Source organism: Anopheles cruzii, chromosome 3 (assembly GCF_943734635.1).
Source record: "Anopheles cruzii chromosome 3, idAnoCruzAS_RS32_06, whole genome shotgun sequence".
Taxonomy (NCBI): domain Eukaryota; kingdom Metazoa; phylum Arthropoda; class Insecta; order Diptera; family Culicidae; genus Anopheles; species Anopheles cruzii.
In genome coordinates this window covers 11,840,596-11,982,959 of record NC_069145.1, presented here as the reverse complement: position 1 = coordinate 11,982,959, position 142,364 = coordinate 11,840,596, and the positions used below count along the sequence as shown (strand labels likewise).

Genomic DNA, 142,364 nt, shown 5'->3' with positions numbered 1-142,364 from the left:
TCTCAACCCGGGACGGAGGATGCTGTCCGAAGCTGGTAGCAGGCCGGCGTGTCGGGCCGATAAATGGTCCGATCCGATCTGAATGCCTCCTCTCTGAAGGTGTGTTTCGTGTTCCCCAAGCTCATGAATATTCGAGCAGGTCGGTCGTTCGGTCGGACGGCTGCTCGAACAACGGCTGCCGGCGAGACTCGAGTTGCTTTCGAGAGGCGCTGACTGAAAGTCTTAAAAATATCCACTCGCCAAACGGGGAGGACCCCGGCTGGGGGATGGCCACGGCCGTGTCGTAAAAACTGGCATCAAAAGCCGGCGGCCCAGAGAGAGAGGCAGCAGAGAGGCATTGCGAATTTTGCACCATTTTTGGTCCGAGAACCGAGGATGGACAACGGCCATCGGAGTAGAGCACGACAGCAGGACGACGAAAGAAAGCTCCCAGACTCCCTGACACAGCGCCGAACAGAGGACACCCACCCAAGACATAGAAAGAGTCCCCGCCGCGGTGGTGGGAAATTTGAATATTCGCTTGATCGATGCGAATGGGCCTTCGGTTCCTGCGTCGGAATGTCCGGCAGGCTTAGCTCGGAACTCGGAGCTTGGAGCTCGGAGTGTTTCCCGAAATATGCACTCTTAAGGACCCTGTGCGAAGCGGCTCGCGGCAATTCCTCACACTCGGTGCCTTATCTCGGTGCGCCCACGTGGGTCGGATTGTGTGCCGATTTGGGCGGCGCGGATTAAAATTTTTTCCCACCACCAAGACGACGGACACACCGGGCAAGAGAGAGAGTTCCCACCGCGGGGTTCACCGCCATAAATTACGTTAATCCATTGCCTGATATTAAGTTTGCACCAGCACACCGGAACCGGTTCCCCCCCGGGATGATCGGGTATAATGATCGGTGGTTCTTTCGCGTGGAGGCTCTTTTTTTGCATTCCATCCCCTTGCACACACACACACACACACCGCTCGCCGAAAACCGCAGGTTGTGTCAGAGATTATGAAAAATACCATTTTTATTAGCCTAAAACATAATTCAACCGATAAATCCACGCCACTATCGCGCACAAACGGCCGTCACGTATCGAGAGTATTGTGTACACTCACAGCTACGGCGGCCCCAGCGTTAGCAGCAGCTCGGATGCTCGGCCACGACAAGGCTTTAAAGAGGGCCAGGCAGAAGTTGTCCTTCTGCCAACGGACGACAGGAAATTTCCCTGGAAATCAGTTTAATTACTGTCGCTCCCTCTCGCTCTCTCTCTCTCGCTTGACGACGACGGGACACTCGCAAAGACATGGCCCCCGGCGGGGAAGATAATTTAAAATTAAACTCTCAAGACTATCAATTCCCCGGCGCCCTCCATCGGGCCGGCCAATGGGGCCGGCCGTGGCCTTGGGGTGCGCAGGATGAAATGATGAATCTTTATTAGATGTTGCAGCCACGGGACTGGCCCTGGCCGGCCGCCAGCGTCTTGGCGACACATTTGTCAGCCGCTGGGCCACCGGGCATCTTCAACATTGTATCCCTGTGCCTTGGAGCAGCAGCGAGGACGCTAATGCGATTGGCCCGGATGGATCGCCTCCAAGAATGGTGGGATTTCGGGCCTTTTCTCTGTGTGTGTTTGGGCTCAATTGTTTGTTTAGCGTTTCTGCCTCTTAAGACGCTGTGTTTGGGCCGTTGTTTCGCGGGCTCGTCCCGCTATGGCTCAAGTTTCTCACCGTCCAGGAGAGAGAGAGGCAGAACAGGTTTCGCCGTGAAGGAGGAACTCGATGTGCGGGCGGGGGGCCCTCCCGGACGGCTAAATACGTAGAATTGGTTGTGGAACCCGATAGAGAAGAAAACCGGGATTCGGGAGGAAATCTCCGTATCCGGTACTACGCGCGCCGGGTGCGGGAATGCACTTCGGCACGCATCTCCCAGGCCGCCACCGCCGCCGGTTCCCAGGTGTTGGTTTACATAAAATCTTGTGCGCGCCCCCTGCGCATGAAACATAATCTTACTGAGAACGCTCCCCGGGACCGTTTAATCCTTGTAACCGGAGCAGCCAACCGGTTTTTCATCAATCTCTGGCCAAACTCACCAACCCAACCACCCACAAGAGCATATTGTTGTGAGGACGGGCCCTTCACCCGGTGTTGCGAATCTAATTGACAAACTCGACTTCTTGGTGCAGACCGAACCGTAGGCCCATTTCCCGCGACCTATGCTCTCGCTCGCCTCTCTCACTGTCCTTCGTCCTTCAAACGGGTTGGCTGGTGGCGGACAAAAAGTGCAAGCGAAAGTAGACAAGACAACGCCGGGCAGAACGCCGAATAGAGAGGCAGAGACAGGTAACGGCGCAAATAGAGCCCCCGGAGCTCCGAGCGTGTTGAAGTAGAAAAGAATGAAAAATGACCGGCAAAGAAACCGGTTCCGGAACCCGGACCGCGGGGAGGGTGGGGACGCACACCATAAAAGAGGACGAAGAAAACAACAGCACCAGCCAGCATCCCTCACAAGGGCAACAACAACGACCACAGCGGAGCACAACAAAAAAGTGTGATTAAAATCTTTTCTTATGTTTTGCTTATGCTCACATCCCACCACCACCACCAACTGGACTTTGAAGAATGGCCAACCGGTGGGCAGGAGGACGCCGCGAGGAGCAGCGGGAAAATTGTTAGAAAAACTTACATCCATACGGCCGGAGAAGAGGCCCGGAAAGGCTTTCAATCCGCTGCGCCGCAGTGTGCAGTGTTTGGCTTATTTACTTTCGATGACTTGCAATAACTCACCACCACCCCCGCGGCACCAACCAACCTTTGGCCATCGTTTTGTGTTTTTTTTTGTATCTTCCTCCGCGTTTTTTTTGCCCCGAGAGATCCATCCATCCAGCAACCCGCCAGAGGGAGCGCTTCGGAGCGGCTTCCTTCGCGCCCGTCTTCGCCGTCGGATCGGCGTGTCGGAAGACAACGGAACCGGGTCTTGAACGGGGCGGCCAGAACGGAGGAGGGAGTCTTTTGTAGCGATGATTGAGCCAACGCAAAATTACAATGCCTGGAATTACCTTCCCAGGGTGGCCGAGGCCAACTAATTGGATAACTTTAAGGCGACTTTGCGGCGCGTGAGGCGACAACGACCCCAAAAAAAAGGCCGGCCACGGACACGAAATATCGCACGAAAATGTGAAATTCACCTCCCCAAAGGCCCGCGGGGTCGCGAAGGACACACAAGGATGCGCGCGCGGGGTGTGCTATGGATTGTGCTGTAGACAAGAATTGTCTACTCTTAAAGGTGGACCGGGCAAGTGCGCCATTGCCAACAACGTATTGATGTGCTGTCCGGAACTGTGTCACAAGGGAAACCGCCACCACGTCCCACCCTGTTGTGCCAGTAATCCTTTTCTGTCTCGTTCGCTGCTTCCCAACTCCCTCCTTTTGTCGGTCCAGGAATTGCCGAGAGTGCCAGAGGGGAAGAGCGGGTGGCGTGTGTTATGTGCGTTTAATATTTAATTACTGGGAGTTCTGCCAACGCGCGGGCGGCCACCTCGGGAAGGAGCGCCATTGAAACCCGTTCACCCGCCGCCTGGTGGGACTCTTAAACGTCAAAAGATGCACTCTGGGGGAGGTGCGCCTGGGGAAGCGGATTCCATCCCCCTCTGACCTGGCATGGATCTTCGAGGCTTTAAGAATTTCATTTCCTTGCGCGCCCAGTGCCAAGTGCTGGCGAGCGGTCCAATCCGAATCCCGTTTATCCGTCTCGTCCCGAGAAAATCAACCGAAATGGCAGCTAAACCCGGGGTTTCCCCGGTCCGCCGTCACACACATGACGACGGCGGAACCTTGAGAGGCGAGGGTATCGAATCAGGAAAACAGGAGCGACAACCGATGAAAAGAGGGCCGCCGGGGACGCTCGCTCCCGAGGTGTGTTGGAATTTGAATTTTCCGAAAGGATTTCCATAATAAACATTTTTCCCCCCATTTTTTCGGTCCTTGTCGGGACCCATGTTTCTTTTTTCCTTCGGTTCGGATCGGAAAAGCCTACATAAAATATCGGAAGAAGCAGCAGCGGCAGTGAAGGGGTCAATTTTTGCGATTCCTTTCCGTGTGTCCATCACACACTGCGCGCCGTCCGAGCAAATTCCTTTTATGTTATGGTCCAGGAAAAAAGGCCGGAAAATCGGCAATTTTCGCCCCGGTGGGCGGTGGGTGGTGTGTTTATACTTTTAAAGTTTCTATTCACCCAACGGAGCGACCGGAACTGGGATCGGGGTGGCACTAATCGTAAACACGATGTCGCCATGGGCAGCAGCAACCCTTTAGCAACCTTTTAAACTAATCGCTCGGAACCTTTTCCGACGCCAACTACGACGACTGTTGCGCCAATGCGGCCTTTCCACTCGAGATGTTCGAGGCTCTCCTCGAAGAAGAAGTCCGTTCTGCTTGTGTGCGTGCTATACATTTAACTGTACATAACATAACGCGCCGCGACCAGTGAGAGGTGCGTGTCGTTTACGCAGCGCGAGACGCGCTCTCTTGCTGATCGATAACGTATCCACCCGGAGAGGGGGGGGGGGGGCCCCCCCCCCGGGGGGGGGGGGGCTCTCGTTGAACGCGAGAGTGAGAGAGAGAGAACGACGCAGTGCACCAGAAGCAGCGACGCGGCGGTTGCCAAAAGTTTCCCCGCAAGACGACGGGAGCCATTAGAAGTTGGAGCTTACTGTTGAGGAGGGGGGAAAGAGGGGTGGGGGTCGTCATGCTGGTGCTGCGTGGCGTGGCGGGTGTGTGTAATCAGTAAGCCAAATAGTAGCCCCCGACACACACGCACGCACGCACCCAAACGGCCTTATTTGACTTTCAAAAACTTGACATACACTCCACAATGTGTGTGTGCGTGTGTGTGTGTGTGCGTTGGGTGGGGTGGGAGGCCATTGCGCTTCGCAAACCAGTTTCCCGTTACGTGCCCCCCGTGGGATAGAGCGAAAGGGAGAGAGAGCGAGAACGATGAGGAGGACCTGTCAGTCTCCCGTGTGACATCATCCCTCTTTATCCTTTGACAAGCCTGGAGCCCGGGCTGGTCCCTGAGAAGCACACATTTCAGCATTTCTCGGACGGGGGGACGAATCTTTGCCAAAGCTGTGAAGAATCAGAGTGTGCCCTGGACTTCGAAAAGTCTGCACCGAGCGACCTCCACTTCCCTTGACGTTGTCAACTGCTGTCCGTGGTCTCCCCCCATGCACCTCCCCACCCGACAGCTAGTCTGTGTCACTCCCCTGAGCGAATAATAATCATAACCAAGCGAGTTGGAGGAACTATGTTTTGGTCCTGACGGCCAACTCCGGACCCAGACGCCCGGACGGGACTAGGAGCGACACGGGGGAGCAGCATCCATCCCCCTTCGGAGTGTTCTGGTGTGACCTCCGAGACTCTCATTTACGAATGTGAAACATAAATAAATACGCACTCTCCGCTGCGGCGGCCATCTACGCCAGGGAGAGACAGGCCGTCGCGGGACCGAACAGCTGATTTGCGGCCGCCGCTTCGCGCCGTTTTGCCGACGGCTTTTTCGGGCCGCAATCGCACCGGTTGGGACCATTTTCCCAAGAATCCACGACGAGGTTCCTGGAACTGGAATCCTCGTCGTTGGGGATTTTGGATTCAATTGAGGGGAACGATCCTCACACGCAACATGGCCAGTGGGGGACCAGAAAAAAAGAAGGAAGAAACACAACACCCTAATCCGCCTGCGTCCATAATCCTCGTGACAGATGTACGCACTGCGCGACGGGCCGCACTCCAAGAGACGACCATGGGAGGAACACATGATGCTCCCGGTGATGATGGCCGTGTATTAGGAGGAGGTCTATGCTGTGTGGGGCCGTTGGCGGGGTCGGGATTCTGCTGTTGCATAAGAAGTTGGGCCTCCGCTCGGAAGGAAGACCTGGTGTTAATCTTTATTGATTGCCCCTGGTCCGGTTGTTATCCGATTCTGCTCGGTCGGGGAGCAGAAGATAACGTCGCGGATGGATCCGAACGGATCTACCTCCCGGTCTCGGTTGTGTGTTTTGTTTGATGAATTTTTATAAGGGCCACACACACACGCCACACGCCAACAAACACCACCGACAATCCGCCCTGTGATTGGGCCCAAAATTGGCACACAAACTGTTTGTTGTTTGGCCCCGTCCTTTTCGGCGTCGGCGGCCCTCTTATCAATCACACGAAATCTGGCTGTGAGGGCAGAGAGTAAATGCGCTTATCGCGCATTATGTTTGTGAAGGGAAAAAAGGTGGAAAGAAAACTCGATAACCATCTGTGGTCCCAAACACACCAAGCGGCGTGGCGGCGGCGTCCAGGGGAACTGATAAGACGACACTCGGGTGTGATTGCGTTTGCGTGACCGGGGGGCGCGCGCGCAGGGCCTCAAGAAAGGGGCCGCCACCTATAGCTGTGAGTGTACAGCACACATTCGAGAAAGAGACAGACAGAGAGAGAGAGGAGCATGACAAACACTCTCCGGTTTTTGAAGTACGCGTTCCATTTTTCGAATGATTGATGGGTCCCCTTCCCTGCCGATGGGTGGGGGGAGGGGGTCCATTGTTTTGCACCACACCCAACAACAAGCCGCAGCCACAAGAGCGCAGCAGGCTGGTGAGCGATTGTGTGAGGTACAGCCATATATAGCCAGAGCCTTCTTCTGTGTCGGACTTCTGCAACGCACTTCTTTGCGTTGCAACGGCCAAGGTCCAGGATGGGGTATTTTGTGTGTGTGTGTGTGTGTGCTCTGGAGACACTGCAGCTCCCTTGGGGCACCTTGAGGGCGCCGGCACCCCTACCGCAGTCATTAAACCATTAGAGAGCGCCTGAACTGAAGACATGACCAACCAACAGACCAGACGGAACGAACGGAAAGTGATCTATCGTCACCTCTCCTGTGCTCGCGCCTGGTGGGTTGTGTTTGAGGTGTTGTTGTGGGTGGTAAGAACAATTAATGAGCTGCCGGCTGAAAAATGGCCCCCCGACCCGGTCGTGTATGTGGCCCGGGAAACGGACCATAATAATGTTCAAAGGGAAAATAATACACTCCTCGTTGGTGTCGTCGGGTCGGCAAGGATTAAGCTCTCTAAACGGGTCTGGGGTGGTCTACCTCAGAGTCATCTTGTGCCGGGTGAACCCGGTGCTGCATCTTCCACCGGTTCTAACCTCACTTTTGGGGCGTCTGGTGGTCTTTGTCACCTTCCGAATGCGCATGCATTCTGCGGGGCGCCGTTATGTGCGCTGAGCTAAACTCACAGCTATAGACACGATATTATACGGGATGCGGGATGCTTCTTTCTTCGGCCTACGGGTAGCTCGCACCACATGTGCAGGGGGGTCCACACGGCGGCGGCGGCGGGGTCACATTTCCAAGGCTGTCAAGTGAGAGCGAGCGAGAGGCCTCCTGTCGCGCCGTTTATGCGCCACAATCTAGTTTGGGATTAGCTTTCCATTCCTCGTGCTTTTTTTTGCGCACCCGCCGCCGTTCGCAGAAGAAACATAAAGAGCCGCACACACACACACACGGCCACGCCAAGTGTGCTATTAAAAGAAACTAATAATATGAGTAAGAATAGTAATATTAATAATAACGATAATAATAGCGGTGGACCAGCCGCCGCCGCGCGTTGAAAGTATGTAACCCGAAACCGCCGGCCCCGGGTCCGGGTCCGGGTCCATGCAACAGCATGCGGGCGCCTCAGAAACATAACAGAGGGCCCACTCTGGGACACACACACACACACACCATCTCGTCGGAACGTTCGCAAATGTCCGCGTAAAGACGACTCGTTTCTTAGTGGAGATCATTTTGCAGCATTTTTTTGTGCTTCCTTTCAGGGTTGTTGCTCGCTGTGTGTGTGCACTTTTGCGCTTGGCCCGGTGGCCGTTTCATGGTGTGCATCATGTGCTCTTGGTTTATGCTACGCTTGGAGCGCGCGCCGATGGCTTCGAGATGCGCGTCGCCGCCGTTCCAGGGGTCCCGCGCGCGCGCTCCATCATTATCGGAAACCTGCATCAGCTTATTTCGTTTACGACCCGCGCTGCGCCGCACCCCGCCGCGCTTGCCCCAGTCCATGGGATCCCGGATTCCCGGATTGTTAAATTTAATTTTTCCGTTTGCTTTCCTTTTTATATGAGCGCAGAGGCGCGCGCTCCCCGCCGCGGGAGTGGATTACGGGAAATGCTGCTGGATGGTTCCCGTTGAAAGGACGCGGGGAGCGTCTCTTTTCCCGGGGGTGGCGTAGTTTTTGGGGCCTTCTCAACGTCACCATCACCACGGTGCCGTCGGTTTTCCCATGGACTTAGGTTTTTATTTTTCCGTCTTAATGAGCGTTGATGATGATGGAGTGTGTCCGCGCGTGTGTGCCAGGGTGTGTGTGTGTGGTGCGTTTCTTTTTCAGGGATAATTATTGCATCATAAAAGATGTTGCGGAATGTGGTCGATTGCGCCGCGCTACGATGTTTTTTGAGCTCTATCTTGTTGGCCGGGGTTCGGTCCAATTCCAGGGACTTTAGTTTTGGATTTGGCAAACCGGGGAATTCTAAGCCGGGGAGTTCGGCACCTCAAATTCCAATCGCACCCCATCACGCGTGCTCCACCTTGCTCTCTAGTCGCTATCGGTGGGAACTGGTTTATTTTATGCACCCGTGTGTATCGATAGAAGAGGGAGCTCTCTCGTATCGCGGCGGAAGCCTGCGGTTCTTCGACTCTCTAAACATCCGGCTCTCCCCGTGGTGGGGTTAATCTTGCTGCGCCGCTCCGGTATCTGGTTCCTTTCGCCTAACGCCTCGGTGGTCCCGCATTAAGTGGTCAACCTCTGCTCCGAGATATCCGAGTCTTAAATAAACCTTGCGTGTTAAAGCCCCGGCTCTTCGTAGAGATGGTTATCCAATCGCGGTAGAACGAGAACGCCAACGGTTCCTGCGGCGTACTGAAATCTAGTCACAGGAAGGATTAGCCTGCAAAACCCCTCAAGCTTCGGGATTGTGGGTGAAAAATGGCCCCGAAGGGAGCCCCTTCAGTTCAGCGAACTGTTTTTCGGCCCATATGACCACCATCGTGTCGTGTTGGCCAATCTTCCGTGATCCGTGTGATCGAATTTCGCTTTCGTAGCACACGGAGTAGTCGGTATTAAAGTCTAGAAATTATGTTACGAGGGAGCCTTTAATGGCGCAATATTCTGCACACAAACCGCGTTCTGCTTGTGCGGGGACAGGATAGGACGATGAACGTGTGTGTGTTGACCAGAGAGACTTGTGACATACTTCTATCTAGACTCCCAGCACCAGATTCGTCTTTGGCAGGCAGAAACCCAACCTGCTCTTCCAACGCCTCGCCTAGCTCCAACTGGAATTGGCGCTTCAACAACACAATAATGCGTCACAATAGTTTCAAGTGGCGTTGCATTCCTTCGGCGCAACGAGAGTGCAGCGCGCACCGCTGGTGGGTGTTGTTGCGATGCATGTGCAATGAATAATAGAAACAATTTGCATCGTTAATTCACGAGGCCTCTCGGCCGCGTTTGCTGGAACCGAGGGCCCGGCCTCAGCTCAACTGGCGGCAATTGCGGATCATCGAGGCCCCCGCTGAAGGCCCCCAAGGTCCCCGGACGCCTGCGTGTGTGTGTGTGGCGTAAGTGTCAAAAAAGTGACCGACACCGACAACAACGTCTCGCGCTAAACACACGCGGCAGAGATCATTGCGCGCGCTCCGGACGGACGGACGGGCCAGATTTGATTTATGTAACCTCTTTGCGGCCGCCAGGTCCGCCCGGGCAAGTTGACCTCACGCGGATCACACTTAGCGCCCGCGGGGTGACGCATGGTCCGCCATCCCGGTTCTTGACAAAACAGCTGGAGGCGTGTTTCGCGGGAGACCTTATTTTTAATGCGCTGAATTTCAATGCGCGTTTTATGTAAGTGTAAGCTTTTAATTTTTAATGCACTGACCCGCCACGGTGAGCATATCGGAATTGAAGAAGTATGCAAATTTTGTGGACGAGAACCGTCGTCGTCGTCCGGCGGCGGCGGCGGCGGCGATTCTCGATTGAAATTCGATCTTTTCAGCATTGCAAACGGTTGCAGAGACTGACGCGCCACTCTCGCATTTTTGCGCACGTCAATCGAGGCGCGGGGTGTGCATCGGTAATAGGGTGACTCCTTTACGCGCCCCGTCGTTGACCTGCCGATGATTAATGTTGCTCTCTAGGTTTATTCCCGGCACACACACACACAGAAGTGTGTGAGAGTTTACTGCTCCAAGAGCTGCTCTGGTGCACGTCAGATCGCATCTAAAGTTGCGCAAAACGCGTCGTCCAGCCAGCCAGCCAGCGGAGTGTCCCCGTCAACGTTTCTTTGATCCGAATCCAGACTCTCGAGTGAGCTGCTGCTGCCGTCATCGCTGCCGCTGCCGAAGCCGAGTGTTTCTGAAATCCTTTTAATGTCCTAATGTTTGATTTATTATGTTTCATGCCTTTCATCGTCGTGTCCTCACATGGCAAACAGCGGCCATCATCATCATCAGCGGTCTCGCGTCGTCGTCATCACCCAGATAGATTCCCCCCCCGAGAGCGGCGGAAACTGATCGAATCAGAAACCATCTTTTAACCCCGCCGCGCGACCATTCCACCGCGATCAGCGCGCCGGGTGAGGATCGATATACGGGGATCGCCATCGTGTGATTGATGTTGTGACGGCGACATTCGGCGACCGTTTCGGATCATTTATCCGTTGGGTCGAGTGTATGTGAGTGTGTGTGTGTGTGTGTGCATAATAAATTTCGGCGCGTACCGTGCGACGTCCGGAAGAGTCATCATTGGAGCATAAATCAAACTCAGCTCTCAGCACGACCGGGTCCTTTCGGCGACCTTTCTTCGTGGGCCGTGCACACAACGACACGAAGGACACGATCCTCTGGGAGGAGGATCCTCGAGGTAGGAATCATCATCTGCGTTAGGAGCAGTAGCGGAAACGGTGCCGTTTTTACGATAGCCGCCCGAAGAAGAAGACGGTGCTCTTGAGCAGAGTGCACCAGAAGGATACATAGAATTGATATTTATTGCGCGCAGTCCTTTGGCTCTCGTTGGTCAGCAGCAGCAGCAGCAGCAGCTGGGAAGAAAGAAGGTGCAAAGTGCCCCCCCGCGTGTGTGTGTGTGCGTGGTTGTTGAGTGATTAAGTTATATTATCGCCATCTGCCGGCCTCTGAAGTGAAGGAAGGTGTTAAAAGGCCGCCGCGTATAGTGAGTGTGTCGTGATCGGTATAGCTGCCGTAGTGTGTGCGCTTCCTTTTTTTATTCCGGTGGTCAATTCTGGCGATGCAAAACAGGCGCCCGTCGTGTGCGTGTGTGTGAGGTGGCCATAAATGAGAAGATCGTCCCACCAGAAGTGAGTGCAACCAGGCGTAGTGTGTTTGGAATAGTGCTGCCCTGCCGAAAAGAGCGTGTGTGTCATCAAAAACATCCGGCTAATCTGTGTGCCGCCAGAGACGACGACGAGGACGCCAGCGAGCCGGAAAAATAGTGCGCAAAAATAGCGCGGCGCGACCGGAACAACACACGCCAATTTTCGGCAAGAAGATTTCGTTCGCCAAGTTTTTGTGTGGCAGCGGTGATTTGCTGCTGTCACTTCCGGCGAGAAGAAAAATAGAACTAGCTCAGCCCAAGCCAGCCAGCCGAGTCGGGTTCGATTTTCGTCCACCCGTTCCCGAGCCGAGCAAGCGGAGCACGGATTTTCAACTGCTACCCCACACCCGGACGCCGGACAAGTTTCGCTCTCAGCATGAACGGATACACTCGTGAGACGGCGGCAACCTTCGAGCATCCTTCTTTTGCTGCTGGTAAGACATTTCCCTGGGATTTCGCCACCCAAGAAGCCGGCGGCCTTTCTTTTTCTTCTGGGAGACGATATTGTTGCGACTCTCGCTTCCGACGGACAAACGGATGGACCGGATATCACCGATTGGACGGGACACACGGGACAAACGCCAATAGCCGAATATTGCAAGATTTAGTATCTTTTGGGACACCAAAAATTCACTTCGTTCGTCGATTCGCCGTAGATGTTTTCGAATTACGGAACAGTCGGGAACTGTTTTCCCTCGGAAACTTTGACTTTCCTAGCACCACCTCCACCTCCAGCAGGACTTACTTCTGCGGGCGTGACCAGCGGGTTGTTTGTTAAGGGTTCGAGAGAGTATATTTCTTTTTATTTCCCGCAAACCCATTTTTTATGTTGCTGCTGCCCGTCCGTGTGACTTCAAACGCACCCGGGCCCAGCTACAGCCCAGTGGCCGCCGGGAGCGGAATGCGAAGTTGTTGACTTTATGGCACCTTCTGTCAGTGATCTTTCCGTCCGGGTCCGGGTTCCAATCCAATCCGGGCGTCCAAGTCCGGGCATCGTTTGCAATCAATTGATGGGGGCGACATAATCCTTTGCCTCGGCAATTGAACGCCGCTCTCCGGTCCAGCCGTGCTGTCGACCCCTTCGATTGGCCATTTGCATGCCCGGCCGGCCGGGGGATCATCTTCACCTTTCTAGGCGGCGGCGGAAGGACCCAAATCTATGGCGCTTTGAACGACGTGACAATTGGACAATCTTTTCCGTCTTGGAACCGGAGACCGACTCGAGACTCGACCCGACCACCGACGGGACCGTTTCCGAAAGATTTGTTTCCCATCCCCTGGACCCCGGAGAAGAAGAAGCAAAGGGACTTAGTTGGTATTATTGTGTCGGGTGTCGGGTCGCCGTCGGCGCCGTGTTCAGGTGTTGTAACCGGCCCAACAAAACCGGTAGCCGCCACGCCAAGCCATCTTCTTCCGTTCGGACGCACAAAAAGTGACCACAAACGTGTTCCGTTCGTTCGGATGGCGGCAAGTGTCTAAGGGCAAGAGCCGACGGGCAGAATGCCCGTTCCAATCCAAGTGTCGTATCGTTGACGTGGATTATTGAATTTTGTGGACCGTATCTTCCGTCTGGCATGGGCCGGAGGCTGCTCGGGCCGGGCCCCAGGATGTGCCCAGGATGTGCCGAGGACGTAATTGATCAATTCCCTGTATCTGTGGTTAAATATTTAGGACGCTCCGGCTCGGAGTTTATTGCTTCTTTTTTGTCCGGGACACGGAACAGAGATTTCGCACACATCACGCCCTTCGCAGGATCAGGGCCCCATGGCGCCTTGGTTTTATGTGATTCGAATCTCCCGTCAGCATCCTCTGCGGCGTAAGTGTCCTGGTTCTGGTTCGGCGTACGCATCAATCAGTTAACCAGTAACGCAGTTTACCAGCTCATGAGTCGTAGCTCAAGTCCTTAATTTGGGCCCGTTTTGTTTAATCATCGTCCCCTTTGTACCGGCGGCGGTGTGTCCGTGTAGTGTAATTAGACAAAATTAGACAGATGTTCGTTTCTACCGGGACGCCGTTTTCGAGGCTAATGGAGCACAGGATCTCAGCTTCGGGCCCTGGCCAATGAAATCATTTTCATCACCCTGTTATTACCGGTCGATTACTGGTTACCACCACCCTCCCGGTGACTGATGCGTCGCTCCGTGGATGTGTACCTTTTTTACCTTCCTATGGTGGCCTCCATGGCTTCGGTCTAGGATCGGGCCTAATCCCCGGAAAGAGTATCAGGCCCAAAGAGACACCAGATGTGTCGGTCGATGGTGGCAACTGATAACACATCAGTGAGGACAACACGGTGTTGGTAATTTAATTCAACTAAACCTTCAAGCCGTCCATGCTGTTTTCGTTTATCGAACATAAACAAACGCCGTAACATTAATTTGTGGATATTTTAAATTTATTTTCGATACTTTGAGAACAACACATAATAATGAAATTGTCCATTCTTCATATCATTTCTCCATATGAATGAAAGAAGGTGTCGTTTGAAGTGCTGAGCGTCTTTTCAAGCGACCGACCCCCGCATTATTGTTAAACGGGCCACTTACACAATAAGAAATTCATTCGGGGACAATTTATCAGGATTAAGACACCGCTCTTTTTTGTCCATCGAGAATGCCTAAGCCTCTCCCCTCTGTGGGGCTGTGTGTCCAATTCTGCGAACGGATTTATCGCGCCAAAGCTCATTTAAAGGTTTTCACATGTCTGTCAGCATTCCGAGTCTCCTCGGTGTTGCCTCTCGGAATATGCAGATGTGAAGTGGCCGTTTCTCTCTCTTCCCCTGTGTGTGTCTCTGCCACTTTTGGCCAACGCTTGTTGGGCTGATCCACAGTTCGATCTCTTCAGTGCAATCTAATAGCGATTTAAGCATCACTCTCTGTCATAAAACCATAATCAGTATTACAAAATCATCTTATCCGTCCATCGCTGGCTCGCAAGCGCGAGCAAATAAGGAGTCGCGCAACAAGCTGCGCGCGTGCAAGGGAGACAGACCCGCGAGAAAGAGAGAGAGGGACCCCATGAAACTGTGCCGAGTCATCTTTTCCATTGGCATTCCATACAACCCCGCAGCCGGCCGGCCGTTCGTCTTGAGACGTGAAAGAAGTCACCGCGGCGTTGCCCGTTGGCCGATTCCTCTCAACGCCCAGAGGACCCCGGGCTGGGCCGTGTGTGGGGTGGTGGAAAAGGCTGAAAATGTTGGAAAGGAAGGAGCGAAAAACGGAGGGAATAAAAACACATAACAAAATAAAATTGCTAGGCAACAACCGTGGCTCGAATTTCGAGAGAGGTTAACTTTTATTGCCTCCCGCATCGAACACCACACACTCGCCCTCTCTTTCTCTCTCTCTCTCTGGGCTCCCTATGGCTCGCAAGAAACACGAACCTCATCGCGGAACCTGTTTTATGCTGTGCATCGGCCATCGGCCAACCATCTATCCGGCCACAGCACGGGCAACCCTTACGCCGGGGTCTCTCTGGGGCGTTCTTTTAAGCCTCTTCAGTCGAGCCTTCTTTTTTAAATTATTTTACGTTCCTATGCGCCCCTTAAGTGCCCCTTTTGGAGTCTTTCGGTCTCTCTCTCTCTATCTTTAGCGGACGCATTCTGATGCCTTCAAGTCGGCCGGGCGCGCGCTCCCTGATCGGGGCCGATAGTTGGCTTTGGGTTTCTACGAAAAGCCTCCGCATTAATGAGCCTCCGGTACTTAGATAAGCTGTCGATGAAATCTAAGCTGTATTCATTACGGATTTATGTTTTCGTCACAAAATATCCTTTCGCCGCGCGCGCGGAACCCAGAACCCCAAGAATGGCCTCTCTCGGAGATGGGTTTTTCGTTAATGTTTTCTGTTTGTTAGCGATTATCAAAAAACGTCCAATACCGCGGCCACCGTTTCTCACGGGGAGACACCAGGATCGTTTCCCGTTCAAATAAGGGTATGGGCACCGTGTTTACGGTTACGTATCAATTTAACGCAAATTGAATCAAACGTAATAAAATGTCCCCGTAAGGCGCCGCCGTAATGGCGTAATATAAGCCGCCTCCCTGAAGGACTTTGTGACAATCCTCAAAATGTGGTTTCTCAAAAAAAGAAAAAATGACCCATCATAACTCTTCCATCTTCCCGCGCCCGGGGCCACACAATGTTTGGCCAGTAACGATGCCCTCTGCCACGTCGTTGAGCACCAAAATCTCCGGTCCGGTCCCCGTGAGCCGTACAGTGAGATTTATGGTCAGCCTGGATTTGTTGTTCACCCGGCCCGGATGGACGGACGCGGACGGTCTCTCGGGTAGTATGTTTTGAAGTATTTGGTTTCAGCGCACCCCGGAGACAAAGATTTTTCACGTTCGAGGAGACACACCACATGGGCTCCCGGTGGGCTCTGGGCCGTTTCTAAAATTCAATCTCTCCAACGTTAATCGGCTTATGGCGGGCGCTGGTGGTAAGCGAGGGCTTCCTGTGGCCTAAAGTGTCCCTCAGCGGTCGAGCAGTCGGAGGGAGGGTCGACCGGTTCCGCTCTCGGTGCAGCAACAGCACCCAGCAGAAAAGTATGGTCTCAGCATTTTCTAATAATGTTTCCCGCACCGACCAACCGACCGACCGACCGACACCCCGACCTGTCACGAGCTTGTCAGTGGCAGCGAAAAACTCAGCTAATACTTAAATTATTTCGTCCCCAGTCAGCCAGCCAGCTAGGAGGGGGTTGCAAAGAACCCAGGGTCGGTCGGTCCTGCTGCTGTCCAGATGGGCGTTATGAAACGCTCGTCTCTCGTGTGACAGTGATGGGGTGCAGCCCGGTACTCCCCGCGTACTTTCGAGAGTGGGGAACAGACCGTGGACAGCGATTGTTTTTGAAGGCTATCAAGCGACCGAGCGGACCGACGAGAGGGGCTCATAACCGCAGGACAAGATCGGATTTGTCATTTTTGTGCCGGGTTTCCTGGAACTCTGTGACGCGAGGCCACGAGGGAGTCGGGTGCATAAAATCAAGTTGTTGTTTTGACGAATTAATTAAGCGGCCTCTGGCGGCGACCTCTCAGTGGCCAAGCCGACGGAGATTAAGTTTGGCCCGTCGAACCGGTTGGTGGAATCGGTTGGAAGTACTGGGATCGGTTCCCAAATGCTTGTCGTCCCGAAGCCGTGCGGTGGTGCAGACCGCTATCAGCAGGGGGGCTTAACTTTCTAGCTTTGGAAGAGATAGTAACGTCCAGTCCTCGGTTTCGGTCGCGCGGTCCCAGGAATAGAGAATAGAGTCCTCCCGGGCCCCGGGTCCCATAATCGACGCGAAGATTTAAAGTGTCGTAAAAGTTGGGAACACACGGCCCAGAAAGGCCCCGGTTATGAGGCCCTGTCGCGCCATTCTCGCATTACCAGGCGAGGTGCTGATTAAGGGCAATAAAAGCGAAAAACCCGGCCCCGGAGAAGAGGGTCACCAGCAGCCAATCGTTCGTGTGTATTGAGCTCGCGGGGTGCTCGTAAAACTCCGGCTCCTATCGGCAATTCTGGCGGGCAACTAGACACAAAATGGGAAGAGTCAATAAATGAGCTCGGTCTGCGCGAGAGGCGCGCGCAATACATCTTAACCACCAAAAGCCCGAACCTGGCTCTTCAGCATTTGCTCTCTGGCTAATAAAACGTATATTATCTTATCTTTTCATGGGGGCTACCTACGGCATTCGGGAACCCATTCCGAGTTCCGGACGCGTACCTCTTGCTTTATTTCATAATTTTACCCTTACCCGGACCGGACCGGACCGGGGCAGATGTTGTTCTCGGGGTGGCGAAATACGGCGAAATAACGTTTGGCGAAACGTTTGGCGAAATAACGAAAAAATCCAATTTCAAAACCGCGCACTTTTGGTTAATCCATTTGTGAGCCTCATTTGAATGCCTCAGCTCTCGGAACGATCGGCCCCACCGGAAGATTTATGATCCGCACCCTTCATCGACAGCGCTGAAGAGAATTTAATGATTTGCGAATATAGGAACGAAAACTAAAAGCAAGTGCTGCGCCGCGCTGCTCGCACTCCACTCCACTCCACCACCACCTAAGTGGGGAATGCTGATAGTGATCGGCGCGCGAGCATACGCCGCGGCTGGCCGGTGGTAAATCAATCATAATCTCGAAGCATCGAACACGAAAGAGTTTCCTCTAAAAAGCGTAAAGAACGAAGCAAAAACATCGCATCAGTGCTGTCCTTGAACCCTGCCAAACTTTATGGCCTCGTCCCGGGGGGCTCTCTGGGGCTTTTCAGGAATAATCTCTTATTCTTTGTGAAATTCTGGGGTACTAACCGCAAGACACACTGACATCCGACGTGGGGATGTCTGTCTATTTTGGCGCTATTTCGATTAGTACGGCCCGCTCCGGGGTCTGTCGGTGCAAGTGCAGCCAACCAGCGCAGCAGAGTCCAGCTGTCCGTCCTGCAGTGCTCACGAACACCAATTCCACCCAAGGGGCCCCGTTGTGTTGTGAGGCGCACACACAGCCATCGCTCATCGTCGTGCAGGCATCGATCTATTTAAGAAGATAAAGATAAAATAAATATGATTAATTGCACGCTATAAATCATTCGCGTTCACAGAGCGCTGCGTGCTGCGCGAAGACAATTTGGAGGGTTCCGCGAAGAGAGGGTCCTTTGCGCGCGCGCGCACGCACGCACTCCTAACTAAAGACGCCACAGCCCCAATGCTGGAGTTGGGCAATTGCGTTAAGTGCCAAGGAACCTGGAACCCGGGAAATGTTTGTGAGCCACGAGCGGGTTCGGCTCCAAAGAATATCCGAAAAGTGTTGGATTATTTTACGCCCGCTTATGCGGATGCGTTTCGTTGGCTGTCGGTTGTCGTTGTCCCTTACAACGGGCCCTTTTTGATTGCATTATATCGTCAGCATAAAACATGTGCCCGATACGTGCTCCTCTTCGCTCCGCTGTCTGTCGATCGGGGGTTGGGTTCATAAAATGTGCCTGATGGACGATTTGCCATTGTTTTATCACCAACAAAATTGAAATGAAAGCGGTAACCTTCTTCTTCTGGTTCGCTCGCCAGCCCCCAGCGACACTGGATGAGCAACGCGCGACGCGTGAGATGAATATTTTGTGCTAATGAACGGCACATGCATAACGTCACGTCTTGCGCTGCTGCTGCTGCTCGGTCTGGCGTACCAGAGATCCCTTCAACGTTGGGAACAAGAAAAACAAACTTCACCTCGCGGTAATCGATTCTTTATCCAGTTTTTTTTTGCTTTTTAAAGGAGATCACGCATGGCGATAGAAAGGCACCGAAAATGGAGCATAAATTAAATCGATCACGATCCGGGGCTCAAGGTGCTAATAGACGCGCGAAAGATGTGGCCCGGTCCGCGAACTCGTAAAACTCTCCGTGGTGTAAAAGTAATGTTTCCCGGTCGTAAAAATATGTGGCACACTTTTATTACTTTAAAAGAGAGCGGCTCGTCCGTTTGCCATTTTCCCAACACTTTTACAAACATTGACCGGTCTCCAGATCTGCGCGCCGGCCGGTTGGTCGGGACAGGAAACCACTTAAGAAATTGTAGCCCGAAATTGTACCTCATCCAGGCGCCCGTCGGGCTAATGGAAGCCGGGGCCCCTGTGCCTAGACGTTGCCCAATTATTTCCCGTTTCCCTGTGCTTTCCTCCACACACCGCCGGGGCCATTCGTTGGAGGGCTTACGCCTTTTGGACTAGCATTTTTCCTTTTTTTTTTGCGTGGACCAAAATGTGTCTGTCCCGCTCCGAAAAATCGGCGCATTGTGCGTCGCGGCGGCTCCGCTCCCGCCCCACGCTAAATCAATGCGAACAATTTATATTAATTGATTTATCATTATCATTTTATGGCGCCTGGCGATGCTGCCTCCTCGCGCCCGACGTCTGTCGCTAATGTGCCCTCGTAAAACGCGCGCCAGCCACGACGGTCCCGGGTATTAGCCCCTCGCTCGCGGGAAAGATGAAAGGCAGCAGAGCAAGACCTATAATGGAGTGGTGCCGGGGGGGGACTAGTCATATTTTTCACGGACCCAACCGACCCCGATGGGGGAGAGCAAGCGACCACGACGCGAACGCTGTTGGGGCGCCATTTTCCCAAACTAGCCGATAATGACGCACCGCATACACCGCAACGGAAATGCAGACGCCAGCCAACCCACCAGCCAGAAGGGGTCCTGCTGTCAGTCCAGCCAACTGACAGCACTAACGGAATGACAGTTTTCCATCGAATGATGGTGATTGATATTTTGGGTACGTGCGTGTGACGCCCGGAAGCCGCCGGCCCGCCGGCTGGATGCGCGCAATTTGAGGCCACACACCCGTGTAGCAGCTGTGCTGGCTGGCCGGGCGGCCGGCCGGTTGTGCGTGTGACAGAGGGGTGTGGCCCGACGAAAGCCTTGCCCGGGAGGGGGAAGGGTGTAATGAAATTATTTAGTCGGGGCGCGCGCGAGCCTTTTAAGCCCCCCAGCCAGCCAGCCAGCCTGACCAGCATATTTCCGGTTCGGGCTTCGGGGCGCTCCGGAATCCATCCGCTATCGGGGACCTGGCTAATCAATCACTTCGCAAAATGCGGTACCGCACGAAATAACCGCTCGTTATCGCCCCAGCAGCAGAGCGTGTGTTGTTGGCGAGGCCCCCGGCCATCATCATTAGGCCTTCCGCGCGCGGGGTTCCGGGTTCCTTTTCGCGGTTTCGCCTCACGCGGGCGGGCGGCGGCAGGATATTACGTCGGGCTGTGGGCTGGCCCGGGACCGGTGGCGGAGGAGAGTTTGATTATTTTCATCACATTTAATGTGAGGCTTTTCGTTAGCTTCCAATATTAATGCGCTGCGCCGCGTTGGGTCTGAATTAAAGCGCCTAAACTTGTTGCATTTGCGACGCGTCCTTTAAAGGATAGTTTTTGACGTGCCAACCGAACCGTCGTGGTCCCTATTACGTTGAAGCAGATACTTTTGACCTTTTCCATCTAAAGAATGAATCAGTTTTGCTCCTGGCGTCACTTGCGGCGATTCTGGTTCTTGACTTGTGCCAACTTTTTGCAGTTGGCCCAACTAACCCGACGGCCTTATGCTGCAGTCTTGCATCAGCCACAATAGTCAAGATTCCTTGACGAAGCGGCCCGGATGACCAAAAAAGCGCCACCCGTTTTCAAAAGATTCAGACTTAGTGTCCGGCTCTAGTGGCCGGAATTCCAGATCGAAATGTCACAAGAACGGCGCACATTTTCGAGGATGGCTTTTTACTGCCGTTCTGGGCTTCCTCCAAACATTGGCACAAAAATGTCCAATGGCCGTTGGTCGAGTCCCCCCACGAAAAAAAAGCCACAAAAAAGGGTGCACAGGCCAACCCAAACTCCAAATCTTAAAGGACTTCGACACGGCCGCCGCGCCTAGCTGTGCTCTGTCACTCGAAGGTTTTTAGAGCGGTCATCTGCTAATGCTGCGCCCGGTCCCCCGATGCTGCCGATAGTGGCCAACACCACCATCACCCCACCACTATCAGGGATCGGTGTATCTGCTGCTCACGACGATGGCCTCTCTGGACGATTTCGGCCAGTCATCAATTTAATGAAAGTCGTATATTTTTATCATATCCCAGAAGCCATCGGTCCCGACGACGACCCTCCACCGATGCCGCCGCGGGGTCGCCTCGCAAAGGCGAGAAAGGGGTTCCCGTCCGACGGTCGGTGTCCGCGCTCTTTGGTTCGAGCGAGAGAGAGGGACTGGCTGAAAATCAACAGGCGGATCGCAATAAATCACCGGAATTTGACAGTTTCAATTTGTGTTGCGTCTGCGGCCGAGATTTTCTCCCAGGGATTGTTTCGCGATCCACCAGCCGCCCAACCTGCTGCTGCTCTGCCAGGGACCTGCGGACGGCCCGTCGCGTCTGTCGATTCGGGTCCGATAAAACGGTTTACCGTTTATTTGACTGTTTTTTCTTCACTTGCACTCGTTCGCGTTGCATCATGTTGATTTATTTATTTGTCGTTTTGCTTGGCTTTGATACTTTTTAGAGTATCTGATGTAATTTCATCAAACGGTGTTTTCATTTGGCTTATCCAACTAGAGGACATGGATGAAGACAATCAAGCGTAATGGCAACCATTGTTCATTGGGTATAGAGAGCATAACAACCGTTAATCAAAATGAATACGAATAGTTGAACTGAGTGTCCGTCTTGTATTGTTTGTCCCGCACTTCTTCGTATTTCATTGTTTGATCTCCACCATAACCCGAGTCCATTTCGTTCGTCCGCTTTCAACATCATTATTAATTCCACCAACAACAGCATTAATCATTTGAAAATCATTACGCAGAAGGACACAAATGGTGTGTCCGTGTGTCGGTACTTACACGAAAAGGTTCTCCGCCGTGTCCAGTGTGGGTGTCCATATAAATCTAATGGATTTAGGAGAACCTTTATCGTCATTTTCGATTCCCATAAATTCTCCATCCGGGCTGTGTTCCTGCAGGTCCTGCCTTTCGTTATCAAAGCAAACCTTCAACGAATCGGTGCGGCGGGGTACCAGGGATGTGATTTAATCCAGCCCGACCCCGTAGAGCGGAGCGTGCAAAGCGAACCTTAATTTACGATCGAAATAGGCAAAGAATTAAACGTAAATTTACTGTCCATTTTAACGCGCCGGGGTCGGTGGGCGGAGTAGTAGTAGGCCCCCAGTAGCCGACGCTGCCGCCGTGGATGGACGATAACAAATCAGACCCATTCCCATTAGAGAGCCCTCACAGGGGACCCTCCCGTATCCGTCCGTCCGTCCGGATCTCAATTGGATCGTCATCAACAGCCCGTCGTCGTTGCCGTACGCAGCAGAGTGCATTCGGGCCGGCCACACTCTCAAAATGGCTTCCTTATGCGCCCGTGTGACCGGCTCGCTCTTGCGCTCTTTGCTCAAAAGTCGGAAAATAAATTATCAAAAAATATGCCCATCGTTTCCCGGGAACGGCCGTTCACGGCCTGGGCGCCGTGCATGCAGTGCCCAGGACATCGGCGGGACATCCACTCTCTCTCTGGCGGGGGGGTCAACGTTTCGTCCAAATGCCGCCGCCGTCGCCATGCACATCATCATAATTCACTCGGCGCACTGAACTACAAGTTCCCTTGCCCACGTGCTGCAACTACTATTTTCTGCGCCAGGCGCGCGCCTAGATGGCGCTTCAAATGTCTCGCGCTTAACGGTGGTGGCCACACGTTTCGCAAACAACACATCCCTAGGGGCCAAGGAACAGCAACAGTTACTTGAGTCTCGGGCGCACATTAATACGGCGAAGAAGTGCCAATCGGCGGAGCATATTTATGGCCATTTGTAACATTATTTACAGCCCCCCGGAACACGGCAATCGGAACTGTCGGAACAGTGAATTCTCCCACCGAACACAGCCGGTCACCGAAACACGGGGTGCACACAGAGTTTGATGAGCATTTATCGGGCCTGATTAGATATCAACTCAATCCGACCCGTCCCCACACGCACCTCTTCAACCGGTTCCGTTCCGATTCGATTCGGATCTCCTTTTTTTTCTCTGGTGTCGAAAATTCCACTCAAAATAATCGGCGGCGGCGTTGTTGTTGTTCCAAACTAATGGCCCCACAGAGCGAAGACGACGACGGGCCGCCGACGAGGGTCAAGGGTGTGCGCCGCCATGGCTAAATCGAAACTCTCTTCACCATCTGTAAACTGTAATACGAGCCCTGCGGGCGGGCGGGCGGCCGGGCTGGCGAAGCCAGCACTTTTTGATAGACATCCGTGTCTAAAAGTCGAATTAAGTTGGGAACTCGCGGCCCGTGGCCCGGAGATGCTGCCGCGCGCGCCGCCTGCCAGTCAGTTTCGGACTTCAAACTTCAACTTGTCCAACTCGGCGAGGATCCATCTCGCGTGCGTGGCGTCTCCCGCGGAGCAAACCCGGGGAACGAATTGCGGCTGTGGCCCTCTCGTGGACGCCAACCAAGTGGTGGACCAGCCAGGGGTCGAACCTGTCCTAATAGACTCCTGTCCCCACGAAGTCCCGACGCGCGCGCGGAAGTCGACAAAGTTTCCCTGTAACCCAGATAAGGAGCCGGAGCGATGTGGAGGTCGCCGTCGGTTTTTTGTTGACCTGTTCCGTCCCGAAGAACACATTATTTATATATACGTTTCGACCACCGATGTGTCACTGCTTGTTTAGGTCTGTTAGGGCGTATGTTTTTTTTCGGCCAGAAAAACAGAGTGATCCGTTTTGACAGGTGTTAGTTTCAGATGGGAAAGATGGGTCTGCGTCGCGCCCAGTTCCCGCCGCCGCATTCGTTTGTAGCGGTAATACACTGTTGGTCGATTGTTTTTTAGGCAGGTTCCCGTCGTGTGTCCCGCTTTCCAGCAGCCTGCCGACACCCGACGGGGCTCAGTATTTTGTTATTTCTGTTTTGGCTCGTTCTCTGTCTCGACACACACTGACCAACTTGTTGCTGGAGTCCCATTCTTCTCAGACCCCCGGGTTCATTTTTATCCCAGGCAGACCAGAAGTTGGACGGTTTACATAGTTTGGTACGTAAGTTGGCCGATAGTATTCCTGACCCCGGCCCGGGCGATGCGATCCTCTCGGGAGCCCGTGTTACGGTATTTGTGTGGTGCATTTCCCTGTTCATTTTTCTTCATTTTTGACAAAACGACACCCAACTCTGTGTACCACATATTTATTTGCTACACGCCGCAATGTTATCTGGCCGTCGTCCTGTTTGCCGCCGGGGATTGTTTATTTGTCCCTCCCGGGCGAGCTGTGCAAACACATTTTCTGTAGTTGCCCAAAATTGCTATTGCCAGGTATTACAGGAACTTTGCAAACTACGCCCAACTCTTGGTTCTCGAGCATATTGCATAATGAAGCGCCGTTTATTTGATGGAAACGTGAACCTTGAACCACTTGATACGAAAACAAGTCACCAACTGGTAGAACTCTAATATAACTCTCTCTCTCTCTGACACGTCGACTGGGAGTTTGACTTTGAAACCGCAAACAGAGAAGTGATTTTTTGCACACAATAGGTCTGAAAAGTTTTGCGCCGCCCAGCCAGCCCGCGTAGTTTCCGTGGAAATCTGCCCGTGTGCTGCCTCCGAAGCGTAATTAACGAGACTTTTCTTTGCGCACTCACAAGTCCCGTCTCGACGTCGTGTTGAGACGATCCGCACTTTGTTCCCCGGTGAGTGGCGGGACGAGCCCCATATGGTGCAGCGTAGTACGTAGAGCACCCCACGCGGCGGCCGTCGGCAAACCCGGCTATGTAATTAGTGAAAAGCGTCGCCAAGCGGCGTATGGAAAATTGAGGAAACGAATTGATAAAAAGATTACAATTTCTTCATTTCTGCACGCGCAGCGCCGTCGAAAATGGGTTCCGTCGTCGGAAAAGTCGGGAGGCTGGAAAAACTTTTTCCTTCAAGACAGAAGCATATTTCATGTGACCGACGCCATTCCGCTCACGGGGCGCGGCGCTCCTTTTTTCATCCAAATTACGCACTTGAAAAGTTTTAACAGTATTTTATCGTTACATCGTTCCTGCAGGGGATTCCCTTTTTTTTTGGTTCTGCGCCCAACGAGGAGACATTTACTTTTTATGGGTTTACTGTTGGTGCACTGTTTTTTTCTGGTTTGTGGCTCTTGCTCAGAACAAAACGAGAGCAGTTCCGGGGCGAGCCGGTCCCGATCATGAACTCGCCAATCCGTGGCGCACTCCACGGCGTTCGATGATTTACGGTTAATTTGAGTTTGGCAAACTTTTACAGCCATGATGTTGGGTGACTCGAGGCCTGGCGTCGCAAGACGCTGGACCAGAGTATGACTTTGACAGCAATCCGGAAGTAACGGAACTGTTTTTTGACATCCTCGTGACATCCGCCCGTTGATGATGACTGTGTGACGGTGTGACGTTTGAACGTGTGTACCGAGCGCGCGAAGGACATGCGCCCCACGGGCCCGGACGACCGACCGACCGAGCTAGCGCGGAGACGTGTATAATTAAATCAGAAACTTGTGCGATTAAATTTCTTTTCCGGGCCATTAATTCCGAAGCGAGTCCCGATCATCATCCCGCGGGTGGTGGGTTCGCCCGTGTGTCTTACGAAACTCGGCACCGAATCGCGCGCGAACGGGGCGAATATTTCAAAAAGGATTAAGGCTTTAATTGACGTGACGCGCAGCACGGCCGCGGCCGTCCGGGGTTGGCTTGTAGTAGTGTCGCAGTCGCATGGCCTGGTGGGAGTTAAATCAATCCCGTCGAATCCCGGAACTCAGTTGGTCGAATAATTTTAATCATTTACTAGAGCAGACACTCCAACATTAGTGTAGGGCCCATTTTTTATCGCTCACATCATGGAGTGCAAATTATATTACAAAAAAATAGGGAAAAAACTAAATAAATATTCATCCATATCGGGTCCCCCCGCGCGGTGGCCATTTTCCTCCCATGGTGCAACGGCAACAAAAGGAAAAGCGCCATCGCCGGTCCCGTGGAGGTCGAACCCGTTGGTTCTTGGTTTCCATTTTCGACGCCGCACGTGCCCGCTCCACAGAAGCCTGGCCGGGCCCTGAGGGGGACACTGCGCCCTGCTGCTGCTGCCGCTGCCACCAGAAATGGGTTTTGGGTACAATTTTCTTAATTGGAAAAAAGCAGGGCTGAAAAGGCTGCTGCAGTCCCCAGAAAGAGGATGGCTGCTGCTGTATGGTTGTGGCCGCGCTCCATTCCGCTGATGGGCATCATTTTTATTTTGTTTTTGTTTAGCATTTTCCACTCATCGCACACACACACACACATCGGGGGCCGATTTATTCGGTTCTCGTGTGTTCTTCGTGTGCTTCTTTTCCTGTTTGCGGTTTTTTTTCGGTCGTCGCGCGCTCCGTTCGCGTCTTTCACCCGTTATCGCGACCGAGCGCGACCGGTTGAGATCGTGCTATCTGTCCGTTGTTATCGCGTCCCTCGCTTCGGTGTCCCGTTCGCGGTTCGCGGTCCCAAACATAACGAGCGGGCCGAAGCGGAATGCACAACATAACATACACCACTCCGGGCCAACCCTACATGTATTCCTCGCACACACAACACTTCACTGGCGACCGAGAGTCATTCGAGATCCGATCGACGCTATGTGTCACCGGACCGGACCGACGGACCGGACCGGCGAGCGAGAGGACACTAAAGTACGGGACGGGTGAACAAAATTATTCCAAAACACTCTCTCCAATACTTTTTGAACGTGAATCCTTTTTTGGAGGGGCACGGCTTGGTTCGGTCATTTGGAAAATGCCGGTTTTTTTATCCTATTACTCACCGGACGCCGGACTCTACTCTCAATTTAACGGAGAGCTTTATGGTGATAAAGTTGAGTGTTTACTTTCAAAATTAAAAATTCCGCCACTTCCAACCCGGAGGGATTATGAACCCGTTTTGGTGGGGGCCCCCGCCCGGTTGGGGACCGATGGACTTTTGGACGTGGTCGACTTGTTTTGTAATAAAGTTTCCAGTTGGCGCACAGTATTAATGTGGAATTTGCTTCCCGGACCAATATGGAAGCACACGAAGCGTTATTACTACTTGTAACGCGATCTGCGCGTTGGTCATTTAGAGCCGATATGCGCGAATCCACGTGGAACCGTAGTCCGGGATTTATTGCTCCTCTTTACAAACGTTTCCTTTGAACTCTAAACCGTAAATTATTGACAAAGATGTACCCACGATTAATTGCTTCCCGTCGCAAGAACTCCCAACAACCTTCGCGGCGCGCGGACAATATTTCATTAGCGCATGGCCGGCCCTGTGGAATTAGTCATTTTGGAGGAATTTGTCATGAAAGTCCAAACACAGAGAGTGGTCGCGCGCGCGTAGCACGACACGCCCGCGAACGAGGGCGAGCTGAGTGAATGTCGTTGGAAATTGATTTCATCTGGCAGAATGGCCCCCCAACACCGGGTGAGCTACCGGAGGAGCGGCGAACCCGTACGGTTGATCGAAATAGTTCAATCCCCGCCATCACACTCGGGATCCAGACTCTTTCCGAGTTGTGGATTCCCCGTTTTACTTCCGGATGTCCGGAGTCGGACAAAAAAAAAGTTAGCATCCTTCGCGCGGCGCGCTGCGCTGGCCGTGTCGTGGATGAATTATCTCATTGCTTGCAATGGCTTCATCCGAGGCACTACACAGCCGCTCCAGCCGTTCCAGCCAGTCCAGTGGTGGTGTCCCTGTCGTTAACCATCGCGCGCCGCGCACCGGTTCATCGGTTATCTCCGGACCGGGGCACAATTCTTCACCCCGGCCGGCTACCGGATCTCGGATGCCGGTCATGGGAACACACCCCCATTCGGTACCGCTCTGTTCGGTGGTCCGAACGAAAACAAAATCAAAAAAACGACACAATTTCGGTGAAGAATAAGCCAATTTTCTTCCTCCCATTCTTTGCCCTCCTGGCCAACTGCTTTTGGGGGCCGTCGATCTCTCACCGTGACGAAATCAATTTGCGTCATTGGTCCGTGGGCACCGTGGGCTCTTCTCGTCCACGTGGAGTTACTAGTCCAACTGGACTAGAGTTGAGTAGCTGGAACTACCCGCGACAGAGAGAGAGAGAGTGCCCCGAGATATTGGCCATTTGTTACAGTTATCCTGGGTTTCGTGCGATTATTACTACTGAGGGAACGTTGGCGGGCTTTCTGCTGCTCTTTCACCACCCTCTCCGACACGGCTACAAACCGCCCGTTTTTTTACGAGTAGCATGTTCCTTGCATGATGTGTGCCAGCAGAGTCAGTCCGGTCGGTGTGCGCGCGCCCTACATAATATCTCCCTACGATGCCCCGGGCGCGATGCAGCAACTCGCCGTTTCTGCTCGCTAGATTACATCTTATAAAAAACAATATTGCCCCCGGGCGCCCGAAGAGAAAGAAACCCGCCTCTCCCCCCGGGGGCTAATAGTAGTAGTAGTCAGAAGGAGCCTGTGGCTGGCTCTGAGCTCGGCCTCTGGGGGTCTGTGCCCCCCTGCGGCATGGCGGCAGAAAGATGGCGCACGATAACGAAGCGTAAGGTTTCGCGTCGTCCCATAACACATTCACGACCGCCTTTTTTCGCCCCCCATTTTCCTTGGCTGTGATGGCGTGCTGCACGCTCCACTCCGTGCGCCCGTGTACCTTATTACCGGAACCGCCGGAGCGTACATGGGACAATAAATGTGATGATATGTGTTGTGTCGTTTGCGTCGTCTCCCTCTTCGTGCGGGGTTCGTGTCGCGAAAATTCTCTTGTGTGTGGGGGCTTTCGTCTCGGACACTCGCTTGGTCCTGGCCGGATCGGGCCGGGGCCTGTAGCCGCTGCTGTCAGCGACAGGCATTAATTTGTGATACTTTTCAGATCATTATTTTCCACGGCTCAGCCTCGGCTCGGGATACAACTGTGTTTTGGTACAAACGGTGGCGCTGCTTCTGGCCTGGCCGCCTGTCGCCACCGCTTTCGATGGCAAGACGATGCCCGAAGGGTTTCCCGGGGACCGCGTCCGGGTTGCTGTGCGCCGGGTGGTTTGGAAAATTAGGGGACGATAAAATCATATGTGCAGAAATTTGGTCACCGGCTGGGTAGTCATAAAAGCTGGCGCGCTCTCCCTGGTTAGGGTTCTTCGCCAGACACACACACACGCTGTGCGGTCATGTCGTAGTGATTTTAACGACGTTGTTCTGCGTTGTCCTTCTTTTGAGTGCCCAGCAAGAAGAGGGTGATTGTGCGTCGTCGGCCCTGCGCTAATTGACGTTTACTGTCGTTTGTCAATTGTTTTTAAATTAATAATGAAGTTCCTTCGTTTCGATCGGGGCAACACAGTTCGGTTGCGAAATGTTAGACCCTCTACTGGTCTCCAACGCGACGGTTTCTCCTGGATCCGGAATCGCCCTGCCACCTGTTGTGAAATTGCATCATTAAACTATTGATTTGCGCATCACCGGTAGGTTCGAAAAGAGGTCCGTTTATTTTGTGTATCCTCTTCCCTGTATCTCCCTGTTCGGGAGGTGTTCGTTTGATGACGGGTTTCGCCGGAATCGAACCCCTCGTCCGGGGGCTTCCGGACACACAGACAAGTGATAAAAAAGTGGAAGCGAACAGGAGAAAAAAAAAACGAGTGTCATCAATGCCTCTGCTTAATATTTCAACAGGAAACCCATTTCCTCGGGGAGCAAAGGAAATGTTATCGTTCAATCGGAAGAGAGCGAGAGGCCAGGCCTCCTGTTTGGGTGCGGATGGACCGGACGGATGGACCGGATGGACCGGATGCTTTTTCGATCTCAATTTTATTTGTTTTTGATGTCGATTGGTCTGATTCGATCGGATGTACAGCTGAGAGGACTGTAAAATGTTATCTCGTGCCTATCACTGTGCTAACTGAGTGTGCTAAACGAACCGTCGAAATTGTCCAATCGCTCACTTCGGGACGGGCATCCCGTTCGCCGTCGTGCGCTCGCTCTATTTACACGTCGTTGTTGAGTGGGCCCAGCAAAAAATGGAACCGTTGTTGAATTTAAGCCTTTGACATATATTTTCCATTTCCCGCCCTTTTTTTCCGGCGCTTGAATCAAGCATATCGAATTCTCACTTATGCGCTGCGGGCGCGCGCTTCATATCCAGACTGATCCGACTGATGATAAATTATCTAATGATGAACAGCGAACAAAGTCGGTCGCCTGCTCGTCGGTTCGGTGCTTAGTCTATTAAAACTTAACCAATTACAAACGGCAGTCCATCATCAGAGCGTGGTGGGGTTCCCGCGCGCGTCACCCGCGTGGAAGGATTATAATTTGGCAGCAAAACAGAACAACATTCTGGCCTGGAATCACAAACAAAACTTCTCCCGTCGCCCCGTCAGTGAAAAAATTCTCGGGAAATGGACCCGAGGCACGTTCCACCGGGGGGGGTGGGGTTCAGTAGTACTCCATGAGACGTCAATTTTTCGTCCTCAAAGCGGGAGGGACCGGTCCGCGCCGCACCGTTTTGCTGGGCCAATTTTCACCATCATCGCCCACTGATTGTTACACTCACTTTCGTCGTCGTCGTCGTCGTCGTCGTGATGAGTGGACAGTTTTGTTGTTGGCCCCAACTTTGAAGCAATAGAGAAGGAGTAGAAGAGGAGCAAAAAACACAAGCACGCGTTTCTTTCGGGGTTCCCTCGACGCTGGATGGTGCTATTTTCTACCGCCAGATGCCGCCGCCCTTTGGGCCGGCGCATTGGTGGAGCATCAAAATGGTACGACAACAAACGGACGGAAGGACGCGAGACCAGAGTTTGAGTGACTGTGTGACGATGACAAGTAAAATACAAATTATTGGGTGTTATAAGCGTGTAAGTGGTTAATTACGGATCAGCGCCCGCGCCCAGAATAAACCGGGGAGCGGAGATAGAGTGTGTCCTGTTTTGACCGAAAAACCCCATTTTCTTACTCCAATGCGTTGGGGTGCCAATGTGTTACTCACATAATGTATGGTGCTGCTGCAGCTAATTAAAAGTTTGCTTATTTAAACAGATTTCGCCGTTCCTTTTTTTTTCTCGGTAACATTCGCCCACGTTTAGTTTGGCTTCCCGCGGGGTTTTGGGGTTCTCCCGAAAGACGTTGATGATGTTGCCTTTTTAGGTTCTGGTGCGTCTACGCCGTCGTGGTGGCCGCTCTGTTAATTTGTGTTTTGTTTGTCGTTTTTTTAACATGCTTTAATTTTTTCCATATGTTTTCCACAGATTGTGTGCGCGGATAAACACTTGTGTTCTAGCTATGTAAATGCTGGTAAGCATTTTTTTGTTTTTTTTTTGTTTTCGTTTTGCTCTCTCGCTGCCTTCTCTCTTTCTCTTGCCTCTCTCTCTGTGCCACGTGTGTGTGTATGCTCTCACACTCTCTTCCAGAAACGGTTCCTGTGCTGTAGTTATCTATTTCTTTCGTTGGTTCTCCTAACGGGCTATGCTGGCGTTTTTACTAACTTTAACGGCCTTTAACTTTTTCTTCGAACCTTTAAAAACAACGCATGTTCTTTTTTTCTCTTACCACCCCAAGGACATTATTGTAGCGCAGTTTACGTTGCAGTTAAGAAGGAAACTTTGCCAGCTAAAATAAATGGTGCACCACAGCATGGCAAGGGCAGTAAAAGCCGGTTCCGTCTCGATACCGTGTTCTGACCGAATTTCGGATGAAGTCGTAAAATCACGCTGTGTGTGCGCCTTTTGACCCACCTTTTTATGGTGGCATTAGTTTGTGCGGCCCCTCGCGTGGCCTTCGGCCATAGGATAATGTTCCGTTCCGAAAAGCCCGGGCCGACGTTTTTATGGCATTGGTGGTGCCGTTCATGCTGTCTAAATTATTTGACTACACAATCGCACCAGCATGATGAATTATAAATGACCCACATGCAGCGAGTCTTGTCTTGAAGAGAGAGGCGGCAAAAAAAAGGAACAGGAAACAAGAACGAACCGGCCGTCCCGGCGGTTGATCGGCTCATCAAACGACTTTGTTATGAACGGCGGACAGGGGCGCATACCACCACCACCATCTCGTGTATGCATTTCCCCCGGGCTTCAGGTGTCCGGAGGGCAAAAAATACGTGATACCTTTCGCGTACCCCGAGTCGGCCGTATTTGCAGCGGCTTTCACGAGCCAGTTTGTGTGCCGTGGTGCTGTGTTAATGAATCTATACATGTTTTGTTTTTTCCTTTGCCAGCCTCGGCTTATGCATTGTTTATCGACAAGGCTCTGCTACATTGTATGTGTGCGATTTTGTTTCATTTTGTGCGTTGCTTTAGTCGATGCGGTTTTTAAAGCATCGTGTTTCGGGGGGAAGCATTACTCTACGATACTAAACCGTCATTTTTTGCATTTCCTCGCTGTGCAGTATTTTTGCATGTTCCTCAACAGTGATTTAGATGTTCGATAAAATACGAATTTTTGTTTGAAAAAACGTGTAAATGCAACCATATCGATAGAAACACAGGTACGTTCTACCTTCAATTGAATCGTTCGAATGTCATCATAATAGTGTTTTTACTTGTATTACACTCTTCAGGTCAATTTCCATCCCCAGTAATGATTTCACAATCTTTTTCGACCAATTCTGAATGATTTCGGTCTTGTGGACACCCAGAGGCCTTTCATCGTCTTCCAAGTCCTCACGATTCTCTTGAAATCTTTTGTAGCACACAAAAACTCTTACTCTACCCATACACTCATCAGCATAAACTTGTTGTAGTAAATTCTAGGTACATGTTTCACCAATGGTTAAAACAACATTTAATATTGGCGTTTGATGTTTACTTTTGGTACCACCGTTGGTACATTACAACCTACTTGCACATAAACGCGCATAAATGTTTAATCTGTCATGCGATGGGCATGAAATTGGATGCTTTTGAAAGAGGAAGAACGTGCCTTTCAAACCTTGTTACTAACTAATAGCTACATTTTTATTATTTAAAAAAAATCTCGTTATTTATCGAACACACTGTGTACACACGTTGTCCGTTTGCTCAACGATGTTACTGATTTTTCCGTTTCCTATTTGCTCACATGTAACACAATTGACGTGTCCTCTGTTTGCGCGTACCACGTTTAGTGCGACGAGGATTTTTTGGCGGCAGGTATAAATTTACTGCACTCACGCTGGGCAAACATCACCGTTGGAGTTCCCCCGTCCTGGGCGCAAAGCAAATAGTACTTCATTGCCCTCTTACATTCCAATTGAAACATAAAAAGGTCATCGCCAAACTTTGCGCAAATATCTCCATTTGCTGTGCGTCCCTTATATTTTCATTTGCCGCCCCATTTTGCCCCATTCCGAATTTTCAGTTCAGGACCCATTGAAATGTGTGCGCTCGAAGGATGCATTTCGCGTGGAACAATTGTGTGCACGACGCACTCTCTGACATTGCGTCACGTGGAAAAACATAGAGTGCGCGCGGCACAACAGTTGGGCTGGAAAAGCACAAACATCGATTCGAAGCGAAACACAAATGCATAAATAAAATGCTCAATTCGCGTTCGGCTTTAACGACTGTCCACATCTAGCGCAAAACTATTCCCTCTTTCGGTGTATCTGTCTCTGTCTGTGTGCCGGCCATGCTGGTGTGCCGCGAGTGCAGCTGCAGTTTGTGCAGCCATGCCAACCGCCGCCACCGCCGCTGCCGTGCCGGAATCTAGCTTTTTCGTCGGGGCATATGTTTACCCGCGAGAAGATCGCGAGTGCGCTGCACGCGCCCGCTTATGCTGCCTGCTCTGGGACTCGTTTGGTCGCGCGAAACTGGCTTTTTGCCAGGCGTAAATAAATAATTCATATTTCAATTCCGTGCCCGGGACGCGCGGCCACCGCTATCATGCTTACGTGCAGCGGGCAGTGTGACGTCTGCAAGAGACGACGACCAAATGGACAAATAAAGAATGCATGTACACACCGCCAATAGGAATGGATGGAAAACACAAGTATGCTACGGAGCGAGGCAAAACTGGTTCGGGTTATCTGTTTTTTTCCGGGCCGATTGTTTTTGCTGCTCCAAAGAAAACAATGTTTGTCCGCTGGGCGCGCTCTCTGGGTGGAACTTGCATGGCTCAGTTCTTCATTGAACGTACTAGTCATCTTCCGAGCAGCATGACAAACCGTTTCAATGTCTTCAACAGACTGTTTGTGAAAAAAGGCTGCATAAAAGCTCACTACATCACGCTGCTGCAGTTCGATTGTTACACCCGTAGCAAGCTTTAAACCGTTTATGCTCTCATGTTTGTTAGATGGCCCGTAACAGGAGCGAAAAGATGTAGAGTCCACTGGGTTTTTGGGCGGACCCGAACATGTAACCGAAATGCAAATTTTTGCCCACTTCGTCCGGTAGTGTCTCCTCGGACGAGAACAATGTAGTGCGGCACTTTACTTTGACTCTTTACAACCCACTTTGCGAACGCCGCTCTCGGTTCTGCTGGAGTGTCCAGGTCCGTGTCGTGCGGTTTTGGGTGCCATGCTCGGCCAAGGACCTTCGGCTTGCATTTGGGTGTTGCTCAGCACAGCGTAATTCATTTCCGTGCCACGTCGTCCATCCGCTAGGACGATGCCACGGTGTCTGGTCCCGAAAAGTGCGTAGCCTGCAGCCTCAGCCAGACTGCCAGAAACCGACCTCGAGGTGTTGTCGAGGTCGACAAGAAGGAGAAAGAGAACGCAAAAAATGGACGTGATTATGATGTTTGCCGGGCTACCAACGTTAACGCTAACGCTCTTCTCCCTATATGCGTTCACCCTGTGACGGCGCAGAGCAGCAGCAGCAGAAGAAGCGATCCGCGACAGCGCACGTGAAGACGACGGAAGTTGAACGACAAGCGACTGATAAAGTGTGGTATTTTGGAGGGCAAGAAAAAACCTCCCAACAACCAAGCAGCGAAAGGTGGCCAAAGACAAGGGGGTTGAAAACGCACCTCGCGTTGCATGATCGCCGCCGCGGAAAGTGACGTTGGACTGACGATGAGAAAACGATGCACGGTGGCGGCGGCGGCGGCGGCGGCGGCGGCGGCGGCGGCACATGAATACATAGTTGTGTAGAATTTGCGGACCACTGAACACGACTGAACTCTGATCGCACGGAACTCACAGAGGAAAAGGGAAGCAGACACGAGACGCCCGTAGTTCCTTCTCGTCATCATCAGCGCATAATATTATGACGTTGCGACGATGCTGCGTTATGTTGCGGCCACTGATAACAGACGGTGGCTCCCGCGAGGAAGATGCTCACCAAGGACCACCAAGCACGGAACTAGTGTGTGGGGCACACACACTACTATCACATCGCCCGTATCGGTTTTCCATCCGGAAACCGGAAAAAGGAAGTGATGCATTTGTTCTTTTGATGGTTGACATTATGGAGGACATTATGCTGCCGGGAACTGCTCGAACTAGGATGAGGACTGAATGCGCCGTCAACACACAGGGTCGTACATGTCCCCCCACGTGTGGTGTGTCCATAGCGGCTCGAACATGGCTGGTTTGGTAAAAAATTTCTGCTGACGCAAAATCACCGCACAAGGTACGCAAGGACATCTTAAGGCACACGTCCTGGGGTGGCGCCGGTTCGAAGAAGTGTGTCCGATCATTAGACGAGCCACCCGATCCGATCCGCGTCACAAAATTTATTGCTTTTTGATGTAGCAAACCCTGCACACCGAGGTGTCCGTAGTCGCGTAGTAGTGTCCCGGTGCCGTTTGATGGGCCCTTGACAAGCCATACACTATTTGTTGGCGATGGTTCTTGAGGATGGTGGGCCCCGTCTTCTTCTTCAAGGGTGCTTCCGGTTCCCTATGGGATGGGATATGTTTACGATACGGCACAGTGAAAAAGTTGATTGTTTTCTACTTCCTATCTGTGTGTCCTGTGTGTCCGTATAAGCGAGTCAGGGCGGCCAGGAAGTTACTTGTTTTGTTGTACCGTGAAAGTTACTGCGCTTAGAAGTTCGTCTTTTTTACGTCATTCTTTATTTACGGCGCTTAGGGAATGGCTCCCTCTATTTTTTGGTAGGGTGACCCAAAAAAAAGTCAGACAGAACCCTGAAGAGATAAAAACGCCGCTCCCTCAGTTACGGGAAAACTAAATTGAATTAGAATCCTATATCTGTCAAATTAACTGCCATCCAACGGGGACGAACTTTACCAAAGCAATAGTTTTTTACTCTGCTTTACATTCAACGACCCGAATGACTCATTGAGCTGACAACCTCATCGACATCGGGGCTACATAACAACAACAGAAAAACATTGCCGTATCCAAGCCCCGCGGATGGAAATTTTCACACCCGATTTGGCAAACTAATGAATAAATCTAATGAAAAATCACGCTGGTGCGTTCTTCGTCGGTGCCCGATATAATGATGATTGCAAATTGCATTTGCGCTTCATTCATCCCCGTATTTATTTAACCTCCTTTCCGACTGCAGCTGGCACCACCAGGGCGCAGAGGAGACATGCATTATTCGAACTATTTGATGGCCGCACCTGGGGCCTTTCGCCTTTGCCTACTGCACGTGGGGTGCGCATATGCTTAGCACGCAATCAACACGCGTGCAGTGCAATTTGTGATTGCATTTCCGACTGTGCGCACCAGTCGGTGACCTGAATTATAAAATAACTATAAAGCCGGTCCCGCTGTCCAAGATACAACACTCCGTTCTTGATTGGCCGCGGTAGTCGTGGATCGAATTTGGACAACTTAAACGCCGGGCTGATGAGTTTGAGTTTGATCCACATAAATAATTTGACGACGAACGTTACCCGCCGGCAAGGCAGATTGGGCAGCTAATGGGTGACAAATTCGGACCGTCTTATCAACCGTTTTATTACCGACGGCATATCAGCATAAATATGGTTGTCCATCCGAAAAGCATAACGAACGGGTCGCTAAGATGTCGGACTTGAACGGCCCGAACTAATCCAGCAAAATGGGAGAAATCCTGTCCGCTTTTTCTACGCTGGTTTCTGGGGCTTTGTTTTCTGCTCGACCCGCCACTGGAAAGAAAGCAAACATAAATTTCAGCAGTAACCTTTCGCTGGCGCGCTTGCAGGGCCAGATAACGACCATAGAGGCTATGCTGTGCTGGTCACGATTTACTGTGGCGAAAATGGCCCAACAACAATGACGCCCTGTGTGGACCACAGTGGGAAGTAAGAAGACGTCCCTTGTTCCGGGTTTTTCGTTCCGGTTTTCGGCTATCAGATGTAACCGATTTTGTATTATACGACAGAAGGGTTTAAGGGTAAACTTAACCTGCCGCTAGGCTCCACCGTCGTTGTTAATTACGAATCAATAGCCTAGCCTAAAGCTGCTCGGGTTTCGCCTTACAAGGAAGTGCAAAAAAGTTCTCAAACTTTTTGTGCAATCTGCTCCACGTCATCTACCGCACCGCGTGCCGAGTGGTCCGTGGCACGGATCGCGATAAGCTGGCGGCAAAAAAACCCGCCGAACGAAAGCTACTTCCTCCTGCTTAGCGGCCAGTGTCTGGCAGAGCGCGCTGTGCACTTTACACGAAATGAAACAATAAAAATGCACCCATTGTGTCCGCAGCTCTCGTGCAAAGACAGCACAAAAAAAACGAAACGCCGCCCGCCATCGGAGCAGCAGCATTGTGCACTTTAAGACCCGCGCCCGGACGGACCTCTCGAGCCCGGGGCCGGGAGATTACATCGAAGCACTGCATCCTCGTCGTCGTCGCCAGCCACCGCCGGCGTGGTGCTCTATTTTAACCCACATCGCAGATGATTACTGATAATTTGCAAAGCAGTCAGCCTCAGGGGGGTTCGGGGTGGCGTAGGGCGGCGGCACACCCACGACGCCTTGACTGCCTTGACGCGCTTATCTCTTTCCGTCTGCCCGCGAGCGAAGAGAGGTGAGCAGGGTCTTCTTCGAGGCGGGCAAATGCATGTTTGCCCCCTGAGGGGGGGGGCCCTGAAAAATTTCCAGCCCACCGAAAGAACCCGTTTTTCCCGGGTCCGGGCCGTCGCCGTCGGGCCAATTATAAACCAACCCATAGCACGGCGTGACACGGTGTGCGGAGAGCCTTTCCTTTGAATTTTCATTACAATCCCTCCCTCTGGCCGCGCTGCGAAATGGAAATCGTGTGTCGGTGCGGTGGAAAATGCCCGGGCCGCCGTCGCCGCCGGCCACGTCCAAGCCAAGCCGCCGCCGAGTGGAACGGAAATTACGGGCAACAGTTTGTTTGACTTGGTGCACCGGTTGATTTGCGGTTTGCGATTAAAAACCTGACCCTTCTTGAACCTCCCTTGGCCTGGCGTGGCGTGGCGTACGCAAAGCGAAGCGAAGCAAAAAAAAGGAAAAGAAAGAAAGGGAAAAGACGACGCGGCCGGTGCTACCTTTTTCAGCGCCAAGGGGGCACTACTCTGGCTGCGTGGCGTGCGGGAAAACTTCCCCGGGGCGCGGGGCGTTCGATTTTCGTTCGATGCTAATGATTGATCGTGGGAACCCGTGGCACACGTGTCGGTGGCGTATTTGCGTGGTTTTGCCGATGGGGTCACCACCTGACACGGAGGGGCTGGGGAAGGGCAAAGAAAAAGGGTCCGGCCTGCAGGATCATTACATCTTCTCTTGACTTGACTTGGCTTTGGTCCTTTCCGACTTTGGTTCGGTTTTTTTTTCCTTTTGATTGGAGCGAACTCACATTAACGACCGCAACATCATTACCGGGACTCACCGGGACATTACCGCCGCCGCCGTCCGGTAGTCGCGCAAAACAATAATTGTCACTGGCCGTCGTCCTGTGCGTCCCCGTGCGTTTTCCGATTCCTCCCGGTGCTTTGCTCGCAATTCTCTGCCATTCTTTGTGGCTTTCGTTGCCGCGCGGAGAAGGACCTGGCACCTGACAGGCCCACCACCCGGCGCGCGATGGGCGGCCAGGATTTGGGTGTTACATAATTGCGTATCGCAACCCTCCCTTCGAGGGCCCTTCTTGATTGTCGTCCTTTGTGATGTGTTTATTGATTTCTTTTCCGGCCCAGGAAAACGGTTCGATAACCGCGGCGCTTCATTACGTAATGACTGGTTTTGACAAATCGAACGACGCGCTAGCTGCTGCGGCGGCGGGGTCGGCACTTCGACCCGGGTCGAGACCATCCTCCTGTTTACGAGCGGGCAATTTATATGTTTTATGTGCGCGGCCGAGGGTTGCCATGAAGACCGGGCACCACGTGTGTCCGTTGCAGACGCAACCCCCCGACGCGGGTGCACAAAGAGCATAAGTTTATCGGCTTTGTCCGTCCGGCGATAAGAAGCGAACGTCCGAAGATTGCAAAGATGGTGCCCGACGGCGGCGGGGGGTTCGTTCTCGTTGGTTCTCGGACAATTTGTCAAATGGTTTTCAATCTCTCGAAGTAATCGAACATTTCAATTCGCGCGCGCCGTGTCCGCATTTCATTCAATTTTCAAAATGGCCTTCTTTTTATGCGTGTGTGCGCGTGCCGGGGAACCCCATATCATGGGGGCGCCGGCCTCTTCAGGTGGTGTGTTTTTTTTGGGAGGGTTTTCCAATTCCCACATTATTCTAAGTGCCAGGCGGGGGCCCGATAGAGAGCCCTTTCCGTGCCGGAATTATGGCATCACAAATGTCCGGCTCGGTCCGGCCGTCCGTATATTCCGTCACAACCATCCATCCATTCCCATCGGTTCCGCTCGTTAGGCGATCCATTACTTTAATTAAACGTAAAAAGAGTGCCCCCAGGGGAACTCCTGTTGCTGCCGTTGCTGCTGCTGGACATCGCAACATAAAAAAGGAAGCGCATTATTTTCGCACTTTAAGGCGCTGCTGTTGCTGTCCCTCGGGCCACGGACCCGGCGCATTAGTCCGGTGGCGGTGGTGGAAACATTTTCTCAAGCGATCGCGTTATCGTATGCAATATTCATCATACTAAAAACATAATGAACCTCCGCTCCCCGCGAGGGCCATGCTTTCTCTTGTCCGTGCCGTGCCACGAGGGGGCCACAGTGCGAAAAGTTTTAAATCCTTTAAGGCGGCATCGGCCGGCCCAGCCCGGCCCTTGACCGAAGGAGGAGACCGAACAGAACAGAAATCGTTAAAAACTCACGTTCACGCGTGAAAGGAAAACTTTCCTCCTTTCCTCGAAGACACGACCCAGGCGGGCACGGACCGGCCATTGTTTGCTCGAAGCTCGAAGACATAAATTCATCGGCGCGCAAGCCTTCGGAGAGCAGGCAGAAATGGGAATCCTGAACCTAGCGGGAGACCGGGATTCTAAGCCGTGCCGCGCGGTACGCAAACAGCGCTTAAAGGCGACTCCAAATATTTGTTCGCCACTCGCACACACACACACACAGCGCTGAGGGAAAATTGTTTTTCGTTAAGAAAAATCCCATCCCGGCGATGACGAGCGCGTCCGCCATTAGAATGGTGGTGGTGTTGGGTCTTTCGGGACGATCTTTTGCATTAAAGTTCTCGTGCCTAAGACTGCATTGCGTCGTCCTTTTCTAATCTTTTCAATCAAATTAACAAAACTCAACAATAACACGCTTTTAGACGCCTGGAAAAAAAAGTAGAAACTATGATCCCCAGAGGGCGGTGTAACTACGCTCTATAAATTATCGCTTCAGCCTTTTGGGCGAGTCCTTGCCGAGCATTGGCGGAAGCGCCAGCTTATCGCACGGTGCCCCGGCGTGCGCCCCGGCAACCCTTTCCGATGCCATCGGTCTCCGGTCCAGTTCTAATGATTTTCCGTTGTTCCCTGTCTCGTTGCAGTGTGCCTTGCCGAGGCATGTTGGGCTCTACTGCTAATGGTCGTTTAATGGGCCCCGTTGGTGTTGGTTCATCAACGTCGTCAATATCGGCCGCCACCGTCGCCCAGCAGACATCATCATCATCGCAGCACACGTCGGCGCAGCAACAACACCATCAACAGCAGCACCAACACCACCAACACCATCACCACCATCAGCAGCAGCAGCTCGGCCACCATCAGTTCCCGGGACTTCCGCCGCTGCCGCCCCCAACGCACCTGCACCACCAGCAGCACCCGCACCATCAACACCACCATCACCATCGCAGCATATGGCCGGCGCTAGCGACTGCGGCAGCCGGCGGCCGAAGTGCATTCGAACTGCAGCAAACCGCAACCAATGGCGAAGGTAAGTGGACGGCAACTGTTGTCTCTGTCTGTGTATGTGTCAGCGCTTAGCCCTTTTGATGTTTTTGATGCCTCCGAAGTCGGCGAGATCGGGATCGATTTTTGGTACCACCTTTCGAGGGCATAAAATTAATAATCTCTCTCCCGTCCCGGGGGCCGCCGTGACTTTTTTCACATCACCCGAACGAATTCCTCAATCCGTCAGGTCAAACACACATCACGTGCGTGCGCACGGGAGGTCACACCAGGGCAGGCAGGAGCCGTACGCGCGGAACCCGTTAAGTAGAATTTGAATAATTGCACCGCTTAAGGTCCTCCGGGGGCAGCGCGCAGGACGGCAGGTGCTAACTTTCACGCCGTACCGTTAGATCTGACAAGCAGCGCGCCTCTTTCGGAAACATCAGAACGGAACGGCCGTCAACCATCAGCAACAACATGCGCCGGGGTTCCGGGGGCCTTTTTCTCGACTGCAACTCGACACATGTACCATCGGGTGCGTGAGTGGTCAAAAACTAGTCGGATCCTGGCGGGTGAAGACAGATTGGAACATTTGTCATCGTCTGGCCCGGCGACGACGACGACATGATGGGCTGGGCTGCTCCTGCTGGTGCAACTATTTGTTCGTATCCGTGTGTGTGTGTGTGTGATGTTTTGGACCGATTCCGGGGGAAAAATATAATCAACGCAAACTTCATCCGTCCGGAAAAATGACCTTTTTCTTTTTCCGCGTTGCGCCAACCAAATTTGCATATGCAAAAGCTACCGAAATAAGCCACACACTCTGTGTGTGTGTGTGTGTGCATCGCCTGTAATATTTTCCGGTCTGGTGACCATGCTGGATCGGGGGCCAACAAAAATCGAAATAAAAAACCAATCCCCGGAACAACGGAACGCGCGCGACTCCCTCCTTCTAATGTCCGATGAGTTTTGCTGTTTCGTCTCCGATCCTCACATCTATTAGCCGGAATTTGCCGTTTGCGCTGCTTTTGAGCGTTTCGGTGGGTGGAAAATGGATGACCGTATCCATCCGACACACACACACACACGGGCGAGCGAGCGAGCCGTTCCGGCTTCCGGTCTGTGTAGGTTTCGGTTTGACAAATTCAAATTAAAAGTAATAAAACACGTCTCATGAATCGTTTGATGGACGACCCACGGCGATACGGTCCACCATCGGGCCAAGGATCCAAGGATATGCGTGCGCTCGTTACGGCGTAGGGAAATTTGTCAGAAATTGCGACACGCCCTCGGAGGATGAATAGGCACGTTCGATTAAAGTGATTAGAATGACTGTGATGTTTCTCCGGCCTGGTCCGGACTCTCTCTCTCTGTCGGTGAGCCTGAGTGGTCCATTAATCTACTAGCGACAAAGACGAAGACGCGTGTAGCCCTTTGCCGGACGGACGGGGACCCTGGGCCTTAGCGCCGCGCGCGCTGATGATTTCGCTTATTTTTTTCGTCCTTCGCCCCTTCGCCCGGCTGGTTCTTCTCGATACGTCACGAGGATTAGCAGCCCCCCCCAAACAGACAGAGACGGAGGAGGGTTCGGTCGGGGTGCGTGTAGCCATTTCTTGCACACTTCGCTACTCCACACAGTTCCTGCCAGCGCGCGCCATCTGATCTGAGTTCATAAATCAAACTCTGGAGTGCTGTGCCGGGCCGCGCCACCTCTCGCTCTCACTGGGAAGTGTGTCCCCCCGAACAAAATCCACTTTAGGGACATGGGAACAGTTGTCCGTTTTTCTCGGGTGTTTTTTTCCTGTTTCGTTTCGTTCAAGGATGCGAGGACTCCAAGCAACAAGACAAATACCGCACAGTGCGACGCGCCTCGGAATGAATATTGATGATCCTACACACCGGGCGCCTTGGCACTTTGGGCGCGAAATGCTTTTCAATTCAAAGGCCCCCTTTCCGATGCGGCCATTAGAGAACGACGGGCCACCACTGGCTCCCAAAGCCCCCGGAACAGAACATTTATCGTAGTTAGTGGAGTTGCATCCGAATTGTGTACTCTAAACGAATATAGTGCCCCCCGGTCGGTCGGTCGTACCCTGCCTAGAACTGTGTGAGAGGTCCCTGGCGAGCAATCGATTATTTCGCCGGATAAATTGAATGATCCTTCGAACCGGGGTCGACTCAAAAACCGCACATTTTAATCAAAAAATGCCGTCTCTTTCTACTGTGAACGCGCGAGCAGAGAGCCCATTCGACGGTTACTGCTACGCCTCGCAGATGCTGTGGCCCGGAATGGACTCTGGTGTTTTAGTGGCGACATTGGATTGCAACTCTGTGTTCAAAACCAACCCCCCACCCCGGTCCTGCTGGGGCCTTGAGGCCACTCGGTGGACAGAAGCAAAAAACCCGACCATAGCACATACCTAGCCAACGGCGAAGGACCTGCTGCTGCGCTGCTTCTAGTATGGCCTGGCGTGCCCGTTGACCGCCGTACGCCGGTGTGTATGTGTGTTTGTCCTTGTATGATGGAGACCTAACCACAAGTTCGATGAAAAACCACAGACCCTGGCGACGCTTATGTACGATTATACGGTGTTTGAGCATTCGCCTCTTTTTTGCGTCGGTTTGTGTCCCATCGAAAGGACCACCACCAGCAGGATACGTTCGTTGGTAGTGCGCCCTGTGGGAGCTACAACAGCACGGCAGCAGCACGGCAGCGACGGCGATACAGCGGTCGACCGAATCCTATCGAAGCGTGTCCGGTGGTGGCGACCCGGTTTGCAAAATAAGTAAGAGATATGCGTTGGCTGTGTAGCATCTTCCTCCTATGGCCAGCAAGGGGAGTTCAGGTGGCCAGGGGAGGGTGCCAACCCAATATAGAGACATTATTGAAGCTAAAGTTTTGCAAGTAAATCATTTTTGTCCATTGATTTTAATGCGATTCCGGTGGTTTCGCCGCGCGCCTCGGTCGGAAGTGAATCAACCCCCTGTTTGTTGCGACCTCTTCCATGTGTGGAGCAGAGCTGGAGTGTACGTTTGCGGTTTCGACTACGTTTTGTGCCAGGTATCCCATCGATTTTTAAGTATCTTCTGCGCCCCGGATTTCAGGGATTAATAGTCGAATGCTTTACGATGTCATAAACGATTATGACTTGCATCTCCTTTTTGGTCATGGTACGTCAAAAGGCACTACTCCATTACTGGGCACCGATCAATCCAGATTGCATTCGGGCACCGAAATGGAAGTTGGGAGCGCCAAATGGGGGTAGCATCGGAAATTATCATCCGCCGCGAGCGGATGTCGGTTGTTGTGGGCTTAGTTCCACTTCGAGGCAATTTACGTTTAATTATTACGTCTTCCCCGACGCAAGAGGGGTGCGCTGCTGCATTCCGTGTGCAGCAGAAGGATCCTAACCCAGCCCCGGGGCAGGGCAAACAAAGTCGTTTTCTTTTGTGCCTTGCTTTGGTTACACCATAATTGAGTCGGTGTTGGGCCTTACATTCTTCACACCTTCTCTGGTGCCGACAGCGCTTACAGCGCAAATCTTAAAAAAGGCTTCACCTTCATCAGTTATTAAGCTGGTACCATTCGTTGACCGCTAGCAGTCGTTGCATTAAAGTGTTGCCAAATCTGCTATTTTATAAAGGCAAAGGTAAATACAATTTCTGCTTCGAAATGGACACTTTATAGCACGATGCTACATTTCCAAAGGGGCAACCATGGGATTTGCGCAACAACCATAGGAGATCAGAGAGAGAGAGAGAGGACACCGACAAGGGGTGACGCACCACACGATATGAGGCACAACACGCGGGGACCAGGGCACAGCAACATCATTCAACATCCGGATACGTATTAATTAAAATGCGATTGGTACACGGAGCGAGTTTCCAGCGAGATCCGCGCTCCGTCGAGCGCCAAGTCACGGCATCGGACTGCCGCCGCCGCCGCCGGGCCTTGGAATGGGTGATTGGTGCCGAAACATTGTACGGGACACAGCGCCAGTCCATCGATCGGGTGGGTGGCCGATTGGGTGGCCGGAAAAATGGCCGGTTTTTAGTGGATTACGTGGAGATTTGCTCCCAACTTATCGTTCGCCCTCCGTCACATGGCCATCGGTGGCCGGAAGCGGATTAGGCTTGCACACTACTGCATGGTTTGGGTTGGAGGTTGGTGAGAGTGTGAGAGGGACATGGCCGCCGGAAGTCATTTGATGACAGTTTTCGAAATAATTTAACATTAACAGCGGCTCCGTCGCGCCGTTTTGAGTGCAGGCTCTGGCACGGCGGGACCACATTGTATCGACGTCACTCGTTGACCGGCAGCGGATTGTGAATAACTTCTGGAAATGACCAAAACTACTTTTCCCCATAACCATCCCGCTGATGTACTGCTTTTAATGACCATCCTTTTATGTTGCCAATTAAAAAAACTAATTAAAAGTTCGCAAAACAAACAAATTCACGTTGGAAAGGTGGCAAAAAGATTCGAAATCGAAACAAACAAATCATTAAACCCGGCCCGACCCAACCCTCGGTTCTGAATTCACTTACCACACCCGACCGGGATCGTAAAACTCTGCGAATCGCCGATTGAAATGTGCTTTCGCCACGATCGAGAAGCCGTCAGCGGATGTGTGCAACAGATTGATGCACTTTGCCTTGCATTTCACACCGCTGGCACCGCCGGAAACCGAATCACTCCTCACGCTTGTCCGTTGCACTTCGAGCGAATGCATCGCGCCTGACATTGAGCTTGTTTTGGATTACGGGGCAGCCACCGCCCTCCTGGCACATTCTGTGCACCGATGCAAACAAATAACAATAACCGTTTAGTGTGTGCGTGTGTGTGGGCTCAACATTCGGTTAAAGGTTGTTCTTTTACGTAACACTGCACCACCATTTTCCAGGGAAAATCATCCTTTCTCGTGCCTTCCTGCGCCAATTTATTGCGAACGAACGCATGCACGAGGCACATATCTTTTGTGCAGCGTGCAACTGCATCCGAATGCATCCCGTCCGTCGTCCCGGAGGGCACAAAACGAAACAAAATAAGAGCGATTATCGTAAACTAAATAATAAACACTTTTCCAGCTCAATCGTCGGTGGTGGCCCCTTTCTCCAGTGTGCGGCCGGTTTTTCGGCCGCGGTGTCAGTTGCACAATCGAGATCTCGTGCCTCTGTTGCACCAATGCGGAATGCACTGCAAATGCACAGCATCGCCGGCAGAGGAGCGTTTGGTTCGGTCCCGCGGATGCACCAAATAATCGTTATTCTAATTTTATCGAGACAATTTAAAACAATCAATTCCGGCAACCGGCGGCGAGCGAACATTGTGGCCAGAGCATTATTGCGGATGCGTTTGTGCATTGGATATTGCGCCAAATTTTCCTCTCGGATTTCCCGAAATCGAGTGTCACATGGGAGCGTCATGATGGAGGCTCTCGGAAGAAGAAGCACCCATCAGCAGAGGGTGCTAACCAACCAACCACGTCGGTGGCGGCGTCGTTATTGAAAAATAGCCATAAATTTTATGTATTTAATTTGGACTTTTCCGGGCGCGATTTTGCCGGATCCCCCGCGGGGAGGGCCGTTTTATGCGCGAATCGATCGGAATGTATTAGGAGGAATAATTTGGGAAATTCTATTACCATCCCACCGTCGTCGGAGGGATGATTGGCGGAGCACACGGAGTTCCATTTTTCTTTGCCGGGAGTAAGTTTTGGATTTAAAATTGAAGATAAAAAAAAATCCCCAAAAGACGTAGCCAAAGGCGCTCGGGCGGGGCGTGGTGAGGTTCCAGTGCGGCCGCGCGCGAGGGACTTCGTCTGCGAAAGCCATCTGGGGATCGGATCTGGCGCGTCAAAATCCGCGGCACCACTTCGAGAAATGGGGAAAATTTAAATTTATTCGCCATCCGTTCGTTCGGCGTTCGGTTTCTACGGTTCGACGAACGGAAAAGTTTTTCCATTCCTTCGCGACGTGCCACGCGGTGTTTGATGAAAGATGTTTCGCCGTCGATGAAAGTCAGCCGCGGTTGAAGGAGTTGGTGGCGAGGACGCGCCGCAGGAAGGACTGTGAAAGGGGCGAAAAAATTACCGGCGGCTGCCTTGTCGTCGTCGGGGGATATATTTTACGTTGAAATTTTAAATCAACTCTCGAACCGCTCGTCCGGGATCGACGGCGTCGGCCACGGCGCCTAGCGAGAGAGAGCGAGAGCGAGATTGATTTATGTAACGGGCGGCGGTGGCCCCTCTCCCGTACGGTGAAAATTTTGGGAGCCCGAGCACAGGGCGCTAGGGAAAAGTTTTCGTTTGAAATATTTCCATATAATGGCTTTAATTTTTCGCACCAATTTTGTACCGTGTCGCCGTCGTCGGCCCGAAAGTGGCGGAAAAGAAAATTTCGGGCCCCCGGGGCCCGAAAGGCACGGGCCAGTTGGCAAAGTTTGGGCGCGTCCAATCTTCCGGGACGAAGCAGTCGCGGGGCCGGCGCGTCAATTGTGCGAAAGGAGCATTCTTCGTTGTGTTGGCTGCGGAAAGTTCGGCATTCACGTCGCGTACGCGTACGCTGAGCTGAGCTCTGACAGTTAAGAAATTGGAAATCGTTCCAAAAAACAGGGCTTCATTTCACACCACGCCAGCTCTAACCCCGTGATTTCGGTGCCCGTGGCCCGGCTCCCGGTTGACTGTCCAAAAACGGGTGTTCACGGGTTTTACAACAACTACAACCGCCATCGACAGCGGAGGCGTGTTCTAACCGGAAATCCGGGACCGAAAGTCCCGACACACTTTGACGTTTTATTTGCAATACTCCAATTCGGAAGTTGCGCGAACGTCGTGAATTACAACCTCTCACCGGTATTCGAAATCGAACACGTCTTTCGATCGGGTGCCGAAGGTTGCCGTTGGGGCGTTACAAATGGGCGTAGTATTAGCCGAAAACGGTGGAACTTTTCCCAATTCCAGGTGCATAAGTTGAAACGACTTGGTTTAGTTGTTGCGGAGCAGAGTTTGTATGCATTGCTTCGACGTTGTGATCGATGGATGTGTCAACTGGGACAAAATTAAGAAACTTCAGCAAGTCGTTCGCTTGTTAAAAACGTTGAAATCTTTGCTTTTTGAAGGTAGAAGCGTTGACGCGGTCGACGGAAACTTATGGTGGACATGCTTCAGCAGTTAAAACATGTAAGAGGTGGTGTTTCGGTCACTCAAACGTTGTTAGTTTGAGCATTGACCCATTCGTTAAAAAAAAAACATAACAAAAATCCAGACCCTTCGAAAATGGGTCCAAGCCACTCAGGAGCTACTCAAATTGAGCGAAAGGCAAATGGCATTTGAACCAACCTTCTTTGAAGGGCACCATAGAAATCAGATTTGCATCGGATTGTCACTGGCGATGGATAATTCGTTTATTTTGAGAAACCTGGGCACCGAAAATGATGGCTTCGAAGCCAGCTTATCTCGTGCCAAGTGACATTGTTTCGGTAGAAAGTCGATGCTCTTGGTTTGGTGGGAACAGTAGAGCATGGTGTACCATGAGCTACCACAAAATCAAGTGAAATGCTGAACACAGATCGCTACCGACAACAAATGATTGATTTAAGCTTTGCACTGATGGAAAAGGGATCAGAATGGACAAGGTGATCGCTTCGATTTAACACATTTTGAGGTTCTCCAGAAAGTTGTTTGTTTTCTTCATCGAAACACCCATGTAATTTCGACTTAATCTGGTTGAAATGTTGATGGTTAATTAAGTTCTTTCGTACTTTAAATACAACTATTCCGTTTAAAACGTCATCGCCATTCCGTCGCAGTAATTAAAGGTTATTTAAATACTAGCACGTTTGAGGTTATGTTTTGAACTCCGAAAACTCGATGGCGTGGGACCGTCTTTCTCGAGCTAAAGCTTCCCCTTAAAGCTGTGCGTTGCTCATTACAATACGCTGTCCGGGAATTTGAAACATTAGTTCCACATAGCGCCCCTCATTATGGGCGAAGGTGGACCGGCCGAAAATCGTTATGCGGCCATTCGAATGCGAACACCAAACTGAAGTCCCAACAACAACAACAGTCAAAAAAACAATCGAAACACTTTAGCCAATAGCGCTGGTGTTGGCTGTGTCGTCGCCTAGAGGGTGCTTAGAGCCTAGAGTTAGATTTTTCAGCCCATTCCGTGGTGAGCGGCAGCATAGACACCCCGACCCGGCTTCGGTGGTTGACGGCCGGGCGAGGACCAGAGCCGGACGTATTTAAATAAATTTCGAATGATTTGAAAGTGAATCCCGTGTGTCACGGCACCGTGTGGGGTTCGGGCTTGGGGCACCCGGAGGCCACGGGTGCTGCATTTCATTTGATTTAATGAGACGATTCACAGGCCGGCACGGTGGGGCAGTTATTTCGGAGGTGATTCTCTAGTCAATTGACGCTGGGCGATAACACACAAACCGGCCCTCGCCCTCGTTAACATAGCCGCGCCAGCCAGCCCGGCCGCGATTCTGCCCCGGAACAATTTGCATATATCGGTTTCGATGATTATCGGACCCACTCGATGTGGATTCGCTGAAGCCAAGCTAACCGAAGCCGAAGTTTATGTGGTGGCCTGTACTTCCGGGCCAGGCACAGAGCTATGCATTATGCAGGCTATGCTTCACCCAATGACCCGTGCCCGAGGCTACCAAACAGGTGGTTAACAGGAAATCTGAGGGCTCTTTTTTGACTCCCCGAGTAGTGGTAGTAGTGGCTCGAAAATCGAACCAACCGAAATCGAATTCGGAGGCCGTTATCGGAGGCATAATGAGCACCGCCGCCTCGCGGTTTTAGGATACTTCAAATATTTGCCCACAGAGTTTAGGCACTATCAAACGCGCGGTATTTTAGGATACGGTTACCAGACAACTAATCGGTCGCGTTGATTGCCAATTGAATTCGATTACATTTCACATTCGGGTTGGCAGTGGATGGTACGTTAATCATCGGGCTGTCAAAACGTTACCCAAAATTGAATTTAAAGCGTTCCATCTTCCGCATTAAAGAATTGGTTTCGCCGATTTCGATCGATTTCCCCGAGTCGGGCGGAAAATGATTCAATGACACGAAGACCGACCGTTTTCTAAGCGAGATACCGATTATCCGACTCGGGGAAAATATTTTTCCTTGCTAATCTGGCCCAACATGGCTTCCGGCACGTCCAGGCGCCGAATGATACCCTGCTGATGGAGCTTGGAAGGACATAAAAAAGATTGTTTTGTTTGCTCCCTCATAAAATGAGTTCGGAGTCCCGGAGGCGGCTCCGTTTTGTTCGGTTCGGCATTACTGGTTCCGGTTTTGTTTATTTATTATTTAACGGCGCTTCCAACGGTGATAGTGGCAGCCGCCACTGTGTTCTTTATTATTCTCGTACACCGAGGAAATCATCGCCAGTGGAAAACTTCTACCCAAAAGCCGCCGTGGAAAGCAGTGTGGTCAATAAATGTGCTTTTCTTATCGACTGATGGCTCCCGCCGCTGCACAAGGATTACCGAGCACCGAGGCCCGGGTCTCTGTGTTGGAAAAATTGAGCCAAATTGGTAAAAAATCACCGACAAGAGCTTATGGATGGCCGCGAGGCGAACGAAAGCGAGCGATTCCGTCTTTCATCGAACTATAATTCATCCATTCTAACGATCAACTTTTCTCGGGTGCTCTCTCTCTGTCTCTCTATCGGCTGGTCGAGTGTCCGCCGCGGGCTAGACGAAAGGAAAACCAGCGTGAGGGTGGCGTGGAAAACAAACAGATGTGTTCTGGGTGGGTCCCATCACTCGCTAGCAATTTCGGGGCCTCCACGTTTTTCCGGACCAAAGAGCAGCGCGCGCGGCTAATGCTTTTTAATAATGGTGTGAATTCCGCCGACCACTTCCGATCATTGACCAACACACCGGCCACGGGGCTGGAGGTGCTGTACAATCAGCGGAACAAAACTGCACCGCCATCATCATCATCATCGTATCGTGCACGATGACCATCGCATTTCTTGGTGCTTGGGTCTTCGGGGGCCCCTTTTTCCGGTGATTAATGCTATTGGTTTCTCGCCCCCAGTGTGAGGGGCCACTGTAAGGTCAGCAACAACGGCCAAGAAGGAGATGATGGTGAACCGACACAAAATAAAAAGCGAATAGTTGAATAAGAATGTTTGGCAGTTTGCTGAAGCCGAAGACGGGACGGAGAACTTTGCCAATGCGCCGGAGTTGAGCAAACACAGTTTTCTGGCCCAATTTTCCGACGCCGCGCGCCATTCGCGCGCGTGAATTGGGTGTAAATAAACAGCAAACAGGGGCCCAGCAGTCGTGAGAGTTTCCTCGCAGCAAACGAACTTTTGAAAGTCATTGCAATTTATTCAATCGATCTGCGAGAGTTCTCTCGTCTTCGTGGAACGTGAAAAAGACCAGAGACCAGACCAGACAGCGGGCTTCGAACATTTGTCTGTCCGAACCCTCGCTCGCCGCGGCAACCGGCAAAAACGGAAACGGAATTAGAATCGACAGGTTTCCATTTAATTATTTTATGCTGCTGGCAAGTCGTGGCGTGTGGCCCGTCGGTCCAAGGCTCGAGTTAGTTCTCAGCGCCAAATGGAATGGGCCGCATTGGACAACAAATTGAAAATATTTCGGAAGCTTTAAGGCAGCATATTTCGGCACGGGAAATCGGAAACGCATCATCGCCGGAAAATGCAGCGCCACTGGGGCTGGATTGCCGGGCCGGGTTATCGAGTCCGCGCAGGGAACAATAATGATAAATAATGCCGCAATCAGTGCGGTTTTCTCGCATCCTTCGGCTACGGTGGGGCGTGTTTTTCCGATAATGGGCCCGCGAATGGCGCGCTCGTCTCTTGGGGAATGGAATTCAAATATTACCACAACGGTGCAGTCCGAATTGCACCAGAGAACCGATGATTTGCAGAGTCGATAGCGTCTTTGGGGGGGTCAAAAATCAATAATGTGACGTTGCCGGAATGCAAACCAGTCCCACGCGGCGGACCACGGCGTCGTGAGATAATGAAAAGCGCAATAAAAATAAATCTTCACTCCACGCGTTTTTGCGCTCATTAATGGCCGGCCGATTGGCCGCCCGAAAGCGCCCGGTTCCGATGAAGGCAAGCTTGTTGCGTGTGGCAGGAGCTGGTCGCTTCAGTGTGCTTATCAACCGGGGCGCCCTTGTGTTCCGAAGGGCGTGGAAAATATTTGTTTGGGGTTTCCCGATGGACATAATTTTGCTCCCGATATCGAAATGCGGTTAAGGCCAGTGATTGTTTTTGGGGGGAGGCCACCTTTTTTTCTTCTCATTTCCAACTTCCCGGTTCCCGGTTATGATAATTTTATTCCATCCGTCGCGCCCGATTGGCACTCTTCCGACCCATTCGTCCCATTTTTACGCGCGCGCGACCGCGCTCTGCCTGCCTCCATTTCAATTAATTACAAAATCCCTTGGCCGTTCGGCCCCGCCGGCTGAGCCGCATAATCTCTTGTTGTCACCCCAAACAGAACAGTCAGTTCGTTGTTGTGTTCCGGGTCCCGATCAGCCGCGGCGCGCAGCCATCAATGAAATCACGGCCGGAGGTGGATTTATCAGATTCCAATTTTTTTTACGGCCGCGGAAGATGGCGTGGGCATCATTTAAATTTCATTGCGTTTTAAATGTTTTATTATTCGTGCGCTCGCCCGCGCAACCACCTGCGGGAAAAGATGCGCGATTTGAGGGCGCGCCATTTTCCGTGGTGTGGTAATCATAATAAATCGGAGACAAACCGAAACATTCCGAGCCGGGGGCGCGCGCGAAAAGTGTGATGATAATTTATAATTGCGAAGGACTTAACCTTAAAACTCGGTCCCCGGTCCCGCGGCATATTAATTACACGGGTGGGCCGCAGCCCATTGTCGAGTGATAAGCCCCTGCGAGATAATCAATCCACCAAATCCATAAGGACCGCGTCGCTCTCGATACTGCATTAGCATCAGAGAGACCGATATTGATTAGAATCGATTGATGAATTGGTTAATTCATAAGTCTTGCTCATGTTAAGACATATTTACTCCGGAGGAGGCTCTCAACATCGTCCGCGTCCGTTGTCGTCGGTTGCGTTGGATGAATTATGCATCAATCCTTCTCCTCCGCCGAGCGTAAACTAATTTTCCATCTTTCTTTGGCCCCCGTCCCCGGTTTGGGGTCTGGGTTCACCGATTTTCGCCCCCGTGCATCCGGTTTCGGATGAAGAAGGGGTTCTTGTTTTGAATTTCCTCACTGAGAAATAAATTTCCCTACACCAGGACGGAGCCGTGGGCGGTGGGGGCCCTTCTCGGGTGGGCACGTACGCACGCCTGACCGTTTGAATAATCGCCTAAGCAATCGCTTTCGTCGTTGCAATGGCGCGCGCGATGCTACCCCCGAGAGAGCATAATCCAGTGTAATACATTATTCACGACCATGCCACCATTGTGTGTGTGTGTGTGCGGTGCAGAGTGCGTCCAATCAGTCTCCGGAGTGGTGGTGGGACATCGTCGTCGTCATCGTCAGCTTCGCTGAGTTCTCGTCTGTCTCGTCGTCGGTATAGGCCCGGGTGTCAGACTGATTTTCAAGATGCATCCTCCTCTGTGCGGGCACGGAACTGCAACGTGGGGCTGGGTTGAACATAAAACATTCCCCCCGTCGCCCTGCAACAGCAGGAGCACCCGTCGGAAGCGGAAACATTTGTGCGGCCCCTTGGCCGCCGGCTCGGTAGGGCCCCCTGACTAGGCTCCGGTTCCAGTCCGGTCTTTAATGGATTGCAGGCGCATAGTTTTGCGCCTTGTACTGTATGATTGCCCCTGCTGCACGTCCTTGCTGGCCAGCGTGTGCGTGTGTGTGCGGTGCGTCCAGTAAGTGCCGTGATGGTCTCGGAGAACATTAATAATACCATGGCGCTCGCTCGCTTCAAATAGGCCCCCGCCCGGGGTCAGTGTATCCTTGATTATTGATTTCTGGCACAACGATGATCCGACGTTCCATCCTGACAGGGACCGGCTTTCGATCAACGCCTGCGATGTGCAATGGTCAGGATCTTGGGAATGGAACGGAGATGGGGTGCTGTGAGTCCTTGTTGTTTGTCCATTTTTGTGCCTCTCTGATCCTGCGACGGCACATCGGGGAGCACAGGAGGACGATGCAATCAACAGCCATCACCATCATCATCATCATCGTCGTCGGTGTAGGGCTCAATTATTAGGAATATTTTGTTGGGCAAGGGATGCGTGTGCGTGTAAATTCATTGCCACGACGACGGACCCCGACGACACGATGGACACCCTTGCATATTAATATTTATCATTGCACTTAGGATGTGGAAGTGTCATAATCAACAATTTATCTACGGCTACTTTTCGCCACCATTGGGTAGGTCGGTCGGTCGATGGGGCGAAGTGTCCCGTGTGAGGCTTTTCCAGTTGTGGCGAAGGCGAAGAAAATCCCGCATTACTCCCAGGGTCGAATTGTAAATGGAAAGAATATGATAACAACCATGGCGGCGATATTCCCTTGGCACACGGCCCATTGTTGGCTGCGTGAAAAATGATTTTCCATCACACCCTTCTAATCGTGTGCCGAATCGTTTTCCCCGGCCGAACCGAGGCGATGGTTGATAAATCCGTTTTCGGTTCCCAACTCATTCTCATCAGCCAGCCAACTCGGTCAGGCGCCCTCCATCAGTCAACTGTCAGGGTCTTGTTGAATTCACCGTTGAATGTTTGGATTATGCGGAACAGGACAGGAGATGTTGTTTTCGGACAATTCCCGGAGTCCCTGGTCCTGCTAATGGTGGCTGCTAATAAATGGACGGACAGCTGTTACTATTTGGTGCCAGCCACCCAATCAATAATCCAATCGTTTTTCCCATCATCATTAGGCCAATTTTTATATTTATCCCAGCTTGTGGCCACTTGAACGCTGGGCAACGTGTTAATAGTTTTAGCACATCCTTTTTGGCGAAAGCCACACACTCCGACGAGCACTACTGGACACAGTTCTGCCGCGCGTGGTGGTAGTGTGGTAATTATTTCAACAACAACTTCATCATAATCCACTGCCACCGACTCCAACCCGTCCCCAACGGTAAACACGTGAGAGGTCGCTCCGTCCGTTTGTGGGCCGCCGCTACCACCTAATGATGGCGGCCGATGTGTGTTGACCATCAACTTCTAGTGTTTGTGTTGCGCTGCCGTATCTATTTGCGTAACGCGTGTGTGAGGCTCCAATTCTCGCGCACGGACGGAGTTCCCACTGCTGTGTATTGTAACACTGTCTTACACGAGCAACATAATGTTGTGCCGTGTGTTGTGGGGTGCGCCATATCTACAGACCGCTCCAAAAAGTGGTCACTCGCAGGTCGCCGCACACTAGTTTCTGCAATTAGTTACACATCCATTCATCAGACAGACCCGTGCTCTGCAGTGTCGGACCCATTTGTCGGACCATTTGTTGCACCGTGCACCGCTGCCACCGCCACAGCAGCCGGTTGCTGCTCCGGTCCGTGTGACGTGCGTTTATCGTGGGTCACCTGGCGCCTCCATCGCTGACGGGGTGGCTGGTGTCGAAGCGATTAAGGGCGCAGTGCCGAGGCACTGCGGGACACTGAGGAGGAGGAAATCATAATGGCGGCGCGGCCATATGAAAAGCCAAACGTGATTAGCTTCCGAGCGATGAGCTCTCCGATTACCGGTGACGTCGCTCGAATAAATTAAACAACAATCAAACGGCTGCTGCTGCTTCGGCGGGCGGTGAAGTGTAGATTTTCAATTCCTCACCCGGGCGAGGATGTACTTTTCACCTCACAACGGGGCGGCGGCCCCTACAGGTATTTCGTGCAGGGCGAGTGGGGATCCTGAACCACAACAACAAGCAGCGCGCAGTCTGCTGAAGAGACTGCAGAACACGGCCACGGGGCGCGCCCGAGAGAGAGAGAGCGAGAGTGTCGTATTTCGAGTCCTTTTCAAATTACACTCCACCCGTGCGTGTGTGTGCGTGTTTGGGTCTCGGGTTTGGGGTTTCACCCGACATATCCCCCCGAATGCCAGTGCCCGTGCTGCGGTTTCAGCATAAATAAGTAGAGAGCGACAGGCGGGCGGGGGGCCAGCGTGTCCTCGGAGCCCATCCCGTGATGTCCAGCGTTCCTTTCCGATCCTTTCTTCGGCCCGATGAAATATGAACCCGAACACCGTGGTGCGGCGGTGCTGTGCGCATCCTTCACCCCATCATCAGCATCAGCGCAGCGTCATCGTCATCGTGTTGTCGCACTCTCTCCCGGTCGGGGGGCGGCGGACGGGGGGTGGTTGTTATCGTCTGCCCGCTGAGTCCGTCCAGCCGACGACGACGACGACGACAAACTGTATTTAACAAAACCAAACTCTGACCGAGTTGTAAATTCTGGCTGGCCTCGTCTGCGTCGTCGTCGTCGTCGTCGTCGGGTGCAGCTGCAACTGCACCGGGCTATTTATTGCGTGCCGTGGCACCACCAGCATAATGTGTCGTAGGTGCGCAGTGTGTGTGGGGATGCAAAATGACCTCCCCGAAACACGAAGAGGACAGAAAGAGAGAGCGAGGTGGTGGCTTGTGCAAACATCGAGAGTAGATTATAAATGTAAATTAGAAGAAGAATGCATTCCGCTGCGATGCTCACTCTCTATGCTGCTGCTGCTGCTGCTGCTGTCGGCGTCCTTCGCCCTATGCACCGGGCCGGGCACAGGGCCGGACGGAAACACGTCCGGCCGTCCTGCACCATTTTCCCATGGCGCGGTCACTCGGACATTCGGTTTCCCGTGCCGTGCTTTAAGGCGGCTCGTTTCGGTTGTTTTCTGCCATTATTCACCCAACCCACCACCACCACCCCATGTGTGTGTGTGTGTGTGTGTGTGTGTGAGGGTGAACCTATCATTCTCAATTTTATTTAAACAAGGCACACCGACGACGACCAACGACGACCGAGCGTGTGCCTCTCTCGCAGATGGTTGTTACGAACGCCCTACAGCAGAGCCCCAGGAAGAGGATGTGCACGCAGTGACGTCCTGATGCACTTCGTGACGATGGTCCTTGGATCCTTGGGACACACTCGGCTGGGGTTGTTTAATATTTATCCCGCGCACGGGAACGCGCGCTCGGCACGGCTGCACTCATTGATATTCCGTTTCGGTTGTGTCACGGCGTTCCGTTTCGGGGCCAAATATATTTAATTTAGCCCCGGGACCCCGCCAGAGTGTGGGGTCCGAACGTTAATTGTACGAAAGCTTGCACCCGGACCCCCGCCGGTCTGACGGGGGGATTATATCTACAAGGCCTAGCTAGCTTCTGCAGTGTGGAAGTGTCGCGTTTCTTGATGCTTCTAATGATTTGACACATACCCACGATGATTATGGCCACGACGGAGGTGGCTCCGACACTCGGCCAGCTCGTCTGGTGCATCTGTGGCCCTGCGGATAAGAGTCCGCGATATGCAACTGCACGCGCGCGTGGTGATGCACCTGTTTTTTCAGCGTCCTAGTCACTTCGTCCGGTATGGCAATCCGCGATGAAGTGCAGCCATGCCCGGCATGATGCCCGTTTTTTGTGCCATCCGAAAACCCGTCTGAATAGGAACCGGGTGCTAGGAGGTCGGCACGACAACTGGCGTGGCGCGCTGACACAAACATGTTGCTCATCATTTTTATGCTCTCGCTTCTTTCTGCGCGCTGCTGCTGCGTCTATTGCGACTGTGTTTATTTGGAACGCATTATGCTTGCAGAACTGCGCAAACATTGTGCACTGTGTGTGTGTGTGTGTGTGCCACTGGGGCCATACGTTCCACTTTTAATAGATGCAAACCCTGGCACCGGCAGATAACATGGGCTCCAACGAGGTGCATCGGCGAAATGCAGCAAAATACAAATGAAAAATCAACAGCACGCTTGAAGTTGGCCACGTTTTTTACTCTACCCGTGGCTGTCCCGTGGCGCTGCAACATTCCTCGTGAGATGGGCTGCGATAGTCTATCGGGGGTCCCGGCCTGGCGCGTGTCCTCGGAAAATGTGGTGCAATATTTGGCGAGCACGGGTTTCAAATTACCGAACACTCTATGTGATGTCCGGCCCGGGAACACTGTGTCCTGTCAAAGGACGAAAGGACCTTCAGATTGCTGCGTACGGCATGCGGAGCTGGGCTTTTTTTACTTCCTCATCCGGGGACTTCGTACGGATGCCATTACTAGTGTGGAGCACACAATGTACTACGGGCGTGTGTTGCAAATGTTGTTGGACAGCAGGCGGCCAAGTCACGGTACGAGGCGAGAGAGGTCAGAACACAGAGGGGGGTCTTTTTATTACGGATTCAACAGCATTTAAAATGGAATATCTAATCCGTACACAAACGAACATCGTGTCCGGCACACGGACTACAACTCGGAGCTCTCTCGGCAGCAGCAATCGAATATTAGATTCGAATGGAGCTCTCGGTTGCTCGGCTTCGGAGGCAACGTAAGTTTGTTCGACAAATTGCCGTTGTTCATTCAGACACACACAAGCACGTAGATCCTGGCGGCTACATTTCCCCGGAACTAACACACTGCATCATCGACCGGGTCTCAGTACGCATCTCGGGAATTGTTTAATTCTTGATGCACCAACGACTTTACACCGCCGCCGCCGCAGCTCTTCATCCGGTCACTTTATCATAAAGCATCATAATTCTTCAACACACACACGTACACCGGCCACCGGCCACTAGCTCAGCCCAGCATCAGCTCCAAGATGGGCGCCGCTGGGCAGACCTTACCGGAACTGCATTCATCTCTCCGTGGTGGGCTCTCTCCGGTCTGGGTCTGGGTCTGGCTGCATTAATATGAAATTGGCCTCATCCGCTGGCTCTGTGGCCAACCGGCCAACGTGGAGGCGGATGGGTTCGCCTATTTATGAATATGCAAATTAATAATAAATATTGCATGTTTGTTTAGAAAACGTAGTTGTTGTTGGTCGACAGCGGAGCCCGGCTTCGGTTTCTCCGAACCAACGGCGGCCAGAGCCAACCATCTGATGGTTTCTCAGGGGACCTTAGGGCTACAATCACCGCTGACCCCCCTGGGGCGGGATGGCTGACTGACTGCGACGGTGGATTGAAGGTAACTCTAGCCTCAAGCCGTGGCGCCGACTCTGTAACGAGCCGATTAAAGCCCAAATAGCGTTTGCTGGGGCGATAAAAAGAAGAACGAATGTTCTTCTAAATGATTTAATCGCAATCATTATCGAGATGGCCACGCACACACACACACACACAGTTGTGTGCCATTCCAAGTGTGAAAACTATTGTTCGGCCAATCGGCCAATGCTTCTTCTAGACACCATCACCACCGTGTCTGTCCGTATTCCCGACGCCATGAAAACACCCCCAGCAGCAGTGCCACGTCCGGAGCTTAACTTTCGTAAATGACTCATCCAAAAGCCATGCTCCTCCCCCCCGGGGGTGCGTGCCCTCCCGGACCCCAGTTCCGGTCCGTTGCCTGATTGTGCGGCGCTCATCGGCCGGGTGATGAGACGCTCGGCGGGTTTTCTTCACTCAATCTTCCGCTCCGGCGGAGCTGGGGCCGTGTTTTCGGGGGAAATTCCTAATTTTCGCCGACGCACCTAATAGACACTGCTGGGTTGGGCTGGCCTAGGCTGAGCTGTGAGCCTTCCTTAGCCGGGCCCTACGGGTTTCACTTTCATCGACTCGAACGGGATGGAAAAAGTTAAGATTTAATTACACGGCGCTATCGGTGGGAAGGGTTACCCTACGTCGGATCGTCTCGCCCCCTGTCGGTCGCGTGTCTTGCGTCCGTCGATACTAATCTTCGATCCTCGTCTCGTCGCGAGCTCTCTTGGGTGCGTCTTGGGGCGTAAATTACCGGCAAAATGGCTTCGACGAGAAAATGAGCTCAGCTTCTCTTCTGTTGTGTGATGGTCCAGAATCTCCGCAACGGCACGGTGGACCTGGGCGCGCATCCTGTCCGATGCGTTTCTTCATTAAATTCAGCACCCGGGTGGTGAAGTGTGGGCTAATTAACTGGCTCTGCCGATGCTCTCCGACGCTTGTAGGGATTCGACGCTGTCTCCTGGAGATGCTTTCCTCAAGCGGATTGAGCGTAATTTGGGTTCGATTTTATTGCCTTTAATTATGTGCCTACGATAAGGACGGCACCCCAGCGCGTGTACTGTGCATGAATATTCAGATTCTAATAAATGCACCGCAACGTACGCCACGGCCCTATCTGAGATGTTGCGCAATTACCTTTCGCATTCTTTGCCCTAATCTTGGCTATCGCCAGTTCATACTTCGGCCGGCAGTCTGCGCGGCCAACCGAGAAGCCAACCTTTGCAGCGCCCACACCGACATCATCTTCCATTCGGCGGGAGGGCGTCGTCCGTGTGTTTATCAGCCTGATCGAAACATTGTTTACATGTTTAGCTATTTAATTGTATGCAAATCAACCCCTAAATTATGCTGCCGTCGCGTCGCGCGGACAATGCAACTTGCGCGCGCTGTTGGGACGGAACGGATTGACGGCTACTCGTGTCGTCGTGGCTGCAGTTGGCGCTGTCAAACTTCCGCGGGTCCGTTGCACTTTCGACTGTGAGCCGTGCCGACCGCCCGGGACAGCGCCGTATGCTGCGCGCATTTTATTTATTCATAAACCCCGCGGTACTCTGCGCTGCAGCAACAACTGCATCCCCAGATCCAGCTCCGCGACGGTGATGCGAACGGTGGCCCTCTAAGATAATCTGACCAAATGATCATCATCATCATAATAATGATTACAGGGCCCAGGGCCCACCCCGTTGATGGCCGGCCGCAGCTGCGCACTCGCCACGCCATCGGGAATGTTCCGCAAAAGCGAACCCGTGACGACGCCAATCAGCCCAGCGCGTCCGGAAGTTGATCTGGCTGACTGAGCTAGCATTTTTTTTTTGGGGGGCTCCCGGAATCCTTCCGGGAGCCCACGGAACCACGGCCGGACCTTATTTCGCCCTTCTGGGGCCCTAATTATTGATATAGTCTCTAATTATTAATGCTATTGTTATGCGCGCGGAACGACACACGACCCCCGGACGGATGCTTTGCGCGCCGCTCCTCTCGTATCTTAAGCGATTCACGGAGGGTCCAGTCCCCCATTCTTGATTGGGTGTCGGTCCGGCGGCAGGGAAGAATAAGCCACCGTCAGCATTAAACAGGGTCCAATCAGCCCGAAACGATTTAATCGATATCGCAAATAATTCGTACGCCCGTTGCTTACATATGAGCCGGGGCCAGGGATTAGACGGTTCTAATGGTTCCGGTGTGAAAATGAAACCGTCACACACAGGCCACAGGCTCGCACACACACACACACACACCGGACCGGTCCGTTACCGTTTTCCGCGGTCGGCTTCGCAGATCAAAGTTGTAGCCGACGGCCGACGAGAGCGATTTCTGGGTCGTGTCGAATCGTGCGCCGTTGTTGGTTTTTCTCCGTCGGAAAAACGCGGTACACGAGGCTACACTCCTCAAAACCGGGCACTTCCGACCGATCCGAGGCCGAGGGAAATAATTATGAATAATGATGATGGCGCGCGGCAGAAGCACTCTGTTATCGTTCGCAAATCGCGTGACCTGGCCAGTGTTTGGGGGGCGCAACACCGCCATCCATTCCTCGCCGTATCTTGATAGACTTTTCGTCTATGCGTCTAACGCGGGGCACTCGACAGCAGCAAAGGAGGAAGCATAATCGAATGGATAGTCCGATCGGAACGCGGGTCCCTCTATCGCGCGGAACTGAACTGAACGGGCACCACCCGAGGGTCCGGGGCCCGGGGACGATTATTCTCGATTCGTTCCGGATTTTTTCGTGTTGTCGCGTCTCGCGGGGGGATTTCGATTTTTATTTCCATTTTGGCTCTGATTTTTCGTTTATGACTCTCTCTCTCTCTTCGCATCTCTTCATCACATCATCGCCCGGTCTTGTGCCCGTTTCCCGCCCGCACACACACACACACACTTCTCACGGTGCGGGGCGACGACAATCTTTCTCGCGGCCTGAATAAAATTAATGAGGGATTAAGCTATGACTTCATTAATCAAATTGAATATCGAGCATTGATTATCACCCAGTGGAGGGGCGCGGGCCTGGGCCGGGTCGGTCGCACGGAGCGGCGTTTCGGGTGACTGGGTGATTTATAGGCAGCAGGATAGGCCTTCTTCTCGCGCGTGTCTTCATTTGCCTCAAATTTTGGTTCACTATCTGTCTGTCTGTCTGTCCGTCCATCGTTCGTCGTCGTCGTCCGGGGCTGGTATCGAATTGAATGGATATGGATTTTTTTATTTTCTCGAAGCCATCCTGGAGAGCCATCTTCTCCGGCCCACGACGACGACTAATCAGAAACATTTAAGCGCTGCAACATTAGAACATTATGATCCTATTAGTCAGCCGATCGATTCGGCGGCCGATTTGAGGCTCCGATGGTGCGCGCGGAACCATCTTATTACGATTGACAGATTCGTTCACTTCGCTTCCTTGTGCTCTGGCCGTTCCTCTAGAGTCGGTTCCGCCAATCACTTTCCAATTGTTTTTGGGGGGCCGCAATGAGACAAGACGGATCGTAATTTATTTGGCGCGCCATAATCTTCGTGCTCGTTAGAATCTCCCGAATCAATCTTCAATCTACTAAATGGCCCGCACGTCAAATCGGTGTCGGTGTTTGAATTTGTCGGTTTTGGGACCCCAACGATGATATTCCATCACTCACGCCCCGCGAATCGTCGTCCGGAAACCGCGTTTTCTGTTTTCTCCAAATCCAAATCCAAATCTTCTCGTGTGGCCCAGATTGTGCCAAACGGTTATGTTTACACACGGTCGGCCTCGGAGCACGGCGGCTCATAAAAGTGGCCGTCGATGCTCAGAATGGTACCGTACCGTTTGAGGCCTCGACACCGCCACGTCACGTCAGCAAATCGGTGGTGGCCTCCAATCGCGCGGACACCCATCGTCGTCGGTGAGGTTCGAAAAAATCAACAACAATTCACTCGGAGTGTGTGTGTGGCACTGGGAAGGATGGGTTCGCTGTACATCGGCCGCGGTGTTGCAGTACGTCTTACGACCGGCCGGCCGACCGGGTGTTTATGGCTCGGGAAAGAAGTCACTCCACCACCACACCACGGCTGGCCATCCGCCCGCTGGGGGGTGGCTAATTGACATGCACTGCCGTGTGTTATTCTAGCGTTTTTACGAGTGAAGTTCCCATTTTACGATTAATAAATCAACCGATAAGCCGACAAGCGACGAAGAATGAAATTTCCTGTGGAATTATTCATAACAACGACAACGACGACGTGGGGTTTGGGTGGACCCATCTTCCCATTGGGCCGTCGTTGCAGTCGCGTTTGGTTGTTGTGACTAAGAGCCGTTTCTAATGCACTGAGGACAACTGGTCGCCAAAACGCCGCCATTCTTCTTCCGGTGATGGAGCGGACGAGTCGTTATGTGATGATGATCTTATCTAGGACAGTGTCATAACACACCGAACGGTTTACTTCTTTCATGCAGGGGAGGGATCCACTGCCAATCCACTTCCTGGCGTGTGACGGGAAAGCATAATTAATTAATTCATTCAGCAGCCAGCACCGACCGACGGAGATGGCCCCACGGAAACACTAAAAGCCCCCAAAGCAGCATTTATTTGCATTTTACCCAGCGCGACAAGGGTACGGGCGAAAGCAGTACCATTGACCTGCATTTCAATAACCCAATATGGGCTGGCGATCGTTAATGGGAATCGGATCAGAATGAAGCATAAACATAATTTGCTTTCTGCAAAAAAAAAGGGATCACTTTTACATGTGTACGTTGTTGGCCATTACAGTCGCCAAGAGTGCGTGAAATGCGTATGCAGTTGCAGCTCGTAAGAGCCAACTACTCTGCGCCAACGACTGCGCCTCCCGGACTTTTCGGACCCGGTGCATGCTCCTTAATTATGCTCGCGCAAAGCTGCACAAGAGAAGCCGTCAAGCATGCGAGTGGCGCAGTGCACCGGCGGATGGTGGTGTAAGTGCCCCCGGAATCGCACACACACACGGACGGAACTTTGGATAAATTTCCAGATGAAATTGAGTTGTACGGCGGTAATTACGAAAGCCATTAGCAGCAGAACGCCGAGACGTGTTCCGGACAGCGAATGAGCGGACTTTGGCGTGCGCAGTTTATGTCGAGGCCTACACGTAATTCGATCAATGCTCTCCCCCCCGTCGATAGCTTAACTGGCCTCCCAGCCAGCCAGCCAGCCCAGTCAGCCAGTCGGCCGGCGTTTGATTACAAAACTTAGCCCCACCACGAGAGAGACGTTGGTAAAACGGCGTCTTTTTTGCGTGGACTAGTTTCGGGTCGCGGCGTGGTGGGCGAAATCGCGACTAGCATCGGTGGCAATTGGTTGGTGTAATTTATGGCCGCGAAAGAAAAAAACTTTCTCTAACCCGGAGTCCCAGTTCCTTCTCCACGCGCCTTAATTTACCGATCCTCCGAATGGATGAAAGGTTCTTTCATCGATAAATGGCAGTACGTGCAAAGTTTTAATACCTTTTTCGCTCTGTGACCGCCGGCCGTGGATGTGTTGTCGGACGTGTGTGTGTGTGTGTGCAGCATCGAGCCTGGGGTCGGAACACGGAAGAAGAGGACCGTTAGGCAGACGAGCGCGGAATCTATCAGGTTCGACATCTATCTTCCGAAGGGCCCAATCTTTTACCCTCTTATCGGTTGCCGTCAATCTTTAAACACACAGCCCACAGTTCCTTTTAAAGCCATCCCTTTTTCGGGGTTACTGATTGCTTTTTCGTCCGACTTCACTTAATATATTTTTTTTCCTGGACTCTTTTGACTTCGTGGAATGTTTTCTTTGATCTTTGCTTGCCGTCTCGCTTTCGCTGCCGTTTTTAGACTCAGGGCAAGTAAACATGCAATAAACAGCTCTACGAGTGAGAGAGAGAGAGCTCGCTTCCAGAGTGTTGACATTTGGGCCCCTCTTAAATTACCTTCTGCCGTGAGTCGTTTTGAGCAATGAAAAGATAACGTTTTTAAGGGCTGGCAAATTAATCGAACAAAAATCCGTAAATGTAACAGTTTACCCAACCTGCCGTCCTGCCGTTCTTCCCTCAAGCTTCTCTCGTGTGTTGGTTTTCGCAACGCACAAGAAAACACTGCCGCCGAACGTGACCGGTCTCGAAAGAAAGCTGTCTCGAGATAGCAGAGAATCTTGATGTTGACACATTGCTCAAAACCCATTCTCGGCCTCAGACAAGGAAGGCACTTTGGCCAATAGTCTATCGCAATCTGGAACGGGAACCCTACCGTTGTTAAGATATGGCCAACGGGGTAGAAACATCCATGTCGGTCGGAGTAGAGAAAATAAACAATGCTGCATCCTGGAATCTTATCGGCCAGAGCTTTCGCTATCCTCTCGGGGATCGATGGAGTGACATGTAAATGTCTCTCCGTACGGCGCCGGTTAGTGTGAGAATTCCCTTAGAATCTTGACCGGTGGAGCTATCGCTGATGCGGCTGGGTGCGCTTTCTGGTCCTTCTCAGCAAGATGCGAAGATGTATTTTTCTGAGCCAAAGCTGCCTTCGGAAGCACTCGCCCACATGTTGGCTGGCTGGCCGGTGGCTGGGGTTTTCTAATATAAGCAAGACGCGCGCGACGGCCCTATCTGACGAACGGATTTTATTGTTTCTGTCCGCTCAACCAGAGCCAGTATTTGTTAGCCCTCCTGATATAGGCAGCGGGCTGTGCGCCGTTCGTTTACCATCATCCATCGGGGGTCTGGTCTCTGGTCTGTGTCGTTGTCCACCCGGACCAGCAGCAGCAGCAGCAGCAGGAGCAGTGTTTCTCAAGATAAACAAAACTTCGTGAAGATAAATGGAGATGCATGCGGCCGGCTCAGGCGTGTGGCCGCTTCTTAGAAGGAGGGCCTCCGGTTCGTTGCAGGGAGTCGTAAAACTCTAAAGGTCGTTTAGTCGGATCCTCCAAACCGGGAGAAAATTCGTCACCGCGTGGAGTGTGGGCAATCCACCATCTTCTCTGCAGCTCCGGAATCGCCATCGAGCCATCTTCTCAGCCGTGTCGAGGCCGGCCACGAGGAGGCGCAGCGTATCTGTTTCAATTTTATTATCCACCGGTTTTAAAGATGAGCAAAGATGATGGCGCACGACGGCCGACGACAAGAACCGGTGGCCCGTCTTCGTATCCCGCCTGTCACATCGTGCCTGCGTTTTGAATCCTTTTCATGCCCGGTCTTGTCATATTGACGGCCCCCGACAGGCACAGAGAGAGAGAGAAAGAGAGGCAGACAGTGTGCCATTTCGTCGGTGATGTCGCTGCGTGCGCTATGAAATGGACACTGTCCCCGAACGTCCGAGATAGAAAGATAGGACCGTTGAAGGCCCATGCCCAAGACACGCACCGTCTTCCGGAGCCTAAGTCCTGTGACGGCAAAGACGGCTTATATCGTTCGAAACCTTGCCCATCTATCTGGCCGACTTTTTCTTTTCCCTGTTCCCTATTGTGTCACTTCTCGGCCGCCCTCGAGCGCTTGTCAACTTTCGGCTGAGGCTCATAATGCCACCGGACGGTCGGTACACGAGTACTTCTCCGTGAAGGTCCCAGTCCCCTAAGCCCTAGCCCAGTCCATCAGTAAGACGCTCGGTCATTGACTCGGCCGGGGTTGTGGAAAAAGACACTCATCCGGGTTATGCAACGGAACAATGTGCAACCGTGTTCCGTGCCGTAGCAGCAGCAGCGGCTCGGTTTCTTCATAATCCTGCTTAACATAGGACACACAAAGTGGAGCCAGCAGCTACCGGGCCAAGAGAGAGGCCCACCCCGCCTAGTGGTGGGCCAGAGAAGAATGGGCCCTTTCGGGCCATTTTTCTAGCCCTGCCGCCCTATTTGCTGTTGGGATTTTGTGGATAAGCTTGAAGAATGCCAAGAAACACCACCACCACCACGACTGTCGGGTGTCTGCTTAAAAATACATGCCCTGCCGCCGCATGGTGGCTTTGGCCACACATTATTGTCGTCGTCCTGCCGAAATTGTAACACACTGTCAGAGAGAGAGGACATTGTTGAGGAAAGATGATACACACCGGGCCGCCAAAGGGAACGGCGGTGGGTTCCGGCGGTATTAGGATGCACTTAACGCCAGTCAAGTTGGCAATCAGAGGCTCATGGGGAAGAAGCGAACTTTGCAGACACTGTGGCGTCTGTGGCGCAACTTTTGCATCTCGAGGGCCAAGACACTGCGATGCCGGGGCGTCTGCAAGTTTTGCTCCGCAAGGAATGAAGAACACCGCCGCAACAACACACGCAAACAAGACATGTCGCCGTCACCTTCAACTTAAAAACCTAGAGCCTACCTAAAACTACAGCTATACAGGGTGGTCAATCTATCAACATCTTAATTTTCGAAGGTATAATAGGCCGATGGTGCCGCCAGACCAAAATCCTCAACAGTTACTCGTTGTGGGTGTATTGGCTTCTCTTGCACGACCTATGGATTTTCCGAGCCCCAAATACGACAATTCTGCTTTTGGCGTCCCATTTCGTAAATGTCAACGCTTTTACTAAATTTCCAGAATGAACTTTGACGTTTTAAAATGGCTTAAACTAATCGTTTGTTAAAAATTCAAACACTTGATGGATCACCCTATTCAGATATTTACTAAGACTCTCCAAGATCCTCTATAAGACTATGGCACTCCAAAACAATCCACAAAACCTGTACGGGAAATGGAATGTCCCAGTTATCGGGTTGTTAAACCGGATTGTCCGATTGAACCGCGCGTCAATCGTGGTCAACCGGACAGAAAGCGATTATAATGGAAACTATCTGCGATCTGCGATCTCTAGTGTGACACTGACGTTTAATTTATATGATCTCTCAACCCTGCCATATTCGCCCAGATTGACTGCTGTGATATCGCGACCTCTCGGGGCGACATGCCGCAGCAGCAGGCAATGGAGCAAATCCGAGATCTGTCATGTCCGAGGCCTTCGGATAGCGGCTCAGCTCTTTCGCCTACGCCACTCGGACAGAAACTGAACACCCTGGTCTGGACTTCCATTTCCCAAGTCTTCATTTCGGTTGGCGATATCCCGGGGGCAACTTTTTCGCCAACTCCGGGTGTGTTCCGGTGGCTCCTAAAAACCTGATCGATCGGCCTCGGGTCCCGGGTCCAGGGTCCCGTGTCCCGGGTGGCTCTGTCAAAGGCTACCAGGGATTTATTGGTTTACTTTGGGTCGGCTGCGACGGACCTGTTTGCTGCGGAGCGTGTGTGCGGCTGTCCCTGGCAACAGCCTCCAAGGTATTAAATATGGGTCCGTTTGTGTGGCGAAAAGTTTTCCCAATCCCTGACCCACCGGCACCCCCCGGGCACACTCCGGTTGCTTGCTTTGGTAGAACAATTAGTATTAGTACCCTCGCCACCGCCGGCTAGGTACCGGCTCTCTCCGACTTCGAAGTGGCAGATAAGCCGCCAGGGACACTTTGTGACATGCGGACTGCAGACTGGGACCCGGCCGGCCCGGCGATGTGTGGCCGAAAATTAATGCTCCCCACAACCACACCAGCCGAGGTGGAGGGGAGAGAGTGCTCCGGGCCAAATGTCTAATCGAAAATTTGACCAAATTCATTCCCGCCTTCTCCGGAACCGGTTTTCTTCCCGGCCAAGGCCACACCGCGCGCGCGCCCGCCGGGGGACACTACTGCGGCAGCAGACTGGGGAGGCCAGTGTTGGGGAGAATTATTTACAAACCCCAATTGCACCCTGTGCGCTGCTGCAGAGCATACTTTGGCGCTGGAAGTACTCGTTTCTTTCGAAACACCAGCCGCACCACCACCACCACCACCAGGGTCGTAAATCACCCGGTCCCGGTCCCTCATTCCCGCTCGCTGTGCGCAAATTCTCTCGACAACACACACGGCCAACGGCCCCCCTCTGCTGCTGAAGCCGTCCATTTCTTGGTCAAGTTTGCCGTGGGCTTTGGGCAACTCCAACAGGCCGCGCCAATGGCTGCAGCTCGTTATAAATTATCACGTACCCATCGGGGGCCACTCTGGGCCTGGTCCTGGGCCGCAGCAGCGGGCCCTACGCGCTTGTTAGAGCCCCGACAGCGCAACACGCCAATGACCGGCGGTGGTGCTGCTGGGAGACCCTAATGGGAGCGCGCCGCTCCCCGTAGACACCTAATTCGTTTTCGGTTCGGCCAGCCATTTCGGATGGCTTCGCGCGGATATGTAACCCGGGGGGTGGTGTAGCAATGTAATGAGCAATTTGAGCGTTGACCTGGGACATTTGAAATTTATATATTTTTTGTACTCTTTGGCGGCGGCCAGTCCTAGGGCATATCAAGGGCCGAGTGTGTCCAAATGACGATTCTACGTCACGTCCGGTGCATCGAATATTGGAATAGGAATGTAATAAGTCTGTTGGACCTAAATTTGGCTAAATGCGGTTGAAACCCGGTGTAGAAATGGTTCTCAATACATTGAACGTGATTCAAAAGCTCAACATTGACTTTATTTGCCTTAAATAGTATCGAAAGGCTTCGACGCTTCCATCGATTGAACATGAATTCCTTCCAAATCGCCAACTTGTCAACAAAACATTTTATTTGAAGGCCGGACTTTTAGAGAGACAATTCTTAATGCTTAATGCTTAATGTTATTAAATCAACTTCCTCGAGATCATTTCGTGATCATTTCGACACAAACTAGACCCAGATCGTTCCGCAACCAACGTATTCCCCTGACGTAGCATCATATGACTTCTGGCTACTCGCTAAACTCAAGAGGACGCTCTGTGGACACCTTTTGAACCTTTTGAACCTCCTTTTGGCATAGAGTAGAGATTATTTTAAGAGTACTGACATAGACTTAGAAGAATAAAGAAAGATTTGTCGAGTTACAAGCGAATTCCCGATATTTTTGGCCACACTAGTACGTCACGCAAACGATAGAAACATGTGTTGATTCTAATGAACGCTTGCTGTCAGTTCTACAAACTCAACCTCCTACCCGAAAGGGCCTGTTTTTCCCAGTTTTTCCTAAAAAGACATTTGCCAAAGGGGTTTGCTGTGAAGGAGAACAAATCTCATAATCTCCCGTTCAATCTTCTTTGGGCTTTGCAGTACTCTCTCTAGTACCTCCGAGAGTGTCCTCCCGACTGGCTGGCTGCCTTTTTCACAAGACCTTTGGCCCAGAGGGGGCGAATCGCGTCCCGCGTCAAATAGCGCGCTCTAGACCCTTGACACGGACGGAACGGCGGGGGCACAGAGAGAGAGAGAGGGGGCCTCTGATCCGGCTCCACCGTTCTAAGCAAAAATAGCAGCAACAACAACGGCAAAAAAATGACCAAATATTGAAAAGAAAAAACGACGCTCTTCGCCACCGTCGCCTGTGTAAAGTGTCCTTTAGCCTGGCCTCTGCCCGGCCTCCTGCGCTAGTAGAACCATTCCATTCTTTCTCGCTCATTCTCGATGCTGCTGCCGTGTTGTGCCCTTTTTCGCTCGACCGGCCGGCCGATCCGGACCCGGAGGTCCGTCTTATCTCCATCTCATTCCGGATCACGTCGTCGTCGTCGTCGTCGTCGGTTCGCCATGTATTTTCTTTTATGCCGTGAGCTGCTGTGAGCCTTCATGCGCGCGATCGGCCCCGGGAACCCGGGTTCGTTCATTTATCCCCTGGCCACTCGAGCCCACTCGACGAACCCACTCGACGAGCCCCTCTCCGCATCATCTCCACTCTTGCCATTCGACGACTTTTCCGCGGCCCATTCACTCCGACTCTCTCTCTCGCGCCCTCGCGGCATTAGCATCGGTATGCCGTAGTCCGTGACATGCATTCACGGGGACTCGTTTGTCCTCTACCCTACCGGTTGGAGTTCCAACCATCTCCACTTCACACCGCCGGGCGTCCATCTTGGCCAATTCTGAAATGTGAATTTTTTCCTTCTCTTCGGTTGGGTCTCCTCCGCCAAGTCTCGACCTTTGTTTTGTGCCATTTTCAAAAATTTAAGGTTTTACGCTTACGCTGCGCCTTTACCCTCCGCAACCCACTCCCTCTCTCTCTGTTTTGCTTCTTCGTTTTGCTACGCCGTGTGGTGTTCCGATGCTGCCTCTCCGTCGGTCGGAAATGGTCCCACGTTGTCCCACGAAAGTTACCGTCGATTATTTATTTTGATTTGGTAATCTTTTTAATAGACTTGCGCGCACCGCTATGCTGTTTGTGTGTGTGTGTGAGTGCGGGCCAAATGGGGCAATAAATCAATCGATAGAGAAGTTGGAAAGGTTTTTGGTTTAATAAATTTATGTTATCCCAAATCACCTAACGAAGCTTACGAGATGTGTCCTCTTCTCTAACTCTGTTCTCTGTCTCCGCGATTTCTTTGCAGTGACCGAATCGCTATTTGCGGCCAGCGGCTATAACACTCCCCCGGCGGGCTCACCGTTTCTGCCCTGCTCACCGCTGGAGTTGGTGGCCAAGAACTTCCACAGCACCGGAACGGCACTCTCGTTTAGTCAAGTGAGTATATTACCCTACGCTGCCCAACAACACCCAAGTCGCCTGCCGCCTGCCGCTGAAAAGGCGTTGAAAATGGAAATCGTCGGATTTCGGCCCGGCTGGGCCGACAACATCTCCTGCCGTGCCTCTCTCGGCACACGTCAATCACGCGGACGCGCTCCGGTGCGATCTCGTGTTCTGGTTCTCGTCTCCTCCCGAAAGTCATACCGCGCGAAGATCGATTATGGTCGACGCGTGTTTTTTACCTTCTTCTTCCTCGGTTTCTTGCGTGGGACTGCTGCTGCGGCGCGTGGGGAGCGAGGGAAAGTGTCATTAATCAAAGGCCACTGGCCGCGCGGTTCTGTTTCGATCGGTTCGGAGTTTGGACAGAGTCTCGCGACGTGGTGTCGATCCGGAACCGCACACACAGCGGGCCACGTTTCCGTTCCGTGGCTGGATTTGGGTGCAGCAGCAGCAGCACCGTCGTCAAGATTATTGATGAGCTGTGGAAACATTACTTCCCCTGATAGAGAGCCACACGAAGCTGCCATGTTTGCTACGGCCTATTTGACTTCTGGCTGACGGCCGAATGGCTTGGAGCAGTGGAATAAACATGGCCGTGTTTGATAGGATTAAAAATGCACTTTCGATGCCCCGATAACAATTCTCCTTCTTCTTCTCTCCTTGTCGCGCAGGCCAATAGTAGCATTTTCGTGCAATCGCAGACGGACTTTATCAATGGCACTACTGCGGTCGCAAAGAAAACCGAAACCTGCATCGGCCGCTGGGAGCATGGCACCATAGAACCACTACAGATACAAGTAAGTACTGCCGCCGCCAACCTATGCTATCAACTTCCCCGTCGTTCTTCACCGCTTATCTTCAACTGCGCGCCACTCACACACAGGCACACGCTACTAGTTGTGCCTGTGGCTGTGTGTGGGGTGTTGTGGTTCCTCCCGATTGATACTAAGGCTGTTCAATAAGTTTTAAGCTTCGATAAGAAAAACACAATTTCATTGTAGTCTCCCTAAACATCAATACATTTGTTCCAACGAGACTCCAATTTATAAATTCCATCCCTGAAGTGAGAAACTCAAAGGGCGTCAAAATACGCTTCCACAGCTGTTATGACGTCATCATTTGTTGAAAAGCGCTTTCAACGCAAGTTATTTGAGGTCTGAAAACAGATGCAAATCGCTAGGGGCCAAATCTGGTAAATACGGCGGATGCTCCAACAATTCAAACTTTAATTCATGGATTTTTGCCATTGTCCTGATGGAAAAGGATTGTTTTCTTCTGCAAACTGGGTTTATTTTCACAAATTTTCTCCTTCGGCTGGGTAAGGTTACAAAGGATACAAAAATTAAAGGAATTTTTCGTTTTACCAGTTTGCAAGTAGTCCGCTAAAAAAAATATATTCGCGACTCAAAAAACTGATGCTAACACGTTCTTGGCCGATTTCTGAACACGAACTCATTTCTGAGCCGAAGAACCAGGCTCACATCACTCCTTAGACTTTTGGTTTGATTCAGGATCATGGTGATCATGGTGATAGACCCAATCCGTAGTGATGAGTCGACGCACAAAATCCATTGCCTATCGAGATGCCTAGGGCTTCTACTAAACCTCTTTCAGTCACTTCAGTACGATATCCTGTATTTTTCCTGCGACTTCAGATGTTGCTATTGTTTTTGGACGTCCTTGACGTGGATCGTATTCGAGGCTTGTACGACCACGTTTAAACTCAGAAACCCCTCTTTTCGATGTATTAATTGAAGGCAATGAGTCCTTATACACTTTTTACATAAATTTCCATAAATTGGTTTATAAATTTCCTTTGCTTTTAAAAATAAAAATTCCTCCAAAATACCTTCCAAAAATAAAAATTCAATCGCTGAACGATACTTGATTTTTCCATTGTAAAAAATACTGTGACACGTCGATGCTAAATGGCTTATACAAAAAGAATTAAGTGACAGATCGAACTGAAACTTCACATACGTCCATATGAAGAGTGTACCAATATAACGAAAAAACTTAGACTCGTAGCAGCGCTTTCTGTGATCGAGGCTATGAACTTTTTGAACAGCCTACTACTGTATCTGACGTCGAAGGCGTCAAAATCTATGCTCCCAATCGGTGACCGGGGACGGACGTGTATCGCTTCGGGGCTTGGTAGCAACAGCACCACACCCCAAAGCCCGGCCAAAGCCATTTGCCACCCCGCGACCCCGAGTGGCCCGGCCGGCTCACGGGCGGAAATGGCTTCGGCTCGGCAGAGGTGCGGAGTCCTTTTTCATCCCCACACACACACACACAACACACATCATCCCACATTCTGTAGTTGTGTGTTCTGCTGCATGTTTCGTAGGCTTTTTGGTTTTTAGAGGGCATCCTGAGTTCCTATTCCGCCAAAAAAATAGAGAAACGAGGGCAAATAAGAAACGAACGAACGCGCGACACCCAATAATATTGGCTTCATTTTGGGGGAAATGCGCCCGTCAGGAGGCTATTGAATGGCACTTTAAAACGGGGCCAGAGTCCGTGTGAGGGTTCGCGAAAGTGACCATTGTAGGGGGCGCCACAAAATTCCGCGCGGCTCGTCCGTTTCGCTCTGCTCCCGCCCGCGTAATGTTGTGTTGATTTTAGTGATTTGCGCTCATTCATCGCCCAACCGACCCGCTCATCATCGCTCACTCGCTCGCTGTGTGTGTGTGTGTGTTTGGCTTTGTGTGGAAGCATTAATTTATCTGCACGGCGCTGTTGTGCCCTCGGAACGATGCGCGCGCTTGTGTTTTGGGCGCTCGTCCCTCCAAAAACAAAATCAAAAAGTCGCTGGGTTGAGCAAACGCGATGCAAACACAGAGGAATCAAGGAGGTTGTCATTTGTGTGTGCCCGTTCCTTGCTCGTTCCCCCCTTTCCGTGCTCAGGTCCCGTCGTCGGACACGCTCGGAGCGCCAACGAGCAGCGGCAGCAGCAGCTTCACTATCAATTCGCCCGAAAGCGCTGCTCCTGACCGGACTTGGAGTCAGTTTGTAAGGACAAGCACGCCGCCGGACAAGGAGCGGCGGCGGCGGCGACAACAGTACTACAGTGGCGCCGACGGCGCCACAGCAGGAACCAAACCGGGCGCGGGCCACACGGTTGATGACACTCAGGCTGGCTGCTGGCGTAATAAATCAGCTTCCGTCGATCGGTTCAAGCGCGAGCTGCTGCTGCTCCGATGTCGGCCTGCCACCGAGGAGGACGTTAAGCCGGCCAGCCTGGCCGTGAGCCCAACCACCACCCAGCAGCATCACTGCAAGCCCGAGCGCAAGTTCCACACACTCCTGCTGGAAGCGATCGAGGATCGGCAGAGCAGCGCGACCCCACGCCAACCCCCGGCGGTGGTCCGGTGTGCCCCGGAGCAGCTCGAAGCGGCCCCGGCTCCGGACTTTCGAGCTGCCGAGGAGGAAGAGTACGGGCAGGAGGACCGGAAGCCCGGCGTAGCGAAGAACGTCACTCAAACGGTGACTCCGCTGCTGACCACGAGCACGTCGTCCACGTCCACTGCGGCGGCAAAGCCTAGCTCCTCAGCGCCATCTAGCGAGGCTGTCAATCATAGGCCCCGGCGTCGGTGGGCTGCCCTGCACTCGGCACACGTCGCCGCCCAGCCACCGGATCCGGCAGCCGCCGTGCTGCTGACATCCAGCTGCAGCACCCCGACGCACCCCGAACAGCGACTTCCGACCAAGAAGCGACGCTCGGTGCGAGTCGATCGAACGCCAGACGAGGCCGCCACCGGCAGTAACACTGGTCGTGACACGGACATCGGAACCGTTGCTCACGTAAGTTTCCGTTCCATTCCGCAAAGGATGAGAGATAGTTTGGCTGGCTGGTGTCGCCGAGCCTTTTGACTGCGCGGCGCGTCCATCAACACAGGCGGCAGATTGTGAGATTGTGCGCCGCCGAATGACCGGATTGTGTGACGAACGCGCGGCAGTGACTGTGTTAATCTTTCGCTCGCCCATTTCGCCCACCAGATGCTCCCAGATCACACCACCTGCCAGCGTTTTGTGTGTGCGATGTTGGAACTCAATCCTTCTTTGGGTTTGCCTAAACTGCCATAATCCACGACATTAAGGCCAATCGCGTTCTCTCCGTGCGTTGGAACTTCTTCTGGGTTTCGGCAGCGGCAGTTCGGGAAGTAGACCACATTTGGATTGGTGGTCTGCTGTTGAATGAAGGTTTTAGTCTCTTGTATTCGTAGGTGTATACCTTGAAAAACGGATTTTTTTCAAAGAAATCACATGTTTATTGCACTGAAATGAGAAACTCTATTTCATGCAAAGTATGTGCCATCGCTAGATATACATTTCTCCCATCTCTCTGATAAATCGTGGATTCCCAGTCGAAAGAATTCTTGGTCTTCAGAAGCAAACCAATATCTACTTCCTCGTAAAATGCGTGTCTTCCTCGTAAATTTCAGCCAATGCGTGTCTCATCGAACAATGAATAACAATTGGAAGGGGCCAAGTCTGCTGAAAGTTGCCTTATCGTGTATTCTGGCCCCCTTCTGATCGTTTTTCGATCAATACTTGGTTCAAATTGATCATTTGCCGTCGGCAGCTATCTTTATTAACGGTTTCGCAAGGTTTTAGGTGCTTGTGATACACCACGCCTTTCTGGTCCCACCAGCAAATCCTCTTTTGGAGTCCTCCGACGCTCTTTGTTTGTTAAGTCAAAGTCGCTATTTTTAAATTGTTTAAACAGCTTTAAGCACTGCGATCTTTCAAAAACAAGCCTCGACAACCATTTGATGCGGATCGAACATAAGTTGCAAACCAAATTTATTCATTTTTTCGACATGAAATCAATTGCCTTATGTCAAAACAAGGTAATGTTGAAAAAAAAAGCATAAATAGGAAGATCAAATTGACAGCTAGAGCCTGTTTTGTTTAAAATTGTCCTTTCATAGGGTTCATAGGGTTAGACCTTAATGTTTTTCAGAAGGGGATTCCGGGGCCTCCTATTGGGCATAGAGTCAAGGTTTTGACCCTGGAGTACGCTTCTTCCCGCATTGCTGGTCCGCAAGGAATGCTTTTAACGCGTCACGGTGTCACGCAAAAATACCGTAACAGGATCCCTATTTTGCAGTGCGGCGATCCTTTTAAAGCCCTCGATCGGCTCGAACCACAAAACAGAAAGGGTAACAACTGGGCGACACTGGAGCACTGGGACTTTCTTGTTCCTAACAAAACGCGATGCAAATAAGCGAGGCACGCCCCGCTCTCGACCATCGGAATGCCGCGGAGCGTGATGGATGTAATTAGTGTTGCTGGTTTCAGTACCACAAACCACGGCCGACCAAAAGTGTAATTCGAGTAGGCGATGGCGAAAGTATTGTGCGAGTTCGATCGCGCCGGGCCATTCTTAGACTCGCGTGAGGATCGTGCCCTGGAAGCAGTCGTTTCGCGTCCCTTAAATTCGATCCAATGGAGTTCAGCAAAAACAACCAACAACCAGCAGCAGTCGAGTGTCCCGAGGCTTCCTTTTATTTCACTCGTCGCAATTATAAATTCACATTGCACTCGCTCTCTCCCGCTCTCTGTCGCCCGAAGGAGACGAAAAGTGCAGGTCGTGCGAAGGAAAAGCGAAACAAAAAGGCACAAAAACATGCATGTCATTGTTTGCCAGATGCATCACCCGTCTCCGCCGTCTCCGCCGTCGCCGCCGCCGTCGGTCCCCGGCGGCGGCGAATTGTGTCACCAGAAGAGAACGGCACGGGCACGGGCGGACGGACATTGCAAAAAGAAAATGGGACCCGTTCCGGCGAATCGCAAATTAATTCTACCATCGACTGTGGCCGCAGCAAATGGCGTGGCGTGCATTTAGCAAAATTTTCCCCGTTTTTTTGCCCCGCGTTGCAAGGCGCGGTGTCCCCGCGTGGCAAGGCGCGCGAATCGCACCATCGCGCGGCTGTTAATTTTTTAATTACGTTCCGCGAATAGTTCACCGCCGTCCTTTGCCCGGCCATTTTGTGCCCGGTTCCGGATGGGTTTCTTGTGCTTCGGCTGTGTCTCTTTCTTCGTCCACGTCCCGGTTGTTGGGCCCAAACAGCGCGCCGCTAAACATTCCACGCCATGTTGCAGCAGCAGCAGCGGCCCCTGAAAGGTGCCACTCATCGGATGACGAATGTCACTTTCCAAGCTGGCCGGCGGCGGCGGGTAATGGCAGAAAATTGTGTATGCAATTTATGTGTGCTGTGCCTCTGAATTATTAAATGCTGCGCTCGGTGCGCCTGGCTTTGTTGGGGGCCTGTGTGTGAATCGGACGCGGACAATGGAATTATCATAAACGCCCGGCGGCCCCCCCACCAATCACCCGAAAGGGCGGTGTTTATTTGCGCGAAAAGGAATAAAACTGTACATCGCGGCGGTCATATTAACGAAACACATTAACGCGGTTGCTTTATTGCGTCGTGTGTCCAAACGATGGCCGAACCCCGAACCGTTGATAATGAGGCATTCCGACGATCTGGCTCCCGAAATTTGCGCTTTATTTGGCACAAAATCATAAAACCCCGTTGCCCCACATCGTAGAGGGAAATTTGACGGCGCCGAGGGTTCTTGGCGGTTCACCGAAACCGGGAACTTCCCGAAATCCATTGTTTCACCTTCATTGTCCACTGGCCGGGCGCGCCCTTTCCGTTACGTCCATTGGGTCTCGCGGGCAAACGATTTTTTATGTGCGTACGTTTTTAGTGCGTTGTGTGCTGGTCTTTGTCTGCCCTTAGGCCTCTCTCCGTTCGTGTGTTCGCCGTCGTCGTCGTCGTGTTTCGTCAGTTTACGGTGATTTTGATTAATTATTTATGAGCTTTCGCCTGACAGAGAGGGTAGATAACGTGGGTGGCGGCTGGCTGGGTGGACTTTCGCGGGGGCGGCCAAGGCCCCTGACCTCTCGGCTGACGGCACACACACGCACACGGGTACACACTGAGTTCTGGCCCTTTTTCAGTCGAGTCGATTCTTAAGACGTTCACTTAGCCTTTAAAAGCGCTCCGGGTAGGGCCGGTTGGTTTATGGTGGTCAGTTTCCGGTTCTTAAACTCCCCGGCACGGCCGACCGGGGTGATTTGCGGGGTCCGCGAAGGGCCATTTCGGGGTCAGAGATTACTTAGTGTCCGGTGAATATAGTATTATAGGTCTCATAGCTCGCCGAATCCTTGAGTGTGTCATTTCGCTTAAAATTCATTTCTCCGTTCGCTTTGCTTCTTGCAGATTAAACGCGAACCGTGCCAAGTGTCCGAAGTGACGACATCGAACAACTTCGAAGCGTCCAACACGACGGCCCTGAATGCGATCATAAAGATTGAAGCTTCCTCACCGAAGGCCACCAGCAGCAGCTGCAGCACCAGCACCGGCGGTGCCAGCAGCACCACCACCACAACCCGGAGCAACATTCTCAGCCACAGCTCGGCCAGCATCATCAGCAACGTCACCGTAGGACCACCGGCCAGCGCCGGCGCCGTCGGTTCGAATCCCGGCTCCGGCGGTGCTGCCAACGTAAGCGCCACGATGGACCACCATCTCGGGATCGCAGCCTCGGTTCAATCTTCCGGCCATCCGCCGCCTCCGCCGCCACCCGGTGGTGCGGTGGGGGCCAACGCCAACATCCCGGTCGGTATTGCGGTCGCCCGCCAGCGGCTCCAGGAGAGCTCCTCGAGCTCGGCCACCGCGGCGTCGTTGTCGCCCCAGCTACAGACCAAAGAGCTGAACCGCTTCGGCTTCGGATTCGCGGCAGCGGCAGCGGCGGCAGCCGCAGCAGCAGCAGCGGCCGCAGCAGGCTGCTCGGTCAATGGCTCCGGTCCCGGCACGACGGCCTCCGATTTGGGTAAGTGTCGAGTGCGCTACTACGAGAAGCTATTAGCGGCAGACGGAGAGCAACTCCTCACCGTCATCCATCATTTCTCCCCGGGCTCCCAAAACGATCCATTCCCACACCGCACTCAAAATCACAGAATCATCGATCTTCGCGAACGAGAATCGATCACTCATTCAATTGTTTTGCTTGTGTTTCTCTTCTCGGTTCTCCCGCCATCATGCACCACCAACCCACTCTGCGACGATCATGACGATGATGATGATGCATTTGCGCTCATTCATATGCGCAACACGACGATCTCTCGCCGCGCGCGATTCATCAACAACCCGAAACGCGCAACGATCGTCCCGACCGATCGCGCTCTCTCGCTCTTCGCATCTCACGCAACAGGCTGCGCAACGCCAAGCCTCGGCCAGAACATGTTTTTCGCCGGCACCAACTCTGCCATGATTCCGCTCGGCTCGGACGCCGTCCGGACACCGCCGGCCCTGTGGCAGTATCCTGGTAAGTGCAACAGAGCGCATGGCGCTGCAATTCCGTCCTTTTCTTGCCCACGATCGAGCACGATCACCGATGCTCCGCCCGCCGATTCGAGCAGTCGACGGATCGCGACCAATCGCAACGATCGGCCGCGATCGAGCAAACGACCAAGCGTCTCCACGCTTCGAGCATCGAACTATCTCGAGAGAGAGAACGCTTGCTGCGGTTCGGTTTTATTGGGGCAATTTAATTATAAATTTGCTGCCCATTTCGAGGCGAATAAATCGAAAACCATTGCCCATCAATCAGTCCCCGGATGGTGTGCCCATAAAGATGCAATTAAATCTTGAAACCTGTAAGTGCACATGACAAGGAAGGGACCCCCGTATAAATATGCATAATCTCCGGGATGGACCCGGTCGATGTTGTTTAATCTTCCCACAGGCCGACAGTATTGCACAACGCGCGGCCAATGATAGAATAATATTTGCGTGGTCGCGGAAACGAAAAAATCCGGAATTGACCGTCGTTCGGGGCGCTGGAAGTTATTTACCTTGTTTCATTCGTTTCTTCGTCCATGGCGTCATGACGCGGACGCGGACGGGTGGTGGCTCCCACGGTTTGTTGTGGCCGGTGTGGGGGTTGTGGGGTTCCAGTTCCTCCGGACTGCCAATCTACATGACATTAACATATATTTAACACAACATTTAATCTCAAGGCGGCAATTAATTACATCATCGGGTTCGGCGGCGGCAGAACCCACTCGCCGACCGGGCCACCGGGAGATGATTAGATTCATGCGCGGTGTGCGGGATGAAGGCAGCCCTTGTCTCCGTCCGTCCGTCCGTCCGTCCGTGATGGAAGTGTGCGGGTCCAGCACGGCCTCCAACGGGCCCACAAACGAACGATCACACACAAATGGAGATCGGCGGCAATCGTTGACGAAGTGGAGAATAAATTTAATGTGCTGGACAGCGAACAAAGAGAGAGAGACAGACAGAGGGAGAGAACCTTCGTTGGCCTGGACAACACATCCCAACAGGATCGGCGCATCGGACCGACGATGCTGACGGTATCATTATTTCATTAACCCAAAAAAGTGGGTGCCATTTCTCACGCGCGCTCGAATTGGATTTTGGGCGGCCGCAAAACCGGTCACGTGATGACCGGAGAACCTTTAGCGCATAACTCTTCATTATTGCCACCATGCCGGTCGTGGAGAGGACTCTTGCTCCACCAAATTCATCTTCAAAATGATGGCTTCCCGCGAGAGAGCGTCAAGCGTGTCTAATCTAAAGTCAATTAAAAGTGTCGCTCAGTGAGCCACCACCCCCCGAGAATGTGGTGGTGATAAGCATGTAAAGTGGGCAATATTTCTGGCGATTGGCGCCTTCAGGGGGCGTCCTTAAAGGCTAACATCTTCCCAAGGGGCGGCGCGCCCGCCACTGTTAATTTATCGTCAGAGCGACAGAGTCGTTCGTTTAATAATTTGGTGGAATTGTGTGTTCCCCCCATTTGGTTTTGGGTGTGTTGATAAAAAGGAAGCCACACGCAGGATTGAGTCGCCATCGGCCACCGTAACCATGCCGCGTTCCGTATCCAACGGCGAGCGAAGCGATTGGGAACCGAACTGTGTCCCAGAGCGATAAAGAAACCTCAAAAATGTTTTCTTGTTACAAACGGTGCAGCATTCAATTGGCCAGCCGACAGGACTTTGTCGTCGTCGGCAGGACAACCGGCGCAATGATTTGCTGGTCTCCGCGACACGGCTTTTGACGTTCGCTGCCTCGGTGACAAAAAGGGAAACCCGGCGAGTGCAACGTCAAGATCCAGAGATCCTCTCAGGACGACGACGTCACTCTCGGCAACCCGCGGTTGACAAAGGGTGACATTGTTCAGTGTTTGTCTATTGTATTAAATGTGTTTGCGTGCCGCACCGTCCCGGGTGGTAATGTTCCGCTTGTCCGCATTTTTGCTCTCCCCCTAATCCCTGGAGGGTGGTTCCCGTGCCACCGAGGTGGGAAGAAACTTTTAATTGGGATTGCACCGACAGACAGAGGGGTCCCGGGCTAGAGTCCTTGTAGAGGAACCTGTTTTCTAAATATTGTTTACTACCACATAATAGACCCGCTGATGAGGTAATTCAGCGCCGGCCCGCGGCCGGGACTGATATCAACTGTCACGTTGTGGCAGAACGCCACCGCCACCGTTCGATAACAATCGCCAGTCGTTTGCAAACCGCACACCGATCGGGTGCTGATAAGACCGATTCGGCTCAAAACTCCAGCCTGACCTCATTACTTACTGATCGCGGTAGTTGGCAGTCACACTCTCCCTACTCCAGAACCGGCCGGGGAGTGGCAGTGATGACCCTCGATTGTTGACGCACGCACTTCGTGCCGTTGATTGACAGCCCGGCTGTCAGCCAGGCGAGATTTCATTAACTTCGACCCCCGCGAGAAGGGAGAGCAGAAGGGATATGCTTCACCCTCGCAGGGTGACCAATTGACGCTCGGCCCGGTTCCCTCGGTTATCGCTCGGTATGCTTCACACACCAACGCTCTGTTGGCAGTGTGTCAGATTTTTCGGTTTTCTTTTGCAGATTCGCATGCAGAATCTCAAAGGGGAAAGAAGGAGGCCCCGTGAGGTGTATGCTGAGGATTAGGCCGTATTCTGTTCAATAATCAACCAAATCGAATGCTTTGAAGTTGCGGCACGGCACGGTCATGGCCAGATGTTCGCCCTCGTCCTCCGCCCTGGCCAACAGTCGAGAGAGACCCAATTATCCACATCATAACTGTCACTTTGATTTGTTTCGATATCTTTTCGGTGCCTTGTTTATGTGACACCGGTTCACGCGCGACCCCCGACAGTGTGTTGCCGATGAAGTTGTATATTTATCATTTGAAGCGACACATCAATTGGGAGAGAAACCGCGCCGATTTGGTGGTGGGTTGCCTCGGGCGGCACCGGTCCGGTCGTTCGGCGGGCATCAACACCTCCCGGTGGAGATGGTGGAGGGATTATGATTTTGACACACAGACACTTTTATCGCCAGCTAATAATCCCTCCAAATATTTGCAACATAAAATGTATGCAAATTTCCTTTGTCGTGCTGCGAGAAGACCCCATTCCAAGAAGCGGCCTCCATTCCGGGCAGGAGGTCAAGCGTTTGGGGCGATAAAAAGCGAACATCCTCGTCGAGCGCCTTAAACTGCGATCGCAAATACGGCGACGGTGGCGGCGACGGTGAACGGAGCGCGTGCGCCTCTGCGTGCGTGTGTTTGTTGGTAATTTTGCAACAACTCTCTCATTTATGTGTGGCATGTTTCAAGCTCATAAAACCGGCTTACCTTCCACGAAACGAGCCAGCCGTGCTCGTGGTCGTCGTCTTGTGCAGTTAAGTGAATGGAAAATATGCTCATCAACGGCCAGGGCCTGGAACCTTTTTCGTTTCGTATTCGCCGTTAACTTGCACTGTGGCAATAAAAAGCTACACAATCACATGATAGTGAACCATCAGTCAAGCATTACAACATACGGCCACACACACTCGCATGCGTTGGGCGTGCGTTCTGATAACTTTCGCAACGGAGCGATGATGATGATGGCGTGCACACCGTTTTCGAGTTTCATAAATCAAAACCCTTTCTAATTTCCACTTTGTAGCTACAAAAACCGATTGCAGCTTACTATTAATTGAACACAAAACGCGTGTGTGGATCGATCGATGGAAGGACATGTGCCCCGTTTGTCCTTTATTGCGATTGTCAACGAGGGAACGGAGAAAAGGGTGTCGTCGCCGAGGAGACAGAACGAAACCATTGAGTGGAGAGACACGAAAAAATTAATGAAAAATGTCCCTTTTCGTCGGGGAACGGTCGTCGAAGGGACCGACGATGATGGGAATGATGATGATCGGCTTCGAACAATATGCTCTCGGTCGCGCGGTCAAAAAGACGTGAATGATAGGATTCCGTCCGGAGAGGACCTAGGATCTATCGGTCTGTTGCTTTTTTTTTTCTTTTGCTCCTTCCAGTGTCCGCTCCCAAACCGTGAACGAGGCGGGCAGACGTCGCTACTCAAATAATATTTTGAATGGTTTATCCAATTAAAAGCCCGAGTCCCCTTTTGTGGCGGACATCCTCCTCGGTTGCCGCAGGATAAGACAGCCGGTTTTAGAAAAGGGTTTACAAAATTTAATCACGTTCACGACAAAGTGGCCCAAATTGTATTCGAACACAACTTGGTGCCGGTCGGACACCTCCTGGAGCCTGGGTCAAATAATTGTGGATTCCACCGGCGTTGCCAAATTGCTCATTGAAGCAAGCAGCTCTACTTTCAGAGGAGTTCTGTTTTGCGTATTGTTGCTTCGGGACACATTTCGCAAACTTTCCAACACGCTTCCGACCTGGCGGCGCCCCGGCACGACGCGCCACTAACGCAGCTTGTTTTGTGTCCCGAATTATCAAACCCCGATGACCGACTCATTTTTCCGGAGGACTCTGGAATGAATTTCGAATTTTGCAGAGAAATTGAACCAGCTTTTAATTGCATCGCGCGCTCTCCATTGACGTGCTTTTAGAGTGCCAATTTGTTGCCAAAAGTAAGGGAAAAAAATCTTTCGGGGACACAGCAGCGGTAACGGTGTTTCGTATGTGACGGCAATCTTCCTGCGGCCGTTTTTGTGCCGTCTCAAATTTTGGCTTTGAAATTACGGTACTACAACCCGGGCCCAGCAACAAATCGCCGCCATCGCTCCAATGTTGTAACCATGTGGCGCAACGATCGGCATCGACATGACACATTTTTTCCGGATTACAATTTTAGGCCAATTTCGTTCCATTACAGAGGGCCACAATCCGAGGCCGTGTGACCTTTTTTTGGCGGTGGAGGGTTTCGATTCGATGCATCCTTTCTGTGCTGGACCTTCTGCCAATCATCAATCCGGCACAAAAGGCGCTTAGCGCTACCAGCCAGCCAGGCAGCCAGTAATATTGAAAGATCCCACCGATGCCATCCAGCTTTTGGAGTACGGTCGTGGCCGGGCTTTTCGGGATCGAGCACAGGATGGCAGGCCATCAAAAGAACATCAAACAATTGTTGCAGAGCGCGCGCGCACGCAGTCTTTGATCGAAGGATTGTGGCCCATGATGGACTCCCGAGTCCAACCGACGACGCATAGGCGTAGAATAACCAATTATGTGTAATTGGAGGCAGTTAGCGGAGGCCGTTAGGAGTCGGCCACTTTCTGATTCCTCATCTCTGTGCGTCGCCCGGAACACCATCATCGTGATGGGCCAGGGCCTTGCTACTGCCGGCCCCGGCGTAGACGTGCCTATTACGTGCGTATAATTGCACACCGTACGAAACGCAGCCGGAACGTGTCTTGCACTTGCACACACTCTGGATGCGTGCGTCATCCGTGCGGGAAGGACGACTCTGACTCCGAGGTGGAGAGAGGCCCTAAGTGGATCCTGCCTGTGCCGTGTTACTGGAGCGCTTCCATATTACAGAACACTCTCACTCTCACTCTCACTCGACTCAGTTGTGTCTCCACGGTGCTCCGAGATCTTTACCGCTTTCGACAGTGTTTTCCTACTTTCTGGTGCCATTGCTACAGCTAATTCCGCGGCGGAGTCTGTAGCGAAGCTAGAATTATTAAGGTTCACTACTGTTTTACGTTCTCGCCTGCCAATTCGAGGAACTTGTGCGTTTGCCTCCGCGGCGTCGGTGAATAAGCTCAGCGAGCACAGTGATGGCGGCTTGTGGCATCTGTGCCCTCCCAGTGGTTGGCGAAGTGATCGGGTGTGGCAGCCAGCTCCATGGTGGATCCTGTAAGGCGCAATTCCACCCGGACTGCCTTAAACTGGGCAAAGGATGCGTGAAACAATTGCTATCCCTTAAAAACCTTCGCTGGTTCTGTGACGAGTGCACACGCAACGCTTCGATGGTCACCTGCTCCCCCACGAGTGAGTTTTCTCGCCTCCTTGATGAGAAGCTGAGGGTCCTGCTGGGTGAGCTAGACCTCCGTCTTGCTCACGGCAGCCGTTCCCAGCGTGAGACGATTGCAGCTACATCCACAGCCTGCAACTCACGTTCGCATACATGCCCAGCCACAACGAGGGTCCCACATCACTCTTCTGGGACTCAGCCTGCTCCGGCCAACGTTTGTGCTGGAAACAAACATGGCTTGACCTCCGAAGCGCCGTCAACATCACAGCGCCTGTCGTCTGGCATCAGTTCTAACGGGACTCCTAAGGCCGTTCAACGCCCTCTGAAACCGACTCCGGCTGCACTACCGAAGTGCCCTGAAGCGTCACTCACACCGCCCTCGTTCACTTCGACACCTGTATCGTATGCAGACACCGTCAGAGCGCCCTCCAACACCACCAAAACAACTTCCAGCACCTCTAGCCGAATGACAGCTCGCCTGTCTCCTAAGCCGCCGCCGCTAGCGCCGAGTGTAGCCGCTCCTCTACCACTTGCCAACGTGTCGCGCACTCCACGAACACTGCCGCCGGCCGCTTCTCCACCACCACTACTAACCGGTACCGGGCTAGGTACTAAGCGTACCCTCCTAACGGTACCGCTCGAGCGACCGGAATTCTGGCTGTATATTACACGCATCGCGCCATCGGTGACCACTGAGGAAGTGGAAGCCTTTACTAAGGAGCAACTGGGCTGCGACACCATCACTGTTATCCGGTTGCTTGCAAAGGGCCGGGACACGAGCACTCTCTCCTTTGTCTCGTACAAAATAGGGATGTCGCTCTCTCTACGTGAGAAGGCTCTTTCTCCGGATACTTGGCCCGTCGGACTCTCCTTTCGGGACTTCTGTGATCATGGCTCCACCGCAGTGGACGATGCCCAGAGTAGATCATCGGGATTTAGATCGCGACCGCGGCACTCCGCCTCTCCACCTCCGGCCCCGGCTCCGGCTCCGGCCCCGGCTCCGGCTCCGGCTCCGGCCGCAGCTTCGGCTCAGGAGTGACTATCCGTCCGGAGCTCACCTCTAAATCCTCTTGCCAACACATTCACCACCACACGTCCCCGGTCTGATGGTCTATTACCGCCGTCACTGGTGGCCTATTACCAGAATGTAAGAGGCCTGCGGACGAAATTAACTGACTTCCGCCTAGCCGTTCCTTCTGGTGGCTACGACATCGTGGTCCTCACAGAGACATGGCTCACCGCAGACATCCCCTCCGCACTAGTGGTCGACGACACTTTCTCGGTCTATCGATGCGATCGGACTGCCAGCAACAGCACTCGCTCCCGCGGCGGTGGGACACTCATAGCTTGTGCTGACCGCTTGCGTTCGTCCGCTGTGACCCTCTCCGACTCGTCACTCGAGCTCGTTTGGGTGCGCATCTGGATCGGTTCGCGTTCGATCTTCATCGGGGCCGTGTACATCCCACCAGACCGAAGCTCAACTGGACCGTTTCTTGAGCGGCTCACTGAGTGCGTCGGCCGAATCACTGAGCGCTTGGGGCCGAACGACAACTTGCTGCTACTCGGCGACTTCAACCTTCCAAGCATCTCGTGGTCACCGGACGGACCATCGTATGTCCCATCCAGTGCCGGACTCTCGACAACCGCGTTCCTCGACGGCCTTGCAGTTAACGGTCTACGTCAAATCTCTGGCATCCAAAACAAGTACGGCCGGCAGCTCGACCTGATCTTCACGGACTCTAACGACTTCGCCGAGCGCGTGGCCGTCCAGGCAGCGGCCGTCCTACTCATCCCCGAGGACGACTACCATCCAGCACTTTCGCTCTCCATTGGGCAACCGCCTAGTGGACCAATGGCTCCAGACCGGTACTCTGGTCCAGGTGAGGCTCGAAGGCTGAATTTCGCTAGATGCGACCTCGTGAAACTCAACCACCTGGTGATGGACAGCGATTGGTCATTCATCGACACTGCCGCCTCGGTCGACGATGCCGTGGACACGTTTACCGCCACACTACGTTCTATGCTTTCTTCCTGTTGCCCTCCTCTCCTTCCCCCCTCTAAACCTCCCTGGTCGGACAGGCATCTGCGTGCATTAAGGACGGACGTGAGGCGCGCACTCCGCCTCTATAGCAGGCATTGCTCTGCATACCACAAGCAGCTGTTCAAGTACGCCTCTCAGGCTTATCGCGTCTACAATCGTACACGCTATTTCTCCTATTTATCTCGTCTGCAGTCCAGGCTGTCAGTGGACCCCAGATCCTTCTGGCGTTTCGCTAAATCTTGGCGGGGCTCCCCGAACCTCCCCACCACCCTCTCCCTAGGTAGCGATATGGCAACTTCCCCAGATGGCGTGTGCGACCTTTTCGCCAGGCACTTCTCGGGATTGTTTGTCGACCCAGCCAGCTCCTCCATATGCCTCACGGCCGGACTAGCTCATACCCCCCGCGACTCCCTCTCCATCGACACAGTTCCCATCTCGGAGGACAGCGTCTTGGTAGCCCTCTCTAATCTGAAGCTCTCCCACTCCCCAGGTCCCGACGGTATTCCTTCCTCTGTGCTTAAGGGATGTATGCACTCTTTCGCCCCGATCCTAGTTCAGCTCTTTAACAGATCACTGCGGGAAGGGTCCTTCCCGCGGGGCTGGAAGTCCGCTTGGCTCGTCCCTATCCATAAGAAAGGAGGCCGCCAAACCGCCTCTAATTACCGCGGTATTTCCCTCCTCTGTGCCTTATCAAAAATCCTGGAATCAGTCGTTCACTCCTACCTCCTTCCCCTCGTTTCTTCTTCCATCTCTGTACACCAACATGGCTTTATGCCCAAGCGGTCTACAGTGACCAACCTCATGTCGCTCATGCAACGCATCTACCCTGCCGCTGCCTCTGGCTCTCAGGTGGATGTAGTCTACACGGACTTTAGTGCCGCGTTCGACTGCATCTCACACAGTTTGCTAATTGCTAAGCTACGGCAGATGGGTTTGTGTGATCCCCTCTTATCTTGGTTTCAGTCCTTTCTAACCGGGCGTTCCTTCTGTGTCAAGACCCCTTCCTCCACTTCTCTTTCGTCTTCTATCCCCTCTGGGGTACCTCAAGGCAGCGTCCTGAGCCCCCTCCTTTTCTCTTTGTTCATAAACGACTGTTCCGCTGTACTCCCTACCGAAGGCTACCTTATGTATGCCGACGATGTAAAGTTCTTCCTCCCGATTGCCAGTCCTGCCGACGCTCGTTCTCTCCAAAGAGCGATTGATGATTTTGCAACATGGTGCTCGTCCAATGGCCTTTGCCTGTCTCCTAGTAAGTGCTGTGTCATCTCCTTCTCTCGCCTGAGTTCGCCTTTATCCTGGAATTATTCCCTCCTTAACTCTCCCCTCCCTCGAGTATCCGCGGTGAAGGACCTCGGCGTATGCCTCGATTACGCATTAACGTTTACGCCACAGATCGAGGCCACTGTGGCTAAGGCCAATAAGACCCTCGGCTTCATCTCTCGCATATCCCCTGACATTCGCGATCCTTGGTGCCTGAGGGCTCTTTTCTGCTGCTGGGTCCGCCCTATCCTCGAGTATGCCTGTGTTGTCTGGTCCCCCTCGTCGCCCTCCTCCATGGACAGGCTTGAGAAGGTACAACGGCGGTTTACCAGGCTGGCCATTCGCAGGCTCCTGGGTACCTCTGCCTCCACCTTGCCCCCTTACGGCACTCGCTGTCGCATGTTGGGGCTACCTACAATAGCGTCCCGCCACTCTTTTGCCCAATCCCTCTTTATCGCCAACCTCCTGCTTCATAATATGGATGCTCCCTCCCTACTTTCCTCACTCCCTTTCTATGCCCCCTCTCGCCGCCTCCGCGACAGACCCCCATTCCTCATTCCCCCCCGCCAATCTCGCTTCGGATCAGACGAGCCATTCCTGCGGGCGATCGGTTCCTTCAATGCCGCAAGCCACATGTTCGACTTCCACCTCCCCGTGTCCTCCTTCCGCTCCCGCCTTCGCGCCTCCAACGCCCCTAGTATTTAAGAACTTAGTATGTAAGCTTGAATTTGTTAAGCCACCGGCGACCAATTTAATAAACGAAATGAAATGAAATGAAATTACGCCACACTGGATAAGGTTTTTATCCACGCGACGAGAGCCCATCTTCCCATATTGGAGAAAATATCATCAAAAGTGTTCCGTTCATCGAGTTACACCGAACGGGTTTCCGTCACGATCGGTCATAAAGAACGCCAGTGGGAAAGGCTCTTCCGTCTGGGGAGGGCGCTATGAAACAAAAGAGAAAACATTAAAAGCCAACTCTCGGTGCCAATCCCCGTGCGCGTACCGATGACATTTCTGATAACCACCGGTACCCGATGGGCCCGATACGAAATGCCCTTACTTGTGGACCCCAACAGACCCCGGTGACAGCACAAAGTCATTGACATTTATTGGATTTTTCTAATCGACCATCATGGGATCCCGAATGCGGATGTCGATGGGGCGATCAAGACTCCGGCCGGCAAAGCCTATGCCGAACAATCTACCAGCTCTCGCCACCCACTACTACTGGCCTGGCCGGAGACGGAGCGCGCCGAGATCGTCCTCTTGTTGTCCTTTTCGATGGTTATCTGGTTTCCTGAAAAATTGAGACAATTCCAGTCAAATAGTCATGAACCTCTCTCTCTCTCTTTCGAGCTTCCCGCACGGGGGGCAACTTGTCCCAAAGAGGGCAGCCCTGGCCGCCTTTCAACTCTCTGCACCTCACCGCAGCCAAGCGCCAAGCGATGAAGGTGAACCGGCTTTATCTGATGTGGAAACACAATTGACGGTAAAAGTTATGCTTCGCTTTCCGCTTCACGATATTCGGTCGTTAAGCGATAGTTTTCGGTTTCTCTCGGTTGTTGCAAGGCGGCGGCAACCCCGGCGTTTGTTGAAAGGCAGGCTCCGAATGGGCCGCCGCTAAGTTCCGCGCTCTGTACGTTCTTTGTTTCCATTTGTTAATTTTAATTACTCTTTTTAATTGTACGAGGTAAACTATACGTGAAGCGAGTTATAAATTAGTAACTTTACAACAAATTATAATGGCCACTACTACTTCACCGGGTTGCCTTTTGATTTCCCTTCGGCCGGCCCAATCGACGATTTGTTTATTGTTTTACGTTAAGCCATTCGCACCGCTACTTAACATCACTTATCGTTTCACCGGCGAAACTGGCAGCGAGTGAGTTTATGATCCAAATTGCGACGGATTTTGGGGTCTAGTTATGAACTGTAGTAATATTTCTGCCCCACCCCCAACAGAGTAATGGAGATACCCCATTTTACGCCCCCATTCCTGCGTGTGCAAACTCCAATCCCCTTGGCGCCACCAGCGCCAACAGAGGCAGAAGAGAGTATCATCATTGCGGTCGAGTTAAAATAAAAGTTGGCATAAATTAGTGATTTATCCAATGAAATATTCATTTTACACTTCTCGCAAAACCACCCGCCCCGGCAGAGGCAATTCCATGAATGCAAAACTTTGCCCTAAGCCGCCTGGCGCTCTGGTGCGTTCGTCCTTCAATGGTGTTCCCTCCGCCGCCTCGTACGTGGTAATTGCTTCCAGTAGAGGACCGGCGTGCCGTGGCAACGTGCGGCTCGGTGGGCTGTTACTCATTCTAAGCTCCCGATTAAAAATCCCCATTAATTCTAGTTTTCTTGTGACACGGCGCACTAGGCAGTGTCGCAGTGCGGTGCCCCGGCGGATGCTGCGGTGCTGATCTGGTGCCTACGCGGAGTGAGAACTTTTAAAGGCCTCTCGTAAAGCCCTCGAAGAGATGGCCGGGAAAAAAGCCCGCAGTAACATTGTAGCGATAACCACACAGGCGCGGCGTGTCCGAGAACGGGCCACACGTGCACGGTCTCGCGCGCGATTAGCCACGAGATAAGGGTTTAGATTTATGAATTGAGTTCTAATGAATTCGATAAACCCGCGCAAGTGCGTGGCAAGGGAAAAACCGTATTACCGCCGCTGCACTCTAAAGCTATGATGTTGTCATAAATTGCACACCGTTCCGAAGTGGTGCACGGAAAAAAACACCTTTCGCACGCCGACGCGGCTTTAAACAACGCACCGCGCGCAATTGCATCAATAGCTTCTTATTAGGCGGAAAGGAATGAATGCCACTGCCGTCGCCGCCGCTCGGTGTTCCTGTGCGTGCGCTCCGTCTCTCTGTTGCGTTTTTCGAAACACACACGGGAATTAAGCCGTGCGTGAAGATGAACGGTGGAAATGGAAATTAACAACACAGCACACTGCGATGCTGTTTCCTTCGTTTTTTTCGGGACGCGCGCGCTCGCATGTGAATCAATCAAACGCATTCAACGGCCAAATTCAATTAGCCTCCGGACGTTTGAATTATTCCGATTTTTCCCGTTTTTCGCGCAAAAAGAAAATGCACACTCTCTGTCTCGCTCTCTGGCGCTGAAGGTTTTATTCCGACCGTAGCTCCCGGGTTTGGCCCGGGAGTGACACGTGAGAATTGTCCCATTTTGTAGCATATTTATTGCACGCGCGCGGCGGTACGTTTGGGAGTGCTTTTGCTTGTCGGAAATTATTTTATTGCACAGTTCGGTTCGGTTCGGTGTTTTTTAACGCGCCTGTTCCTGCCGTTTAAGCGATGAATTCTGGCGAAAGCTGTTCCAAATTGATCCTATATTCATTCATCGGTTTTTATTCAGCGTACGGCAGAGCCGCGTACAAGAGAAAAAATGGATTGGTCTAACACGCGGTCTTTATTGTTGCGAAGCATGGAGTTTGCGCCCAATTTTCAGGTGTCACCCGGGGAAAAAACAACCGAAACCGGGAAAGAAATGTTTTGCGATCTGTAGAGTTGATAGAGATGTTGGACACATGTACCGCAACAGTAACACTGAGATCATTTTTTTACTTTCAATATTTTGATAAATATAATTCATGCTTCATATTGTTGTACCAAATGAGGTTCGAGGCACGAGCGATTATTACTCGAGTGATGTGTAAACTTAACAATAATCGTTTGAGGGATTCTGCATCGTTCGGGACAAGTCCACGCAGTGCAATCACAGCAATCGCTGCTCATCTCGCTTTGTTCGCCATTCGCCAAAAACCATTCCAAGTAGGCCAATGTGACATCTGTGTTAGTAAACACGCACATCAATAGCGAGCTGCGCTCGGGGACGGAAAGAGGACCAAAATGGAAGGCCACCCTTTGCGACTCGGAATATTCGGAAAGGAATTGAAATCAAGTTTTTCACAATCCAATTTCCTCAACCTCACGAAAGCCACACCCTACGGGTGGTGGTTGAGCGATGGAAATGACAGTCGTTTCCGCCGCCCGATGCTATACCTGTACATTTGGATGACAACCAACGGGCGGCGCGCGCCAGCTGGTTGTGTTTCGCGAACCGAATTATGTTTTGTTGTGTGTTTTGCGATCCGTAATCCAAACTTCCTAAAAAAATGCATTCCCCCGACTGGGGCTTTGAAGATACACACACGATGGTGGTGGTGGTGGGGTGTGTTGGCCAACGGAAGGCGGTGCGTTCCCGTTTTGTTTTTTGCCGCGAAGAGCGGTCCCGCTTACGGCGGCGCGTGTGTCGTTGCATCACACGATGAAATATGAATATTTTTACTATAAATAATTCATTCACCCGCCGCATCTCCTTCCGCGCCACTGCAACAACCAAGTTGTGTTGTGTGCGTTGTTGTTGCCAAGTGTGTGTGCAAAAATCAAGAAAATAGAGGCCCGTACGCAAAGACAAACAAAAAAACCGGGAGGCCATCAAACGACGCGATACACCGACGAAGTCTCGTGCCAGGGAGGGTGACGGTGGCGCGGCCTCGTAGAGGCCGTGTTCGTTTTGCACCTTTTTTTTTGGTCGGTGCCTGGGCTTCTTTGTGACATGCGCCGCGTTGTTGCAACCCGCGGGAGAGTTGATGCAGATTTATGACCTAACGGGTGTGTTGTGTCGGTGCGATTCCCCGTTAAGACGACGGCGCGGTATTAGAAGCACCCACGGGATGCGGTGAGAAGTGCACCGAGTTCCGCCACACGCTGAAGAGAGAGCGGTCAGGGTTATTAGTATGGGTTAGCGCACGCACGCACGCAGGGGCGAACGAACGGACTGCAGCAGGTTGCATCACCATCATCGACCGCCGCTCTATGGTTAGAGGTGTTGCTTTTCCTCTCGCCGACAGGGGGAGGTTTATGGCCTCCTGCGGCGTCCCGGCGAACGAACATGGATCGGAGAAAAGGTGCTGCTCTTCCCCAAAAACAAAAAAAACCCTAAACACACATTATAAAGTACCCATAATTACACGTGTGTACGCGCCGGCGGGTTGTGTCCATTTTTTAAGTGCTAAAAATGCATTCGCGCGCCACAATGGGAGAAAGAAAGAAATGAAAGGTGAGGTGCATTCGTCCGCCTGGGCCGCGGCCCGATGGCGGCTCTAACAACAACGAAATCCATTATGCACATCGAGCGCCACGCACACACGAAGGTGGTGCGGGCGCACCTCCATCAACCCCCCTAATGAATATGCTAATTTTCGCGCGCTGCAAAGTAGTACCTTGTGGCCGGGGCCCGGGCCGCTGGGCATCAAATTTGCACTCCCCATGCGTTGTGCGCTGGTCAATTGATTGCTCCCCAAAGGGTCTCGGTTGCGCCATTAGATTGCATTGCCGACACGGGGCGAGCGGCCAGAAGAAGCCTCATTAGCACGTCTGTGGCGCGGCAAAACACTAGAAAAACGCTAATTAAAAATCAAACCGACCGTTCTTTGTGTGGCCACCACCGAATACGAAAAAACTTCATATTAACCGTAGAACCTGCTACAGGGGGTCTGGGTGTTCCCGGGGAGCGGGGTCTAATCTAGCCCAACATAGTAATTTTAGAAAGCTGCACGCGACTCGCCCAGCCAGCAGCGTGGCCCAGTTCTTCCTGTCACGCGACGACGCCAGCGAAGGCTTCGGCCTTCGCCTGCGAAGAAGCCGCCACACGCGGATTGCCGCAGGTGTCGCTGGTTAGCTCCGCCCTCCGTGAGCTCACGAATCGCTCCGATTGGTCCGGAGCGGACCAATCGGAGCGACCCGAGCGCCGGTGCGGCCGAAGCCTCCCATCGGCCCGTCGGTCCAATCGGCTTCGGCCGATTCGGCAGCGAGCGGGCACCATACAGAAATGGCAGTGCTATGGCGGCGCGCACCGTACGCTCTTTCAGAGTTCTCCGGGCCCAAAGGTGTCAAGCAAAACGTGCACAGGGAAGGCTCCGTGTTTGGTGACCACTCGGCACCGGCTTCGTCTCCTGCGTCTCCTCTCCTCCGTCTTCCGTAAGGTCGCCGCTCGTGCCGATCACTGTAGACGGTTTCCAACTAACACCTTTCAGACCGTCCGACTGATCGTTGGATAACCTCTGCCTCGAGAAAACACCGTTGATATCTTCCTTCGAGGAATTATCCGTCGATTCCAACGAGCCTTGATGTTTCGTCTTGTCACCCCACTACTGATACTAGATGCTTCGCTGGCTACATCGTCCTCGGGCTGCACTAGTTTCGACTCACGGATGACCTGGTGCTGCTCGCGGCTTCCAGCAAACTCTGCAGGCACCTCTGGCTCCCGTTCTGCTATCACCATTACCTTATTACCGCCGAGACCGTACAATGGTAGCGGCGAGCTCCTCCCTTTCCGCTCTTCCAGCGGAATCGCCTGGAGTGTATCGCCTCGTAGCAAACTTACTTCGCTACCGGTGTCCACCGGTCGCGTCGTATTTGGTAGAACCGATCGTCACTGGAACATTGGGAACACTGGTCACCACACATACTCGTTTTGAGCTGATGTTATACTTTGCCAACTCCGTGCATTGTTTTGCAATGTGCCCGAAACCATTACACCGGAAACATTTCGTCCCTCTCTCGTTTTGCAGGCACTGTCTTGAGAAGTGGCCCTGTTCGCCACAATTAAAACATGGTTTTGGTTTATTACGCTCGACATTGGCCATGCTTCTACGCTCGTCATTGTCCGTGCTTCGCCGGCCGTCCTTTGCGCTATTGTGGCAATCCTGCTTCCAAATTGTTTTGTCTTTTGGGCGACTTCGTTCTGGTTCTTTCGCTCGTTCGAAATCGACCAGTTTCTCTTTCAATTTTTCTACCGTTTTTGCCTCGTAAAGCACCGACCGGTGAAATTCGTTGGCCGTAATACCATCGATAATATAGCCACACACACTAGCTTCGTCGATTTGGGTGGCCATTGCGATGCGCTGCATTTCGTAGATATAATCCCTGACCGTCTCTGAGGCCTTTCTCTTACGGTTGATCAATAACTTGTGCTCAACTTATTTCGTCGTTTGCTGCATCGTCGTCGTTACTACGCCGTCTTTGCCGTCTTTTTCGTCGTTGAGTTGCACACGCACCCGTCGATCAGTACGCGCACGCTTCTTTCTTCGTTCACCTTTTTCACAATACCGCCCAACACATTCGCTTCGTCAAAACGTCATTGATACTACGCAAAATCCCGGTTGGTTGAGCCTGTCACTTGCGGTCGCCCTGTGAAAGTTCTACTATAGTCACACCTATCTCGATCCTGGTGAAAATTCCGTCACCATTCCCACATTTATAATACTTTTCACGGCATTACTTCACTTGAACGGTATTTTTTACCATCAAGAAGTGGAACATTAAAATCCGAAATTGAGTTTGAGCCATAGTTTTGAAAATAATAAAAATAGCGTCACTCTTAGCACAACAATTCGCAAGCTTTTGAGAGAATATCATGAAATTTTAATAACTTTCTTTAAACGGTTAGTACTAACTGAAAACCTCCACTTTAATCTGGAGTAGAACTTCGACTATTTGTTCGGTGGAATGGCGTGGATTTGAATCGTTCTTTTCTCCTTTCTTCAGCCGCCCCTTATAATAATTGTGTGCCGAGCAAACGAAATTGGTCGTTAATGTCTAAATGGTTCCACAAAAGACATTGTCACTGCTGGTGATGCGGGTAGAAAATTGCTTGCCGGGCAACTTATGTCTTACGGGTCCTTAATTGATGGGCCTAAAGATCGAGTTTGATTGATGAACGTTCTTCTGCGTATTTAAAAACATGAAGAGCTTCGTTTCCATAAGCTTAGGTCTCGTTCCCAGCGAACGATTAAGGAGTACTAGATCAACTGTTCCGTTCCGTTCTGTTTGACAACTGTATAGAAACGAACCGTCACCGTTCGCCGCCGCCGCCACCTATGTTAGCCGGAAAAGCGTCCCTAAACTGTCTGATTTTTTTGTGCTGATCAATCTTACCCGAGGGTGAATGGTTTCGTCATAAATCAGGATTAAAATCTAGACAAAAACGGATGACTTATGGCCGCATGAAGTGCGGCTGTTAACATTGCACCAATATATTCGGGGATTACAAAGAGTCATCGAAGAAACTTGCACCTTTTTTTTGTTGGTCTGTTGGGCGGACCTTCTCGCATTATTGCCTACCTTATTCTGCCGTGTAGTAGTGGCCCGGCAGAAGTTAAACCGCGTGTCCGATTGCTCCGCACCCGCCGGGCAGCCCGGGGCAATAACTTCCGTAAATCCCCCTGGCTGGCCTGGAGTACAGAAATTAAAAACAATTTTTTTTTGCGCCAAGATTTACGCTTTCTCCGAGCGGAGGAGAACCCTATGCCCCGTAAGTGCAATAAATAAGGAAAAATCATTTTAAAAATTGAGTGCCCTCCCCGCAGTCCTCGGTCCTCTCCCCCCGGTTGCTGGTGTCCTTAATCTGCCTCATCCCGGGCAGCTCAGCGTGACGCATTCCGGGCTTGGGATCGCCAATGTTCGGGTCCGAACGAACTGTGCACCGCTCCCTGCACCTTCCCCGAACCCCGGGGTTGTCCTTGTGTGTCGCCCGAAATGACTCTGGACATCCGACGACTTATTATTGCCTCTCGGAGGAGCCCACCCGCTGCTGACTGTTGGCGTTGGTGCCAGAATTTATAGCACTCTGGCTTTATGACCTCTCTCTCTCTCTCTCTCTTCGCCTCTGGCGTACCCTTCGTTAATGCCTGCCAAGCCTCGGATGGGATTAATCCTGTCCCTTTTTTCTCTCTCTATCTCTTTTTCCGGGCTTAGGATTATGGTGAATTATTTAAAATTTGATAAAGAAAAAAGATAACACAAACTTCTCCAGCGCCACACCACGAGTCACTTGTCGCGTAGAGAGAACGGGAGATAGAGAGCGGGTCCCCTGCCCCCCCGCCTTATCGGCGCTTTCTCTTTGCCCGGTCGATGGGGCCACTGTAAATTATTTATGGCGTTATTGGTCAATAATTTTCGAACCTTTTTCGTTCTCATAACCTTCACAGCACCCGTCCCGATGGAATCGATGCTGCCGATGCCCCCGATGCCCCCGGTCGGGTTTCAGCTCGTGCGCGACCCCGGCACCGGCCAGATTCTGTTCCTACCAGCCGCGGCCACAATCGGTAAGTGTTCCGGCACGTGGGGAATAAAGATGAGGACGTTGATGATGAGACGACGGTGTGTGGGTAGTCGAGTTTATTGTTCCACTCACCGACATGCAAAGTAGTGTACCACTAAAACATAAAAAGAAAACACAACAATGAGACAGAGAGAGGATGGGATAGGGGTAGAGGGTGGTAATCCTCGGTTAGAGAGGATCGATCAGTTCCGGTTGTTACAGCATCGCTCGAAGGGCGATGAATAAATTAATTTCCAAGTCCAAGCCATCCAAGTCAAGAGCATCGTTTGTCGTTTATTGTGTCCTATTAGTTCCGATTGTGTTTTGTTTTTTTTGCTGCTGCTTTCATAAAATTGTCTGTTAAGAAGAGGCGCTTCTTCCTGGGGTGCTTTTCTTTTTTCTTCGGGTTTCGGATTTTATTAGCGGGCCCCCGGCCGGCCTCAGTTCAACCTGCCGCGGACACACTGTTCCTTTTCGCTTTCTTCGAGTTAGAAATTTGTTTAATTATCGCTTCGTATACCGCTTGTACTTACATATGTATTGTATTTTTTTCTCGTTTTTCTTTCTTTCTTTTCCCATCCTGTTTTTTTCTATTTCTTCTCTTTCTTTTCGCCCTTCTTTAAATGGTAACCGAATTAACGAATAAATGCGCCACACGCCTATACACACACACACCTACAAACGCGCCTTCCAGCCAATCCGCCAAACCTGCTCGATAAAATCTATATTTCTTGTATAGAACCATTCCAACAAGCGGTCGTGTGGCCGTCGTACCCGCAGTCGGCCACGTCGGCCCTCCAGCCGCCCCATCTACTGCTACCGCAGCTTCCCCAGCAGCCGCAGCAGCAACTGCAGCCGCCACCACTGGCCCCGCTGCAGGTCCTTAGCTCGGACTATCTGGCCACGGCCAGTACCACCCTGCACCAGGTAGGTCCCGTACTCCACGTTTTTAACTCCGGCCATGCGAATAAATCCTTGATCCTTGTGCCATTCCAGCAACACACACAAACGCACCATAGCACGCGTTACCTGGCGCTGACGTCGGATTCGAGCAGCAAACGATCGACGACGTCAGGGGGAAAACACTCGACGTCCGGCGTCTGCGGTGGTTCGTCCACCTCGTCGTCGTCCCTCGTTCCCAGCTCCTGCAGCCAGCCGGTAATACCGATGCCCATCCACGCGCCGCATGCATTTATCAAGATCGAGGACTGTACGGCGGCTGCGGCGGCCGCAGCAGCGGCAGCCGCCATCGGATTCGGACCGATGCCGAGCTGCTCGACGTCCCATCTGACGTCGTCGCTGTTCGGGTCACTCACCACTGGCGATCACCACACGGACAAAATGACGACGACGCTGGCCGGGGCCAACCACCACCATCTAGCGACCCTAACGACGCCAACCGACGCCCTGGCCGCCTCGCAGCTACTCTTCCACCCCGGCAATCTGATCCAATTCACGCCGACCACCACAAACAAATCGCATCCTGCCGCGCTGCTCGATGCGTCGGCGATGGGCGCGGGACTCGCGTACTCGACCGTGGCCAACCCGACTCCCCCACCGTCGGCACTTCCGGCGGCCACTCCATCGCTGTTGCTCTCCTCGACCTCGAACCACCAGCCGCCGGTCCTGAATCCGCCGATTACGGGACCGATCGGGCCGCAATCGCTCGTGCCGGAGCTCGTTCCGACGGTGGCCAGCAGCTGTCTGACGCCTCCACCGGATTCTACCGGCCACTCGGCTGAGGAGAGCGGTACGATGGGCGCCACCGAGCCGGAGGTGGTGGTGGCCGAACCGCCGGAGGTGCAGGACGCCAACATACAAACCGACACGCCGGTCATGAGCGAAGACGACAACACGCAGCTGGCCGGCGGCTGCGGGGACTCGGAAGTGACGGAGCGTCCGTCGCACGACGGGTCCGCCACGCTGACCTCCGCTTTCCACGCGCTGACCAGTGACCCGCTGTCCTGCCATCATGGCGCTGTGCTCATCAGCAACCAGACCACCGATCCATCGGCCCACGAACCATCGGCCGTTGGTGTCACTGTCTCCAACTGTGATCGGGTGGACATGGAGCTGGAACCGACCAAAAAGCATCCTCCGCCGCTGGCAGCGATCCAGCTCGAGCCGGAGAACCTTTCGGTCGGCGGCAATGCATCCGCCCCCCGCCGGTTAACGAAGCTGGAACTCCACTCGCCGACCCAGCCGGAGTCCGTTCCTCCGATCGATTCCGTTCCTCAACCACCGCCGCCGCCGCCACTGGTGCCAGTGTCGGCCGTCGTCGTCGGCCATCAGGAGCACCCGGTCGATCTGAGTGGGCTCGAGCTGCTCTCGCACAGTATCGAGGTGTTCCAGAAGAAGGCTTCGCTCATCAAGAAGGAACCGATCTCACCGCAACACCCGACGGCGGAACCGCCCGTCGTGGCCGTTCCGACTCTAGTAGTGCCATCGACGCTCCCTCCGGCGCCTCCTGCCAGTGAGCCAGTACCAGTCGCGGACCAACAACCGCCCGCTGCCTTCGTTCCGCTTCCACCGACGTCCGTTCCGGAGGCGTTTTTGCGTGCCGACGAACCGATGGGTGGCCTGAACCTGCTGTGCGCACTGGCCGAGCAGCGGTTCCAGGAGGAGGGCATGTTTAAGAAGGACTCCCCGGCCACCACGGCCAGTTCGAGCAGCAGTTCGAGCAGCAGTTCCAGCAGCGCGAGCAGCACTGCTCCGTCATCGTCCTCGTCGTCGCCGGCTTCGCATCCCGATTTGTCGGGCAGCGACAAAGGGCATGTTGAGAGTGCCGGGTCTTCCCCCTGCGCTGGCAGCATCACCCTCCCAGTGACGGTGGAAGCCGGATCCGGGTCGAGGAAGCGGAAACACAAGCATTCCAAAGAGTCGAAGAAAGCGAGCAAAAAGTCCAAACAGGAGAAGGAACAGCGGCGCGCGGAGAAGCGCCGCAAGCATGGGTTGCCGGTGGACGGTGGTGCCGGCGGGCAGCAGCAGCAGGACGGCCAGTTCGGTGCCGAGATCAAGGAGAGCCTGTCGCGCGTGAAAGCGAAACTAGCGGGCGCGGGCGGTGGAGGGGCCGGCGCGGGCGGCCGGTGTGGCTGTAAGGATGGCCACGAGAAGGACCATCGCTGCTGCCGGACAGTGCAGTGGCCGACGGCGAACGAGCTGTTCAGCGTGATGGAGTCGGACATGAAGGAGCGCCTGGAGCGCATTACGCGCCAGTGCGAGGAGAAGAAGCGCGAGCTGGAGCAGATGAGTACGGCGGCGGTGGCCAAGGTGAAACCGATGGCGGCCACAGTGGCGGCCGCCGGCAGCATGGTGCGGATACCGGAGCTGAGCAAGAGCTACTTCGGTGGCGGCGGAGGCTTCGGTGCCGTAGCGGCGGCCGGTGGACTGCTGGGCAGTGTCATCCCGACGCCTGCCAGTGGCATGCTCGGTGCTTTCGGATCCGGCACACTCGGTGGCCACTCCCAGCCCCTGGGGGGGCCCAAGTTCAGCACCATTCCGGCCCTGTCCCCCAGCTTCTCGTCGTCCTCGAATTCGACGACGTTCGTGGAGCTTCCGAAGCTCAGCTCGGACACGGATTCGAGCGGTAAGCGAGACCCGGACGACGATGGGTGCTGCTCGACGCTGACCTACTCGAAGCGCAAGGGCGGCATCCCGCGGAAGCACGACGAGCTGACGCTCACCGAAACGATCGTGGCGAAGAAACCGAAACAGAGTCTGGTCGGGTATATCCTCGCCTCGAAAAACACGGTCGGCGGAGGAAAGGATGCGTCCCAAACGCTGGTCCCAAAACCGGACCCAAAGCTGCAGCAGCAGCACCACAACCACTGGAGCCACGCGCTGCATCAACAATCGGCGTCGGCCAACAATGCGCTCGTCGTGCCCAAACACCAACCTGCTACGGGGCCTTTGCTCCTCGGCCATCCGATCAGCGAGTCCAAGTTCAAAAAGTCGCCGATCCACTCGTCCAAGTTCGAGAGCAGCGCGGCCAGCGACGATGCCAGTAACCTGTCGGACAGCTCGCTGAAGAAGATCAAGTCGCCGCCGGGTGGTTGTGGAGTCGCCGGCGCCGGAGTGTTTGCGTTCGAGGACGAGAACAGCAAACCGTCCGAGGCGGCCTTCAGCATCTTCGGTGGCAAGCCGTCGATCTTCGACAAGGTCAAACCGGGCGTTGGCTCACCGTTGGGGGGCTTAAAACTGTCACCGGTGAAGGCGGCCGTCGTGACGCCGCTCATGAAATCGCAGCTTCAGCACCACCTGGCGAACGGTGGAGTGGCCACACCGGTCAACGGGCACGCCACGACCACGAGCGTGGTAAAGCACAAGAAGTCGTCCCGTGGCAGCAAGGAGCGCAAGCGGCGCAGCTCGGAGAAGAAGCGCATCGACCAGCGCTGCCTGCTGACCAGCGCGCACCTTGGGAAGGACAAAACACGGGTGCTGACGGCCATGGGCGGTCTGTTCTACGCCGGATGTCTGAGCGCGGTCCAGCCGCCCGACATCTACGCCGTTACGCTCGACGGTGAGCGGGGAAATCGGCCCCACATCATGTCCCGGGAGGAGGTCCTCCGCGATGCGGTAAGTGGCAACAACAAAACGTGCGACTTCTTTAATGGAAGTATTGTTCGTTGTTAGCTTTCTGCCATCTTTTAGGTAGTTCCTCGGTTCCGTGTCGATAGAACCTTTCATCTTTAGGAGCGATCCCCTCAGAGACCTATTTTTCAATACTTTCATAAGAAGTGAACCACTGTGCTGCCAAATCGATACTCATGTAACGGAACAAATACTAGTCCGAAAGAGCAACATCTGGAAAATACAGCGTGGGGCTTAACAGTTCCTATCCGACATTTTCGAGATAGGTTTTGACCGGTTTAGCGATGTGGGGTCGAGCATTGTCATTTTGAAAAATCAGCTTATCATATCTTTTATCCCATTCTCGCCGTTTTATGGCCAAAGATTTGTTTCAAATGCATTAATTGTTGTCGATGGGATTGTCCTTCAATAATTCTATTAGGTTTTAAAAGCTCAAAGTATACCACACCTTTCATATCCCACCATATGCACAGCATAGCCGTTGCAAAGTGAATATTTCGCTTTGGTTGCGATGGACCTAGTTCACCAAGCTGTATTCAGGGCTTTTAGCGTTTAGGAGTCTTGTAGTGGTCAACTCCTATCATTCCTGCAAGTTCTTTTTGCATTTGAAATGCATTTCGTTTGGGCAATGCTACCAAGTCTTCATCATCAACCTTTTTTTACTGTTCAAGTCGCTCTTGGTCTTGGAGCCATGGACCCATGGATGTTCAAATGCTTTAAAAAATGTGTTGTTTAGACTTTAACAAAAAAAACCTATACTGCGTTAGATGCGTAATGACAGTAGCATTCAAACAGTATATTTCATTAAAAAAATGTGAAATGTAAAACCTCCATTCATTCCAAACCATTCATTGTAAAACCGCACGAATTAATTCACACCCCTAATAATACCCTCTAACCCCCGTGTGTCCGGTAGATCCTGGAGGTGGCCCCCAAGTCGGTGGACGACATCATCCCCGGGACGCGGCTTTGCGCGTACTGGAGCCAACAGTACCGCTGCCTGTACCCGGGTGTGGCCGCCGAACCGGCGTCGCCCGACCCGGAGCAGCGGTTCGTGAACGTCGAGTTCGACGACGGCGACAGTGGCAAGATCGTCCTCGAGGACATCCGCTTCCTGATGAGCGACTACCCGATCGTCGGTAAGTACTGCGTCCTCCGAGCTCCGAGCGACCGCCCCGCCGCACCTCCGCCGCTGTTCCCGATTCCCCACGCGCTAAGCACACCACTTTTAATTTCCCTTGCCCCCAACCCCTCGAAGGACTCCGTATCCCCAACGGAGTGTCCCCGTGTGGCTCTCCGGACGAAGACGAGCGAGCTGTGTGTCATTGCCGTGCTTTGTATTTTATTTTCGCTCTCAGATCCGGTCCTAAGCCGGTGGTTCCGTTCGCACAACCAACCTCTGCTCTCTCGTTATCACTCTATGTCTCTCTCTCTCTCTCTCTTCTCTCTCTTTTTCTCTTTCTCTCGCTTCCCCCCATTAACCCCGTTCCGCCTGCCTGCCTGCCTGCCTGCCGCCATCCTCCCTTCTTCCCCACCAGCCCGCCACGTCGGTCCGGAGTGAAGCCCATTTTTATGCTTTCCGTCCGCCGCCGCGGTCACCACACCGTAGCGCGATCTCGATGTGTGTGTGTGTGTGTTGTCCGTTGTTTTTACGTTGGTTTTTCTTTCTTTTTTCTTTTCTTTTTCTCGGATTTTGCGTTTCAACCACCACCACCACCAACACCACTACCACCAACTACTAAATCGGCGCGCCACCTCGGCGTGACTTCCTCTACCACCCGCCACCTACCCGTATCCCGATAATAATGTGAACCTACGCCACCCGCCCGCCTGCGCGACCCCGTCCCGGACACCCGGCGTGTGTGTGTGCGTGCGTGTCTGTGTGTGTGGGTCTCTGAACGGCAACCGGAACTCTCCAGAATACGATCCCAATCCTCTTCTATCGCTAGGCAAGCGCAAGCGACAGCCAAGTCACCCGGACCCGGCCGCCACCCAGCTCGGGACGCTCGGTCCGGTCAGTGTTCTCGGCTCGTTGTCCAGCACCCTTCCAGCATCACCAGCGGTCGCGGCATCAACCGCAGCAAACACCACGACGCCCCTGCTAACGGCCACGGTCACACCGATGATGTCCCCACTGGTATCGTCCGGGGCCGGCGGTGGTGGGTCGTCGATCAACAGCTTCGCCCTGGCGACGGAGCGGGCCGAGAAGCGGCTGCACGACGGAGCGTACCGGGAGGAGCGCCGGCGGTTGAAGAAGATCCGCAAGGACAAACTGCGCCGGCTGGCGGCAACCAACGCCGAGCTGCTGGCGGCTGCCGCTGCCACTGGCGGCGGCGTCGCGCACAAGCACAAAAAGTCCAAATCGAAGTGCTACGACGAGCTGTGCAAGCACCGGAAGCACAAGAAGCGAAGGAAGCACAAGAAGCATCATCGCGACGCGGACATGCTGGTCCCGGTCAGTCCCGTCAGCCATCATCATCATCACCACGGTGTCCCTTCATCGCCGGATGTCGCTGGGGCGGGCTCGATGGACGACGACATCTCGCAGGGTGATAGCGCCTCGCAAACGGCCACCGGCGGCCAGTACGGTGTGGCCCCGCGACAACGGGGCGTTTCATCGTTGGCCGGCGGCAGTCCGATCATGTTCCCTCCGGCCTCGAGTGCCGGCGGCGCGGCCGACAAGGAGGACACCATGACGGAGGAGGAAGTCAGCTCGTCCGTCACCGAGAGCTCCGGCTCGTACTACGTAAGGGATCACCGTACCTCAGGGGAACGCAAATCCGATGACTCACTTCCGATTCTCCCTCTCATTTGTAGCAACCACAGAAGAAGTCGGCGGCCGGAGCGGATCGCAAACCGTCGACGGAGCAGAACGGCAGCAAGATTGCGGCCTTCTTGCCGGCCCGGCAGCTGTGGGCCTGGTGTGGCAAGGGGTACCGCCGGTCAACCGGTCGCGTCAAGAAGCAGTTCTACAAATCGATCCAGCGCGGCAAGGAGACGATTTCGGTAAGCTGGGGCGCGCCCGACGGTGAGAAGTGGCGGAGCGCTAACGTCCAATTTTGGTTCGTTTTTTTTTGTAGGTTGGCGATTCGGCCGTGTTCCTGTCGACAGGGCGCCCCGATCGGCCCTACATCGGGCACATCGAGTCGATGTGGGAAACGTCCACCAACAACATGGTGGTGCGCGTCAAGTGGTTCTACCATCCGGAAGAAACGCAGGACTGTCCCAATCTCAAGTACCCGGTAAGCCCCGACGCAGCTCTGACCACTCTGGGGATCCTTCTATAACTCGCTGTGGTACCCCTTTCTCTTCCCAGGGTGCCCTGTTTCAGTCGCCGCACGAGGACGAGAACGATGTGCAGACGATATCGCACAAGTGCGAGGTGCTGGCGTTGCGCGAGTACACCGGCAAGTTCGGGGCCGATCCGAAGCAGTACACGGCGATCTACGACAACAACGACACGTACTATCTGGCCGGCTACTACGACCCCACGGTGATGACAATCAAGATGCAGCCGGAAATCGAGATTCTTCCGGCGAACGAGCGGTGGGTCACCAGCAGCAGCAGCAGTACGGCCGGCGTCAAGGGCAAGGGTCACGGCCCGTCGACTTAAGCAGCAGCATCATCCGAAAGCAATTGCAAAAGCAATGGGTTTGTGTCTGTGTTTTGTACCAACTTCGGTGACAGTTTGTGTCTCGCTCTACAAGAGCCTCTCGGATATCAGAACGCAGAGCGCGTTACAAATCAGGCTTAGGCGGTCGCTTTACAAAAGTGGCCATCCGCGTTTAAGTGAGCTCTAGGTTTAGGCGGGGCGTATATTAGGAGTATAAGAGGCTAAACCATCCCCCGTGCGGGGGCTTCAGAGACAGCCGAAGACTGTACAGAGCTGAAACTAATCATAATCGCGTAGTTAAGGAACACACCGTACTTTAAAGGCCCTCTAGAGTGTAAGTGTGTCACTTAAAGTAGGTAGGCGTAACGTGTAAGTGGCACGAGGATTCCTCGGATGAAACTGTACATAAAACGGCGCAAGCGGCAGTAAACGAGAAAACCCAGTTACGAAAACCACCTTCCAATGATGATTGGGGCGGCAGAGCAGGGGCTCCCTAAGAGGGCACCGTGTAGTGTAAGTGACCCATCCCAGCGTAACGAGGTGTGCGCAATTCTTATATCAACCATTGGTACTGAGTGTCTATTTATCACGCAAACCTTCGGAGAATTAAGCCCTCGCGAGAGAGAGCGCGCATATATTGACTGAATCCGTTGTCCGGCTTAGGCGTCAGTACAATATACGAAATAAACTTTTTGCAAATCGTAAGAATCGTAATCCTTTAACACAGTAAGAGACACAGAGGAAGAGAAAAAGTACGAAACAAAAATTAATCAACAACAAAGAGACAACCAAGAAATCAGCAAACCAAAAGAGCAAACAAATGAAACGAGAAAAAGAGAAAATTATATTTTTCTAAACGATTTGATATTTATACAGTCAGTGAGCAACCTTTATCCGTAGTCGGTTGTGGACCCGCAGAAACTGAGTGTACGTGTGTGAATGAACCGAGTGTGTTCCCTCTGTCCTGCGTAGTGCTTAGGTTGGTCCGGTCCACGCGAGAATCCGACCAGCGGCCTGCGACACGAATCCACTGTTGCGATCGAAAACTGAGAAAGTATATTTGAAGAGCTTTTTGGAGAAATTATCATTACCTCGGATATACAGATTTTTAACAAACGGAAACGCACGCACGTGGCGTGGCGTGGCGCGAAAACTATACCCAAAATTAAACTGAAAAGCGAACAAAATTTATACCACCACCTACCTTTAGGAAACAGAGCAAAACTTATACAGTGTGGATCGGCGGGAGCGCCGCGGGTTCGGGGCGGGGAACCATATGGCTGTTGCTTAACTGAAAGTGCAATAATTCAAATTAAAGTCGCGCGGAGTATATCAACCGTGGGCAAATCGAAACAAATTAATAGAATTAACAAGCGCGCACATTTATTTGATGTTTTGGAGCAAATTTTGCAGCCCGAGCAGCGTGTTGAGTTTTCATGTTTGTGAAGAGATTTCAAGAAGGAACTGAACGCGGCGGTTACAACAGGAGACGGACAGTGCCGGACATCCCTTCCGGAAAACCGTAGAAACTCTTTTGTGTCCATTCAATAGCTCAACCACACTTAAGTCTCTCTCTCGTAGGCATAGAAAACAGCCCCAAAAAGTAAACAATAAAACTCTGATACGTAAACTTAAGCAACAACACAGCAGCAGCACCTACAAACCAAAATCGGTTCCTAGACACAGCGATCGATCGATCATTGCAACCCGTTTTTTGCAACACTTCACTTACACAATAAGGCGCCGCACAATAGGAGGAAGAGAACGCAAGAGAAGCGGAACGTCTGGTGGTTAGTTTCGATTGGTTTTTTGCTTCACTTTCGTTGTGTACATTACCTTGTAAATTGTAAATAGTTGCGCGAAAGATTCGGTTCCGGCGATCCGGACACACCGAACCGTTTCTTTGTCGATTTTGTCTGTGTAAATACATTAGTGCGTCGCGGTTTGCAAATGATTTCCTGTACGATTTACAAGCGGCGGAGGCGAAGCGAGATCGTGCATCGGTGCTCGTCAATTAGAGGAAAACAATCGTTTTGTAACACAATCCTTAACACGGGCCTTCTGAAATGGCTAGGCAGAAGAAGGACGCGTTTTCGTCACACGGACGTGGAGAGGAAGGGAAAGCGTCTGAATCGGAAATGTTAAGCGATTCGTTTGATCAAATGTGTAACTATATTACTTCGCCAGGAAACAAACTGCAATAAGAATTTTCTATTTTCAATGAAACTAAAACAATTGCGTCCCGAGTTTTTTTGTTGTTCCTGTATCCGAAAGAAAACGTCGAGCTTCGCTGTGGCAATAAAAGTTTAAAAGCAATCGACTCCGACTCCGAATTTGTGCCGAACGATCGAAAGAAATTTGGGGAACAAACAGGAACCAACCGTCCGTAGACCATCCGTCTCGGTGCACCGGTTAATCGGTTTATAAGCGAAAAACGTACGTTCGAATCCTGACAATTGCATTAACTTGAGTGCAAAACTTTAAGTTGGCTCTGCCCGTTCTTTTTTTAATAAATAAATACAGCATCGCATGCGCTTCGCGATCGTGTAAGGATCGACCCCTGAAAGCACCAAAAGCCCTGTGCACCTAGTCCGCTCGGCAAACTAGCGTCGCCTGCGGTTCGGAAAAAGATTTTTCGTTTGCGACCATGTGCGGTCTCAAACCGACCAGCGTAACAGGCGAGAAGGATCACTGGAGCTAGCTCTCGACCGGTGTACGACAAAAAGAGAAGACACCTACACTGCTAGCTGTCCTTCTCACGCCACCATCCGTATGAGAGAAGAGCATCGAGTCTACGATCATCGACCGATCACTGGCGAGCGAAAGAGCCAACGCTACACGCGGGAGAACGTGATACAGTCGAACCTCTGTAAAAAAATCAAGATTAAACGGCATAAAATGTCAAAATAATAGACGAATTGCAGTTTACATTTGTTTTAAATGTTTTGACTTTTGAGCGCGTTTTCTTTTAAAACGAAATTCATTATCTTTTATTAGTATTTGGCTGGAAAATTCGTTCGGACGGTTTTCGAGCAGAGGTTTGACTGTATTGTGCTAGAGCGAGTAGGGAAGATCGCCTGATCGTGGGAGCGTGAAAGAGCAAACCTAACGTTTGATACAGTACGTCTCGTACAAACAGTACGTTTGAAACGAAAGATCGTCATCGTGAGGTTCCCTATTGGGTAAATGTTTCAAGTTCAAAGTAGAATCATTTACAGTCCCCAGAACTAACTCTCATCGCAATTTATTGATAAACACAATTTAAGATTTTGAAACAATGCAATTTTATTACATCAGAAAAATTTCCTCCTTTCCCATTCTCATCAGTGGGACACTCAGTACAATGATCTGGGATGCGAGCTGCCGAAGAGATGCTGCCACGATTTGGGCCACCGGAAGTTGGCTTCGTCCTGCCCAGCCGGAAGCAAGATATCGCCACTAACGGCGTTCAGAATTCGTGCCATCGTAAGTCCCTCGCTCGTGTTGTCGCCTTCCGAAACGTACATGAACAACAGCACAGTGGCCACGCCACGGTTGGTCAGTAATTCCAGCAGCTTTGCTCCGAACCCTCCACCGTGTATGGCACCACCCGGCGGATGCTTCGTCCACCGTTCATCCGCCGTCAGCCGGGAAGCATTCGGGGTTCGATCATACGCTTCGTTCGAGACGTAACTGAACGGTGCCGCACGGATGTTGGACTTTTCGTGTGAAAAACAGCTACTCAGAAGGTATACTTGGGCAAAGTGGCGATCACGCACGAAATCGGCGCACTGTTCAAGGAACTCCCGTTGAAGCGAGGAACCGACAAGTGGGGCACGCAGCTGCAATACCAAGAGGCGCTTCGATTCGGAAAGGTACAGCTCGGCAGTGGTGGTTACGGAACCGGTGGGTTCATGTTCGAAAGCGGCCGCTCCAACGATTGGTATCAGGGCCGGATGCCAAAGTTGGCCGATTGGTTCGAGTTGAAGCGTTTCAACGATCGCGTCCACTGCCAGCTGCGGAACATTGCCGACACTCACGGACGGTACGATGAAGCTGTAGCCGGTGAAATCGATGTCACGCTTGAACGAGAACATTCTCTGCTGCTTCAATGTTGATGGACGAAGCACATGAAGTGCGAAAGATAGCCGAAAAGCAGAGCTAACGGGGTGGAATATTCAAAGATAGCACCAGCCGGCAAATTTTAAACGAACAATGAGTTGACAAGATTTTGTTTACATCCCATTTGACGTTTCGATGGTGAGCGCGCAGGATCATATGCACCAAAGCGCGTAACGCTACTGGGTTCGTGTAGTTTTTCGTACTATTTTATGCTCCAAGTCTTCACAAACTATTCTAAGACATTGGAACATGATTCTTTTTCACGTAAAGAATAGATATTGAGCGTCGTTTAGGAAATAATAAGTTTGTCTCTTGTGTGTCTCTCTGTCTCTTATGCGTCTCGAAAACACTGTACAGTAACGGCGTAACGCAATTGCAATCGCACCAAGCTGTCAAATCGGTTGCATTGTTTACTTTGATTCCCGGCACTGTTTTGTTCTGATTATCCTGAAACCGCTAACGGAAACCAAGTGCTATGGTAGATGTGAAAAAGTTTAGCGAAACAGACCTTTACGGTCTGTTCGAGGTGGAAATATCGGCAACCGAGCAAGAGGTATTTAGCGGTTTGCAAGTAATCCCCACCGGTTTCCAGTTCTTTCGTATTCAACCCATTCTCTTCCGCCACAGATCCGCAAAGCGTACCGCAAAAAAGCCCTACAATGCCATCCGGACAAAAACCCCGACAACCCGAAGGCGGCCGAGCTGTTCCAGGAGCTGTCGAAGGCCCTGGAAATCTTGATCGACGTATCGGCCCGTGCCGCGTACGATAAGGTGCTGAACGCGAAGAAGGCGGCCAAACTGCGCACGAAGCAGTTGGACAGCAAGCGGCAGAAACTAAAGGCAGACCTAGAGGAACGGGAACGGCAGGCACGGGATGCGGCCACGACCGGGGGCTACAAAAAGGCCAGCAGCAAAACGCCCGAGGAGCTGTTCCAGGAAGAGTTTGATCGGTTGCGCAAGGAGGGATCGAAACTGATTCAGGAAGAGCAGGAACTGATGCGCAAGCAGCTACAGGAGGAGCTGCGTCTCATACAAACGGCCGCGACCCCGACCTGGGATCCGTCACAGCATCGGGTGAAGATACGCTGGAAAGCGGACAAAAACGATCCGGCGAACGGTGGCTACACGGAGGATATCCTGCGGAAGTTTCTCACAAAATACGGTGACCTCAATGCGCTCGTCATGAGTCCACGCAAGACCGGGAGTGCGTTGGTCGAGTTCAAGGGCAAGGATGCGGCAGAAATGGCCGTAAAGTACGAGCAGGGCCGGCTGGATAATCCGTGCACGTTGGAGTGGATCGGAGAGGCTCCGGCTGCGACGAAACCGAAGGCTGGAGGCCGATCTGCAGGCGGAGGAACCATCACCGATCGGGACTACGAAAGCCTAGTGTTACACCAGCTGCGACAGGCCGAACAGCGGAAGCGGCTGATCGAGCAGATGATGAAAGAGGACGCCCAAGATGGCGAAGAGGCGAAATAAAATGTTTTGTGAAACACACATTTCCTGTTTTAATAATTTATTGTTTCGCGAATATCCGGGACAGTCAGGTGAAAGTGTGCGTCCCATTAGTTTGACTGTGCGCCCGCTCGGCCCTTTATCGCGTCTTCGACGAGTTGAATCAGGTCCGGCAACTTGCTCACATCCTCCCGGGCGATGGCTGCGTCCTCGGTGATGTATTGCGCAAAATGCATCACGTCCACGTGCAGCTGGAGCCGGATTTTGTCATCATCCGAGGCGACGACGGACGTTCGATCGCCGGTGGCCACTTGCCCGCCACTTGCGGTTGCACTCCGATCACGCAAGTTCTTCAACCGACGCAGCGATTCTTCCGTTTTCTGCACGGAAGTGAGCGCTTCGTCGATCACTCGGTAGTATCTGGGTTGGTGAAGGAGAGAAAACGTCTTCCGGTTAGGGGTTGCTGCAGGACAACCGACCGCGGCATACTCACTGCACGCTGACGTGACTGTAAACGCCACACAAGAACTCTCGCATCGCTTCCGGGCCAATCATTGTGGAGTAGTTTCGCCGGAATATGTCGGTAGGGGCGAGCACCTGCTCGACGTACGGACAGCAACGGCTGGGCAGCTCACGGTTCGTTTTCCGGTACAGCCTCGGAATGTCACTGACCTGTCTCAGTTGCACCAAACTACCGCCAATCAGCTCCTCAACGATGGACCGCTGAACTAGAGTTTGCTTGGAACGGAAAACATCTCCCGACTCGCCAATTACCGCCTCTAGTTCGGCCCTCGACAGCCCTGCGGGACATTTGTCCGCCGCGAGGTTTACGATCGAAGGAATCTTCAGCACGATGTTACCCAGATCGGAATAGAGGGCGACGAGAAAACGTATGCGTGCCGTTTGTTGCTCGCCGGTGGCCTCGTCCGGTGTCGGTCCAATTGCTCCGACACACCAAACCGTCAGCCGGGCAAGAATCTGCAGCGTAAGCTTAAGGAACCGATGGAACAGCTGCGGCAGATAAATGCCTTCCTGCCAGCAGCGCGAAATGGCCGTCAGGGCAGAGGAGAACTGGGGCACGTTGAACTGTGATGCCGATATGCTTCCGGCCAGCTGTCGATCGGCCGGTTCGCTGCAGATCGCCTCGAGCGCCGAACCGATCTCTTGGAAGCGTATCTGAAAGTAGACCGGAAGATTCCAGCGCACCTGAAAGCTACGATACTGCGGGTGCGCTTTGAACACGGCCACATCTTCCGGATCGTCCAGAATCTGCTCGATGCGCTCGAGGAACTCGAGCGTACACTTGTACTTCTGATAGAAGGCGTCCGGATTGCCCGGCGCGAAGATCGAGGACATGTTCGTCTCCATCCGTCTCTCCACTTCGGCCCAAAAGCTGTTCACCACGAAGCTGTAGCCCTTGACCTTGCCGTTCCGTTTCGTGAGCTGGCAGAGTTGCTTCATGCGCATCGACACAAAGTCCAGTATTTGATTGTAGATCCCCGTGAGGCCCTGCGGAGAGTTTTGTAAACTCGCTTCCGAGATGACCCGGTTCATGAACGGTGCCACAATGTCACGCCGAAACACTTCCTCCGCCGTACGGCACTCGTCGAGGGTGCAGTAAATGCGCAGGCAGCGTTCCAGCTCTTTCGGGTCCGGTGCATCCAGCGCACGCAGGAAATACTCCTGCAGCCGACCCAGCAGCTCGTTCCACAGTTCCTGCGCCAACTGCTGTTGCCGGGCGTCGAGAAAAGTTTTGCAAAACTCTATATTAAACTGCAATTGAATTGACTCGAGGGCGGCCCGTTCCAGGAGCGTGGCATTGATGGAATCTCGCCGTTCCCGAGCTCGCAACATATTTTCAAGCTTCACCAGCGATGCCTGAACCCGGCCCAAACTCTGGAGCGATTTTTTGTGGGCCCGTAGTGCCTTCTTCTGCTCGAGACAGTTGGCGATTTCGTGCATGCTGCCCTCGAGGGCCGCCTTTACTTGGGCGATCTCGGCTAGCAGCTTTTCCAGTGGCCCTCCGATCGCTTCGATCTGCTGATCGAGCCCGATCAGGTTGGCAGATAGATCGACGAAATCGGCATAATCCTGATTGATCAGCTCGATCATCGCCGAACGGAGCACCTTCAGGTAGAGACCCAGGTCGTCCCGGATAATCTCCAGGCTGCCGGCATTTCGATTCTCGTGCAGGAACTCGTCGACGGAGAAAGTTTTCTGGGCAAACGAAACTCCGGTTTAGTATCGACCGCGATTGTTAAGGCGAAACGCGGGCTCTTTACCTTCATAAACTCGTTCTTATCGAAACACAGCGTAGCAGGCCCTGCCGGCAAGCTGAATAGCTCGCCGCCACTCGCCGCCGGTGCTACCTTTTCTTCCATCGTGTCGTCCGAGAAGTGCTCTATTCAACGACCGGAAAGTATCGCAAAGTGTGAAAAGTAATTCTTAACCATTTAACACCATTATTTGCCCGATTACGTTCTGACACATCATCAGTCGGGGCTGGGAACGAAAACAATAAACGCGATGACAGTTCTCGCGACCGAAAGGGTTGCTCACTGTTTGGATCTCACGGACGTTCTCTCACCATCAGCACCAGCTATGGATGCAGATTTTGAATTTACCGACAAATTGGCACGACAAAAGTTGAATAAAGTGGACGTAGATAGGTTGCGGGCGTTCTGAAATGAATGAATTTCAAATTGATTCGATTCCATTAAGCGGATGGGACCGGAAATCGTGTTTGAATTGTGCCGGTAAACCACTGCTCAGCGTTCAGACCAGCAGCACCATCGCATTCCAATGCTCATAAGCCGGCACTATCATTCGCCAAGGATTACTTTTCAACGCAACGTTCTCGACGATGCACAATATGCTTTGGGAATGTTCTACCCGTTTGCGATTGATTACGGTGCCACAATAACCGGTGAGAACGGCGGTGGAAAGTCCCGCAGTAACGCTTCGTAACGCTACCGGAGCTGCATTCAGCAGTCGCAATGTTTTGATTCGGGATGCAATTATAGGTTGCTGGTTTGTTGTCATTACGGGGCACCCATTACGCGGTGCACTGCGGGTAAATGTGATACGAAACCAGGCCATCAGGCATCAGATCAGTGTAATAAATAAACCAAAAGCGTGGCCGAATTTGTGTGGAACGCAGTTGGCACGGCTGCTACGGCTGGGCAGTGCACCTCTTCGAGGAGGTCACAACTCCGCAGTCCGGTGGGGCCCACGGACAATCAATCGTCGGCGTAATCGGCAGTCCGCAAGGGCTGTTGGGCGCTCATCGATCAACAATCTCTCCATCGATCGTGGCCGATTGCGATTCGGGGGCCAAAACTGTGCGATATTCCGTTTGGTGAAACATTCTGCAAGCAGGCTGTGTCCGTGAAGCAAAGTACAGTTGGCTGAATGCACTTCTTCTCTTGTTTCTTCTATCGCCGACGAAAGTGTGATATTGGTGTCCAGCACCAAACGAGATGGATGACTATAAGGTGGAGTGCGAGTGAAAGAGACGGAACATTTCAGTGTGAAGGTGCCGAGGGGAAAACGCGAACCGGCGAAGGTGGCACATCTCCTGCTGCTGTCACGGTGACGTACTGTCGTCGTGTTTGAAATCCTGTTTTTATTCGCGGTTCGCAGCATTTTTTGAGGAGCGCCATTACGAGCGCGACAGGACGATAAATTTCCCAATTAGGCGTAGTGACCATAATAGAAGCGCGGTGTTGTTGGGAGAAGTAACAGTCGCATCCGAAAAACCATCGCCATGAAGCGAAAGCAGTATGGCAGTGTTACGAATGTAACGCAAATGTTGGCCGACCGGCCGTATTGGGACATCGAGAGCGTACTGCGGAACCGGCTCCGAACCGCGCCCCAGTTCGTGGACAACATCGAACTGGAGGTGGAGCTGAAAGGACACAATGGATGCGTGAACTGTCTCGAGTGGAGCGACACCGGCAGCATCCTGGCCTCGGCTTCGGACGATTTTCACGTCATGCTGTGGGACCCGTTCCGGCACAAACGGCTCTACGATCTGGTCACCACACACGAGGGAAACATCTTTTCCGTGAAGGTAATGTCCGCCAGGGGTGGGGCGGGGGGGCGGGGTGTTCCTTCATCCAGCTAACTTCCGGTGCTTGTAGTTTCTTCCAAAGCGTGGCTACTCACTCTTGGCGACCGGTGCCGGTGATTGCAAAACGTTCGTGTTCGACGTGAACCGCCAGAATGACTACCCGATCCGGAAGTGTACCTGTCACATGCAGCGCGTGAAGCGGCTGGAAACGTCGCCGAGAAGCATGCAGCTGTACTGGTCCGCGTCCGAGGATGGAACCGTACTTCAGCATGACCTTCGCCAGCAGCACAACTGCGATGGGCGCGATGCGAACGTGCTGATCGACCTGAAGAACTACATCTTCGGCATTCCGGAGATCAAGTGTATCGCAATCAACCCGCAGCGGCCGGAACTGATGGCCATCGGAACGAACGATATCTACGTTCGGTTGTACGATCGGCGGATGATTACCTTGTCCAAGGTAAAGGTACCGCATGGCCGGTTCCTGCGTGGCCACCACTGAAAGGCGTGTACTCTTCTCTTCTCCCCCTCACAGCTCGCTGGCTATGAGATCAATCAAGGGTCCGCCGTTACGGAGGACAATATTCCGAAGGATGGGTGTGTGAAGTACTTCTCGCCCGGCCACCTTGGCTCGATGGAGAAGGCCCTCGTGTACAACCAGAAAGCGGTCACGTACGTGACGTTTAGTCCCGACGGCACGGAGCTGCTGGCCAACATGGGTTCCGATCACATCTATCTCTACGACATCAACAGTACCCGCCATCCATTGGTAGGCGCCCGTAAGCCGGGCACGCGGATGTTCCAGCTTCTAACATCGTGTCCATTTTCTCAGTTCCTACAGTTGCCAAAGCTTCCTGCTCCGGCTCCGAACGGATCGACGATGAACGGCAGTGTCGATGACTGTGCCACCGGCAAGAGTGGCGGCGAAAAGATGAAACACAAGTTTCCGCCCGACGTGGAGCTGTTGAAGAAGGAGGGCAACGCCAATCTGGAGAAGAATCAGTTCCTGCAGGCGATCCACAAGTACACGCTCGCGATCCGGAAAGCCAACAGCCAGGATTGCGCCATTCTTTACCTCAACCGTGCCACGGCACTGATGAAACGCAATTGGTTTGTTTCGGACAAGAAGACGAGGCGAGATCAGTCCTAACACTGGCTTCGTGTTTATCCTATTCAAGGTACGGAGATGTTTACGCGGCAATCCGCGACTGTCACACGGCACTCGCGCTGGATCCTCACTACGTGAAGGCACACTTTCGGTTGGCCCGGGCATTGCTTAAAATGGGCCAACTGCAAGAATCGTTACTGTGCCTCGAGGAGCTGATCCGTCGGTTTCCATCGTACGCCAAAAATCCGGGCGTGCTGATGCTGGACAAGGACATCGGCATAGAGATGGACAAGGTGCGCCACCGTCCGACTGATAATGGGACTGCTAACGAGGTAGAGTCTAACTCGGAAAAGGAGAAGGTAAGGCCGGTGTTACGCTGTTGACCTCAACGCATCCAACGATTCGTGTCGATTTCAGCACTGGCGTTCGCTGGCCGTTGACTACGAGGACCGCTACGTTGGGCACTGCAATACGAAAACGGATATTAAGGAGGCAAACTACTTCGGTGACTCGAACTACATCGTGGCAGGGTAAGTGTGTCCGGCAGGGCGCTCTGGGGGTCACTGTACTGTACTGTGTATTGTTCCGATTGCGGCAGCTCCGATGACGGGAACTTCTTCGTCTGGGATCGGAAAAGCGGAATCATCCACTCGATCTATCACGCGGACGAGCTGATCGTGAACTGTGTGCAGCCGCACCCGCACATCTGCCTGCTTGCCACGAGCGGTATCGATCACGAGGTGCGCCTCTGGTCTCCCCAGTCACCGGAGAAGGCACTGTCGTCCGTGCGGCGCATCAAACCGATCGCCACGGTCGTGCTGGAGAACCAAACGCGCATGCAATCGGATCCGTTCGACTCGATCGCACCGGATCAGGCGATCTGTCGGACTAGTTAGCTTTTAACGCAATTGGTGAGTATTGGTTCGCCGGGCTGGCCGTTTCTGCGTTGCTTCTCTGACCGTCTTTCCGTTGCATCCGCAGATTGCCAATCTACTACTTGTGATTAAAGCTAGCATTAATAAATTATTCGCGAAGGTACGGTTTTTATAGTGGCTCGTTAGCCGACCGCACCGAGACATTGAATGATCCGTCGCATCGTGAAGCCGAACGGAGCCGAATAGCATCGCTACACGACCACCAATGACAGCGTTTATGCCGCAGCTTTCGACAACCAGCGAAGCCCGAGAACGATCAACGAGGGCCGAAAAATTTCGGTTTTTTTTTAATATTTTGTCAACTATTTACCATTACTATATAGTTTTAAAAATTCATTGTGATTGAATTGGCAGATCGTGGATTTTGCGTACCATTATGTCTTCTAGATAAAAGGGTTTTCTTACCATCATCGATCGTTAGTTTTAGTTTATTCGAATTGTAAGTTTATTGGGCCGTTTGTTGAGGAGAAAGTTCGGCACACCAAATACGGCCAATCGGACAGCACTCCAGTTTATCGGTGTTTGAACCTAGGGTTATGTTTCTATTGTCCACCCCTATTATTTTACGCCTCTCAGCCGTTCGTTAGGATGAGATTTCGGTTCCGTTGTGTGTGCCGGTTCCGGATGTGGCTGTTCGTATGTCGCTTCCATAGTTCAGGATGCTCCCGTCTGCGATGTGTGGCCGCAGTTTAGAATGTATATGTGGCAGAGAAAAATAAAATCAAAATAAATTCACCAAATAAGAATGAATGTTGGATTTAGATGCTTTCATGTGACGCCGAAATAATGTTCCTGCCACTCATATTGCATACCTTAAGGAGTATTCTTTATTTGTAAAGCGCCTAAATGTTGGCAATCAGCCTTCAGAGTGAAACGTTCATTCTGAATTTGAAACGAAGTCTTCCGATAAATCCTTTAGTTATTTCCACATAACTAAATTCCAACAGCAGAATTGGTAAGTGCCATCCGGCAAAACTACGGCCAGCCTAGGATCAACCATAGTGAACTTCGATCGGCTACTTAGTTGCTCGGTGAAGGATGATTGCAACCGCAAACCTGGCTCCGGGCGAACCGAGAGAGGGTTAACAAACCGATATGCAAAAGCTCTCCTCGTCCTTTCTGACACGAGTCAGGTCCTCGGGAGGTTTTGCTAGCGGAAGCAGCATAGGCAGTGCCACAGCTTCTGCGGTCAATGCGAAGAGAACACAAAATGTAACCACAAGCCACACGCCATTCAATCTTCACTCCAACTCAATCTGCAGCTCGTTCTAGGCGTTCGCGTCCGGGTGAAGGTGAAGATCAACCACATCAGGCTGCCGTCGTCCGCCCCGCGCCCACCATGGAGAGCAATAATTTCTTTCTTTACCCTCGCCCATTTTCTCCGTTCCCGTTCCGCGGCCACGTCTAGACCATTTATTGCCGTGCACCGTTTCTCCTCCCCGCGGTAATAGATTTTAATCGCCATCGAATTAATCATTCGTCAGAAAGATTAACGACGAATAATGGTGGAATACAAACTGCATCACGAGAATGGTGGCAGGGTTGCCCGGTGCATCCACTGGGAAACCTTTGCAAACCGTTCCATCCCGTTTTGCGGTCGTCGCGTTGGATATCGGTTTCTTCGGCGACCGCAGCAAAACCTGAAACGGCAGCTGCCAGGGCGATCGCCGGCTTCTCGAGTTCGCCACTCGAGGGTGTGCTAGAAGTCGAAGATCACGAACCACAACGAACCGGGACGTTCGTCCGATCGTCTTCCTGGCTTGAGCTACAAGAAACAATTTATCGATCGAAATCTTCCCTTCGTACGTACTTCTTTCGCCGCGACAATGGTGGCTCGCAGCAGGATGGAGATGTTTATCGCGGTGCGATTGTGTTGCTGCTGCTCCAGGGGGCCTCCTCCGGCCCCTAGAACCTTCGGTTCGATCGTGGGTCTCAGGGGGAATAGCGAAATGGGACGCCGTAAGAGCATCTCAGTCTATGGTACAAAGGAACCGAGGCATATTTTAATGCTAAAATGTAGCGTGGGGTCTGCGGTCGTAGCCAGTAACGTCGGGGGCGATTTGAAAAATGGCCGCTAATGGTGGGTGTTTAACAAACGATTGGGAAAAAAGCGCTTTAGGTACGGTAAATGTACGGAACAAACCTGTGCTAGCTGCTCATGAAGCCATTTTGATAGAAACTCCCTGTTGATTTTTACTAAAAGTATATTACAATCCTAAACTTTCACACAAGATTTTCTCAGTTTGCGTCGCTTCACCGTCATTCGACCCAACCTGGGGAGTATCCGGTTTCGGTTGGCATTGTCCGCATGTCCGCCAATCTGTTTGGCATGCCAACCTCATCGCAACGATAATCGATTTTGAAGGTACATCAACACGGCTCGGCGATAAGAACCCGGCGTCCGCGAACAGCCAATTTGGACCATAATCGGGATCGGAACCGCCTGCCGACCGTATCATTAGAGCCAAACCCGAATTCCCTTCGTGACTCGCCAATAAAGCCGCCTGAATGCGTGTGTGTGTGTCTGTGCATTGGCCACTTTTGCCCGCAGGTGTTTCGGCATTAATTCGGCATTCGCTGCGCTGGCCACGGCCCAGCACAGGCGCAGGGTTCAATTTACATAACTATGTTAATGCGCAAGAAGCGCAGGAGTTGTCCAGGGCCGGAAAACGAATCCTTCGAATCGCGATCGCGAGCACTGAGGCTGCTGGCTTGACCACCAAAAAGGCACCGGGGACCTTCTAGCAAAGGGAAAGGATTCGAAAGGAGCGCTGGCGTCCCTAGCGGCGAGCGGAGGGCACACAAAAAAGCGCCGTTAAGGGTTTGGCCGAGCACGGGAAGAGTTTCTTCTTTGCGCCGGATTCTGGTGCCCATGGCGACTGGCGGCATCTTTCGAAGATTTCCGAATCGAGCCCGTCTGGAACCAGGTTGGAAGCGAAGCGAAAAGCCACACATACACACACACACAGACTGGCCGTTCCGTTTTTTTTTGCACGTTTGGCTCGTTATGCTGGGAAGGAATTTAGCGGCGCGTCTCTCGTTGGTCTCGCAAAGGCGCGCAGTGCAGCATAAAACATAATCGCGCGCGCGCGAATGGTGTCGGGAATGGTTTGCGCTGCGTGTGAAATGTGTGTGTTCCGGCCGGTCCGGTTGTGTGCTCCATTTTTGGCAGCATTTTCGGACTCCGGCGTCTTGGGGAGTTGCATTTTCGGCGGTCTGAGAGCGTCCTTGTGATGGCAGAATTCTAAGCGGGTTCTCTTTTCCTTTTGGATTCCTTGTGCGTTCGAAGAGACTGAACCCGCGCGCGCGGTAGGCCCGTCCCGTTTGCAGGACACGCGACGGAGGCACAAAGGAGCGCGGGGCGAGTCCGTTCGTCCGCGTTCGCTCGGCCACAAGTGTCCTTCAGTTGTTCCTTCGGCGATGCTGATCGCACCAGAACCGGTTTGGAGCGGCTCTGGTTTTTATGCCCGCCCGCCGGACACGGACAATGAGACGGACGGAAGGACCGCGAGCGGAGTCGCTCCCCGCTGGACCGGGTTCGGACGGTTCGGAAAACCGGGGAGAGACCGGGGACCAGCCAACTGCCCTTTTGCCCTTGTTTTGCCCTTTTTCTTGTTCCATTTTCGGTTTCTTAATGTCTCGATCGTTTCACGTCGTTCTGCCCTTCGGACGCAAGTCGTCGTCTTCGAGCCAAGGCGGTCGCGGCGGTTTTCGCAGGCCACACGCGCCGTCACACGGTGCACGGTGTCTGGGTTTGTTTGAAGTTTTGAAAGCCAAATAAAAGCCACTCTTTATATGAATCGATCTTCGAGCTTATTTTATTTACATTTATCGCATTCTTATATTATAATTCCACTGACCAGTCGGTTTTCGGGGGCGCTTACCTTACCTGGTTCCGAATCCTTTTCCTTATTTCCTTAACGCTCGCACTGTGTGAATGAAATGCACCTTTCTAAGTTCACGTTTGCCACGGTGATCGTTGAGCACGTTGAGCTAACGTTCGGCACGCGGAAACTCCAGCTCCCATTGGCAGTCAAATTTCGCCAACGGTGGTGGAGTTACCAGGCTCCGGAAACGTTTCCAAAGTTGCGCCCAATCCGCACTCGATCGTCTGGTAAGCCTCTGGTAAGCCAAACGATGCGATACTTCACGATGCAACGATTTCACTTTTTTTCAACCCAAACCAACACTGTTCCGAACTACCGAGGCCACACAGGCACGAGCGCTGAAGTCATCCAACGATGTTTGATGAATTCATTGCCGACAGTGGGTCCCACGTTCTCCAAGCCCGGGGCCTGCTTCTTCGACCTGGACCCGGTGACATGTTTGCGCGACCTGGTACGTGATCGGCCTACGGGAACGAAGCGCACCGAGAGCACACTTGCTGCGCCAGACACACTTCCTGCGCCGCGTTTTGCTGGCAAAAATAAATCGAACATAAAAATGCATTAACAGTTTCCTGGAACGCGTTGCCCACGAAGCAGCCGAAGTGCAGCCGAAGAATGCAAGTCTCGCCGATCCACTTCCGTCGCCCGGCCGGCGAGAGAGAGAGCACGTTCCGGCGTGATCTGTGATCAGCGATTGTCCCGCGTACATCCGCCGTCCGCGGTGACATCCGCTATAGTCCGTTGTCTTTTGAATTAATAAAAAAAGGCCATTAATCTTCCTGTACTCAAACGATTCAAGGGAAACAATAATTAATATTTCATCAATTTTATAGGAATTTTAGCGGTTGCGCTAAAATCATTATCGGCGGAGGGTGTAATTTTTTGGGTTCCCACAAGCCGCGCCAAGTAACCGGCGTACGTGCGTACGGCGCAAATGAGCCGCCCGTATCCGATCGGATCGTTAAAAGGGCTTGCGAAATTCTCCCTCTTCTGCGGGCCGTAAAGATGGACGGTTTCCACCCTGTGGAACCAGAAGTGGCCACCGCTTGCTACGTCGGCGGCGGCGGCGGCGTCGGCCAGCCATTTATTTATTGCCCCATAACTTTCAGCATCCCATTCTTCGCAGTTCTTCCTTCTCTCTCGCCGGAGCTACATGCACGGGGCGGTAAACGTGCTCCTCCCCGGGGACGGCCAGGAACATGGCGGTGATCAAAATTCGTATGATCGATCGCCAGCCGATGGCCGATGGTGCACGATGGTCCGGACGGTGCCGTTCTGTGCAACATTGTTGCCACGGGGAGACACAGGAAGGCTCATAATCGCGATCGCCGGGGGCCACGATCGGACGGTTTGCGTGGTTATTTTATGCAGGAAAAAGAAATTTATTACAAAGTGTTTCAGGTTGTACAGATTTTGCATTAAGAAATGGATGACCACTTAGCACATTAGTCGACGTAAAACGTCACAATGAGTTATCGTTTGCCTTCAAAAGGACGCGTCAGGTCTGTCTGGATGTGTTCTTAGCGCTCATTCAGCTCAACATAAAGGAAAAACGTGAGGAACAGCAGAAGGCGAGGCTCGGTTCCCGATGTCGCGGGATTGCTCTCGGAAGGGCGTCCTGTGTGCGCGTCCTTAACGCGTCTCGGTCGACTCGAATCCCCCATCGGGGGTTTGTCGCGCTTCGAAATTATCTGCTGTTTAATGTCGTCCCTAGGTTTGTGGCATGCTCGACGGGACACCAAGGCTCGAGCACCGATTTCTGTAGTCGGTCCGAGAACAAAACGAACCTGAAACACTCACGCACGGCAGACGCGTCCCCCGGGTTTGGCCATTATGCACATTGCAAATGTGATGAGATGATGAGTCCTTTTGGTGGGGAGCGTAATGGCGGCCGCTTTTTATATGTTTCCCCAGGTTGAGTGCACGGTGAACCCACGGGCAGCATTAAACATTTCGTTTGCATGTCGGGACCCAAAACTTAGTAACATAATTGAAAAAGCAAATAATTTAACGAAAGGCCAAAGAGCCACCAGGCGTCTCCATCAACCGAGCGAAGTGGGAATGTGTGCAATTGGCTTACAAACGTACTTGCATCGCTGGCGTGATTAAGTTGAGCTACTTCCGGTGCTGAACGAGAAAGATTTCTTGAGCCTGAGTCGTGATTTTGAGGTGCGATCCAAGACCGGCGAGCAAAACGAAGAAGGCCATCGGTGTCGGGATCGGGAGGAGCTTTGTGGTGATCGAGTGAGAGAGAGCGAGAGACACGGTCTGTAATTTGTGTGGTCCGTGGGCCATGAAGGTCCCTCGTTTGGTTGCGGTCCACGGAGCCAGGTGGGGTTTAGTTCTTTGCTTCAGTGACGCCGACGGCTGCCCGTTGCAGTCTGGGAAAGAGTCTGAGAAAGTGAAACGGCCCGACTGTGGGGGCCGAGAAATCTCGGTCAAAGGGACCCCCTGGTGGAGCTTTTCGCGTGAAGGCCAGCGTTGGCCAGCTATATGCTCACGACACACGATCAACGAAATGTTGACGTTTTTATTGCCCATAATGTGTGCTCCTCGCCATTTACCCACTTCGCCACGGGCGTTATATACTTTTCGCAATCGCCTTCGCTGCTGCTGCAGGCCCTCGGCTTCTTATTATTATAATTTCACCTTCGCACGTTGCACGCTGAATCCTGAGCGGGTTTCCTCGCCCTCGGGAGCTGCAGTCAAGTGCGTCGGCAGTCGGTGTGGGTCGACCGACCGAAAGGGCAGACAGACCAACGCCAACGCCGGAGCGCACGGAGAAGAAGAATCGCAGGGAAGCGCCTTCCCACCGAGACAGAGAGAGAAAAAAGGGGGGAGACAGAGAGAAGGGAAAAATGGAACGGCTCAAGGCAACGCATAAAAAAGGGCCAGACAAACCAGCCCGGCATCCGTCGCTCCAACCCGACGTTCCGTCGATCCGTCGGTCGAGATTTGGAAGGAAATGAAACGGAACGGAATCAAAGGAAAATGGCGGAAACGAGCAAGACGTCGGGCCGGACGTGGCGGAGCGTCCCCCGCCCGGCAACCCCACCACGCGGAGCGGATGTGGACGACGAGCAGTGCAGGCGATTCGGCGAATTCACTGTCGATCGGCCCAAGAAGCCCAAGAAGCGAGAAGCGCCGAGACAATAAAGCGACCTTGACTCCCTATAATTACGCCCGGGGCCCAGAGCCGAGCCTGACGACGTCTGTGGACTTCGTTTCTTCCCTTCGGCTGGTGCGGTGCGCGCCAACTTACTGCCACTCGGGCACGTCGGGATCTGTGGGTTTGTTCCATTTCCAGATCCAGCCCAAAACTCAGAAACACGTGGGTGCCCAACAATATTTTGTGGAAAGATGGATTTTTAATTTAAAGTAGAGTACGTTTCAGACTGCGACCGATATTCGGCGTTGAACCCGGAGCAGCGGCAAGCCAACCGCTTGTGGGACGCCCAACCCGAGGGAAGACTGCCTCGAAACAGGAATGGTGCCTTTTAAGAAACTCGTCTAATGGCAGCTGCCAGCTCCGGCAGCGATGAACTTATCAAATCCGCAACGACTTTGAGACACACACACACACACACACACACACACACACACACACGATAAACCTCCTTTCACCGAGGCTGGGGAAGGCTTTTAACGAGACGAGTGTCTCCGTGTCTCCGTGCGAGGCGGAAGATCCCCGAAGGTCCGAAGATGCGATCGATGGCCGTGGCGGTGGCGGAAGAGAGAGAGAGATAGCGAGAGAGGCGTCTGCCAGACAACGACCCGTGCCATGCGGCAAACATTCCGCCCGAACCGGTTTCCGGAGCGCGGTCGCTCGGTGTCCCTGATGCCGGTTCGCTGCGCTGCGGCGCGATGCATTTTTGCATCGTGCGCTGCAACAGCAGCAGCAGCTGAGCTAATTACGGTGCAGTTTCGCCGTAGCCGTAAAAAGCCTGGCCACAGAATCCCCGTGGGACCGGCGCTCCGCAAGCTTCCCGGAAGAACCCGGCAATCAGTGCCGGCTCCGCGGACCGAACCCTATTATAAGGATCCAGGGGCGCTTTGTGAGCGATCGAGTAGCGATCATCCACCCTGACTGGCTGGACTTCAGCTGCTGGCTGCAGAGAGATTGATGGGTTCCGAAAATAATATCACCCGAAAAGAGCGTCCTACTCGGATCGAACGCGCTTCTGACAGGGGTCTGCCGCCGCCGCCGCCGCCCCAAGGAAACGTTATCTTCAGGGTCTCCAGACAGAGGCGAAAGAGGCGCTCTTGACGGGCGCGCCTACTACCTGCGCCAACTCAACCGACACGTCTAGACTTGTGGCCGACACACACGGCACAGACTGCAGATTTGTGTTTCTTGCCATTTTTTTTTTCGCTGTTTGGGGCACACTCGAGGATGCCCAGCCTTCTCGCACCGGCCCTCCGGTTATTCGAGACTCTCTTGATGGGGCCTCTTTTTTACGGCCAATTAAACCATTGTTTTTTTTTATTTTGTGTTTAATAAGCAGTCGATACGCGGCTTGAATAAATTACTGTCCACCGGGGGCCGAGCATCACAGGGAGAGCGAGAGGGAGAGAGAGAGATAGCGCGGCCAGGTGACAGGTTTCTCGGGTATTCTCAATTATTGAAGTAGAATATTTGAGTGAGACGAAATTTATGTTTATTAATCAAACTCGTCAAGCTCGGTGGTTGAGGAGGGAAGGTGGCTTCCAAGAAGTGCAGCGAAGTGAAGATCGCACGCAAACAATGCACCAACGCAGGCCGGGGGCCAAAGAACTCGCTGTGTGCGTAAATAGGCAGAAGAAATCAAATAGCCGATGGTTGGATGGGCTGACTGTGGTCACTTAGCATCTCTCTTAGGCGGGGAACTATTGGTCTCCGGTGGGTGGCGGAGAGGGGTTTGAAGCATTAACGATGCATTGAACGCTCGGGTCTTTCGTGTGTTTGTCTCTCGGCTCCGGCGACGTCCGCGACGAGGGCCGCTTTATTTATCTTTCTACTTAACGCGGCAACCTTCGAAGGGTTCAGGGGCGCATCGACCTAAGGCGAACGCTCAGAACGCCGAAGACGGGGCGGGCTTGGATGTTGACCGGTGATCGATCCCGGTCCGATTGTTATTAATGGCAGGCGGCTGACTAATTCCCTCCATCGTCGCATGGACATCGTCCCCGGAAGTGAAGGACCCGGATCGGATCGCTGGATGATGTAGTGATGCAATTTCATAAAATGTGATACAAAACCCTGGCCCACGGGCGGCCATCGAGGGGTCTTAAACTGTTCGCGTTCGCGAGGAATGCAAAATGGAAGATCCAAAACGTGTTGCGAAACCTCGAACAGCCGACTCGGCCTGGACCTGGTGGGGGGCTCCGGTTTGCAAATTGTTTTGACCATGAAAATTATGCTCACCAACACACACACACACACAGACAAGGGAGCGTGCGGGCCCTTCGGTTTGGCCTTTCCTGTTGTGGCACTGAGCGCAGCGCACCATTCATGGATTTATTCCATCGCACAGAGGCTCGCAACCGTAGGGCGCAAAGGGTCTGGAGGACGGACGGACGGAGAAGCCCTTCGCCCGATCGGACGGAGGGCGATCGCGCAACCAACGACCGGCACAATGCAGCTCTGCAAACTTTGCAGCATACATTATGTGCAAAAGAATTAACGAATGGCCGTACAAAGAGTAATAAAGGGAGAGACAGAGAGACAGAGAGACAGAGAGAGAGAGAGAGAGAGAGAGAGAAACGGGTGGCCGAATGTGCGAAACGAGTATGTTGGGGAAAGCGTTTTAAAGTCCAGCCGCGCGTACGAACGGGAGCAACCAGCACACGTACGTGTGTACGTGTGCGCACAGTGGGCCATTGTGTCACACACATAGTGCCTCTCTCTCTCTCTCCTTGGTGCCCACCGAGTGTTTTACTTGTTTGTCCTCGTTTGGTTTGCTTACTATTATTCCATCCGCTTGTCGTCCGAGGGGCCCGATGCGTTGCGATGCGAAACATTAGCGAAGCATAAGCGAGCGGACGAGCGGCAGCAGCATAAATGCAATTTCGGGTGGCCGGCGAGCGCCGTTTCGAGTTTCACTGCGGTGGCCCGAAAAACAGGGGGCCCGAATCAAACGCCTCCTTAAGCAGTTGCTGCAAGTGACCGAAGTAGCAGGATCCGAAGCGGAAAGGAAAGGCCGGTGCCGTCGCGAAAAACTGCAACACCGGCAGATGATGCAACCCAGGAGGGTCCGCGGGTGGTTGCGGGGGTTCTATGCTCTCCAAGCCACCCACCGGCAACGCGCCAGTGTCACGGTCACGCATGTGCGGGGACGGGTCGCGCCGCGACGCTCGTTGATGCCACTTGGGCCGCGCAGAGGATAATGATGATTGTCGGACGAACTTCCTTTCCCCTCGTGGTGGATGTCACCACCGTGGGCCGCGGCCCGGGCGGTGGTACTTCTTTTCACTTTCATGCCATTCTTGTTGGCAACGTTTTTTTTGTGCGCGCGTGTGTGTATGTGTGTGTGCTCCCTCATTGTATTCAAGAGGGCGCGAGTGTGGCGCGCGGGAAGGATACACTTTTTATGCTCCGACATTATGCTCCGACCGGTCGGAGCGCACTTCTTTCAGCTCCAGTCAAGAGCCCGACCGCACCTCCTCTTATGTTGCTGGCCCCGTATGTGCGCGCGCGTGTGTGCGCCGTTGCGTTGCGTTTTGTTTTACTTTGCGCCCCTTAATTTTTCATCATTCATTCCGAGCGGCCCCTCCGCATGTTCCCTCACTCAATCGTGTGCGATGCAATCCATGCGATGCGCTGGCCCCCTGCAAGCATCCCGGGGGCCCCGGTCCACCCTCCCCGAGGACCGAGTTCCTTCGGGGCTTCGCGCGCGGGGCTCGCCTTGTTTCACCAATCTTGCTGCTTCTTGCTGCCAGAACACGATGATTGGCGTTGCGTATCTTGCGCGAAAAACAAAAATGGAGAGTCGTTCACTTGCAAGCGGGGCGACGGCGACGACACACGCCGCCGTTCTGTACACCCATCCTTCTTCCCACCGCCCGGAATTAACGTCCGCTTATTTACTGCTGCCGGTGTCTTGCCCTTTATGTGTGCCCGTGTGCCCCCTTCCTGTGGCGTGAGGGTTTGAAGTGCAGAGTTTGGCTGCAAATAATCTAGCAGAACTGCAGTTGCGTTCGTAAGGCATCCCCCCCACGGGCCCGATCCTGCACTTTTTCCACCCCTTTGTGTCCCCCGGACGCAATTTGTAGGGGTTAGAGAGGCAGCGACGCCTTTTGTTGGCTTGGTTGGCGGCGGCGGTGGAAACACACTTCGCTCGAGTGTTGCGTGCTAATTTAAGAAATACGAGAGATGAAAACGAAAGTAACCGACAGGCCTATGCTGTGGCGGCGGCGAAGAGCTGCAGGAGGAGCCTCCGGAAGGTCCGCGTGTAACGGGTAACCCTCAACAGACATTAAAGTGAAAAATGTTGAATTATTTGTTGGAACAATGGAAGAGGCCAAATATGAGGCTAATTTTGAAGGTATTTTTATATTATTATTAGAACGGACGAAGCCACATTGAGCACCAACTTTAGAAGTTACCAAAGTACTAGGGTGATCATTAAGTTTTGACGTTCGATACCAGAGGGCGCTGCTGCGAGTCTAATTTTTTTTTGTCATATTGGTACACTCTTCAGATGAACGTATGTGAAGTTTCATTTCAATCGGACACTTAGTTTTTTTTTTACAAGCCATTTAGTATCGACATTTCACAGTTTTTTTTTCAATGGAAAAAAATCCAGTATCGTGCAGTGATTTCATTTTTATTTTTAAAAGGTTTAATAGCAAAGGAAAATAATGAATCAATACTGAAAGTGTATAAGGACTCTTCACCTTTAATTATGGGGATAAAAGAGGGTTTTCTGAGTTTAAACATGGTCGTAGTAGCCTTTAAGACGATTCAGGTCAAAAACGTAAAAAAACAGACACAACACCCGAAATTGTAAAACAATACAGGATATCGTTTTCGAAAATGGTCCAATCACTGATAGAAATTAAGTACAAGACCTACCCAACTTATTGAGCAGTATAACCAATATTTTGACTGAAGTTTTGGGTTTCAGAAAGCTGTTTGCAACATGGGTGCCGCATTTGCTACAAACGCATTCGAATGCATCTTTCTTGACAACATTTAAAGCGTTTTCGATAGGATAAAGTGGATTTTGTGCATCGAATCATCACTAGAAATGAGATTTGGGTCTATCACCATGATCCTGAATCAAAACAATAGGTTAAGGAGTGGTGTGAACCTTTTTCTTTAGTTCCGAAACGAGTTCGCCCAAAAATTGGCTAGAAAGATGTTAGCATCAGTTTTGTGGAATGCGAATGGAATTTTGTTAGCGAACTACTTGCAAATTGATAAAACAATAAATTTTGATTATTTTTGTAAAATTTTAGAGCAACTGAAAGCGAAAATTCGTGAAAAAAGACTCGGTTTTCAGAAGAAAGACAACCTCTTTCATCAGGGCAACGCACCCTGTCAGAAGAGCATTTCGAAAACGGCAAAAATCCATGAATTAAAGTTCGAATTGTTGGAGTATCCACCCAATTCACCAGATTTGGCCCTCAGCGACATCCACCTGTTTTCAAACCAAAAAAAAATCGTGCCCGGAAAACGTTTTTTCATCAAATGATGACGTCATAATAGCTGAAAAACAGTAATGTGAAATGTCGATACTAAATGGCTTGTAAAAAAAAAACTAAGTGTCCGATTGAAATGAAACTTCACATACGTTCATTTGAAGAGTGTACCAATATGACAAAAAAAAATTAGACTCGTAGCAGCACCCTCTGGTATCGAACGTCAAAACTTAATGATCACCCTAGTAAAAGCCACCAACCGAAACCGATGAGGGACTGTGAAGCGCTGACGGATGATCTACGGACAAGCCACTAACTGAAGTCTCCAGTAAGGCAAGAAAAAGGGTCCAAAGAATCTCTTTTCCCCTTGATTTATTTAATTTACCATATTCTAAATTTTAAACATGATCAATAGAAGGATTTCAAATCGAGAATAGGCCTCTTTGAAACAGATTTGTTGTGTTCAAACAAGTTCCCAATTCTATCCAGTACATCCTTCTATTTCTCTCACAAAATGTAGTTAAAAGCACAATTCTTTAAGCAAAGTAATTAAGACCTTAGTACAGACCTGCTGCGGGACCATTATCCTGCCGCCTACCGTGGTACCTGCCGGACACTCCAGCACTCGTGTCTCCCGTGCCCTGCCGTCGCGCGAGTAGCCGAACGATCACTTCCACTGGCAGTCTCCGGGGCGGACGTTCACATCATTGATCTTCAACGAGTGCACTGAGTTCAAGTTCACCAACCAGCCACCTCGCACTGCAACGGACACGTCACACTGCACTAGTTGCCACTTGCCACCCGCCTACCCGGCCAGCAACACGCGCCACAGCCACAGAGTTCTTGGGGCCGTTTGAATTTTTGAACGGCTTCCTTCCGATCCGCGGTCGGTCCCAACGGTCGCGCGCGCGCCCGCCAGGCTGTCCGTCCGCTCCTGTGGATCGAACGGTGGCGTCTGACTCGGCCCCGGGTCGCCGCGTCGTCGGTCGCCGGATTTTTACAAACCGCATCCTAGAAGATCCACCACGAGACTGATCGTAAAAATGGAAAAATCTCTTATGCAATGGATCGCCCAACGTTCTGCGGGCCTCCGACCGGGCGGGTCAGGCGCCCCTTCCAGGACCCGGTCGGCGGGGCCGCGAAACCCGGCGGTTCTGTGCTTCCTTCCTACTCCACTCCGGGTTTTGCAGGGTTCGCCCGGTCTACTCTACTCTTTCTGCCTCAGCATCGGCCGTTCGGTTCTGTGCCTGTGCCTCTTTCGCTTCGTGTTTCGTGTGCTGTCTGCGCGTCTTGCTTTGTTCTTCGTCCGTTCCGCGGTTCCAGTTTGTCGGTTCCCCGTCAGTCCCGGTTCCTGGGTCCTGCTCCTGCTCAGCCCAGCAAGGTTCGCTCCGTTTCACTCTGTTTTGTTTCGTGTTCTGCCTGCAAGTGTGTGTGTGTGTGCGACGCTTTTTTTTCTCACCCACCCCGGGTTTCCATTTCTTTTTACGGCCCCATTCGCTAACCCTTTCCCTGTGCCTTTCTCGTTCGCACTCTCGCGGTGCGAGCATAATGCCCCTGTCGTCCCCCTTTTTTTCGCCGGTGTTCCGCCACCGGTGAGAAGTGCAGCAAACCCGCGCGGTTCACACTTGGCCATACACACACACACACGCACCGGCGGGCTGTGGAGTCCCGGATCCGCGTGTGTGTCTGTGCGCCGGTCGAGGTTGGCTGCATGTATGCGCTGCGCCCATTATTCGCATTTTTTTTTCGCCATTTCTTCTGCGGAGCTGTGGGGGGAACAGAGCAGGCGATGCAACCGTGGCCCTGCACCACAGCCAGAGCGTGTTCCTTGTGTGTGCGTTGAATGAAGGCGAAATGAATCAACTGCTCGACTTCTCGCGTTTAAAGACTCGTCGAAAAGATGCTGAAAAGAAACAAGCGAACGTAAAAAAACAAAACTGTCACGCATCTTCGCATCAACGGAAAGGGTTACGGGCGGTGGCGACCGCCGCCTTCTGACTTCCGGCGTTGGCCCGCGCGGGGGGAGTCGCGGCCAGCCGAAGAAACGGAGGCGGTGGGCAAATAAAACCCAAACGCTGGGCCCAGACTCTTTTCTTCTCACACACAATCTCTGGAAGAACAAATACAACTCGCATGCACACACAGACACGTCGTGGCGCACCGGTGTGCGTGCATCCTGTCCGACGCTCCACTCTCCAGGACGCGCGCTCGCATTCCTTCATCGCCGAGCGCCGCGCGTCTGCGACTTTCTGCGGGATCGGGCGAAGCAATCAGCCGAGCAGCAGACCCGTGTCCGCCGCCCTGGACCTTCTTTGCGGCCCCTGGCCCTCGCTTCCTCGACCGGCGGGGAATCCATGATGCGGCGGCTGTCGCTTTGTGTCTGCGGCTCCGTCTTCTTCTTCGTCCCCGGGCTTTTTTATCCGTTCCACGCGCTCTCTGCGCCGTCCTTGTCGCGGTTTCGACGCGGCCGCGACAGTCTTTGACCACGCCGAGGCGCGCGCGCGCACGCTCGCGCCTTCTCCGGCTACTCGTCCTACTCCGGCTCAGCTCAGTTCCATTCTGCGCCTGGTGCATCCGGGGTAGGGGAGTAGAAAGAATGAAATTAAAATAAAACTTCACTACACTATCCACTTTTCAATCAGCCGGCCAGTGGTCTCCGGAACTCCGGAACCAGATGCCCAGCTTACTACGTTCGTTTTAGAACATTTTAGTACAGTACTAAACGTTCTAAACGGGCGGAAATAAGGCCGCCGAATATGCACAAACTAACTCAAGCCTGTAAACCTCTGAAAAGTAAACATAAACGCCCATAAATTAACTGTGATCCATTCCGCGGGGGCTCCCGGTTTCATCGTTCATCATTTTGCAGCGAGACCCGTCTCACGCCAGCCCTTCTTTATTGTCATCTTTCGCGTGTGCTGGGGACACATTTATGCTTTTTAAATTGCGCCACCAAAAGCGTGCGCTCCGTGTGTGTGTGTGCGTGCCTCGCCGAAGAAGCGCGCCCTTGTTCGGTTCCGGCAACCATTTTGCTTTTTGGAGTTTGCACCGGAGGGGCAGAGGGTCGAAGGGCAAGACGCGCGACACAGCCGGCAGTCTGGTGTGGAACCTTAAAAAATTAGAAACTCGCTCGCCAAATTGCTAACATGTGGGATGAAGTGTAGCATAAGTGGTCGGTGCGCCGGGCTGCACTTGTGCAGCGACTGCACATGCACACACACACACACACACGCCCCCGTGGCACTTTAAACGGGTCGGTGAGGAAGGCCAGAGAACTGTCTCGGGCAGGGAGGAGGTGAGCGCAAAATAAGAAGGAATTAAGAATTAATGACAAACGGCACCGTGCGGCACCGCGCAGGACGTGAGGATCCTACCGGGGGTGGGGGCGGCCGGGCCGAGGGACCTTCTTCGATAGCATCATCGCCGGGGTGGGGTTGTCGCACAAGCGTAGGCAAATAAGCCCCACCGACGAGGGACGACGGTAGCGTGCGTTGATTTAAAAATGGCACCAACGACAGCGAAAACCAAAACTGTGCGTTGAGCTGTGCGTTCTGTGTCTGTGTTTGGAACGTGGAAAACCCTAAAAGGGAACGAGACCAGGGGTTGATGTGGAAGGTTGCAAATGTCACGCACGCGGGTGAGGAAAAACTTGCAAGTGATGTTGGGGATTAATTTGCACCGGGGCACCGAAGCACCCTTGAGCAGGAAGAGGTTAGAACAAAGGGGCCAGGGTCTTCCAGGGGCTTCCGGGCCAGGGGGGTTTCCGCCCGAACTCGGTGCGAAGGAAAGAAGGAACCCGAAACCGGGCTCGTAGAAACATCCCGTAGGATAAGTGCAACATAACATCGGGAACGTGCAATGGGTTCATTAAAAAAGTCTACCGCAAACCGGAGATCGAAAGGGCCAAAACGCAGCAGCAGCAGTTTGCCCGGAGCACGCGAATCTACTGCGAACCCGCAGCCGCAGATTTAGGAACCCAGATGCTCTCAGAGTCAGTGGCCACGACAGGCGCTGCCGATGGAACGCCGGAGTTCACGGGGTACAGTTATTAACGTTACCGTTGGATGTTTGACATAGCTTTCTAAGACCCCAACGGAAACGGATTCCTCGTGGATCGGTCCGGAATAGGAATCGCGGCACAGTTCCCATCCGACGCCGGGACCAAACCGGAATCATAAACGTATCGAGGTTCATGATGAGCACTCGGTGGCCATTAGCTGGTACCACTTCACCTCATTAGACACTACAGACCTGGGCAGATTTTTATTTACATGTTCTTGCCGGTCCACTTTACTGTTTAGTGGCGGTCCCTTAAAGCCTGGGCCATGGATATGATTCCTGGCGAACAGGTTTGTGTGATTACAAATTAATTTCAAATTAAAACAATCTAAGTACCTCTGAAGTGCATCAATATTTCATCACGGCGACGCTCTCGAGCCTTCACTACCCGCATGCTGGGGCCATGCTAGGGCGCATTAATTACACTTTGTGTGGAAAAGGTTCTGCAGAACGGCGAGGCTCAGTAACAGGAACTCGATCGCGCTGAAGTTCTGCGACGGATGGCACACACATCGGAGGAAGACGCAGTCCCGAGAACGGTACATGTGGCGGGCGGTCTGTACCGTTCCGGCCCGAGACGTTAGAGCACATGGTCACACACATCGCACAGCGTTAGGAGCAACGGTTCTTTGCCGTCCCCCCCGCCAGTCGTCTTCCTCTCCGTCGTCGCGAGATTTTATTGCTCCACGCAGGTTGCTCGGTTGCAGGTTTGTTGACTTCTGCCGACGGGAGGGCCTTCTAACGGGCCGCGGTGAAAGGTAGGCCGCAACATTTCTCGGACCGAGCATGTTGGCGTTGGCTCGTCCGTTCGTCGTCGAATCAAGGCCCGGGTGTTATTGCCGCCCATTAATCCTGTCCACTCGGGAATTGCAATAAGACCCTCCCGAGCGATCGATAATGAAGTTATTGGCGGACACGAGGCAGAGAGTCAAGTCAAGCGTGTGACTTCGAGCGACCCTCGCGATAGTGCGCGGACCTCAGAGCGCGAGGATCGAGCTTATCGTCTACAGAGACATCATGCGTTCATGTTCTGCTTTGCATAATGTCCGGCGGTTATCACAGCGGAGCAGGTGCTGCAGTGTTGCCATTCCGATTCCGGACCGATCAGTTGTGCCATTAATCGAAAATGGCGATCCGCCCAACGCAAGGCTCGGTCGCGCCGCCGGAACTGGTTTGATTCTGGTCGCCGCCCTCGTGGTGTAGGCCTCGTCAGGTCAGGCTCCTTCGCCTGTCTATTGTGCCACGGCGGGCGGCCACTGAAGCTGAAGACCTCCACCGGTCGGTCCATAGCTGGCTTGCCGACAGCATTGCTGCACGTATGGAGCGACCGCAGACTCCGCAGGCTCTCCATTCCTGGGACGTCTGGGGACGATCTTAGAATGTTGTCCCGCCTGTCGATCGATCCCGGGGATCGGGCCCACGGCCTCTCGGATTGATCGGTGTGCGCGCGGTCGCACACCGCGTCGGTATGCGACCGCTGGGCATGTTCCGCGCAATTTCTGCCGAAGGAAACGGCCATGTATTATTTATGGTTCTCCCTGCCGCCGAGGCGGGCGAGCGGGCGAGGTCATGTGGTGGTGGTCGCCCGGTCCCGGAGGTCCTCCCGGTCCGAGCCCGATATGGTTCGGGCGGGCAGGCGGCGGATTTCACGTACGGCACGTACCGTTCTTGGCCTCGGTCATCTCGGATAGCTTCTCGGAATGGTCGTGCGGAGCGCGTGTGTGTGTGTGTGTGTGTGCGTGTGTGTATCCCCGCTTTTTGTTGTCCTGTCCCTGGGCGGAAGGGCCGCGGTGCATTTCGATCGATCGGAAGCCTGAAATGGTGATTAATTAAAATTATTCCTTATAAATCATCGTCTCCTGTCGATCGACTGTGGCACCGGGCACCGATCGAGGCAGCCCACGAAGGGGGCCGAGATGCCTAGCCGAGGACACCGTTTTTACTGCTGCTGCTGGGGCGGGGAAAACCGCCGCATGAAAGCATCCAGTCGGATGAGTTCTGCGAGCAGCCGGCCACACGCCACCGGTCCAGCGCTGCTGAGGTCATGCGTACGTGTCAGAAGCGGACTTCCCGGGCCCGGTGCCCCGTGCTGATGTGTCGATTACAAGTGTCCTTCTGCATCGCACCGCAATCTGGGCATGTTGTCAACCGACAACTCCTAGGAGAATGTCACCATCAATGTCGTTGCCACCGTTTAGCGACATTCTCCCCGTCCCCGACCGGATGGGTTCGATTTGTGCTGCGATAAACGATGGGGCCGATGCGGGCTCCGATTTCAGTCCCCGGTTGGCGGGTTTTGTTTTTGCCAGTCAACCTACCATTTCCTTGTTGTTCCATCTCAGATGTTATCGCAGGTGGCATGCAAAAGGAGTGCCGCGCTCGCGGGGCTCGCACCAAACAAGGAGGTTCGGTTTTCCGTCGATCAGACCGATAACGCATGTCGCCGACAGTCGCCACGACCACAAATAGATCAATGAAGTTCCCAGCGTTGTTGGGGACCGGACGTGCACGGTACAGGCTGGCTGAAAGCAGTCCCTCAGACACCTCGCATATTGAAAATCTAAACGACGCTCAATTTATTCTGAATCCACGGCCCAGCTTAGCGTCTTCTAGTGGCCGGCCGACCGGGGTCCCGAGTAATGATTTTCTTGCACTTTGGACGCGCATCGGCCAGCCACTCCCGACGCGAATCACGCTCTCAGAAGCGAGGCACGAATGGCGCACAGTTCCCATTCGCGCTGGAGCCCTGGTGGGCGCCCTCCTGGTCAATGGCCATAAATAAGTGAGTGTAAATAATTCCCCGGTCAAGCCAAACGATCCGTCAGCCCGGTGCTGATGGGTCCCGTTGGCTGCGCCGAGCTGGAGGGCCCACTCCACGGGTACATCCTTCGCATTAAGGCGTTCCACCATCACCACCAAACCGGCAAGCGGCTCTGGTGCGCAGCTCGTTAAAACCCGGTGATGGGCGATGTCGAAAGCCGGGTCCCGGACAAGACTCTAGACAGGGCCACGTCTAGGCCACGACCACTCCGGGCGGCCTGCCCTGCCGACACTGACATGCCAATTGTCATGTGAAGGGATCTGGTTAATAGTTTTCCCTCGCCCGACCCGACCCGTCCCGACCCGGTGAGAACCCGGCCCCCCGGCATCCGTCGCCGCTCGGCCGCTGATGAGCGGCCCGCTAACAACGGCGACCCACTCTCTGCGTTCATTAAATAAAAATCATAATTCATTTTCGCTTGCAAAAATCTGTGGAAAGAAAATTTCTGTAATTCAATTTTAATTACACTTAACAAGTGTTTGCATTCCTGCGGCGCATCGGCCGGGCGACCTCGGGCGACCGTGGGGCTTGTAGGGTGCTCCACGGGCCCAGGCCCAAGGTAAACTGGGCCGGCCCGACGCCACTGTCGTTGGGCTGTCGTTTGTTTTAAGCTGGGACGTACGTTGGGTACCTCCGGAGTGTTCTGGGTCGGAGCAGATCGCACGCAGCCGCGCATACTAATGGAGCAATCGAATTCGTTTTGCAATTCTTCATCCTTCAGCAAGAGGCCGGTTAGGTTTTATGGCGAGAGCAACCCCAAAACGTGTTTTATCGCATGTTTTGCCCGAGATTATGATAACATTGAATCACTGTGCGTTTACGTGACCGAACAGCAAACAGTTTGTTGCTTGAAACTTTACTTGATCTGCTTGTTGAAATGGTTAATTGCTCGGCCGTTGATGGCTGAAAGGAGCTTTCTTTAAATACTGATTAAATATCATCAACATTCGCAATTACAGTAGTCAATTCCACTACTGAAACTACTGGGTTGTTCATTAAATTCGGAGCCTCGACAAAAAACACATTTTTATGGTTTCAAACACACTTTACTATTCAGTATGGACTTCCTGAACATCAATATATTTGGCCAAGGAGACTCCAAGGAAGTGATGATCTGAAAGGGCTTCAAAATACGCTTCCGCTGTTATGACGTCATCATTTGATGAAAAACGCTTTCGACGCATGTTTTACATCTGGAAACAGATGGAAGTCGCTTGGGGCCGAATCTACTGAATACGGTGGATGCTCCAACAATTCGAAACTAAATTTATGGATTTCTTGCCACTGTCAAAATGCTCTTGTTACACGTTAAGTTGTTCTGATGAAAAAGGATTTTTTTTTCTTCTGCAAACCGTGTATTTTCACCTTTCTTCAGCAGCTGGTTACAATAATAATCTGAATTTATTGTATTGTAATGTAAGTAATCAAAAACCAAAATTTCGTTCACAGCCCGAAAAACTGATGCTAACGCCTTCTTCACCTTCACCTTTACTTTTCAGCCTCTTGTTTTCATTCAGGATCATGGTTATGGTACTGTTTTTGAACGTCCTTGACGTGGATCGTCTTCAAGGCTTGTACGATCAAGTTTAAATTCAGCAACGCACCTTTTTTCTGTATTAATTGAAGACGAAGACTTATTATATACTTTCAACATTCGTTCATAAATTTTTTTTGCTTTTAAACCTTTTAAAAATAAAAATATTCAATCAGTGCACGATACTTAGTTATTTCATTGTAAGAAATACTATGCCACGTCGATATTAAATGGTTTGTAAACAAAGAATGAATTTGTCAGATCAAAATGAAACTTCACATACGTCCATATGAAGAGTGTACCAACGAGAAAAAAAAATTACATTTGTAGCAGCGCCCTCCGTTATTGAAGCTCAAAACTTATTGAACAGCCTGGTATCTCTTCCTTACGTTAGGGGTAAGAAAAGCTACTCAACATATTTAATTATGAGCGCATCATTCGTTGTTTTGACCTTTTATATCTTCCCCACATGGTATAAAAAGGGAACATACAGCGTCAAGCTTCATACGCTCAAAACGTATAAACTATTTTAAGGTCCGCCGTGGCAAGGTTGCGCCAACGACGAGAAAAGAACGACATCGCAACGGAATCGGCAATGGGCGGGCAATAAACAAGGAAGAAAACACCACACCTCGGTCGCTTCGTCCAGAAATGGGTGGAAACAAAAAGTATGGAAAACCATTCGCACGTCGTGCCTTGTGGCCAGACCAGAGTTCCGTGTTTACATGGCCACGGTGACGGTGGCAGTGGCAGGTTGGGTACTGGTGGTGGTGGTGGTGTATTTAATAATGAGCCATAATGATAGTGCGCTGCTGAGCATTAAGATGCATCAAAATCAGGCCCAGACTCTGGCTCGGGAGCATCAGCATCAGGTCGTGAGAGGCGGCCCACGGCTCATCTCGATATCCTGTTGGCTGATGGTTTTCGCCGGCAGCCCGCAGTTCCCAGAGCAACATAGTGGCGCAGCATTATCGGCATGCACTCCGTCCGTGCATTCTGCGCGCGTATATCATGTTGCCGCCCGATTCATCAACCATTTGACGACCGACGTCCGATTATGTTCAGGCCGAGCCGTTCACATAAATCACTCCCGACTTCTGCGTTTCTCGCGGCGGGCTGGGGCGCTAATTATGTTTTATCAAATCCTTGCAGTGTTTGGCGTTCGGGATATTATTTACAGTCTATACCTCCTCTTTTTCTTTTAAATGGTTTCGTTGGTTAACGATTGGCGTTGTTTTGCGATGCAGCAGTACATCGTATGCTAAATGCTCGGTTCCGATCCCGTTTGATCGCTCATTAACAGTGCGTTTGATCGCACAGCATAGTATTGAGCATAATTGAAGCCCTCCTAGAGGGCTCCGAGGGACGATGGGCCAAGGTTGCACGGAAGCGTTGCTGAAGGTTCCCGGTGACCGTGGTAAGCGGTGAATTAAATTAATTCGCCCCACCGGCGGAATGATGGATGTCAACGTGGTGGAGAAGTGGAGAACGTGCTGGGCGCCACCCTGCGTTTCTTTAAGCCGACCCGAAGCGCCCCATTGCTCGGCTGGCTCGTCGTCGCCTTCGTCGGTGATTTGCTAATAGGCCAAAGGGCGAACGGAGGTGTTCGCCGCCAAGACCGGTAGCAACCTGTCCAGTCAGCATTTCTGTCAACGGCTTTATGCTTTATGCTGGCGTCGGGAACCTGGACCAAACAGGAATCTGGATCGCCTTCGGATCGTCGGGGACGTTTTTTCCTTCCCTTCCCGTCCGAAGGAACTAATCAAGTTTGTCCATCGACGTTCAGGGACGCCTCGGCCACGCAAGACTTTCAAGCACGCACTTGGTGACAATGTTTTTGTAACCGTTCCACACCTTGCCGATCGTGTCCCGACCCGGGTGCGTGTGTGTGTTATTAATCAAATCAGTGATGAACGGGTACGGAGCTGATTGGCCTGCCACGGTCAGTGGCGGCAGAACATCGCCCGAGCCGGGCTACAGAACAAGCTCCCCAGGACCGCGGGGTCTGTGGGCTTGTCCGGTTGTTCGATTGATTAAAAGTTCAGTGAATTTATTACCTTCTTTCTTGCCCTCGGGCAGGGCGCCTTCGATGGCTCCGGGAGGTGGTGTCGGCGAGATTTGTGGGCCCTTATCCCCCTCCGGGCGGCGTGCGTGGAGGTCGAACCTGTGGAACAAGTGGCACAGGCTCCGCCTGGTGTGCGTACGACTCTAGCTCATAATTAAGGTCTATGTACGTACGCGGGCTGGGTAGGGCGTTGAATAATTCATAACCGTCGCGCCCGGTGTACACGCGGTAGCGACAGGCGCACAAACTGGCCGAAGAACAACCGGCCAACCTTGCTCGGTGCCGAGCCCCATCTATTTATGGTGATGATAATGTTTATGCTGATTATGATCAGGTCCCCTCCCGGTCGAAGGCACCACAGATGGGCGCGTTGGCCGGCCGGTGCGCGCTCTCCCGAAACCGGACCGGCTAACGGCCGCGAGCTTCATAATTCGCACCGACCAACGATGGTCCACGATGGTTGCAACAATTAATTGTGCAGCGCAGCGAACCAACGGAGTCGAGGAGGGTTTTGTGGAGGTTCTAAGCGTCGGTGCGCGACCAGTTTCGCAGTGGACAGTGTCCATCGTTTCAATAATGCAACCCCAAATCCGATTCGAATCGCGGATGTACGTAATTACGAATTGACCACGGCTGGCTGGATTTATCATCCCGTAAACCGGATGCCGGGTTTATTGATGGCCAAAGTACTGCCGTCCTGGCAGTCGTGCTAGCCGATTCGGCAGTTTTAGACCCACCAATCGATGCTGCGATACGGGGTCCATGGATTCATTTAGGATCAGCCGGCAGCATCGATTTGGAAGTCCGTTCGCAATTAATTAAGGTCCAGCTTACTTGCTTACCATTTCGAACAGTGTTGAACTTCAAAAAAAGGCTCTTAATTCAGCTTCTCAGTAATTCAGGTTTTATTCGTTCCATCTGATGGTGTCCTTTTATTGTGGCTCGAAACAAAGTGGGGCTTTCAACACATTAGGGATTCCTCGAATGGCGGCTTTGCCGTGTGTGCATTCTACAATAGAAACAATCAGCTATCGCTCTACGGCCTGCCGGACGGGATGCTATCGGGCTCTAGGCGCTCAGAACGATCCTTTTTCCGTTATCTGATTCTACACTACCGTAAAATTATCCGTTCCCAGCAGCAAACGATGACACGTGGCACTGTGG

The 142,364-nt window shown here is 52.6% G+C and overlaps 5 protein-coding genes across 5 annotated transcripts; 3 read left to right on the top strand and 2 right to left on the bottom strand.

The window, feature by feature from the left end:
- The first annotated feature begins 40,681 nt into the window (after positions 1-40,681).
- Positions 40,682-106,541, top strand: LOC128269850 (uncharacterized). Its single transcript, XM_053007255.1, has 16 exons — positions 40,682-41,060; positions 71,489-71,619; positions 72,294-72,419; positions 74,533-75,429; positions 78,861-79,473; positions 79,855-79,968; positions 87,567-87,779; positions 98,226-98,342; positions 99,033-99,265; positions 99,335-99,548; positions 99,582-102,913; positions 103,845-104,067; positions 104,848-105,674; positions 105,746-105,934; positions 106,009-106,170; positions 106,245-106,541. The coding sequence occupies exons 1-16, from the start codon at positions 40,691-40,693 to the stop codon at positions 106,539-106,541; spliced, it is 8,058 nt and encodes a 2,685-aa protein (XP_052863215.1). The 5' UTR covers positions 40,682-40,690.
- Positions 106,542-109,853: 3,312 nt separating this feature from the next.
- On the bottom strand, positions 109,854-110,633 carry LOC128273556 (proteasome assembly chaperone 2). Its single transcript, XM_053011550.1, has one exon. It carries the CDS (start codon positions 110,615-110,617, stop codon positions 109,877-109,879), a length of 741 nt encoding a protein of 246 aa, XP_052867510.1. The 5' UTR covers positions 110,618-110,633; the 3' UTR covers positions 109,854-109,876.
- A 432-nt stretch (positions 110,634-111,065) lies between these two features.
- LOC128269849 (dnaJ homolog subfamily C member 17) lies at positions 111,066-112,121 on the top strand. Its single transcript, XM_053007253.1, has 2 exons — positions 111,066-111,195; positions 111,270-112,121. The coding sequence occupies exons 1-2, from the start codon at positions 111,118-111,120 to the stop codon at positions 112,119-112,121; spliced, it is 930 nt and encodes a 309-aa protein (XP_052863213.1). The 5' UTR covers positions 111,066-111,117.
- A 67-nt stretch (positions 112,122-112,188) lies between these two features.
- Positions 112,189-114,478, bottom strand: LOC128272594 (conserved oligomeric Golgi complex subunit 2). Its single transcript, XM_053010430.1, has 3 exons — positions 114,380-114,478; positions 112,591-114,314; positions 112,189-112,517 (listed from the first exon to the last, which is right to left on the bottom strand). Exons 1-3 carry the CDS (start codon positions 114,476-114,478, stop codon positions 112,208-112,210), a joined length of 2,133 nt encoding a protein of 710 aa, XP_052866390.1. The 3' UTR covers positions 112,189-112,207.
- Positions 114,479-115,220: 742 nt separating this feature from the next.
- On the top strand, positions 115,221-118,507 carry LOC128272247 (WD and tetratricopeptide repeats protein 1). The gene is made up of 8 exons (XM_053010020.1): positions 115,221-116,169; positions 116,240-116,629; positions 116,705-116,938; positions 117,002-117,279; positions 117,348-117,636; positions 117,695-117,807; positions 117,876-118,188; positions 118,259-118,507. The coding sequence occupies exons 1-7, from the start codon at positions 115,864-115,866 to the stop codon at positions 118,171-118,173; spliced, it is 1,908 nt and encodes a 635-aa protein (XP_052865980.1). The 5' UTR covers positions 115,221-115,863; the 3' UTR covers positions 118,174-118,188; positions 118,259-118,507.
- The last annotated feature ends 23,857 nt before the right edge of the window (positions 118,508-142,364 follow it).

Coding starts and splice junctions, on each gene's coding strand:
- LOC128269850 (XM_053007255.1), top strand. CDS start 40,691: ATGTTGGGCTCTACTGCTAATGGTCGTTTAATGGGCCCCGTTGGTGTT. Junction 41,061..71,488: donor AACCGCAACCAATGGCGAAG/GTAAGTGGACGG, acceptor ATTTCTTTGCAG/TGACCGAATCGCTATTTGCG. Junction 87,780..98,225: donor AGACCGGTACTCTGGTCCAG/GTGAGGCTCGAA, acceptor TAACCTTCACAG/CACCCGTCCCGATGGAATCG.
- LOC128273556 (XM_053011550.1), bottom strand. CDS start 110,617: ATGTTCTCGTTCAAGCGTGACATCGATTTCACCGGCTACAGCTTCATC.
- LOC128269849 (XM_053007253.1), top strand. CDS start 111,118: ATGGTAGATGTGAAAAAGTTTAGCGAAACAGACCTTTACGGTCTGTTC. Junction 111,196..111,269: donor TATCGGCAACCGAGCAAGAG/GTATTTAGCGGT, acceptor CTTCCGCCACAG/ATCCGCAAAGCGTACCGCAA.
- LOC128272594 (XM_053010430.1), bottom strand. CDS start 114,478: ATGGAAGAAAAGGTAGCACCGGCGGCGAGTGGCGGCGAGCTATTCAGC. Junction 114,315..114,379: donor ATAAGAACGAGTTTATGAAG/GTAAAGAGCCCG, acceptor TCGTTTGCCCAG/AAAACTTTCTCCGTCGACGA. Junction 112,518..112,590: donor TACAGTCACGTCAGCGTGCA/GTGAGTATGCCG, acceptor TCACCAACCCAG/ATACTACCGAGTGATCGACG.
- LOC128272247 (XM_053010020.1), top strand. CDS start 115,864: ATGAAGCGAAAGCAGTATGGCAGTGTTACGAATGTAACGCAAATGTTG. Junction 117,280..117,347: donor GCACTGATGAAACGCAATTG/GTTTGTTTCGGA, acceptor ATCCTATTCAAG/GTACGGAGATGTTTACGCGG. Junction 117,637..117,694: donor CTAACTCGGAAAAGGAGAAG/GTAAGGCCGGTG, acceptor TGTCGATTTCAG/CACTGGCGTTCGCTGGCCGT.